Source organism: Pyrgilauda ruficollis, unplaced genomic scaffold (assembly GCF_017590135.1).
Source record: "Pyrgilauda ruficollis isolate IOZ18807 unplaced genomic scaffold, ASM1759013v1 scaffold5, whole genome shotgun sequence".
Taxonomy (NCBI): Eukaryota; Metazoa; Chordata; class Aves; order Passeriformes; family Passeridae; genus Pyrgilauda; species Pyrgilauda ruficollis.
The window spans coordinates 12,700,126-12,844,304 of NW_024526599.1; the positions used below are offsets into that span (position 1 = coordinate 12,700,126).

General features: G+C 36.6%; 2 protein-coding genes across 2 annotated transcripts; one reads left to right on the forward strand and one right to left on the reverse strand.

Annotated features, from left to right (window-relative positions):
* Positions 1-21,065: 21,065 nt before the first annotated feature.
* On the forward strand, positions 21,066-40,233 carry NEIL3 (nei like DNA glycosylase 3). The gene is made up of 10 exons (XM_041480164.1): positions 21,066-21,179; positions 23,674-23,789; positions 25,723-25,857; positions 27,139-27,352; positions 28,428-28,502; positions 30,941-31,107; positions 34,052-34,221; positions 36,551-36,953; positions 38,797-38,971; positions 39,792-40,233. Exons 1-10 carry the CDS (start codon positions 21,087-21,089, stop codon positions 39,966-39,968), a joined length of 1,725 nt encoding a protein of 574 aa, XP_041336098.1. The 5' UTR covers positions 21,066-21,086; the 3' UTR covers positions 39,969-40,233.
* A 15,142-nt stretch (positions 40,234-55,375) lies between these two features.
* Positions 55,376-69,783, reverse strand: AGA (aspartylglucosaminidase). The gene is made up of 9 exons (XM_041480161.1): positions 69,615-69,783; positions 67,630-67,783; positions 66,365-66,477; positions 63,295-63,407; positions 62,406-62,520; positions 60,366-60,441; positions 59,537-59,644; positions 57,333-57,466; positions 55,376-56,506 (listed from the first exon to the last, which is right to left on the reverse strand). Exons 1-9 carry the CDS (start codon positions 69,757-69,759, stop codon positions 56,406-56,408), a joined length of 1,059 nt encoding a protein of 352 aa, XP_041336095.1. The 5' UTR covers positions 69,760-69,783; the 3' UTR covers positions 55,376-56,405.
* Positions 69,784-144,179: the final 74,396 nt, after the last annotated feature.

Genomic DNA, 144,179 nt, shown 5'->3' on the forward strand with positions numbered 1-144,179 from the left:
TTCTTTAGCCTATAACAAATAACAAAAATGTCTCATTGCCCGGATATAATGCATTACTGCATTGGAAAAAAACAAAGCAAGAGCTCCCTCTATGCAACTCTAGATACATTACTTTGTTGTACTGAAATATATTTTACAATATACTGTGAATGTGAATGATGCATATTACAAATCATCAAAATTATTCAAAACAATCAAGAGTTCTGAGCAGAAGACTGAACTACTTTCCCCCCCAATACAAATAGACAAGAATTACAGGCTAAAACACGTAAGATTTTTATACTACATGAGTTGTTAGGAAGTTACAAGACTGGAATTTCAGATGAAGCACAAGAACACTTCTACTCGAAAGGAAGTTAACCCACACTAATAAGAAACATCCAAGGAAGTTTATTATTATTGCTATAGTCAGATAACAGTAGAATTTACCATTCTCAGCTGTTTTCCCTACCTCTCTGTTGAAAGCTTCTGCTCCCACAGCAGGAACAAGTCCTGAACTATCACAGATGGTTCACTATCTCACCCAGATCATCACCACAAATTATATTGATGCTGCTTAGGATTATTACTTTAATATGCTGAGTACTAAACAGCAGTAGTTCAGAACTTGTTTCGCGTGTGGTTGCTCCTGCTACAGAAGCAGTAATCTCCAAGAGAATGAATACCGGGCAGACAAACAATAATTGCCTCAGCCAAATGAACTGTAAACACTTGTGTTTGCAAATTAAATTTCTGAACACAAAGGTGATTCTTTAGTGACGTAATGCAGAAATGGGAATTCTTGCAACATTTCCAGGCTACCTTTGCAAGCATTCTTCTGCCTTATACAAACAATTCTTAGAGCTCATTGTAATTTTTCACAGAACTTTGGCAGATAACCCTGCAACCAAGGGGGAAAAAAGCATTTTTTTCATGAAAGATAATCAAAAATGCATGATGGTAGTGGGCACTGTTAACATATAGTTGCTGCAGACATTACTTACTGCCTTGAAGCTGTATAAAATGATTCTGAATGTCATTGCATGTTCTATAATAAGAAAAAGTTATCCCTTGCTCATCTTGTCCTTTTAGAAACAAAATATTTGCCAGCATGCTTCAAATTTAAGTTGAAAAATTACTTTCTGTCCTGAAGTTTGTGACAGTTTTATTTAAAATTTAATGCACTCTGAGATAGATACGATGAATGTAAAAGGTAACTAAGGTGTTAACAGCATGAAAGTCTTACTGTTCGTTTTGAGGTTTCCTCCTCTTCTCCTCAGTGGCCAGGCTGACAAGTATTTTGCACAGAGAAAGGAGAACAATGAGTGCTGGTAGCTTACTGACTTCACAAATTCTTTTCTCATACCCTGAGGAAAGAACAAATTTTCTTTAACTTCAGAATCACTTGTTATCTGGCAGAAATACTTATTGCCTGTCTGTCAAAACTTCCATCAGAATGTGTCACTTTGACCAGAGCACTCTTTTCTTGTCAAACTATGCTGTTGAGACAATTCCAACCTAATTGCTGAAGACATCAACCAAGATTACTCTAAGAATTTTCAAACACAGGCCAGCCTAAGAAAGCTGCTTCAGGAGTCTTACAATTTATTCATAAGAAAGATGGTAACCAGCCTGAGTAATATGACTAGAGATTTCTGCCATGGTTACATTTTGTACAGTACATTCCTCTCCCAAAGGATACCTTGTCAGAGGCTTGGTGCTTCTAGAATTAACAAACAACTTATTCAGATCTTCACAGCAGAAGTTTACTGCTGGGGTGTTCATGAGTCTCTAATTTATACTCTGGCTTTGTGGAATTCTTTATGTTGACATGTCCACAGCACTGGATGTTGGTACTGCCCATCCGAATAACCTACTGGAAAATATCACTGGCGTGGGGTTTCTGGACAATTAGAAATGTGTCATAAGAATTCAGACTTCATAGCACGGAAGGTACTCCTCTAGACACTACTAATGATTCCAGAGTTTTAATACCAAAAAAATTAGATTTGAAATATATATGTAATGATCTGGTTATGATTATAGGACAGGCAGGCATACTTTTGATAACTATAATCTGCCCAGCATTACTAATATCCTGGAAATCAGAGGCAATTGGCAATTCTTTGCATGTTTTCTGGCTTCCTGAGCCCGTGCAGTAGTATCTTCACTGCCTCTGTGAGATTAATTACACTAAATTTACTTGTGATGTGATCACACAGTTATTTGGGCTGACAGGCCTAGCAAAATAATATCAATCTTCCAAACCAATGGCAGAAGCAGCATGAAGAGGAACAGCCGACATAGTTGAATCTTCTCGGTTGCCAGAATGGTGGGAGGTAGACCACTGGCACCTGCTGCCTGTTAGAGGAAGTAGCTTTTATTTTTTTTTTAATAAAAGAATAACAATTTACTCTGGGATCTAAAAGTGTATACTGGGAAATTCTATTCAACAATGAAACTTTTGGAAGAAGTCTATTGTGTTGATTCATCTCTTCTGATAAAGGACATCTTAATACTGAATTGTATCTTTTGTTAATATTTAATGTGAGGCAGGCAACACCAGTGTGAATTTGCATTCATAATTCCTTTCTGAAAAGATAATTTGACATGCCCTCCTTTTTCACTTTGCTATGTATTCAGCTTCAGTTGCAAAGATCATTTACTGTGCTAATGCCTTTCCCCTTCAAAACTGTCTGTGCTTGCCATGTCTCATGATGAATACCCATTTGTAAACAAAGTAGTGATGCATTATTATAGCTGAAGGGCATTGTTTTACCTGGATGTAAATTCATCATTTTTTAATGCATCGCAGCTTGATGCTTGATATCTCATCAAGCGCTCTGAAAGCTTTGTTGACACAGATTGATGATCCAAACAATTAACTTAATAATGGCATCAGCAACTGGAGGTTAGTATTAGCCAGAGAAAGAGCGGACCAAGTTCTTCCCTAGTGTACTCCTAATAAAGTCAAAGGAGGTATGTTTGGGAGCTGTTTATTGCAAACAATTTATTTGATCCATTTTTTTCATTTTCTGAGCTAATTTTAAGAGTCTAGCTATGCTGCATTAAGTACTCTGTGGACAACAAATGGAAGCATTTTTTTTAAACAGGTTTTAAACTTTATAAATAAGTCTCCTTTGTCAGAGTAGTTTCAAAAAAGCTAATGATTTGTGAATATTCTGTTAGAGCTCAACTGCAGATAGCTACTTCCCAGCTGTTAACTACTGCACATCACCTGAAACATGGTGTATATATGGAGATGTGGTAACTACTATGTACATATTTCTGGTCTGCTCTAATGTATAGTAAAATTACATTCAGAAAAACATTTTTTCTTTATTGTTTTTATAACTTGTCTAACTAAAAAAGCTTTCCCATTCTAGCACTATCTATCTCAATGCATCTCTGTGTGGACCTGGGAATCCACTGATGAATATATGAAATCATTTAAATTCAGACTGAACAAGTAATAATTGTCTTAAGGAAGATCTGCTGTGGATTTGATGGATTCTAGAAGACTGCAACATCATTATTACATCCTTTGTCATCAGTCTTTCTGATAACAACCTATCAGAAAACTCAGCATCTAACAGAATTCAAAATAATAACTCTTAAAACTAGAGAACTTAGTTCTGTGATGGTTTACCAGGGAGTCTAATGTCTTGTGCCAACTGATGTAATTGTACCTGGCAAACAGTGCATGGGAACTGCCAATTTCAAACTGGAGACTGACAGATGAGTGGCTTTTCTTTCTGAAATGAGCCAGGTGCTTGGAGTTAGATGTAAAGGGCTTAGGTATTGCCTTGAAGCTAAGCTGTTTCATCCTCTCTTTGATAGTAATAAATGAGAGAAATTCATGAGTCAGATGACTATAAAAGTAACCTGGATCCAAAGATGACACCTGCCACCATCTGTCTGCCTCTTTTTTTTTTTTTCCTGTTTTTTGAAGTTTTTGTCATTTTTTTATAACATGGATAAGTTCTACATCCTCATCATTCCCTTCCTCTACCAGAGTTTTTTAAACTCTGATTTGGAACAAGTACTTCAGATATTTCACAGCAGTTGATATGTCTTTAATGGTACAGTTAGTGTTCCCATATTAATACAAATCCTTTTCCACTTGTACATCTGGCACCACACAAAAAGTGTGAGTTCTCAGCTAAGTAATCTTCCTACCTCTAAGGTATGGTTACGTACAATTACTTATATTTGCCAGGTCTGTTGCATGCATCAGCGTTCTTGCAGTTCTAATTTACTTGCAGGAACAAAAAAACCCGTGTATGTTAGATGTCAAGGTACTTTTCACTACCTTAGGAATACTGATCTTAGTACAGTTGTTAACAAAGTAAGACAAGCACTGCTAACCATTTCTTGTATTAAGATGCTGGGTATGCTCAATATCGGCTTGTTTTTGAGAGAAGAAAAAATTAAAGTATTTCTAAAGAAAGAGTTTGTTACAGATTATATAACATGCAAATAAAGATGATGATACTCCATATAGTATGCATTTATTTGCTTGAGTCTAATGCATTAAAAAAAAAAAAAAAAAAAAAAAAAAAAAAAAAGCTGAGAAATGGGGGATGGTGACCAGTAGAGATCAGGGCTAAAAGAAGAGGAACTACCAGGTAAATTGGAGGTTGAATTGTGCTCCTAAAGATAATAATATAATATGAAAAAATAATAAGCTGTAGGGAAAACAAGAATGCATACACAAGCTTGCATTTTAAATTAATTTCTCTGAAATATTTCAGTTCTAGATTAAATTTTTTTCTACTGCTAATGACTTCTGAAAAGCAGTGAATCTAAGCTGAATCTTAAGAAGTAAATGGGAACACATCTTTATCTTCTTTTATAATCTAAGAGTAAGGTCTCATTCAAGAGAACAGGCTTGAAGTTAAAAGAGAATATTTTTATGAAGTACATAATTAATGTGTTGAACTCCCCACCACAAGATAACAATGATAGCAGCAGACAGAAATGACATGTAATTTAATGAATGTTGTTACACTAGACAGAATATTAACATATATTTTCATAGATGTAAAGCAATTAGAGAATTGCTAGTCATATCAGATTTTTTGACAAAGCAAAAAAAGCATGAAAATGAAAGTGAAACAATACTAAATCCCCTTATTCAAGCATTACTGTTATTACAGCTGTTATGCAAAACAGATTGTGCACCACAACTCAGTTTCTGAAGGCTTGAACTTTTATTGTGCATCTTTTAGTTAAAATCCCTCCCCACCCTTCAACCCCATTAATTTTCTAAGAAAAATGTGTACATCTTGGATTTTTTCCAGTCAGTTCTACTGTGTATAGTAGCCTGGTGAAGATTTGTAAATAGTGAATGAATAAGATAAAGTGGTGTCTTTGACAGGCAAAATTAATGTTGTGATGCATGGTCTGGAATATACAACTCTTCTAAACAACAAAAAATATTTCTTCAAACATTGCTCAAATTGAATTAATTAACAGCTAAATATTTTGTACACTAGCTAAATAATTTTTCCCACATAAACCTTTTCTTTTAGTTTGGTGAAAATGCATTGTCCCTTTTAAAGAAGGTTAAGTGTGTACATAGGCGTGTGCCCAGTCCTCAACCAGCAGGCTGCTGCAGCCCAAGTACGCCATTTGGGAGGGATATGTTTTACAGCCTGGGCTGTAAATAATCTCCTTTTTCCATGGCATTTGTGATGAAAATTGTAGAAATTCTTAAGTATGGGTACTCTAACCTTGACAAAGAGATATCAGGCAATGTGAAAAGTTAGTTTCAAGCTCGGCTTAACTGAAAAATCTTTATTTTGATTTTTTTTTAATTAATGGATGCCACCCCTGTGTGATTTATTTCAACTTTTCTGGAGTATTTGATGTTGGCCACCATCAGCTACTTTAAACTAATAGATAAATAGTGTTTGGCATAAAAATTCCTGTGACAGACTAGCCTATTTATTTCTGGGGCTTGCTGTTCTAAGATTAGCGCAGGTGTGTTGATGAGCTTCTGTTCTAGTTTGAAAGCAAAACCAGTGAGAGACTCCAAGTCAGAAAATACAATTTATTAGGAAAAGAGGAAAAAAACCAAATACATGCAATAATACAAAGAAAAAACACTGACAGAGTCAAAATACAACCTGACACCCTGCTAGTTAGGGTAGTGGTAGCAGTCCAGATGAAATGGTCTTGTTGAAGTGGTGATCCCGTAGAAAAGATCTGGTGACTCTTGTTCTCTGGAAACCAGTGGGTAAGAGCAGCTGTTCCTCTAGGAATCCAGTGGAAAGACTGCCTGCTATGTCCCAACCCCAGATTATATCCAGGTGGGGATGCTCAGCTCCTTCCCCCTGGGCAGAGCATCTCACAATGGGCTGTCATCATTCTGAGTCATGCGGTGGGTCCTTGCTTGCCTGTTAAACAGAAATGGCTCCTGGAGGGAATTGTCTCTGAGTCAAGTGGCAAGGCATAGATGGGCCCATTAACAGGAGATAAGGGAAAAAAAAAAATGCTCCTCCTGGTTTCAGCAGCTCTTGAGGATGGGAATAGAATACATCTTTATATTGTAACCTAGGACAGCTTCTCAGTAGATGCTCATTAGGAAATCTGTCTTTTCTGTGTATAGAATCAAGAAAAGGAAGTACATGAATGGTACATCTACTTTTAGGCTAATACACTTAAGGACAAAGTTACTTCTTCATTTTAAAAGTAACTAGTTCTAAACAAAGCTAGATGTGTCACTTGTAAATTACATACAGGTTATTTTCATACTTAGTGATTCCTATTAGCACAAAAATTGAAATTTTTAATACAGGACTATGCAGATGAAAAGCACTATATTGTTTTATGCAATATATTGTAAAAACTTTTAACAAAAAGTTGGAATTAAAACATCTGCTACTAGTTTACATTGAGAAGTCACCAGTAGTACAAAACATATTATGCCATTTTATAGACAGAGCTATAATGAAAACATTGCTAAAGCAATGAGACTTGCCAGCTACTGAAGGGACTCAGGAGAAACCCTTTAACAGATGTTTCCCACATCAAACAGATACTTATCCCTCTCTGATTACCATGATCTTGAAAATTCATTACTTGATTCAATGATCAACACCTCTTCATCAGTCCCATTAAAAAAAAAAATAAAAAAAAGAATTATTGCAATAGGTTTTTCCTTCCACACAGCAGCTGATAAAATACATTATGGCCTTAATTCCCTTACGGTGAAGTTGTATTACAGCATTGCTGTGTTCATGGCATAATTAGGATTCTGTCAGCACATCAGTCATACACTGATGAATACACATCTCATTTCCTTTGCCATTTTAAAAGCCACTAACCTCATAGCGACTAGTGACTACTGTACTACAAGCTGACATGACCATATGCATACTTTAAAATTTCCACTGCTGTCCTCCGGGACTATTTATTATTATTTAATGCAAAATTAGTTCAAAGAGCTTCCTTCAACAGCTATTTTTTATTATTTTTAAATGTCCCTAACATACAGTGCACTGAATAATGTTACATCTGGATAGCCTCTTTCTTTAGCTGGAAGTTTCATTGTTAGACATTGTTTAGACACCTATCAAGCAGAGATACCAAACCCTTTCTAGAGTAGGTAGTCATCACCTAAAGAAAAAATTTTAGCAGCTTATACCCTGACTGCAATTAGCAAGAAAATAAGTTTGAGATACTAAACAAGCCTGGAAATATGGAGGGTCAAATGAACAGTTTGAACACAATATCCAGTTCTATTTGTTTCATCTTCTTTAATTTATAGAAATCTTCAAACCTAGGACATACTAATAATATTTTTATATCTAAAACACATATACTTCATTTTTAAATAACTCGCTCAGCTCACAAAACATACATTGCACGTATGACACCAGTGTGCAGTGAAGTGCACTCATTTTTACACACAAAATACCTTGAAATGAGCTGTAGCAAAGAGACACTGAAAATAAATTCTTGCCAGGGAAATGTAAGACATCCCTTGATTTTTCACACTATTAGAAATGTTTAGAATTATGTTTTAGTTTTTGTCAAATTTTATACTTCTTCAGTTTTCACTGATTTTCATAAGGAAAATAAACCAGCTCAATTTAAGTGTTCTACTGCTTTTCATTTCCTTTAATATTTATACGTTAGTATGAATAGTAACATAGGTACCTCAAATGGCATGACTTATTTTTGCTATACAGCCCATGCTATAGTTTTTTATGAGTGGGAAGAAAGTAACAGGCACCTTGGGCCAAGAAAAATTACTTCTTAAACTGAAAGAAAATCTTTATAATAAGTGTTTTTAATTCAATTAAAGTTTTTTTCATAGGTGAGTCAGGAGCAATAATTCAATTAAAATAAAATTTTTCAGCAAAGATGTGGCACAAAAAAAAAAACCCCAAAACTCTTGATCATCAATAAATATTTCTTTTAAGTAAGTAATCTAATTTAGTCTGGAACACAAGAGAGACCAAATCACTGAATAACCAAAAAATTCCAGCAAAACTGTTTTTAAAATTATATGCTGGCAACAGTGAAATCGAACATCTGAACTTAGCCTAGCAGCTTAAAACCTACACTTCAAAAAATATCACCTTGCCTACCTCTTGCACATAAATCATACAGTGCCACCTTGCCTGTGCAGCCCTTACTTTCTCAACTGCTAAAAATTGCTGGCATCATTAACTCACTTCATATTATGCTATTTCTCTTTCTGCCGAACCTGTCATCACCTCATTTTCTCCTGCATCCCCTGGTTTGACAGATGCACTTGCAGTAATACTTTCCTAGTTTTTGACTTATTCAGATTCTGCTATATTGCCAGCTTCCTCCTGAGAGCGCTGCTGGATCAGGAGCCTGCTTCCTTCGCTTTCACGCAGAACTAAAGCAGAGCTCCAAGCACCACAAGAACTGCAGCACTGTGTCCTACAGTTAGGCTGCTTATTTCCAACTTAACACATGCTGTGCAGATGTATCCATGATTTACAGAAACAAGGGACTTTTCCAAGGGAAATGCATAAAGCCCACATTACTGTGGTCTAGACATCTCTGTCTCATTGACACGCAGAGGGAACATGTCTTACCTATACACATCCCACACAGATCATTACACATGAAGTACATTCACAGCTTCTGAAAAATCAAGCAGATTTTTATTCAATGTTGTTTGTACGTGTCTCATTTTTAGAGCTGGTGATTATAGTTATTCTTTTGCGAACTTTATGATACCTTGTATAAAATTGGCACATAACAAATGTTTCATTTTTCTTTTAAAAGTAATTTTTAAACAGTAAACTATAGTGGTGATTGCAGCATGGATAGATTGATATGGAACCCTATCAAAATCATGACACTGCTGATACAACATTATTTCAGTAAGGAATTTAAGGATATTTAATTAAAAAAAACACACCACTGTTTCTAGAAAATCTTATAATCAAACAAGTTTCGTGACATTGTTAGACCATATGCAATTTTGCATATCTAAAAGCTTCTCATAAAAATATGAAGTAAATTAATCCACCAGAAAAACCTAAAGTAGTTACCAGTATCAAGTTGGGGCACCTGTAGAGAGGTCTGTCAAATTCTAGTAATCTCCTTTCACTTGAATACTTTAGAATTGGTCAAAATTACTATACTGATGTAGCTGTTACTTCTCTCACGCTGCTGAGTGTTTCACTGCATCTAAATAGTGTTTCAATGTGTGGCTCATACAAAAGTATACACAATCACAATCTATAAAATAACCCAAACATGGCCGCAGACAAACTGACTTCATAAATTGTTATCTTCTTTATACTTGTCTTTGGTTTTAGTCTGCATTTATTTCTAGTCTAGCTAGGATCCCAGAATAATTTCTGCCAATTCAATTAATGGTCTGTTTACTCCCTCTTCCAGATCATTAATGAAGATGTTAAATAAAACCAGTTTTAACACTAATCCCAGGGTGCCTTGGCAGACATTTCTCCTCACAACATAATTCATCATACCCGTTGTTTGGAGATTACTTGGATGATATAGCTGATGTAAAAGAATGCTGCCCACCTGCTTGGATATGTTATCCACAGGGAACATATTACACCAATTACAGGAGAAATTCATTGACTTTTTTTTGCTTCTTGCTGCAAGCCAGAAAACGAAGAGTATTGACAAGGCTCTAGAGAAGAGCTCTAAACTTTTTCGTTCCTGATACCTGAGAGACAGTTCAGCAACCAGATCACTGGAAATGCTCTTTACAGAAGCACAGTTCTGCTTTTTGAAAAGAACGCTTACTAATTAATGGAGGTAGAGAGAAAAAAAAAAAAAAGACTCAAACCATCAACTCCTAAAATAAAGCAACATATTTTAGGAAAGTGCTCCCAAACCAGAGCATATTAAGCTGAAAATCATCTTCCTTTGAATCTTTGCTAGCAAATTCTATTTAGCTGAAGTTGAACTGTATTTAAATTTCTTTGTACAGAGACTTCTACAGATGCAGAATTCTCTGGATAATTTCCCACCCCAGGTGGTGATCTTATGAGGAAAGCAACAATATTACATAGTAACAGCTGCTTTCAGTGGTTGAATCTCCCGGCATCAATTTCCTTGCTGGCAAGTCAGCATACAGATGGTTAAAGCAAGGTCTTTCCCCCTCTGAAAAAATAAATAAAAATTAAGACATTTAGTGGTCATTGTGAGTTTCAACAGCTTTTATTCTATTTGTATAAATAACCCCTATAGTTCGTGTTATATAATCTCTATAGTGGAAGCCATAGTGGAAGTTTCCCACTATTACAAAAAGAGTCCAGGGGCTCTACGTTTTAGAACAGCAGTCTCCTTAAACCCAAGATTACTGCAGCTGGTATTCTTACTGTGTCATTTCATGATTCAGATATTATTTAATGCCATTTATGGATATAAATCCTACAAATGTGTTTCTGTAGTGCAGTAAAAGACTTTATTTTATGAAGTTCTTTCAGTTTTCTTCATCAGATTCTATTTAGTATTAGCCAACATTATTTTTTCCCTAGTTACTCCAATGTCTAAAACCTTCTGTAGTGATGGCACTTTTATTCACTGATTTATACAGCCTCTTTTTTTTATATTTTTCATTAGATCTGACTTAAAAATGGGCAATAGAACAGGTACAGTCCACAACTACTTATAAACAGCCCTCTTATCTGTGATAGTCCACACTAAATAAAAATCTCACCATTATCACCATAAATCTGCATGAGGGAACTAAAGCCAAAGGCTGAAATACAGAGAGAGTTCAAAATACCTGAAAGCAAAAGGAATAAATCATTCATAGCATTGCAATGTTGCCAACCCTTACACTGAAAAAGTACATCCTAAAGAAAGGTTTTGTCCTTTTTGAACTTTCCAGTACTCCTGTCAAACCTCTTCCTCCTCAAGTTCTGTCAAGGTCATACTCAGCCAAATAACCTTGTTGCCAAAGCAACCTTCTCCCCACTTCACGAAACATCAGAAACTTTTTTGCACAGAAGCCCACCTCTTACTGCTGTAGCAATTTAATCAGCAATTGTTTTTGACAGTCCTCTGCCAACAGCACTTAGATACAATATTTCATTATCTGGAGGGGAAAAAAATAAATGAAGTCTGAGTTGGCAGCACGTGCACCATACGATTTGCAGTTTGTTTTAGTAACAAGAGAATTTCACACAGAATTCAAAACCACAGCAAGAGCAATCTAGCTGATGAAGAATGTAGATCTTAGACCCACAGGAAACAAGCAGATTGGAGGAAACCTCTGCTCAACTAATCCTACTCAAAGGAAGGCAATATTCAAAGTGACATCAGCCTCCATTGGGTTTTACCCCAAGAGTACTCTCTTAATACGGAGATTTCACACGCACTCTGGACAACCCACTCCTGCTCTTAACCTCTTTTCATTAATTTCTCTTTTTTCTTTATATAGAAAAAATATTTCCATGCTGGAATGTGTTGCATTGCCTCTTGTCCTTTTGCTGTGAACCTCTGAGAAGAGCCTCTGCATCCTTAACAAATTTACTTTTTCTTAAGCAGGTGAAGACAGAAATCAAAGAAGTGCAAAAAGCCTTGTTGCTCTGTTCTCCTAAGCAAATACTGCTCTCTCAGCTTCTTGCCACCCAGCTCCTAAACATATTGGTGGAGCTCAGCTGGATTCGCTTTAGTTTGCCAAAGCCTCCCTGTGCTGAGAAATCCTAAGCTACACACTGGAGCCCAGGTGTGGCTTCCAGTGGTATAACTAAGCACAACGCATCGCTCCGTGTGATGTAACTTAGCAGAACCCACGGTTCCCCGTGGGACCATGGCAAAGCAGCACCCGCGGAACCGCTGTCCCGCACGGGTGCGCTGCCAGCCGCGCTGCCCGTGCCCGCGGGCCGCCGGCAGCCCTGTCTTGCTGCGCCGCTTCACCGCCGCATGAAGCCGCGGCCAGCACTTGTTGCGTGGGGTTATTCCACTCCAGGAGCTGGAGTTAGAAAAAGAGGCATCCTCTCGCTTCTGTACAAGTCCAGGCTTCTTTGTTTCTGACTTTCATCACGTCTAGAAAATACACTACAACTATTCACTCTGAAACCCAGCAAGCCATTTACCAATTCTCCTCCTTGAGGCCCACATTTGTTTTCTTTTTTTGCTTCCTTCTAACCCCTTGAGAAAAAAAAAAATAAAAAATAAAAAAAAAAAAAGATCTTGGCTGGCCCTTCCCTGCTTTCCTGGCTTGAAAGCCAGGAACAAAATGAAAACCTCAGCTGCAGTAATGATATGCTGCCTCCTTCCAGCCAGAAGGAAAAATCTTTTTTGAATCTCCACAAGGACAGGCAGAAATTCATAAAGAGCTAAAGCTTTTTATCCTACATCAAAACTGTCTCTAGCCTTTACCAAACTCAGCAAGATCTATCCTTTCCTTCCAGATTGTTACCCTTGACTAATTCTCAAGAATAAAGTAGTGATTGTAAGCTCTTTGGGACAGGCAGGAAGCTGGACATCACTTTTGGGTAAAATGAGTATTTTGGAAGACAAAAATAGAAATAAAGTTCATAAAATGGGACATTCACATTACTTGCATTAGCCAATTTGAGTTCTGTTTTGCATTCTTTCTTGCTGATAGGGTTGCAAGTAATAAATATATGTATGGAAGGCATCCAGTTTTGTTTAATTCACTGGCATTGTCTGAGGAGCAATGAATCATGTCAGAGATTTAAAGGGATTACTGACAGAGAAGAGTGTAACCTTTCTTCCAATACAACAGCTGTTCTGAAAAATTTCCATAATAACAGTTGCTTTTAATTATATAAAGAATTGCAAAGCCTTTCTAGCTTCATATCAATAATGCAGCTTTGATTCAAAAGTTGCTAAAGAGATAATCCTCAGCCTTTTTTGTCAGGGCCAGTTTGTGAATACCAATGATTTAAATCCCAATGTCATCTTTTTTTTTTTTGTTTTTTTTTTTTTTTTTTTTTTTTTTTTTTTTTCCAAAGGAAGGAATGAATGGTCTTTATTTCCTTGGAACTTGGACTGAAAAATTACAAACAATGCTTGGAAAACATTATTCTCATAAGAGTCCTTCAAGAAATGCTACTGATGCCTAAACAGACACATGTAAAATAAAAGGATAAAAAGTACAGCACAGATATGGGGAAAAAAAAAATATTCTAAAATATCTAGTCAAACATTACTGATAAGAATAAATCATAAATCTCTATATCTAGAATTAGCGTGTTTTACTAAAAAAAGGATTATTTTTAGTAATTTTAAGGGCCCTGCCAAATCAGTAAAAATTGTATTTCTTGATCTTCCACTCTTCCTGCTTCTCTCTGTGATTAAGTACTGGCCTCTGACTGCTTAATGCTTATTCATTCTTCATTTTCTGGGCAGATCACTAGTTTGTGAAGATAATTAGAGACCCCTGCTATTCCTTCTAAGCCCGGAATCTTCAGACTAATTAAAATGGAGTGCTGCATATACACATGCAGATGATAAAGGCTTATAGCAAGGTACTAAGAATCATACTATTTGTGTCACAAAAAAAACCCCCAACTCATTGCATCTGCTAGGATAGAGCAAATTTTTTGCTATGGTCCTCTTTTGCGGTTTAAGAATAGTATCCTCTAATTTAGTACTCTCACTGAGACACTCCAAACCACCTGCTACTCCCTCACTTCCCCTTTCCACTTTGCAACGGGCTGGAGAGGAGAACTGGAGGCACAAAAGGCAAAGATCATGCATGAATTGAGATAACAATTTACTGGAAACAGCAATGAGATAAGGAAAAAAAAAACCCAAAATAAAAGTAACAATATTAAAAGCAAAAGCTTACAAGAGAGAAAGTGATTCACATGCAAAAATGCTCCCCATGGCACTCAACTGACCGAAGCTATGCCACTCCAACCGCTCTCTCTGGCTCGGGACCAGTGGCACCCAACTGCTCCTTCGGGATGGCTTTTCTCCCTGGAAGAGTCCTTTCCTCCCACCCTTGGCAATGACCTGAGTGGTACAGAACAAACTCTGGTCCTAGCCATGCCCTCTCCCAGCAACTGCAAAAGTTAACCCTGTCTTGGCGAGAATCAGGATGCTTTCACTGTATTTTGCCCAGTTACTTATCATTTATTTTCTTCTGTTATTACAGCTTCATGAACCTTCTAATGCTACCTATGCTTTTGAACAAATATTATCCTAATATTCCAATATAGCATTAAAGTATGACATTTAACATCTAAGAAAATACGGTAAATTCTTCATCAGGATCATATTCTCCTAACTTCTTTTCTTTTTCCTTGAGGTGTTAATCCTTAATGTAAAACATATAGCATAAGTGAATACACCTCAGAGCAGTGCACATACAAACTCAATATAGGCAAGAAGGCTACAAAGAATTTTTCTGCTTCTCTCCAGATACCAATTTTCTCTTTTTATCTGTTTTAGCAAGTAGATAGCCTAGAGGCATTGCTGGACACTTTATCTTAAAGAGCTTAAAGCCTTTACCATCTGAATAAACTACTGCAAGCTCTTAATGTTTTCTTTTCTCCTCCAGACAAGTGAAGTAACTTTTATTTAATTTGGGATGAGCCGATATCCATCAAAAAAACAAGCGAAACTACTGGCCCTAAACTGTGTCTCAAGATGCAGTAAAGTTATGAGCAGTGTTCATAAATTGCCAAGAAGGTTGTCTGTACTTATCCCATGAATATCCAGCCTCAGTAAGATCTGCTGTCCCCACCCTGAGGCAGTTGCACATTGCTGTCATATTGTTTCTTCAAACGAAGTTAAACTATGACTGTAAATTAGATTATGCAGTTCTGAATGGGTAGAGGCATCTATGCTGACAGATTTGAGTGTCTAAAAGCAACAAGAGTATGTATCTGGGAAGGGAGTAAGAACGTTTAAGGAGTCATAGCTTTCAGTACAAACTTACAAAGTAACTTTTTTCTTTTCAATTTTTTCCCAAACATTTTATTTCTGAATTTAAGTAGGGTCTAGGTCAATTCTACTCCAATACTAATCTATAGAAGAAATATTCAGGAAAGAAATTTTAAAGGCATAATTTGTGTACTACAGTCAGCATCTCTGAACAAATTCATACATTTTTGGATCTTTCTCCAGTTTTGCTTACTAACACAAAAAAACCCTCACTTAACTAAACTCCCAGTTTCATATCATCAGTGAACTTGCTGAGAAGACATTCTAATTCTTCTGCCAAGTCTTTTCCTAGGAAGCTAACTTTGTGCTGTAGCCAATTACCTCCACCTAGAATGTGCTCACAAATCAAGAGTTGATACCATTTTTCTGTACCTCATACATAGGTGGAATTGTTTAACTATCTCTACATATCTTGGTTTTGGAGTGTGCTCCAGGAGATGTAGTTTCTTGTAATGGTCACATGGTTAGTATTCGTCAGCAAATGGTAAGGAGTGTAGTCTCACTTGGAGTGGTCTCTGCAAGTCTCTCTCCTGCTGGCTTGAAACAGTCACACAACAAAGAATATATGTCTAGGTTCAAAGTACTCTGTATGATTTGGAGCAGCATATGGACTGTTGATCTGGTGTCAACAGAGGAACTGTCATTTCCAATGGATTACTAGGTACACTGATGGAGAAAAGAAGAGGAATATTTTAGTAAAACTTTTCAATTAAAAAAAATTTCAAAAAGCAGGTGGATACTGAATACTTAAGAATATAACTTATTAATAACACCATTAAGACACAGATTAGCTTCCAACAAGCCAAAATTAAATTCATAATCTCAAAAGCCCCTGTCACAAATAATGGCAAGATCACAGCCTTAGATCAGAATATCCTTCCAGATTTAACTCTATTACAAAATGTAAAGTTTGAGGTGACTATGTTCAGAAGTCATATGTTGAAAATTATATTTGGTAATTCCAGGCTAATGTAAATGATTAAATTAAATCTATCACCTTGGTGATAGTCATAGCTCTAGTGAAAAACAAAGCATGTTACACAAAGAAAAAGCATTCTGATAAGAGGAACAGCTCAGAACAGTGTCTTTTCTAGTCTACTGCATACTTTCTCAGGAAAGGTCTGGGGTCAATTTTCTCCACTTCCCAGGGGAAGGAGGTACCACTGATTGGATTGCTCCAGCAGTTTAAAGAAGCTGCCACATTCTCTTTTTTGAAAAAAAAAATCAAAAAACCCCCCCAAAAATGCTTTGCTTGGATTTCTAACCAGAGGAGCTGGTTCACTGCTATGAATCCAGACTGCAGAGGCATCCAGGAAACTCCACTGGCACTTCCTGGTTCAGCATTCAAGTGAGTCATATTCTCTGATATAACTCTCCCCTTACACTGGAAATAAGGGAAATAGGTGACTGCTTGAAGGTTCCCAGCAGGGTATCCAATAGAAGGAACTGCTATTGTTCCCAGTGTGGCTAATGGAGAGAGAGACCTAATGAAGCCCCTGCTCTAAATCACTGTCTGGTGAGGTGCCTACCTATTGCCACTGATCACTAAGAGAGTTCACAGTTTCCATTACCTTAGATATATAGTACAGTTGATGGACCTCGATTATTACTGCATTTTAGGGAGTGTGAATAGCTTGCCTGTCTCTTTTTAATCCTAACTCACTCTAGTGGATTTAACCCTTTGGTCTGAGCAGCAGAAAAATTCAAATTTAAGAGAGATTATTTCTGCTCCCCTCCCCCCCGCCAAGCAAAGTCCAAGAAGTTAATACAGTATGAAGATCTCTTTGGAAAGAAGTATGATCTTTGGTGCTTGAAAGCAATCCATATCTAATTCCTGACTGAAAATGGCAAAATTACTTTGCTGAAAACTAGCAGTCAAACTAGGCCAGATTTCCAAAGGTGCTGCATTTTTTATCTCTAGGGAAATCAAGGATTGCTATAGAGATAAAAAACTATCATTTCTAAAAGAGTGGTCCCTTGTTTACAGCCAACCAGTCATTGACAGGTGAACCTGTCATACTCTTAATTTACCCAGGGAAATTCTGGTAATATTGTGACAATATTGAAAAACAGTTATTTTAAAAAATATAATTGCACACATAATTAAGCAGTTTAGGGCTTTTTTTTGCATCCTCAATCTGTCTAATTCAAAAGCATGTCCTCTCTGGAAGTTTCGAGTACAATGTACACTTCTAAAAGTATTTTTCTTTCTTCTTTAGTATATGAGTTGGAACCCCAAGAATATGCTTATCTGTGACCCATTTTCAATGGGTAGAAATTAGGACAGAACTACTAAGTCTCAACTATCCCTTTTACTTCCAAACCATTAATCCATTAATCACACAATTTTGAACACATACTCCCATGTTCAGTGAGAATGGTATGTAGGCTGTAGCATTTGTATGGCTGCAAAAATGAAATAAATGCAAGAAACTCTCATACTAAAGATGTTATTCACAATCTGGTTAATAATTTTATATTGATACGTCACTGCAGTTACCAAAGAACCTCCTTGATCTATATCTTTGCAATAACTGCAGCTGTAAAAACAAAGCTACAATAGTATAGGGTTTTTTTGTAAAGGAAAGTAAGAATCCAAACACTCATAGCATTATTTATTTTCAGATAACTGACAAAAATAATTTGACTATGTTCTGTATCAACTATGCATGACCCTCAAAAATCACTGGCAGACCAGGAATTTATAACTACAACACATTCCCTGAACAGTGCAACTATTTGGATTAATTGCATTAAGAGACTTAATTTTGAAGGATTTGGGAATGTTTTTACAAGGTTTAGGAAGGATTTCACTGGGATTACACGATGAGCAATTTTGAGTGTGCTTAACTGTTCACATTAACTCTCTAAGCAACCATGAAACGGATCAGTCACCACTGATTATTAATTCTTATCCAAGATTTTGTCACCATAAAGGGAATATCTTTGTAGTTCAGTATACACTTCAACCAGCCAGTAGAAAAAACCCCTTATGCTTTAGCAAGGATCTCAGTGCTGATGTTCTTCATATTGCTGGATTTGAACAGAGTGTGCTTGTACTCTGCATATTTCTGTTCCCCTGTGTTACCTTCAGAAAAATATAATTTTACTATTTGATCTAAAATGATATTTAAGTTGGTCTTTATACAAAGTGATTTATATTTTCCATATTATATTACTTGCCAATACCACTTTCAAAGCTCTGTTAATTGCAAATTTAACTTAGGTATTGAAACTGAGCACCAATGTTCTAAGATTAAGATATTAATTCAAGGGAGAAAATATGCATAAACTAAAAAGTTTTAGCAGTTGCTCTACTTACACCAATTAGACACATCAATTTTATGCCAAATGTCCTGTTACACGAACTGGGACAATAAGGCAGAGAATTAGGGCATCTATATAAATTCTGGAAACCTGAATTTAAAAAATTTATATTTTGTGTATTTCTGGGAAACCTGAAGTTTTAGAAAGAAATGCACTTCTCTGTGTTTTTTTTTTTTTTTCTAATGAGATCACAACTGCATTAATGTATCAAAATGTGAGTGCCCAATGCTGTGCACAGTGTTCTGTGGTATGCTATTATCTGATGGTAAATATATTATCTGATGGCAAATGCACAAATAAACCAAAAAACGATGCCTGCAAACCCCACTGGGAAAAATAACAGAGGCAGCTGTGCACAGAGCTCCAAGAACACAGGTCAAATTTATGAGCATATGTAGATTTGCTCAATTTTTGTTTCAAAAACAAATGTTATCTTTCACTGCAGATAATTTGTGTTACTAGATACATCAATTATTGTACAGTAGAACAGACGGATTTTGGCAGTCAGGAAGTAAAAAACAAAAGTCAAATGCTAAACTTATACTTGAGTGGGATTTATTTGCTTGTTTGTTTGTTTGTAATTTGCAAATTTAATTACCTGTGGGAGAGATTATTGTGGACATTGGTTTTTTCAAAATCAAAATCAGGTGTGAACAACTATTGATGGAATTACCTGTCAAGAAATATTAAATTCTAATACAGAACTCTGGAATAAATTAAATGAAGTTTTTATTTTTTTATATTTAAAACTTGCCTTGTAGCCTGGTAACTTCATTGTTGAAACTGAATGGCAGCAACTGAAATTTCCTGACTCAAGGAAATACTTTCGCAAAAGCAGCTAAGACTATTCTATTTAGAATGCTGTAAAACACAAGCAGCTGTATATTTCTCACTTGGCTACACTATTAGATCACTAAGAAATTATATCAGCAATAATATTGCCCAACAACTGTTCTTCATTCAGGTGCTGTCATTTAGGTACTTTTACCTATAAACTATCCTGATTTAAAGTTCAGCACTGGTCATTTGTTACAGAATACAGAACAGTCAGACTGGTATATTACAGTGCTATTACTGCTCTTCCCTTTGTTTCAAACATATTATTAAATGTTTTTATTATAGCAAAGAAATTCCCAAATGTTTGTCACCACCAAACACTTTAATATGAATCTCACCAACAACAGATTGTGCATATCTGCAAGTCAGCTTTTAGCGGAATAAAAGTGCATGCAAAAGGTGAGTAAATGCAGACTCTCTGGTTAAAATTCATACATAAGTGAAAAATGGCTAGAGAACCTAATTAATGGTTCCTATTGGAACTTCTGATTCATCTGCAGAATTAGATGTGGAATTGAAAACCCAATCTGCAGCAGCACACTGCAGAAACCATCAACTGAAAAATATCCAGCTATGAAATGAAATCCCTTATTATAAAAAACATTATATTTGACTGCCAAGTGACAGGAACGATTGGCTGTGCTTTTAAGGTACTTTAAATATTATATTAATATAGAAAGCTGAGTTAAGTACCAATTTCTAATTGCTTGAAAGAATAGTAAGGCAGAATTACAGAGCAGCAGAAAAATCACTTTTGCATGCCATTTTTTAACATTGCCGACTTCTGACTCGTAAGCTTAATTCTCTGACTAAAAATTGCCTTATTATCTTGATTTTAAAAGATCACAGATCACAGCAAAAACGCCACTGAGAAAAAGAAAAAAGGCATTTGCAACAAGGGTAGCACACCCTAACTTCAGCTGAAAATGTGAATTATATTCCAACATATATCATTTAGCCTGATTTATCCACTTCCCTCTATGTAAAAAAGAAAAAAAAAAAAACAGAAAAAAAAGAAAGTTCTTTTGAGAAAAAACACATTTTGATAGAACCCAGCTAGAAGAGTGGATACAGGCTGTGTATATAAGAAATAACATTGAGTGTTTTTAACCAGTGTGAGTATTGCCTCACAAGCTCAGCATTGGGAAATGGTGTCCAGTGTGCAACCTTGGAATGCAAATTCCCCCAGCTTTCTTGGAGCCCGCAGAGTTCATTATGCTTGTTTGTACTTCAAATGTGGTGGGTAAAGGAGTGGGAGCATTTGACTTCTGTAAACCTGGACTGACTGCAGAAACCTATTAAATACCGACTTTTTAAAAGCTGAAATTAATTTCTGATTGTGGATTAAGTCTTGGAGGAAGATCCACTTGCATGCGTTCCAGACAACACCAGGGACCCACCATGGCCCAGGGAGCAATGCAGGAGCAGCAGGAGCCGCCGTTCAGACGGAAACAAACAGGAAGCAGCGGGGCGGCGCCTGGCGCGGCCGCACCGCCCTCAGGCGAGCGGGACGTTCGAAGGCGGCAGCGGCGGCGGCGGTCGCGGCCATGGTGGAGGGCCCGGGCTGCGCGCTCTGCGCCGAGCGCCTGCGGGCGCGCCTGCGCCGGGGACAGCGCGTGCGGGCCGCGCGGGGCGGCGCGGTGAGGGCACAGGGACGGGGACACGGACACGGCGGGGGAGCGACGCTGCCGGCCCGGCCGCCGGGACGGGACAGGGCGGGGCAGCTGCTTCAGGCAGCGGGGCCCAGCGTTTTTGCTCGTGGCTGTCCGCGGTGGTAAACGCCGCCTGGTGTGGGTGAGAGAAGCGAGCGGGCAGGAGCCGCTGGGGTGCCGGGGGCTGGCGGCCGGAGCCCCGAGCGGGGTGGTTGGTGACCCCGTGCCGCGGCTGCCGTCGTCCGTGGGTGGTGGCGGGTGTCATCCGCCAATACTGCCTTTATTCTTCCTTGAAGTTGTGAAATATTCCTGGCAGCAGCATAATAGGTCTGGGCAGGTCAGATGTGTAAAGGCGATGCTGAAGCTGTAGGAAAAAAACAGGAGATTTGAGGTTAATACCTTTCAGGACAGATTTTTGAAGTAAGGAGTTGCGCTCCTAAGGTTTCAAAAAGAAATCTCACTCCCTCAGATAGATTTCATTATCATCATGTTGTGCAGTAAAAGGCACCTCAGGGCAGCCTCTGTTCATTGGAAAATGACCAACCTAAGGGGTCTTGCACTTTTTAGATTTCACAGAGGCTGCTAACCATGGCCAAAGCCTTGGCCACTGCTGAAGATTACACGCTTTAGTAGAGTTTGTGCTATGATGACTGTAAGGTTTTGCCTGATACCGAAGAGGTGTGAATTTAACTTTAAATATTTGAAAACACAAGTTAGTTTTCCATCTTAGTAATTTCTTATTCTGGTTTATTTTTAACAACCCTGAGTGGCTTAAAGTTCAAATAAACATTGTTGCGCAGCAACAGCCTCCAATACTTTTATTGGAAAGTATGAACTGTTTACGTGGGAGCAAAATTTTGCTTTCTTCATATTTTGATAACAGACAAAGTAAGTGTTATGCAAGAAATGTTTTTATTTTCCTACTTGACAGAATATTAACCATAAAACTCTAAATGTATATCATTTCAAGGTAATAATACAGTGGGAGATTGCATAGAGAGTAGCTCTGAAGTGTCACTAACTAGCAGAAGCCTGGCTGATTTGCCAGAGTTGCATTCATACATATTTGCATTGAAATTGAGTGCTGCAATTGAAGCACTGATATGTGTGTCTGCCTTGCAGTCAGAGCTGTGAGGACAGTGAATCTGCTGCTCACAGGTTCCAGCAGGGCCTGAAGGGACCTTGGGGTGCTAGTCAGGGGGACCTTTGCAGACTGAGAAAAATGAGCTGGTAGAAAGTTAAGTTCAGCCTTTGGAAAACTTGCAGAATCCTGCACTTGGAACAGAAGAGTGTCATGGAACAGCACAGTCCTGGCTGCTGCTCAGATGGGAAATGGCTCTGCATCAAAAAAGGGCCTTAGGGTCATGTAGAAGCTGAGTCCATGTCACTTCCATGTTCCAAGAAGAGGGACAGCCCCGTGCTGGCCTCTGCGGGTTGAGGAGAGTGATGCTTACCTCCAAGCAGCAATTGCACCTGAGTTTGCAACTCCTCAGTGATAACAAGATAATAATGTACTAGAGTGAGTCCTTTGGTATGATTACCAGGGTGAATGAAGCATATGGTGCTCAAGGAGAAGCTGACAGAACTAGGGTTTTATTGCTCTCCTCAGGTACCTGTAAGCAGGATATGGAAGAGACAGAGCTAGGCTCCTGTTGGGCATGCACAGTGGGTGAGAAGCAGCAGATGTGGGTGACAACAGAAGTTCTCATTAGGTATTAGGAAAAATTTTCCACCACAATAGTCAAGCCGTGGAACAAGGGCCCAAAGATGCTGGAGTGTCCATCCCTGGAGCTGCTCTGAATCTGACTGAGCTCCCTGTCCTAAGTGTATTCTGCTTTGACCTTGTTTGGACCAGATAACCTGTAGACATCCCTTATAATTTCAATATATTTTCATCTGCTAAGCAAGAAAATATGACTGCTTCAATTTCACATTTGTCTTGTCCTTTAGTAGTGTCCTGCCTGCTGCTCACCTGCTTCTGAGATTAGACTTTAGACTAGTAGGAAGAGAGAGATATCTCTGTAGGCTCAGTGGAGGCTTTTCTGTAATACACAATGCACTGTGCAAAATACTGAAGGGCTGTTATTAACATTTGAAGAAGGATATAGATCTGCAAATGGCAGAATTGATACTGACATGTTTTGAATATTCAAACTGTACCTGTTTATTTTACACCAGTCTGAAACTCTTATTATAAATTCATGACTTGAAGTAAAAGGCATAAAATTCCCTGATAAAAAAGATATATTGATTCATTTAGGAAAAAAATTAAGGTAAGTTATGATAGCATTAGCAATAGTGACTGCTTCCTGGGTTAATAGTCCCATTGTTTTTGGTAGAATGCTTAAGGAGAAAATAGTTAATGTTGTCCAGGCTGGAAAATTAGTTTGTACAGCTGTTTGCTGAATGTGTACTGGTGCTAGAATCTAAGCAGTATAAATTGTCTTTAATCTTTGTGTGTGTGTGTGTACTCATTTTTCAGACTGCTGCAAGTAAAGAGGGAATCTCTGGTCATGATTTCCTTGTTGGACATGTTTACAGGGGTGTGGAGACATTGGGAAAGGAACTTTTTATGTATTTTGATCAGAAAGCTTTGAGGTAAGTGAGAAAAAGGCTTCCTATGTATTCAGACTGAATGTATTTGGGGGGTCATCTTGATCTTGCTAATGGCACTTGCAGAGATTTGAAAGTGTTGGAGAGAAACTTCTCATCAGCCTCTGCAGTATAGTCGCATGTTTAGATAATTTACTGCTTTACTCCAAGATTTCATGTAAAGGTATATAAAAAGGAGAGTTATTTATTGACATGCTTTCTTTCAAACAGGAAGTTGCATTTTCTGGAGACAAAACAGTTATAAAACATGCAGTGCATTCAGATCCCTGCAATGTCGTGTAGCACGAAATAATTCTAAAGTCTTACCTTTTTAGTTTAAAACTGGAAATCATCAACTCCTTACTACTAGTTCTCATTGAATAACGTTTTCCTAAGTTTAATTAGCATGACTTTTCTATTTGTAATTAAAAAGAAGATTTATATTTTGCCCTATTTCAGGACATCAAAGAATTAAATTTTATAAATTTCTTAATGCTTTTGAATGTAAATGTGTAGTGGTGATTCAATTTTTTTTTTCTAGTCATGAACTGAGAAGGCACTAGAATAGCTAATAGTTATGATTCTTAAAGTTTATTTCAAACAGTATACTGGAGCTTTGTAAATGAAACCATCAGCTATAAAATTGAATGAAAAATAATTTTCTGGTAGCATTTAATGCTTTACCATTTGTTAGCAAGATGCAAGAGTTTGGTTTAAAAATAAATTTGTCTAGGTTTAAAAATAAGTTTGGCTCATTAAGCCTGTGCATTGCTACTCATGGCACTTGAGAATTGAAAATTATTTTTTAAGATAAAAGTGATTGAAACAACTATATCACCTGATCTGACTTGTAAGAAGAGACTTGGAAAGATGCAGGTTTTTAAGTAAATCATAGCATTAATTACTTCATGTTTTAAAGAGTTAACTTCAAGAATAGGCTTAATGACATGTTGTCTTACCCCATCTGTAAATATTTAAAATGCCTGTCCTTCCTGAAATGTAAGAAAGCTGGGCTTACTGGAAATAGAGACCTGATATTGCATTTCTTTGGTCATTTGTGTAGTTTAGTCTGTTAAATCTTCTTGTAACTACAAAATAATCTACTTTTTCTGATATACAGTGTTATATCACCCATTATCTTAGGGTTTTTAGGACTTGATTGTACCAGGTGAAATTGTAATAAATAAAATGTATGTGATAATAGTCGGACTGGTCCTTTGCTCAAGCATGGCTCCTCGTAGAATATTTTATAAAACTTAAGACCTCTTAAAGCATTTCTAATCTGTAAAATGAATGCTTGAAAGGGTCTGTTCTTCTACTTTGCCATCTGTGCATTTTTCAGTTTATTTCTTTTATTAATTTTTAATTGACTTGCAGGTTTTGCCGTGGTTGTAGGCAAAGAAAAGCAGAAAACAACATATGGCAAATACTAATTATGTTGTTTATGGTGTTACTGGATTTTGCTGCAATGTGATAACCGTGGTGGGAATATGGGGACTAAATTCTTTCTTTTCATACCAGGTGACTTCTGCCTGATTTAACAGAAGATTTTCTGGTCAAGTGGCCTCATTTCTTTCAGGCTTCCTGAAAGTTTAAGAATCTGTGTTGGAAGATCAGCATGTTAAATGAAAAAAATTCTAAGTGCACCAGAAATGGTGCTTCTTAATGATCAGGTTTGACTTCTGTGCAATGAATTATGAAGTCTGCACAAAAACAGCTGTGTTTGGAAGGATTTTTACTTGGGGAGCATCCTTTCTTCTTTGGGAATTGAGCATGCTGTAAGCTAGGTTTGTTGCTGTGTTACTGATAATGACTAGAATTAATGTACGTGCATACTGACTTGATAAGGTAAGGTTCACAGCTCTGAAAATAGACTGGTGTAGTGCTTGGAAACAATAGTGAAGTTAAAATACCTATAAAACCTCTCTTTCTTTCCGAGGATTCACTTTGGTATGAATGGTACCATGCGCATTAATCCTGATGGAAGCAAAGACAGAAACGGAGGACAACCAATTTTGGAGATACAGCTTGTGGAGGATACTGTTTGTTTTTGGGATGTGACAGTAGAGTATAGGTAAAGCAGAAACCAATGAAACAGTTTATTTCTTTTTATAACATTCTTTTAAGCTAAATGAAAAATCATGTACAAATTGTTAAGTGCTTGGATTCTATCAAGACAAAACTTTCTAAACATATCACATTTGTTGGTGTGGTAATTTGACTTTGTTACTTTTTTATCAGAGCTTATGTTCAGTTAAAGTAGTTCTATGCCATAATGTCATTAGGTAGTGTCAAGACTGGGAATGAAAGTTGGATTTAATTCTATTCTTTGATCTGTATGCTTAAACCCATTGCTCTGTTAATTTCTATCCAAGTCTCATTTCTCAACAAGAGTAACAAACAACCTGTCACGATTACTGGTTTCAAGTTCTTATGCTCCAAAGGTTGGGTTTTTATTTTTTTTCTTTATGGAAGCAGATTTTTATAATTGTTCTAATTTACATTAAGCAGATGTTTATGCCCATTAGCACTGTACTTCACACTGCTGAAAAAAACACCAGCAAGCTTAATTTTAGTGATCAAGGCTCTTGAGTGGAAATGGGTGTGTAAATTAATAAAACATATATAAGTGCATAAAATTACAAAACACAAATCAAGACTTCTTGTATGGTATTATTTTCAAATGAATATGCTTATCCTAATAATACATATCTTAAAATATGAATATATATTTTTCTAAATTTTGTAACTACTGTTAATAATCTACTAATACATAAATCTATTACATAATAATAATTTGCTCGGTTGGTTAGAGCATGGTGCTAATAATGCCAGGGTTGTGGGTTTGATCCCCATTTGGGCCATTCACTTAAGAGCTGGACTTCATGTTTCTTGTGGGATTCTTCCAACTCAGAATATTCTGTGATTCTTTGAAATATGATGTATAAATATATTTTACATACATATATATATATATATATATATATATGTCATGTTGTAACTAGTGGACCCTGTAACCATACAGTTAGGTATGTTTGGGGGTCCAAGCACATGGGCTTTCCATCTTGGAAGTAGTTTAAAAGCAAGGAGCTGGCAAATATTTTTCAAGCTACTAGGAACAAAATTAGATGATTTTTTATACATTGGACTAGATACATGTTCCATGCATGTATCACTGACCTATTTTTGGAAGAGGTATTTAATGGAATTTCCATGCCACTTCTTGTCACTGGTATTTTCATGGTTTTGGTTATCTGCGTATAATGTCCTAATGTGTTGTGTTGTTTTTAAAACCACACTGCAATATTAGGATATATTTAAAATAAAAATTAATCAGTGTATTTTTCTCTTCCAGAAATGCAGCTGAGTGTGAACAGAAAGTGAGGATGATGGAAAGTTTGGATGTCTGTTCTCCAAAGTTTAGCTTCTCAAGAGCAGAACATGAGATTAAGCAGCAGAACACCCGTATGTTGTGTGATGTGTTACTGGATCAAGCAGTATTACCTGGAGTGGGAAATATCATAAAGAATGAAGCACTGTTTGATAGTGGTCTTCATCCAGCTCTTAAGGTGGGTGAATGTTTCAAGATGGTTTTTAAGGACACCAAAATATTAATAATTTAAATACATATTTACTTAATATTTTGCTATGTTCTTACCTTTATTTTGTCATCTGTAATTTCTTAAGTTTTTCTTGAACACTAAATTAATGTTTTATCATTATAACAGGAGGTTTTTGTCATGGCACTCCTTGGAGCTGATTAACTTTCATATTTTAAGTCTGACATCCTGTTATGCTACCATTAAACTGACAGTCCATAAATAAGGAAAAGTGAAAAGTGCTCAGGTTTTTTTGTTCATTTACTACCCAAAATAGTATATGTGGTAGAGTTGACAATTTTTGCAGCTGCTTCTTCTACTTCTTATTCTGCTAGCTGGCATCAGTTGTTTTTTCTACCATTGTTTATAATACTTTTTCTGTTTTAAGATCCTCAAGCATGTGTTTTCAAACTTTGGTTGAGAAGATCACATTTGCAAAACGTAGGATGTAAGTGGAAACTGTAGAAGATCAGTAACTGAAAAGTTGTTTAAACATAGTATTTTGAAATTTGTTCATAGAATCAATCTGGACTTTAAGTTTAGCTGTGATATGCAGAGAAAAAAAAAAGTGATTTAAAAATTTGGGTTCTTAAGAAAAATAAATTTCATTGATACATCTCTCTAATTGTGATGCCTTTGATTCCTGTATTCTTCCTGAATATGTCTCAGAGGAAAGAGCCTCAAATGATAGGTCATATTATGATCCATGAGGAAATTGGGAGGGATGTGAGACTTGCTAACTCTTATTTGTGTGCTCATGAACTCTTTGGTCAATATAGAGAAAAACAACTGAATTTTCTAGCACATGTTTTGCATGGTTGAGGCAAAGCATGTTGTTTGGTATGCATGCAGTGAGTTTTTGTAGTACAGAATGTAAACATGTACTGTTTTACTGAGATGATACATATAATACAGAGTCAGGGAATTACCACAACATGGAGAAAAGCAGCTCCATATCAGTGTTCAAAGTGCAGCTGCCTCATAGGTCTTTTTTTGGTCTCTTAGCATTGTAATATTCTAAAACTCATTCTTGTCTTTCTTACAGGTTTGCCAGCTGACAGATGAGCATATACGTCACTTGGTGAAAATGACACGTGATTTTACCCTGCTTTTTTATAAGGTATTGGCACATATTTCTGGAAAACTTCTAGAATGTTACTCTGGCATGTTAGCTGTGTGTGATCATCTTGTGAAAACAGTATAAAGATGCAACAAAGCAAGTGTTTCCATGAATAGGAATGTTGGTTTGTGTGCTCTTTATTAATTGTGAATTGTCAGATGATACAAAGGTAGGGAGAGTCAAGATTGTCAAAATATGCACAGCTTGGCCCAAAAGACTATCACAGATGCTGCCTGAGGGCCACTTCAGTCTTTCTGTGCATGTGCTGTTATGCCAGTCTGAACATGTCAGAATTGATGTAGGCTAAGCACAAATTTACGAGTAAGGTAACATAAAGATTACTCTTCACACTGGGAACTAGAGATTGTCCCAGGGAAGTACGAAGGTAGTTGATGTGGCTTCCTATATAAAACTTGAAATAGCAATGAAATTTATTTGACTAAATAGTTTGCAACTTCTAGTGACTTTTTTTTCCTAACCAAAATAATGGTTTTGATTGATAAAGTGAAATAAATTACAATTTCTCCCTTCTGCTATAACTTCAGTAGGACTTAATTTCTTCCTGTATGAACTCCATAATTCTTGGTGCTCTAACTTTTCACAATAGAAAAAGAGAGAATTTGACCTAATTCTTCTATGTTTTGTTTCTTTAAGCCGCATACAAAAAAATGAACAGATGTAGTGACATTTTTGTCTTTTTCTCTTGATGTTCATGAAAGGCAAAGAGCTAGCAGTGCTAAAAAGAATTTTTTTGGTAGGTGAGGGTAAGGGCACCTAACATTCCTAAAATCATAAAGGCTAAAACTTTATTTAATAGTTTGCTTAAAATGTCTATTTTCCCTTGACTCACTAAAGAGTGCTTTAGTTTTTTGGTAGGGAAATGTTTTCATTTCTCTGAACTTTGTAGTGAAGTCTGCCAGTAAAGAGACTAGTTCTGCATCAACTCTAATACTCAGAAATTTAAAGGCTTTTGGACTGATAACGAACAAGTTATACTTTCTGTTTAGCCAGTTTGAAAACTTCTGTAGTCCACACTTAGCAAGTATTCACCAGTCAAGTACTTTTAAGAGGGCTAGCCTCTCCTTCCATCTTTAAGAGACATAATGAAAATATGTTAATGAGGGATAGTGCGTGAATTTTTATAGGCTGTTATAGATTGTTTGCAGTCATCATACTGCATCATTACAGATGCAAAGATGAAGAATCTTGTTTGTGTAAAAAGCTGTTGCTTTTGTTTGGTTTTTGCATAACTGAATGGTAAAAAAAGCTACTCATAAGAAACTGACTGGAAACCTTGAGGAGGCAACTGTGAATATTCATGCAAATATATATTAGTAATTCCTTCTGATTGAATTACTAGTTTTCACTGGCACAAGAATTCTCTTTCAGCAAAACTGATGAATAAGAGCACAGCAGAAGCAAATATACTGTGCTCAAAGACACCTGTGTTTTGGGAGAACTCCAAGAGTTTTCATACATTATGGAGCTAGAGCTAGTGAACTCTGCCAGAGCTGTGCTGGTGTTACTTGGCCAGCTGTGGTGTCATTGGAACTGAGTCCAAGGATTTGCAATTGTAGGGCAGAAACTTGGGTGGCTCAGCAGAGTTGGCTGCATCTCTACTGGGCACTTCTTTGGATTTTTTTTTTGCCACTTTTAGCTGTAGTGTGTCTATGCTGACTTCATGGGTGTTTTGGGAATTGTCTCATGAAATGTGCCTGCCAGCTGTCTGGAGGCTTTTCAGGTCACTGCCCTTGGGCTTGTACTATACTTAATATGGCTTTCTGCCAGAATCTGGGGAGCTTACCATAGTGCCAAGAGGCTTTTCATGAGCCAGGTTGTCTGGCATGGCCAGGGCCAAGATGGAGCTGAGCAACTTTACTGGGCACTACCTAACATTTTCAGAATCTTGGGAATATTTCTGCATTGCACAGTTCTTTACGTTTTGGGAAGGCTTATTAACCCAGATTGTAGCATCACATCTGAGCTGTGCTGTGTTTTTGGCTCTTTTGGGTGTGAGAGAAGGCAGTGTTTGTTTTGTGGTTTATGTTTGTTTTGTTTTCTATGCTGCATTGATTGGAGCTCATTAGCTCTTCAAGAAGACTCCTGCAGGTGTCAGGTCAAAGACAACTGGTGCTGAATGAGAGCTATTTGGTCCAGCTGAACTCAGAGAGTTCCTAGCATGTATTTGCTTGCACCTTGATATTATGCTTTTTTTTCCCTTTTATTTAATTATGTACAGAATTACAGACACTGTTATACGTGATTTGTCAATTCTTTACATAAAATAATGTGAAATACAGGGATAGCCTTTATTAGTGTCTCTTAAATATCTTCATCTAGTCATTGACTTGACAGTGTATGTAGGGTTTTCTATTGTCAGACTCATGTAAAATGCATCCTGAGTCTCTAACCTGGATTTTAAACACGTTCTGTTGTAGTGCCGCAAAACGGGGTCTGCGCTATACCCACACTACAAAGTGTACAAGCGCCCAGCCTGCAGGGAGTGCGGTGGCAGCATCACCATGTGTCGCCTGGGAGACCATAGCAGGATGACTTACTTCTGCTCTCGATGCCAAAAGGCAGATCCCCAGCTTGTCAGTGTTAGGTATGATGGTAGCATGGTGACATTTTTAAGCTCCTCAAAGTGCTGTTAAGTTTTGGCTATTGGTATTTAAAAATGGTTAGAAGCTTTGATTCTTTGCTACTGTTCTTTTCAGAGGTGTCATCTATTCTGAAGTAGCTATTACTGTAATCAAATGTAGGAATTACAAAACAATTCAGAGTACTCAGATTTATTCACTGAAACTAAGTCACTGGAAAAGTTGCCCTTTGTTCTTGGTGTTATCAATATAAAGGGCATCGATGTTTCTATACAAGTGAGTTGAATATCATGAAATAGGAATTTGTGTCATCTTTTTTGCAGGATAGCCTCGTCAATCCTGGCATATCTAGATAGCTGTGCATTTGTGCAATTTTCTTCTGGATATAGAATTATACTAAGGATAACTAAAACTTCAGTAAATTCATAGTGCAGCAAATATTTTAGGAGCTTAGTACTTTTTCTTCCTCCTTATTCTCCTTATTTTAAAAGTTTTTGCTATAGGTGTGCTGCAGAGACACTTTCACTTCCACATAAATTGTGCTAGCAGCAGCTTTCCTCCTTTTATTTCAGGAAAGCAGAAAGTGCATTTGATATCACAAAGGGTCAAAAGGTAAAAGTTCCAAAAGTACCTTATTCAGACTTAGGCATCTGTTATTCTTGAAAATTTTCATCTGAGGCTTCAGAATTCTGCCTTTATACTCTCTGTCAGTCTAATATAAGATGCTGTTTCACTTTGTGACTTTGCCTCGTTAGTGTGTGTGGGGGTGTGTGTGTGTATATATATATACATATATATGTTTTAGATAAGATTTACAGAACACACAAATCCCTCTCCTACCTCCAAGCTTCTTTCAAGACTCAGATGGCTGAAAGGATTTTGCTTAAAGCTTAAAAAATTGCCTTTGAGTACAGATCAAATATCGAAAATTCCAGCATGGAAGATAAATATTTCACAAGCTGATAACCCAAATCTGCTGTATTTCCAGAAAGTAATAATGAGAAATATTTTGCAGAAGTGTAGGAAGACAGTGTTCTTCTGTTGAGTCAGATAAGTAGAAAACAATGTCAGGAAAAAATCTTTCTGTTTTCTAGAACAAGTAGTGATTTACTATTTTGTTTTTGTACTTTTAAATAAACAATTAGAGTGCTGTATTTAAGAGAAAAACATGGTAGTGGTAGCTATAAAATAAAGATATTTTCTTGTCTTGTCCTTATCCTAATGGTCAGTTCTTTGTTTTCTACTGCACTCTTTTCAATTTTATAGTAACTGTTACCATGTAAAACTATGTATAGCTCAAGTAATTTATTTGCCATTCCAGGCTTTTCACATTTAAAGACTGGAAGGGGCTCATGTGATTAGACTGACTTGCTACAGATCATAAACTGTAGAATTTAACCCAGTGGTTCTTGGGTCAAGTCAACTAGTTTATGATTTTGCTCAACTGAAAAAAAAATTAGAAAATACCCATTATAAACTTAGCCCATCAAATTCAAATGTACCTTGAGTTTAAAAAATAGACATTTCCCCACATATTTCATAAACTTGGAAAGGGTGTGGGGAGGTATAATGACAGGACAGATGACCCAGTGGAACAACATGGAATTAAATTCCCAAACATGACACACTGAATATATTCAGTCTAGTAGTGCATTTTTGATAACCGAGTAGAACAATTGATTGAATTACGTGAAAATACCCATTTTAACATTTACAGTTCAGCTGTTTTGTTTGTTAGCCACAGTATTTTGTTGAATGCTGCTGTAATATCTGTTCTGCCTCTCAACAGCACAGACTCTTTGGTATGTGAGCAGTTCTCATTATCCTCCTTAGTTTTCCTGTTGTGGAAGATGTAGTAGGTAGTGGATATCTCTACCATTATCTTAGAACTCTAGCCTCTTACTAGAGTGGTAAGTGATCATTATGGGAAAAGTGACGGGTTAAAGGAGTGTCACAACAGTGCCCAACTACAGCATTTGCATTATTGATTGAAGTGCTTAAATTCTTAAGATTAATGAAAGTCTCCAAAAAGTCCAGAATTCCACAAAAACTATATAAAAAACCACTTGACAACTTATCAACCATAAGTTGGATAATATCATAGCACTTAAAAATATACATACATAACTTACTGAACAAGTAAATTCAAGTTACATTTAATATGCTGTCAGTGTTTGGATACTATGACAAGAGCAGCCCCTTGTAACAGAAAGCTATAAAGGAGTAACTCTGATTCTAAATCAGTCTATCAACATAGGAAGTTACAATTTACAGGAAAATAAATACAATTAAATCTTTAGTGGTGTCTGGAGTAGCTTTGTCTCACAAGTCACAGCTAGGTTCCTTAATTTTTTACAGGTTCTTACATTTTTAAAAGGCTTTCCAGCAAATGATGACACACAAGGGACTTTCTAACTTTTAAAGCTTTCCATGCTTTTGGCTATTATGATAACAGAGTGGACTTATGTGTAGCATTTAAATGAGAACAAAAAAAAAATTATTTGCTAGACTGTGTGATTTCTGCAGTTCATCTTCTAAACAGTTCTTCATTCAGTAATGCATTTGTTAACAAGTTTTGTATACAAGAGATGGGGGGAAAGCCCTGAAAGAGTCTCCCTTTCTCACCAAGCTTTTTGCTGCAGTACTTGGAAATGGTAGGGAATCTGGGAGACTGGGGCATTGTCCTGGAGAGTACCTAAGTTAATAATTAAATTTATGTCAATTTCTTGTTTAAATATTTTTATTTGTATTATTTCTGCAGCATCTTTGCCCTTGAGGTAAAGAAAAGAAAAATCAAACTTGAACAGTGACATGCTGTCCAAGCTCTGATAGGAGGCTTAACACTGCACACTGCTTGTTCTCTAGCCCATGCCTCCCTGCACAGAGTGGTGTAGGGCAATTTGTAGAGGGAACGTCACAAAACACTAACATCATTCTTTTGTTTCACAGCAAACTGCCAGCTAGAAACAGCCTAATTGGCTGGGCATATGGCAGGGGGTCATGTTCTAATGAACATGTAGCTCGGAAATCTGAAGAGGAGTGGACGTGTATGTGCTGCACCCTAATAAACAAGCCTTCTGCTGAAATTTGTGATGCCTGTTTGACTTCAAGACCTGAAGGTACTGAAGGGTTGTCTGGCATCTGGATTGGGAAAGAAGGGAGGTCTATGATTTCAGTGTAGTTTTTATGTAGAAGTGTCTCATTGTGAATCACATATGTGTAACTAGCTAACCTGAAGTCAGATTTTGAGGAAATCTTACACACGCAATATGGAAACCGTCTTGTCTTAAACCCTGTAAGTGTCATCTTCCAACCTGGCGTGCAGGTGGGATTCTATAGATCAGTGTCTTCCGTGAACCTTTGCTTTTACTGGGGCAAGGAGTGAGAAAAATCTCCATTCTTTCAACTCTCCTTAAAATCCTTCAAAGTTTGCAGTGTAAGTCTGAATTAAAAATCATCAAAGGTTGGAAAATTACCTGTCATTCTTCCAAGTGAGCAAAACAGTATATTTTAGTACCCTTTTCTAAAAGGATGCCAGGTTTCTCTGGGGCTGCTTTTTTCCCTTCAAGTTCAGAGTAAAAATGATTTTGAACTTCTTACCTCAATTTGTTGTTTGTGTCCTGTTGGAGCTTTTAATGCTGCTATCTACATGAAATATTGCTTCATTGCTTAATCGTTTTATGACTGGAGTGATGCGTGGAAAATGCTTATTTGGCATTAGCTATAGTTCATTTTCTCAGGTCAGGAATCAATAAAATTATGTCTTTGTGCCTTACATGACAGTTGCTGTCAACACACGCTAATCTTGCATAACTGTTCTGCCAAATCAGCACCAGAAACCTGAAAATTTTAATCTATTCATAGAATAAGATTTACCAACTAACATTTATCCTGGAATTAATACTGTCTCCTAGCCTTTATAATGTATCATAATATATTATAAAGGCTAGCTGACAGTATGTGTACAAAGGCTTTAAGATTTGAAACAATATCTTGTTCCTTCTCCTGTACTTCTGAGTTTTACTGATTTAGTTATATGCAATTAATGAAATCAGGTGTGGAATTTGAAGCTGTTTTGGACTTGATGGAATACTGTTGGGAAATACTTTTTTTAAAAATAAGACTTTATTTTTGCATAGGAGTGATATTTGAGATTTTTTTTTTCAATATGGGTTTGCTTACCTCTTTTTTTCTTTAATCCTTAAGAGTTTCCCCTCTCACTTGGTTCAGTGTTTGTTTTTTATATTGTTTCTAAAATTACCAACTGTCAGCAGAAAAGTTTGAATTTTTGAGGATGGAATACTTTGTCTGTAAAATTAGCTGCTGGCCCTACAGTTGAAATAATTCAGTTTGTAGACAGATAATTATTTACCATTACATTGCAATTTCCATGCTCCTTTGCTAAGCACAAGGCCAAGCTACTACTATTCTTTCTTAAAAAGTCTGAATGAAACGAGTGTGTTTCACTGTGCAGTAGTGGCAAAATGGAAGGCTCCTGGAAACAAGTAGTGTTCCAAGTCAAATGTAGAGATTCCTATTCTGTTTCTGAGTGAGAATGCCTTTGGAGAGAGTGTGTATGTCTCATCTACCCATGTTCTTGTGTATGTCTCATCTACCCGTGTTCTGCTTAATTCCCTCTTTGTATGGAATACAATGGATATCACAGAAAAGGAAGGACTCTCTCCTGGAACTTTGTGGTTTCTCAGCTACCTAAAAAGTTTGCACATAGGATGCCATTAGGTTTTCACGGTTTTCTCAGGAAAGGGATTACCTACAGACTCCTTATGTATTAAATTGGCATTAATAAACTATTCCCATTATTTTGAAATTATTATTGCCCACTAGGAGGGCCTTTGATTCTGTGAAGAAACTGTTGTTTATACCACAAAGCAAATGTCTGAACTGCTTTCTACTGAAAAGCCTCTTACAGTAATTAAGTTTGGATGAACACAAAGTTTGGAAAGGATGGGAACTCTGAAAACACTAGAAACCCCAAAATATGAATATTCATTTTTGTGTTAATAGGAAGGTAATACTTCAAAAATGGATAATGCATCACTGCTTGGAGGTGCTATACTCTGTTATCTCCCATTACTGGGATTATAAAAGGTTATTTTGAAAAATTTAAATACTTTAATCCTCGTGTTTGGGCCAAAATAAATTTTTTATGGTTAATTGTCCAATAGCTTTCATTTACATAGTACTGTTAATTGATCCTACTCAAGCAATAGTAATGCTATCTTGAAACACGTGTTTTACATGACTCTTAAGAGTGCATGAGTTTTTTTATTGTAAGAAATTTTGTACTCTTATCTAATTTATGACAGGTTTTGAGGTGGTACTGTAAATTTACTCTTTCATTCTCCAACGACAACTTACGAATACATATCAGAAATATAATGTAGCATTCTTTGCAGATGGATTATAACTAATAACTTTTTTCCTTAGTTCCAAAGATGGAGAGTTTTGAAGATTCTGCGGCCTTTAACACAAACTTAATGAAGTACCCTTGTAATGATTTCAGAAAACCAAGCACAGAAATAAAGATCAATAGGAAAACTGCATTTGGAACTACAACTCTTGTCTTAACAGATCTTGGTAACAAAAATGTTTTGAGAAATGATATCCAGGTATCTGGTGGACACGCTCAGTGTGTTTTTCCAAAAAGCAATTGTAAACAGATCCAAAGCAATACCTGCCAGTCAGGAGGAAGCACAGACAAGGAGTGCTCAACACATGTAACTGCCCTGGCTTCGTCCTCCTGTCAGCAACCTGTCTCTTTCAAACACATACAGAAGAAACAGAAAACTGATCATGTACCTTTGGTTCACCCATATAATAGAGCAATCAGGTATGTATTCTAAAATGAAAGCAAGTCTTTATAATCCTATAAACTAACTTTATCCTTAAAGATTAATTGAATACTGTGCTGTTTGGCTCAGACAGTGTTGTCTTTGGATTTCTGCCAGAGGTAACTTATTCTAGTCTAACTATAATTTAATTCAGATTTCAAAAGCACTGAATTACCTAGGCTGTCTTGATGTTGGCGTCTAGCCAGTACTGCTGTAAGCTAAACAGCTGTTCATAGTTCAGCTATTCCTATTGAGTAGGCCAGTCTAGTTTTAATAGGTCAAGCACATTTCTGCCTAAGGAGTTGTCTGGTCTTAGCACTGTAGTTGCTATCTGTTTAGAGAGATCTTAAAATCAGTGTGAAAGATTACAAAAGGAAGCTATCTGGATGAATGTATTCTAATTGAAGTTATTTGTCAACTACCAGGTTTCAGCATTCTTCCAGGAGAGGAAGCTCTGTACAGTTATCTCGATGAGCTTCCCATCACTGCTTTTACTCTTAATTTCCCTCCCCATTCTATATATAACCACTTCAATGCTCTACCCATACTTTTATTTACAGAGCCCTGTTCAGACACATCCATTGCCTAGTTAAGAGAAATGTGAGAATCTATGAGGGTTGTCACAGAAAAGTTGGGCAGATAGTAACAACAGTAATGGGAGTGCAAGGTAGATGTCACTTACAATGGTAAATTATGCAGGCTGAATGTGAAATATTGATGATATGTTACAAAATTCTTCGTCATGTGTCTGTTCTGAGATACAGAAATTACTTCTTACATTGCTGAAGCACCGGTTTTGAAATTATCTCGCTGACTAGCCAGGCTAGACAGAATGAATACAATTCCTCCTCACACTCTCAGTACAGACTGAAGAACTGAGGCTGTAGGCAGGATAATTGGGAATACAGAGGACTGTAAACAAGAAATGAAATAGTATCAATCATGACAACAGGTAGTTGTAGCAAGTAATCAACTGAAATGTTATTTTTATAGTATTTTCCTAAACAACCAAAACTAACAAAAATCTGTTGGTTATTTTTATCTCCTTGTGTTTTAGTGAGGTGTTGGAATAAAACTGCTGGTGTCTGCAGGACTGCAGTCTTCCAGACATAGAAGACAACATAAAATTCCTAAGCTGATAAATTGACCAGAATGAATTAATATTTTTTCATTAAGGTTCCATTACTGCTTTTCTGTTCTATAAATATATTGGAAAGACACATTTCAGAGCATTAATCTTTTTCATGTCACTATTTTTAAATGAAACCTTGTATATTGCAGATAGTCAGAAATTGTCTTAATCATGAGGAAGAAGGAGACTTTACCCCATTCAAAGAATACTATTTCATCACTTCATCTGGATTATTTCTTGTCCAAATGTGATTTGGAGCATTACTGTATCTTTTCAGTAAAGAGGCTGAGAGTCTTTTCTATGAAGCATACAAATGCCTTCAGACTGGCATAATTAGTGGTGTTGGTCTTTTTCCCACTGAGAGCAGAATACTCTTTTAGAATGTGTCAGAATTTTAGGTGGGCAATATAACATCAGTAGTAATATCTATTTTTTTCATACATGAATTTGAGTACTTCAAAATAATTTAAGACATGGTGGGGAAAACCGATATAATACCTCAAGGAAAGCACACAGTCGTGTCTATTCGCAACTCGCAATCGTTCATTCAGCTTTGAAGGTGCAATAGGGTGCATTAGAGAAGAAAGTCCTTTATCTGTCACTGTGTGCAGAAGTACACTGGGTGAGCTATTGTAGTGGTGGAAGAGAGTTCTTTGGCTGGTAATCCCTTTTAAATTACACAGAAGTCATTTTGTAACCTGTCATTCCAGCACACCTCAAACTAATGCGAGAGATGATACTCGTATGTCGAGCGTGGGGCGTCCTCGCTGCAGTAAACACAGCCGTCTCTGCAGCCTCAGAGTTGTGAGAAAGGATGGAGAAAACAAGGGAAGGCAGTTTTACTGCTGCCCCCTCTCCAGGGAAACTCAGTGTGACTACTTTCAAGTACGTATAAGACTTCAGAACCTGTTTTTATAATCAGTGCTTGTTCCTGCAACCTCCTTGGCCCAGTGACCTGTCAATCATGGACAGCGGATCTATTCCATTTAAAGCTTGACATAAATACTCTTGCATACTGAATTGAAACTAAGAGCATAATAATAGCTATTGAACTTAACAGTTTTAGTTACTTCTCTTAGTGTTGAGATGGGACCTGCTTGTGCAAATGCTCTTTATCTACTTCTGAATGATGTGAAACAGATGCATAAGAGAAATACTGGTTTGAGGGGACCTGTACAAGTTCTTCAGATCAGATTCTTTTTAAAAGGACTATAACAAACTAGATCTATTTGTCAGTCATGTTTCTGGCTAGCCAAAATCCTGACAGCCTCTCAGGATGATGATTCTGTAATCTGCCTGGGCAAGCCCTCTCACTGCTGCACTAATACCTAACATGACCTTCCTAGCTGCAATTGGTGGCCTCTGCTCCTTGCTATGGATGTAGGTGTCTTAAAAGAGTTTGGCCTGAAAAGTGGCCTGACAGTCATGACTATCAGGTGGTTAATAGATAAACTCAAGACAGTAATGCCTAAATTTGAAAAAAAAACTTGTGCTAACATAATTTCAATTTGTCCCAGTCAAAGTGCATGCAGTTGCAGTTGATGTTAAAGAAAAATCTAAAAAGTGTTCACAAAAGAGATAAAGCTAATCTAAGTACTAAGAAGAACTTCTTCCATGGCATCCCCTGTAGATCTTTTTCTATTGTCCATTTTAAAATAAGGAATTCATAGCCATCACATGTGCCTGAAACCTGTTTCTTTGGCAGTGGGCTGATTTGGATTTTCCATTTTGTAACCATGGCAAGCGATGTGTTATGAAGACTGTGTTGAAGATTGGTCCCAATAATGGAAAGAACTTTTTTGTGTGCCGTCTTGAGAAGGAAAAACAGTGTGGCTTCTTCCAGTGGGTAGAAAATGGGCCAGGTATGCAGATTCTTCCATGATGCTCATGTTACAGTTATCTGTTCTTCAGGATGTCTTAAGTGCCTGTAGTAATTTCTCTTTCATTCTTTTTCCCTGATTACTCATTAATTAGTAAAAGAGCTCCAATGTAAAGAACAGATCTAGAAAGAGTAATTTTACATAGTCATATAAAAATTAAACACTGCTTATATGCAGCCTACAATTTTGAAATAAACATTTAGCTTGCAACATAGTGTGACATATTATTGTATTTCTAATAAAAATTGCACTGTTTCCTTTTTACATGCGTTGTTTAAAAATGTTTTGAATTTTCATGTATTTTTTAAATTTTCTTAACTATAAACATGTATTTAACAAAAGTGAATAAAAAGAATATACTTTATTAAATACCACTCTGTGCTTTCTTAGAGCTTAAGATGAAAAAGCAGTGAACTGTACAATTCAAATATTACAACAGTTGATTGACCTTGCTTAGATTTGGAAAATAACAAAAAACTTCCCTAAAACAAATAACATGATTCTTCGGTTTTCTAAATTACATATTCTAAATCCACGTCTTAATGTTTTCTTTTAGTTGCCACTGAACATTTTTCCCCAAATCCATATATAATAGATAATAAAATCTTACCTCCAAGATAGCTAAAACTCAGTTTATGTTTGTTGGTTTTACCACAATTTGCTTAAGCTAGGGGTAGAGTAAATAGAATATGGTAAGCTATCAAATCAAAAACAGAATTCTTCAAATCTTTAGAAAGTGTGCTATAGATACTAAGGAAAATGAGACTAGTGAAATGGTCATACATCATTTAGCTTCGTACATCATTCAATTGCAACCAGTTTTTAATTGAAAATAATGGGAAATAGTGTTGCTTCCCAGCAAAATATGTGGAAAGAAGCACATTTAAAAGCACCTTGCAAATGGTTCTTTGGTCTGTGGTATTTTGTTTTATGGAGAACTACTTGATTTTCTTGAGAACATTGCATAACTTAATTCCAATTAAATCTTCCATTCCATGATGCAAGGGAAACTGTTTAATTCTTTTCCTAAGCAGCACAAATTCAGAGGCTTCTTTTATTCCTCTTTTCAGTAGCATTTGATACCTTTGAAATCTTTCAAAACTTTCCTTACATGAAGAAAATCTTTTTTAATCAGATTGTAGAAACTATAATCTTTATGTTGGTCAATGGCCTCTTTCCAAATAATGTATCTCTTTCATGAGGTACAGAACTCCACCTGAGAACAAAACAAGCTACTTCACATGGTAGCTTTTTTTTTCATTTTTCCATTGCTATCTCTCTCTATGATGCTTCTTGTTGCAATGATGTGTTGCTGCTAGCTTGTGCTTATCCATCTAAATCTTCAAAATTGCAGTCTAACCGGTATTTGTACAATTCATTATGGTGATAAAGTGTTTGATTACTTTTAAATTGTACATGCTTTTGGATGTCTGGCACAGGAATTAATCTTCAGCAGTTCAGTTAAAGTTGAAAAATAAAAAAGAAATACAACCATTTCTGATTACTTGCCTTCTACGAATGTTAAGATTTCTCTGAAGCTGGAAGTTAAATGAATTTTTCAAACTTTAACACATGAAAAATAACAGCTGGGCTCTTACATATTTTTTTAGCTTAATAGCAAGACAAGAAGTGAATATCTGTTTAAATAAAATGCATACAAGTTTTAAAGGATTAAGTACATATGTAATCACTTTATTTTTCTGTTCTTGTATTTCTTGAATATGTTGTATATGGTATATTTGTACCAGCCTAATTTTGCTATATATGCTAGTTGTGTAATGTCACAAGGTGAGGAACAGCAGACAGGGAAATCAAAGGGCAAGGACACCCTGAGCTTATCACAGTGGACTAGATGAAGGAATCTCACATGTTTACGCTTAAAGAAAGTAGGAAGCTAAACAAGAGACACTGAATTCTAATTCTTTAGATGCCTCTGCAATGCAATCCTTACTGCTTTTGCCTTTGTTGTTTTGTTTTTGTTTTTTTCTTTCCCTTGGAGACGATGGCACTTTGTAGCTTGTTTAACAAGGTCTGGCTGATAGCTGGTTGTAACAAGTTTTGACCAAAAAAGCTGGCAACAAAAATTCTCTTGGAATAGATCCCCACTCAACCTTTAAAAAAGAAACTGCAACCAAGGATGGAAAACCAGATAAAAGTCCTGATTTTTGGCTTTTATTCTAATAGTTTACAAATGTGTTTTTGTTTTTTCACATTGATTCATCTATTACAGTGCAAGTGACGGAACACACTTCTTTCAGATTTGTATCTGACTTACACATTTTAATAGCTTGTGTAGCACACAGTGAACTGTGAAGGCTGAAAGGAATAACAAGACCTAAGTTAAAAGAGGGAGCTGTTTTTCACAAAGATTTTCTGTAATTTCTATTCCTAATGAAAGCAAATGTAAATCTTTGAGAAAAGAAATGTAAAGCTTTTAGAAAAATACAACCTTTTCTAAAGGCCTTAGGGTTCTGACACAGTTTTTGGCCTTTACCCAAACACAGCCAAGAGAAATGGGATTATTACCTAACAGCCTACAGGAGGCTGTTAGGAGTGACAGGCTCACATAAGCTCCTTTGGATGATTTCTAAAATGAGGTGCTGATGACAGTTCTGTAATTTAAAGGAGACTGCCAGTAAAGCTGACTTCTAAGTACTCTCATGTACAACTTTTAGGAGAGCTTTTTTAGACATTAACACTACACAGTGATAGCATGACTCATAATAGAAATCTGTCTTTCACCTTAAGCTGAAAACACATTTTTCTATACCACAAAACTAACCTCAAAAAGCCCCTGAACTCAGCTGAGATGCTATACAAAACAGGTTTTAGAGGATCAAATCAAGGTCACACAAGTTGTGGAGTAAAAATTTTAAACTCAGAAAATACTAATGCCATATGCCATAACCAGTTTCTGCTTTATTAGTTGCACGTTCATTACTATTACAGTTTAAGTAAGTTTAGGCAGAGTATATATCCTTTAGACTGAAATTAATGTTTATTTTCCAATTTGTGCCATTTGGTTTAGAATCAACAGATTTTTATGCCTGGTTTCATGCCTTTAAACCCTTATTTGAAATAGTTTTTTAACCAGGTACTTGTTAAAGACAGGCATGCCATTTGATGTCAATTCAAATTCAGCAAATAAATGAATAGAATACTACTTACTAATTCACTGAGGGACAACTAAATTTACTCTGAAAATATGCACTCAAGTTTTGGGACATGACTATGTCACAACTGTGACTACAGACCTTTACAATTATACTGCTATTCTGTATCCACCTTCCTACTTAAAAAGGTGTTAGTTCTCACTTGTTTTTCTGGAATGGAAACTTATGTAAGAGTCATTTAGCTCGATGATGGAAAGGGATTTTCAAAGAAGCAGAGGATGTCTTAATATCGGTATGAATGCTGATCATTAGTGGCTAAGCATCTTTCACATGAAATCAAAAGGTATTGTAAAGTCTCTAACAGACTTCACAGCAACTGTGAACATTGTAGAATATTTAAAATTCTTTTCAATGCCTCTTCTTGTACCTTTTTGCACTTTCTGCAATTCAGCTTGCTGATGATAGGCAGAGTTCATCATCCAGTGTAACTTAATATTCTGCACGTCTGTTTTTTATTTCTCTGATGCCTGAAAGGTTGTTTATTATGTCAAATTTTTACTTGAATATTCAAAACATACATTCAAAATTAATTTAGAAGTGTGTGGGAATGCACTATAATTTATATTAGTGGAACAACAAAATAAAATCCAATCTAAGGAGAGAACCCAACAAATTATTTTCCGTATGAAAGCTTATTAAAAATGCATCAAGCACATTTACGGGTGAGCAGAATTCTGAATGTACACAGTATTGTCTAAACATAGTTAGTGCTTTAGTTATTTAACTTATTGAATTGCCACTGCTGTAGAAAGTGCAGGTCCTTGCAGAGTTTGTATGCTTTATAATTTTTTATTATAAAACCAACTTCAAACAACAGGACTGTCTTTCAGCGATTAGCCATGTGATATGATCATACTACAAAAGGTGCTAACACTACTCATCTTTTAATACTAAGTATTTTAGACAGAGAGATGGCAGAGTAAAGAGAGACCTCTCAACACTGAGCAGCAGAGCCTGACTTAAAGGTGGCATGAACTGAGGAAGGGGAAAGTGAAGCAAGAGTTCCTCTGTTTTGGCAGAGGAGAAAGCCCATTTGACTGGTTCAAATGTACTTATGGAGCTGAAATCTAAGTCAGACACTAAAAACCTGCATGATCTAAATAATCATCTACCCTACACTTCTGTAGAAAACATGTAGATTTAGAATTTTTTCTGGCTATTTTCTTTAAACATAACTTCTTTTGTTCTATCACAGTACTCATGACAACAGTGACAGTAACCATTTGATGTGCAAAAAATCCTTCATAATTTATTAGAGACAAGGACACTGTAGTATGGAAGAGACCACCTGAAATGGGGAAAACTGGGAAATGTATTTAAGCTTTATTCAAAAAACAATGCAGCACAACACAGGGATCACCAGTTTTGTTATCTGCTCCCAGTTAAGGAGCATTTGCAAGGTGTTTTTGCTCCAGCTAGCTGACTTTTGAAAAGCACAATATTAGCTTAGGCTAACATCATTTCAAACCTAAGGCAATATCCATTAAGAATAACTAGAGAAAAAAAATAATGCATAACCTCTTATAAAAATAATTCAGACTACATTTCTCAACTATAAATAATTCTATACCAGCAAAACCCCAAAGGTTTTAATAAAAAAGAAACAAAATCCAAGCATTTATTAATTTATTAAATATGTTCTAGAACTTCAGGATGACCTAAACATAAAAATGAAAATTTGGAAATATCTTTAGAAAAACACTAAAGTTACAAGATATCTATAAACAAGCTAAAATTTAAATTCAATTTTTAATCTAGACTACATTTGAAGAGCAACTTTGCAATATAAAAGTTAAACTCATCACTATAGCAATACTGCTGAGCCTATGGAAGTGAAAAATACATTTAACCACAGTTCCACTCAAGGCAAAGATGGTGGGCTGTGGGGAAATTCTAAAGGATGGTACTTTGACATGAAGTGGTCTTGAATATAATAGTGTAACTTGCTTTGATTATAACTGAGAAATAACATTTAAGTCAATGCTTGGCCTTGTAGAGGATAAAAGTAAAAAATGCACTCAACACTAGAATGCATGAGCAAGCTTAAAATCCATTTGTATGAACAAGAACTTAGAAAAAAAAAACCAAAGCACTTTCTTTACTGTGCACATAGAATATGTAATTTTTCCTTTGCTTTTCAGGCAGCTCATGTTAGTTGCACTGTATTTGCCACTTTTCAGCTTCTTTCCAAGGTTCAATCATCACCTAGTATTTCAATGCCATACAGTTTCACCTAGAAATCCAAGCAATATCTCATGCTACACTTCACTAGAAACAGAATATACTTCTTTTTAGTCAGCCTAAATTAATTTAATGGGACAAGGCTTTACAATAAAAAAAAAAAAAATCTCTAAAAGTAGGCTTTCAGCAAATGCATTTCTTAAAAACATGAACTGATTTCAAGTAGACCAGAACAAATATATCTAATGTTATCACACACCATTCTTTAATCATAAATTAATCAGGATTACTGTAAGTAATTTAAACCAGTGTCAGATACTAAAAGCACCAACAATGTTACACAAGAAGTTCACAATAAGGACAGAAGGTTTCAGAAAGTTACCTTTGAAACTTTTGCATCTTTGTGAGAAAGGAAACCACTGAAAAGGAATTAAAAGTCAAAAAACCCCACCATTACATAAACACATCAGAAAATATGTTTTCCTTTTGCAGGAGAAATGTACTAAACATGTAGTCTTGACATTAGCTATTAAAGGTTCTTGGGTTCCACAGAGCCCAACCCTGACAAAGATCAGGTGATCAAAGCAAGGTGTAACCACACAAAGCATCCCCCTACAGCCTGACTTGCCTTTTTTGGACACAGCAATCTGAATGAGATGTAAGCATAGAAAAAACTTTTGCCCTAAAACTATTCAGATATGCAGATGTTACAGCACATACAGAAGTTTCGACTATATATATTTTGCTAATTATAATTTGTTTTGACAAACTAAAACAGGAATTATTTAGTTTATGGATTGAAGCAGAAGGTGAAAAGCAGTTATGGGACAAAATAGATGGGATTCAGGTGAGGGGAATAAAGCCCTGAAACTATGGTGCATATAAGGAGGTCCCCTCTCACCTGAAAAAAACTGTCATGATTACTAACTTAAAACTTTATTTAGCAGATCTCAGGTGATTCTAGTTTGAATGTAATGCATTAGGTACTACTGAACTCAGTCCCTGATAACGATTAACAGCTGCAATTCAAACAACTTTTGTTTCCTCCTCATTGCTCTGCACAACCTACATTTGGGTGCTGCCTAGAACACATTACTTTCAAATTCAGTTTAAAGCCTTATTGATTGCACATGGTGGATTAACTTAATTTATTGTTATATCTACACATAAAGCACATGGAAAAATTCAAGCACTTGAACTTTGTTCCTAAAATCACTAGAAGCCATATAAAGCCTATTTTTCATATATCCATTTAGCTGTATCTGTTGTGAAATTTAAAAATTTATATGGTATGCAGGACTGACAGCTTTAATGGTAATAAATATTGGAAAAAAAAACCATTCCTGAGATAGCACGATTAATCAAGTTACACTTTTTTATTTTGTCAAAAATACTAGTAGTGTTAATTGCAAGGTTTCAGGTGACAATCAGCTAACAGGCTCTGCTGATTGAGAGGAGTCTTTTAATGACAGTTTAGGTGATTATATTCACGCTATATTTAGAGCTTGTTTGGGCTGCTTGATTGAAAAAGTAACAGAAAAAAACCCTTGTAACTGAGGTTGGGATTGTCTCCTAGGAGCAAGAATGACTGCAAAATCTGCAGCTATTGGATTCTACTCCATTAGTGGCAGAACTGCAGGCTCAGCCACCAGCTGGCAGCAGGCTGCCTTTGCTCAAGATGACTGAGTCAAGAACCAGCCATATTCAGTGTTTGGTGCTACAAAAGCACAACTACATCAACTTTGAAAATGAAAGTATACCCAACTGAAACTATTTATTTAAAATCAATCACCTTGCTTTACTGAAAGTTTCTAAGTAAGAGAATATCTATCCTGAAATTTTAGAAGCCCTCTCCATGGGCAAAAGTTAAAGATAGTGCTTCTCTAGGGGTCAAGGCCCCTCAGTGCAGACAGAAATATTTCCTGTGCTCTATGTTCCAACAACTGTACATATCCACTGAAAATATTGTTTCCTAGATATTCCAAATAATAAAAGGATTTTGCATTGTAAAAAACCAGCAAGGTCAAAAGAGATGACCTTCAATTTTTCATTATGTACGTTCACATACAATTTTGCCACCATGATAAATACATTATAGTAATGGCAATTTATTCTATAATTTCTTTGCAAACCTGCCAGGTGACTGTAATGCTCTTCTCTGGTACAAAAACAAGTCCAGCAATTCGTTTGGGTCAGCTAGAACTATAATTTTTCCAGAAGTTTTGGAAGACTTCATGAAGATGTGAGTTTGAGGCAGTCAAAATGCAGGAAAATATGTGCTCAGATTGCAGAAGAAAATAAAACAATTCCCACTTATTTCCTGCAATAAGAATGAATGAATGAACGAGTGAATGAACGAGTGAATGAATTAATTAATGAAGCTGTTTCAGTTATAAAATATCCTGAAACATAAATTTCATGTGCTTGGCCATATGATTAAGACAGATGGCAGTCGCAATCTCTCACCTAAATCAGTGTGCACTTTTCTCTTCAGGCTGTAACACTGCTTTACCAGATAGCTCACCCTGAAGTGTCATTTCCGAACACATGTTTCCATAACCCTGTTAAGTAAGGCTGAAGTAAACATTCTTGGATGTAGGAAAGATATACTGATCATTAATTAATTACTGAGAATACAGTGATATCTGCTAAATGGTTCTCCTGTGGACAGGCTGCTAACATTGCCAGAACATATTGAAATTTGATAACTGTAAATTCCACACACGGCATGGCAGACCTGAAACTGGGACTGCATAAAGAAAAGGGTTGTGCCTAGGCTGGTAGTCTCACATATTTGGTTTGAAAATAAAATTTATTCTGTGAGAAAAGAACACCTAGCTTGTAATTCTGAGGCATGAGATATGTACACTGTTAGTCATTCACTATTAAGTCATAACATTATTGGGAACAGACACTTGTTAAAATGAAAATGTCATAAGTGAGAAGTTAAAGAACCACACTGACAGCAAATTCTTGTAGTCAGAAGTTTTACCAGAAAGTTGCCTTAATGCCTTATTAGTGAACCACTCAGGAATTTGATCTGTTTTTTGAGTTCTGGTGGTATTCAAGGAATGCTTAAAAGATGGTAAGGAATGGGAGAAAAGGTTGAAAACCAGAAGACGTGGTGAGGAGGTGGGAATAGTTTTGCTCAAGGTGACCTTGCAGCTGGGATTGCTAAAAATGTCAGTCTGGGAAAAAAAAATTCATTTATTATGTCTAGTGTGGTTTATCCTCTGCCTGTTTTAAATGGAACTCCTGTGAACATAACACAGTCTCACAGAGATGCACAAAGCCTTCTGTAGCAGTAAGGCAGGCAGAGACCCTCCTGGTGCCCACTAGGATGAGTTAAGCCCAAGGAGCCTATGTCCCTGTAGGTCTCTGCTGCCCGGTTTTTGAACGAGGCTCACAATTAAATAAATTTACTCTGCATTTTAGGTGTGGCTTAGTGGTTGCCTTGGTTACTGTATGTGTTGATTCGCACATTACCTAACCAGCACTGACAGGAATAGACATGGGTCAGCATGTGTGCCCTTATGGAATCTTCCGTCTTCCTAAAGAAGCAGATCTTCACATACTATCTTCCTCATCATCTCATGTTTCTTACTGAAGCTGTTCCACCTAGTATAAATGAATTGCTACTTATTAAAGGAAAATGAAGAGAAAAAGATTCTTTGGCCTCAGCGTTCTAGGATAATTAGGCAGGTTATTATTTGAGCATGGATTTTCATGTTCCACACACAATAGCACAGTCATTAGAAGAAATGCAACAAACCACAGATGCACAAACTCCCTACCAGCTGAGCAGCACTCAGTGTGGTGGACCAGCAGGTCATCCAACAAGGCCCTGGGGTTGAGCTTGAGGACCTGTTATCTTACTAGCAGTGGGAGCTACTGGTTTTATGCAACCTCAATAACAAAATCATAGATCTGGGATACTTACAAAGATAGAAAGCAGCAGCTGCTACAAAGTACTGAGGTCTTCATAAAGCTTAAAATGTTGGACTCCAATGTCTAGGTCTCTTTTGGAATTTCGCAAGAAAAGGCAACTTTTCCCTTTTTGGTGCACTCTGAACGAATACTGAGACTAAAGGCTGAGTAGTACTGTATTGTCCAGGGATTTTGTTATTCGGTGTGAGAAATACTTTAGAGGCACTTACATGAGATAGTGTATTGGATGACCACATTGCCTGAACTTCTAGTATGCATTTGAAGTTCTTCCCAAATGCCAAACCTGGAAAAATTGTAGGTACAAAGCAGAACATAAGTTCAACACTGACTGACATATTATGAATAGCTGCCTGACCAAAGTGCAAAAATTATCATTGTAAATGACAATTGGAATATTTATCTGGCATTAGCACTTATATTTCTCATAATGAGGCACTACATTATTGTTATAAAAGTACAACTTTATGCAAGATCAAACTTCTATTCCCAAGTCTGAAAGAGTCTTGATTTTTCAAATTAAGTTACAGGGTTACGGCTCTATTCTTGAGTGTGCCTGCAGATGTTATCATAGCTCCACTGAGCATATTGGTGATTGTCTCTTCCCTAAAACTCTTTGTGATTCAGTAATCAGACATCCCTGTGACAGAACTCCCCAAGAATCCAATCTCATAGTCTGTCCAAACACAGCGGTGTTAACACAAAGCACATCTCACAGTGACTTTCAATTAAATAGCCAGTCAAGGAGACTGAATTCATAGTGCTCACATTTTCATAAAGCATTGTAGTAGCAGCAGCTGTTCTGAAGCTGTGAAGCCTCCTCAGTCAGCAGAAATTCAAATTCACATTTTAACAAAGAGAAGGTGATCCAAAAGTTATATGGGACTCTGTACTTTCCCATCCTGAAAATGGGAAACCTGTGGTAGATAATTAAGTATTTACATGACAGAAGAGAGAATAAGGGAAACACAACAATAGACTGTTGATAAAAGAATAAAAGAATACTAGATGCCCATCCTGATTTTTCGTATCTTTTACTGAATTGTATTGGGGAAAAAAAGAGTAGATGGGCCTCTAGCCTGAGGGTTGAATCATGAAACCTACAGGGAGACAGGCACCTTACTTCAATCTGCAGGAAAATTTAGAAGAGTCTTTTTTTGCCAAACTAAGAATGTGCTGTCACCAGCTGGATAGTTTCCCGTGCTCCTCAGTGCCCTACTGTGTATTTCTGCATTCTACCTTTTGTTAGTATTAGCAACTGTGTGGCCCTAAAGCAAAACAGAACAGCTTGCTTACATTCTGAAAAAGAAAAAAATTACTTTTTTTTTAGCTATACAGCAAGCTGATCCATTTTGTGGAGCTCCTCAATTACCAGAACCAACTGCATAACTGAAGAGAGAATACATACTTCAGGATGAGGGTAGTATCCTGCTCCTTTTGAGTAGCAAAATCTTTCTTCAGCTAAAACCATCCTTGAGAGATGGACAAATATAACCTTGTCTTCGCCCCTTCATTATTAATTGTTAATTGTTATTAACACTTCATTCTTCCTTGTCCAATACAGTTGCTTTTGGTGTATTGTATTAGCACTGCTGTAACTATGATTCCTGGAGCTCAAAACAGGAATGATGACGGTATGATATACATGCTTGATGCATGCTCCCCCAGCAAGCCCTGCAGCCTTTTCTTGCAGCTATTAGATGGGAATTTAGAGTCGATGGAATGGGGTGCAGGCAACTGCTATTCTCAGTGCAAAGTGCAGAGGGAGGTCAGAGAGGCTAAACTTCTGGATCTGGAATGAAGCATGCACCAGTCTGCCAGTCCTGGTATAGGAACAGTAACCTCCAGTGAAGAGACACAGCAGGCAGGGAGAAGTAGCACTGCAGAAATCAGTTAAAGGCTGGTAACACCCTCGGGCAGCAAAGTGATGTTATCCCTAAAGACCCATTTTTGGGGCTAGCACTTTCTCTAAGCACTGACAAGATCTGTCATAACTCTAGCTGGGAAGTGAGATCACAGGACTTTTCATGTTGGCAGATTTGTAAGAATGGGTACAAATGGAATGTCAAAAGTTACAGTTCATTAATACTGCAGCTACTCCAGTGTAATTTACTTTCTACCCTATACATACAAATTAGTCTTCAGTAACAACCAGATTAACAAAACACACTTGACTGCATATGATTTAAACTTGTTTATAATACCTTTTCACCCACCCTTTTAATTTAATATTTTGCTACGTGTATCACTGTAAATCCTCCAGAAAAAAAAACCACATATCTATAGAAATTATTACACAAGGAAAGTAGGAAATGATCAGTTCTACATTGCTACCCAATGCTCAGGAAAAATGCTGCAGATAAAAATATTAATTTATGGCAAGTTTTAGTTCCTTTGTACTTCTCTATGTATCAGCCTGCCAACCCAACCACAAATCTCACAGATGATCCATGATAATTTGTCTTGGAATTTTTCTTGTAACAATGCCTATCCAGGAGCAGCATTAAGCTAACAGCATAATTGTTTTTGTTTTCAAAAAGCCTGTCACACTGTATTTAATAAACCACGTATGCCATCAAGCATCTACTTAGGAACAATAAGCATTCACGATCTTGCTAAGTATAATTCTAAACCTGTACTGCTGCAATACTGTAATCTACTGCTTCAGTAATTATGCCATCTTTAAAAGATCATATCATATAGAACTGAATCCTCCCAGTCAAATACTGCATGACAAAATTATACTACAACACAGTCTACATCATGCATGAAGTACACTTCAGAAAGAAAATTGAGCAACAGTTGAACCTGGATGGGTCTAGCCAGAATGTGTCAAGAAATGAATGTGTTATGACAGGCCTGCTGGCAACAAAGAAAACAAAATTAATATAAAGAAAACATTTATAAACTGAAAAACTACAGAACTGAAGAAAATATAAAGTACCATTAATGGCAGAACAGGAAAAACACCACTGGGATTCTTCTGATTATAGGGGGAAAAGCCTTTCTCCTATTTGGGAGGGTTAGGTCTATAAGAATTTTTCTATACTTGTATTGAAAAAATAACAAATTTGGGTCTTCCCATCTGTGCATAAGAATATTTGAAAAAACAATGCCACAGCATTTATCATTTAACTGAATTTCTTATTTCTCCAGATCTTTAAATGATAAATGTTTAGAAATTGGAAATATAAAATGCAACACAACTTTCCAACTACATTCAATACATTCAATGGCAAAGCCCACTGCTTTCTATGTAATTACACAACACCAGCAATCAAAATTATAACATAGCAACAAACAGGGTCAAAATGTATTTCAGAGTCCAGCTGGCAAGTATGCAGAGGGTGAAAATAGGAAACTTCCTGTTCAACTAACACATGACAGGTTTTTTTCTGTGCAGAGAAACAAAATCACCATTTTTAACCAATAAAACCCTCTGACATTTACAATACTTAAGCTTTTGAGCCTTTGTAAGCTCTACCTGGAAAAAGTATAATCAAAACTTCTTGTAAAGCTTTTTCGCTATCTTATTAGGAAACAGAAAAAAAAAGTCACCAGTATCAGGGATTCCCTTAACTGGCACCCTTTGAAGTTGCTATTGCTTTTATTTCACAGCCCCCCACCTGTCACTGTAAAGGTATGAGCTAATCACACGAAGACAGCACTGCAGCAGCAGCTGTATTTACTTACCTTGATTCCAGCTGTCAGGGGAAAAAAAAGAAAATGAAAACACAGATAAGGTTGTTAAATGCACAAACATAAATGTTTGCTTCTGACTCAGTAGCTTAAACAGTAACAATATTAGTCACAAAATTCTTGAGATTCACTAATTTCTGCTCCATGAACATTTCAGTTTTTGCTGTAAATTTAATGGAATTTATGCAGAGGAATGAATAGACCCTCCAGTGAAAACATTTGTACTTCAGTGCTTAATATATAACATACCTGCTGTATATTAGAACTGGAGTAAATTTAACTGTATAACTGATGTTTCTTCATGCACACAGACTATAGGTAATAGCACAGAAACCCTGCACACAGTCTGTGTTTCAAAACAAGAATGAACAGCACTGTTATGAGTTACAACAGTCACATGATAAACTAAACTCAACAAAAGCTGATAGATTCACTTCAGTTTATACAGCACTGTAGATTCCATCAAAAAAATCAATCTTGAATTCTCTAAAACTCTGAATTATTCCTAACTGAGGGAGCTACAAATGAAAGAAAGTGTTTCAGTGGTAACCAACAAATGGTGAAATCACAGGGAAGCTTTCTTTAGTAAGTGCATATGAAACTTTGTCAGGGTACACACAGATTGCTTTATTAAGGAACAATCTGATGCCATGCAAAAACAGAGCATAGTTCACTTTTAGTCAGACTGTTGAGCAAAGATTCTTCTTCTGTCTTTAGAAACAGATAAAACATGGCTAAAAAGAAGCAAATGAACTTTAAAAAGCCCCACAGCTTTACAGACAGATGCATTCAATAGAACCACTAAATCCTCATATTCTGTGTGGTAAAAGTTGGATAGTAAAAACTGAAATCGAAAACAGTAAAATACTGTTTTGTAACCCCAATGGATTGTCACAGTTTTTGCTTACTTTTGACAGGAGTCTGTACTTGATATCTCTTCTAAAAGAATTTTTGTGTCTACTAAGCATAACAGAACATCATGAACAACCTTTAAAGGAATATTTTAAGACAAAATATCAAGCCCATTATTTTTCTAATTCTGTCCATAACATCAGAATGGTACATACTTAATATTATGATTTAATACATTGTCAAATTAATGATATATCAATGACATATCAAAATAATTTACGCAAACTAACCCTTTCATTTATAACTAATGCATCATCACAAAGCAACCCATATTATTAAACCCCATGTATTCGTGCCTATGTCTCATGGAGACAAGTAATTTTCATAGAACAATAGAATCAGTAAGGTTGGAAAAGATCTCCAGGATCACCAAGTCCAACCTTTCATCAAACATCACCATGCCAGCAAAACCATATTACAAAGTGCCATGTCCAGCCTTTTATGGAACACTTCCAGAGACAGTGACTCCACCATCTCCCTGGGCAGCCTATTCCTATGCTTGACTACCCTTCCAATGAAGAAAATCCTCCTGATATCCAGCCTGAACTTCCCTTGGCACAGCTTGAGGTCATTTCCCCTTGTCCTGTCACTGGCAGTCCGGATAAAAAGGCTGCCTCCACCTTGCTACACCCTCTTTTCAGGCAGTTGTAAAGAGCAATAATGTCCCACCTAAGCCTCCTTTTCTCCAGGCTAAACAACCCCCCTCCCTCAGCCATTCCTAGGATTTACTCTCTAGACCCTTCAAAAACTCCAGTGCCCTTCTCTGGGCTCACTCCAGCCCCTCAATGTCCCTTGTGTTATGAGGGGCCCAGAACTGGACACAGGACTCAATGTCTGGTTTCACCAGTGCTGAGCACAGAGGGACAATCCCTGCCCTGGTCCCACTGGCCACACCACTGCTGATCCAGGCCAGGACACCATTGCCTTCTTGGCCAGCTGGACACAGCTGGCTCACGTTCAGCTGCTGTCAGCCAGCACAGATAAGCTGACTATGTAGGAAGCTAGCACTGCAACAGTGACTTCAAGATGCACTGTTACAGGGTACTCATAACCTTTACTGGCATAGACTAGCTAGTACAAAATGACATAAGCACTCTAGAAAGCAATCTATGGATGTTCCCAAACCTCTTTAAGAAATGAATCCTGCAGGATTCAGCTGCAGCAATTTGAGACATTACTGCTCTGCTCCCAGTACTGAACCTTCTATGTTCATAACCCATGATGCAATCTTCAAAGTAGCAATCACTAGGATTTTATTAATCTATTTGCACTTGACTGCCTGAGTTATGTGAAGATGGAGTGGCCATGGAAGAAACATTGTAGGTAACACAGGTAGAAAACTTAATCCATTAAAGATGTACTCAGTAGGAACTTCTCTGACAAAAGCTTTCTGTGGCCTGCAGTGAATACTGCTACAACATGCTCTGAGGATCCAGTGACAGAAGTAAATCACTTTGTTGATGAAGTTCAATAACAAGCCATTAAACAGCCATTCTAGTTTGAATGGTTTATTTCCAGCTTTTAAAGATACCACCTTGAAACATAAAGCAACAATTAATTTAAGACACAGTACACAAGCATCTAAACGATTTTATTAATACATTAATGTGTGATTTTATTACCCAATGATTTTAAGTAGACAGAATAATTAAAGTGACAAGACACACTCTTCTTACTTGTCTCCTCTTTTGCCATTCTCTAGCTCAAGTTTAGTAGAGATTCAATCAGCAAGCCACCAATTTAATTGAAGACAATGATCAAAGAGATCTTCAAATACCTGTGGAATAATCCTCATGATGCTAAAGTCCTATTACAAATGAATCCTGGTGTATCTAGACACAGAAAGTGACAAAACCCAAAGCTACAGGTAACTGTCACACTCTAGGCATTCAACTGCTCCTTGGTAGAGGTTCATGTGCTGTAGGACAGGGTGAGTGCACAGCATATTACTGACAAAGAAATCACTGTCATTATGGTTCCTAACTTAACTTCCACTACAAAAAACAGGTAACAGGATGATTTCCAATTGTCTTCACATCCAGTCAGTCAACCAAAATTCCTTGAAGGTTTGTACTACCAGGGATGCTTTCTCAGCTGTTGTGGAACAACTTAGAATGGTCCATAAGGACTTCTTATCTCTTCATTAAAGCTTTGAAATAGTCTCCACTACTCCTCAAGCCTCTTTCCTTGCGTGTCAGCATTTTCATGCAATTTCCTTTTCAAGATAAAAGAAAACCTGGACTAAATCTTAGAAAGACAATTAAATATTCTCAATATAAGTTTTATGTGTAGAGTCATAGCTCCACTTCCAGCCTGTTATTCCAAATGTCTGACAAATATATATTTAAATGGCAAGACAAAGGGCCTGTTCAATGGTTAGTATTCATCACTTCTGGGTACTCACTTCTTAGGAAAACAAGCAGGCCACAATAGCCATTAAATGCTAGAAACAACCATTTCAAGAAGTAATAGCTGGTGGAACTTAGCACTGTCCTCTTTTAAGTTGAGATGCTAACAGGATAAAAGAAATTAAATGCAGTCTACTACTTGCTCAGTTGGTCGACTTAGCAAAGGGTTTGAAACCATGAAGTGAAACTGAGTGAATCCTGGAATTTTATTACATGCAGCACCTAGGAAAAAATAAAAAAAAATATTCTAATTTACTACATTTGGGATTAGTCTCTCTGTCATTGTATTTTATCATCCAAAGATCCAGTTACTAATTCTACTACAGTGGTATAATTATTCTTTTACAATCTGTTTAACCCAAGACATCTTGAAAGTATTTCATTTTTAAGTTAAAATACAGTACTACTGACTGTTGTAGAGCAATTAATGCTCTTATAGTACAATTCAAAACAGTAACACAAGTCAGGAAAATCTCTCTCTCTTTCAATCCTGATTAATTTAATGAGTTCCTTCAACACTAATCTCTTAAACACAGAACTACAGGAAGTAAGAGATCAAAAAATAAGCAAAGCAGTCTAACTATATAATCCACACTGATTAGCAAATTGTACTTCCTACTGATCTAAGAGTTCACTAATGAGATGCCTGGCACAATGACTACTCTTAGATCACTTTGAAGCTATGCTTAACATTCATACTCTCCTTCCTCTATGCCATATCTAGGGAAGGCAAAGCAGTCTTTTTTTAAAATCTTCAGATTAATCATATACAGTCCAGGAAAACAAATGAAGGTTAAATATTTCTGGGTTTTGCTAAGACTTTCACAAAATTTGTGAAAGTCTAAGACATCAAAACACAAAATTAAATTATCTCCAGTCTGCACTAGGACACAGCTGCCCTGCTAACCAGCATTCCATACTGTGAATGGCCAGTACTGCTGCAGTCTTTAAAGAATAATTAAAGAGTTCTTTAAAATCTATGTTCAGTTGTCTACATCTGTGACTTAGTTAGGGTCAAGCACCTTTGTCTGCAAAACAAAATACATACCATAACTTCCAGTTGTATTGGCACAAATGATAGCACCAAAGAACTTTGGAGCATACTTCCGGATTCTGGAAATAACTTTCTGACAGGCTACTGTTGGGTCTGTTCCCATCCTCATATATTCCACAGCTTGGTAACTAAAAAAAACCAACCCCATACTCAGAAAATTAGCCATATTTAGGTTATGTAATTTAAAATACCACAGAAAAGACCCTGGTTTCACTGAATAATGGAAACACATGATATTTTTTTAGGCCAACTTCATATTGGCAATTATTACTCAAATTATACACAAAAAGCAATTAAAAACAAGACTAAAAGAGACTATAAGATGACATCCGTAACATGTATCATTCTATGGCAGGCCAAACCAAGACAGAACTCTGATCATTTGCAGTAGAAGAGGCTAAGCAAAAGATCAGTTGAAGAACTGCAAGGAGCAGTGGCTTAGAAGACTTAGTCGCTTCTACTTTTCATCACATGATTGGGTTTAACATTAGAAGTAATTGCTAGTTTTCAGAAAGGCTAATGTCAAAATAATTTTTTGAGGAAAACTCAATATTACATTACTGATAAATTACTGAGTTCAGTAAGCACTAAAAAAAAATATTTCCGAAAAAAATTTAAGTTTCTGAAAACATAAAAATTGACAGATTTTCTTTATTTTATGAATATGAAGGCACCATGTTTTGATCAGGACATTGAGCCACTTTCAAACTTTTTGCAAAGTGATTTAAAAAAACCCCTTATTCTAAGAGTAATCAAAATTAATTTCCTTTATATTGAAAGAAATTGCTTGAGATGAACCAGTTGCATTTCCAAAATATCCTGAGGTAAAAAATTACCTATGCTGCCATTTTCTTTCAGAACCTGAAGATTAAATGATAACTCATGACATAACTTACAGGCAAACAACATTTTATCACTTTGATGAAAGATGCATAAACCAAGACAAACTCTTTACACTAAGACATCTACCAATTGCATTAATTACAGATGTTATCAAAGTACCACAGAAGAGAAAAACTCTTGCATTTTGAGACTCCCTATTATCTTTGATTTATTCTAGCAATCAAATAGGTTCAAGTTATCTAAAGATAACTACCTGAATATAAAGCTGTATTACACTCTTGATTAATCAAAAACTCAACAAGAAGTTACCACCTCAATGAAAGCATATGGAAAATATTAACAATTTTGCCCTTTATTTGACGCTTTCTACACTTTTAGAAGGTTAATTCTTGTCTTTGTTTTCATGTGGTAATATCTAAATATCATTGAATTAGTAAAAATCTTTATCTATAAGGAACCAGTAATTAACCACCTAGTCTGGTGATTAGCCCACTGCTGCCAACATTAAATGTTCTAAGCATTACAAACAAACACTTCAGGCTGCTTAAGTGCAATCTAAGCTTTTACTGACTAGCCTTATAGTGGAGATTAACTCACTACTCATCTTGGTATCTTGTATGACAAGACAGATAATTCATGAAGTTGTCAACTGCCTTGTATTTGAAAGACTGACTCAGAACAGCTTGAATTCATTGACAACATCTATAAATATGCAACAGCTAGCAGGCTTTCTTGGCTGCCAGAGTTTCAGATAAGTTGCCGGAGCAATATGAAGGCCACTTCTGTATTATCCTTCAAGCATCACTGCCCATTATGTTCAGCATGGACTTCAATAATTGATTCCTGCAGAGACCAACCCACGAGGATGCTCAAGAAGAGAGCCATTTCTTACACAGTTTATGCAACCACTGTGACAACACTAAAACACCTCTTTCAGTTTCAAATTAGATACAATTACAAAGGATTGCTGCAGTGATACCTCCTGAGTGAGCTGAGACCCACAGCTCATCCTTTCTACAATTTATGGTACTTTCCCACACAACAAAGTGCTTTGGAGAAGAAAGCTAATTGGTTCTGCTAAAAAGCATACAGGTTGGAAATTTACTCATTACCTGCTGCCTGTTTGCTCACAGCTTGGCAGTATTAAGGGATCTGTCATCAGGATATTTAAGTCTCTTCTTTTAAGACAGATCATAAGGGTAACTTGGTTCTGCTATTATTCTTTCCCCTTCCACTCCTTCCTTTACTCCCACTTCAGCAGCCACTAAGTCAGACCATATTTTTAATCTATTTCTTCATTTGCTGAGTCCACATTTTGCTGCAGAAATCTAGCGAAGTGTGCCCTAAGGACAAACCTGGGTAAGAAGCGCATCATGATGTCACCATCCCCAGTGGCTGCAGCTCCTCCGGCTGTACTATCCGCATAGGATCCCGCTCCAGCTATTGGAGAATCTCCCACACGGCTGTAGTGAACAATGGAAAATAAAAACCAAACTTTGTCAGTCTTACTGCCTCCAGCTGACTTAGCATTAAACCCACAGGAGAACAGAACAGGTAAAGAGGTCAATCCACTGCAGTCAAAAGTCTTGTCTTAAAACTACCTGTAAAAATGATCTGTGATAACCTGACTGACCTGAGGCTTAATCCACTGCCAATGCATAAGTTTCTGTTTTTATACTGACTATAGTTAAGTCAGTGAGCTTTAGCCTGTGGGCAACAGTAAGCAGCTGGGGACATTAATTTGTTCAATAACTTCTTGCTAAATCCAGAAATTGTCTGACTTGGTTGACAGACAATAATCCTAACTGTGTAGAAAAAGTATCTCAAAGACAAAACACAAGCCTGAGGCTCTGATTTTATGTACATTTCTTAGGAGACTGTGTGCCTCTCCAAAATGCTTATTTGTCCCTGGTGCCTTGCCTTACAAGTTGTCTCACAACTGTGCCAGTTGTTTGTGTCTCTATATGGTGAATTAAGCAAGCTGAAAAACAAACATTCCCTCAAATGCAACACATACTCTTGCGACTGCATCGGTTTCTCAACATTAGGATTTATGGCAAGTGCACAAAAAAAAAGCAAAGCCATTTTATGATCTACAGGTTAATGTTTTAAGCCTCAATGACAAGTTTAACATAGGAAACAAGGTGGGTAAAAAAGGTTTTTTGTAAAATCAGAGATACTAACCCTGGAAGTTTGTGGATTGCACCATTAGTAGATGTCCCAGAAGCAACGGCTCCACTCACACCAATTACAACCATACCTAAGATTTTCAACAGGGACAAAACATATTAAGGAATACTATTAGCATATTTATTTAGTTGGCAATACCCTTATCAAACAGAACCACAATGCCCAGACTATTCAAATGAGTGATATCCTGAAATACAAGAGTTGTAATCTTTCAGAAAACACGTTCTTTTTAAAAGATATTTGAAAATTTTTACAATCTAGTACAAGAGCTCAAAAAGGAATGTTAAACAGTGTGTGCACACTGTTCAGAGCTATATGTTATGCTGCCCAAGCAGCCACTGCCTCCTGATACACACCTCTGTTAACCAGTAGAGAACAAGTACCTGGTGTCACCACATCGAGCTCCAATACCATCAGAGCAACAAAGTTTAAAAATTATAAATGGTACTTGAAGGAAATTTAAAAAAAAAGTCAGATGCATGAGCTTAAATTTGGCAGAAGATGATACATTGCCTACCAAAGTAACTAGAATTACATGGTGGACAACCAAATGTATGGATGAGCCTACCCCTTGATAATTTTGTGCTGGTGAGAAAGCCACTGCCTAATACTAAAGAAGTTTAGACCGTCACTTGGAATCAGTTTTGGGAACAGTTGCTTCTCCACAGAGCAAAACTTTACCTCAAAAGAGCAGGAGAGGACATGAATTGCTGCTAGCATAAAACTCCAGTACAAACTGACAGCAAAGAAGCAGAATTTGATGAGATCAGTTCTGTTTCTCTGACCTCACTAAGCAGTATCTTCTTCTCACAGAAAAACTTCCTGACCAGAAGGAGCTAAAAACATAGAGGCACAGACCCAATGGCTTCTGCAATGAGACTGGAAAGGCATCAGCTCCTACCAATGTCCTAAATGCATGCTGAATGAAGACTTCTCAAAATGTGCTACTAAGAGAATTATTTCCTACGTAAAACAATGGGGTGGGAGAACTTGAAATACTAATACAAAATACCATCATTTACTACAAAACAGCTTAGGACTACTTAATGATAAATCATTTCATAAATTGTATTTAGCAAATTCCTCTCTCCTGACACTCCACAATTTCTAAGTTTTCCAGCACTTACTGAATTACCCCAGTAAGTAAGCTAGCTATCAACTTCAGAATTTGGTAGGTTGCTTGACTTCTGTAGACCATTAATTGATTATTAGTAGGATGAACTAGAAACAAAGAAGAAAGACTTAACACTTGAAACAACTTGTTAATTCTTGGTCTTATAAATACCATCAGATGAAAACTTATTGCTAAACTTAGAAAAATCCTAACTAAACCAAAAAGTGCAAGTTTCAAGACTACAAAGTATAAAGATATGAAAGATGTGAATCTGTAACTGCTCTAGTCCTTTGTCTGATCTGTTCATTAATCAACTTATAGTCTTAGCAATTAATGATCCTCAATCAGTAAACTCTCAGAAGTTTTTGGGACTACTACTGCTACTGTCAATGTTTTAATGTTAGTTTCTGTAGAAATTTACTGATTCAAAAAAAAGCCAGGATAGAAGAAAAATGAAAGCAAACTTTATTTTATAAGCCTAAGGAGTGTGAAAAACGCTGCTTTTAGATGGCAACAGGACTAATGGTATACTCATTTCTTCTACCACTGCAAGGCCTTTTAAGTTGGTCTGACAGCGCACCATAATCAAGACAAACATAATTATTTCAAACTTAGTCAGTTTCCTAAGCATCCACGGCTGCCCAAGCAATTATGCCAAGCTATCTATGGGAAAAGCAGCAAGGCAATGAACAAGAGTTAATGGCAAAAATGAAGCCAAGTGTCTGTGCAGCCAGTGAACTTGAAAAAAACAAATCCTACTTTTAGGCACTCCATCCTAACACATAAGTAACAGAATCTTGAAACCACTACAAACAGGAAATAATTCCTATATTAAATACTCTTCTTTAAATAAGTATGATTTAATCATTAGAGGAATGAGAAAAAAAAAGATCAGCATCAGAGTTACCAAAAGTTTTTACCAATAGTATCATGGTTATGAACACTTCTTTGTGAGCTGGTCTGTTCTTCTTTATGAGTTACTTCTTCACGCCGTTTATACGGTCCACAGGATTTTGAAGAGTCTGGCACCACATTCTGTAATTAGTTTGTGATTTGCATGAATAATATAACATATTCAATACAGATAAATTAAAAAATACTCCAATCAATACCTATAATCTACCATAAAGGCATTAGATGCCCAGTACTTAGACCACAGAGGTGTACTGAGATCCCAAAATTGTTTTGCTTAATTAATAAAGACTAATTTCTTATTACATGGTAAAATTATTTTCCTGGAAAAGTTACGTTCTTCAAATTAAGGACTCTTTTGCTCAACCGACTGGTCAAAAAAGACCCCAAACCAGTATACAAACATATAGAATTCTGTAACACCCAAAGCAAAAAACAGCCCCATTCAAACAACAAGCCAAGCTCACCACAACAGGCAAGTTTAATGGACATCTGCACTAACCTGATGTACTCATAGGTCTGCATAAAGCCTCTCAACTAACTATTTAAATATCTTAATTACTACTGTAAGATTTTCTTTCAGAAATTTATACATGCATCAAAAAATACATGCACTGCTTTGTTTATCTTGGTAAGTCCTGTCCCAGTTAAGAACTAAAGAATAACTCCCACACCAAAACACTACTGCAGCAAGGTCAAAAGCAGCAGGATCTAAGAAATAATAACTAGACACATACACTCCCAAGTCTAGCAATTGCTTAGTAATACCAAGTTTTTTCTGTCTAATAAGCAAAACTTATTTTGTTCACATTTAACGCATAACTTCAATATAAGCTGAAAGAAAGAGACACTACTGACTTTCTAAATCCCCCCTTCACTGCCATCACTGCACTGTACCTTCCAGTAGTTTGGCTGACAGCTTTGATTAAGCCACTCTGAATACAGTGAAAGGGATTTCTGGGTAGTTAAATCTTCATATGGAAACCCCATTCTGACAGCAAACAGGGAGGCTTGAAAAGCAAGAACAAAATAAAAAAGAAACATTAATTTATTCACAGTTTTATGTGTTTTATGATAATGTATTCATGTTTTGGTTTTTTTAGAAATCAAGAAATTTGACATCCTTTTTGGAGACGAGCAATACATCTTCAGGGACCAGTATCAGCCATTAGAGTGATGTACAACTGCAGTAGCCAACTCTGACTTCACAGGCAGTGACATAAAAGTTTTCCCAATGAAAGAGAAACAAATTCAACTCTGTTAATCAACTGGACACAATTAAGAGGGTGAAGCAAGAACGGCCTAGGCTGTGTGCATCACAGAAATAAATAAGTCCTACAAATATAACTGTATTTTCCATAAAAAGCAAACTTTTATCAAATATAAAGAACATAACACTACATTTGCCATTAAAACTGATACCTGAAGAAAGCAATCCACCAGTTTAAATCACATTACACTTTGTCCTTGCAGCTTTAGAAATGACTGCTTCCTTGTTTTGAAAATTAATATAGTATGTGGCAAGAGAGCAAAAGAAATACCAAAACTATCAATGAAAGAATGCTACACTTCTAAGAATGACTTATCATTAGGCAAAGGGAAAAGAAAAAAGATCAACTCTTCTGTCATCTTTTAGGTGTAGATATCTTTGATATTACCCAGTAACAGATACTGTTGCTAGGTTCAGATGCTTGAATTTATATTATCAATCCTTGATAATAATATCACTATAATGCACAACTGAACAAACTTATCCAGTCCAAGAATTAAGAGAAGCCTTCAATTATTTCTGGACTGCTTTTCTATATTTTTCTTAAAAACTGACACAAGTATCAGCACTCAGTGGAAAAGAAAACTGACAGATTCAATTAGATAAATATTTTCCCACTTATGGAACAGGCAGGCAGAATTTTTTTGGGGGGGGGGGGTTTGGTTTGTTTGTTTTTTTTTTTTTTTTATTTTTTTAAGATAAAATTGTGCTTGTGCATGTTTGTCAAGAATTCTTTCATAGTTTTTGAAACATTGTTTCTATTCCAGGAAGCAGAGTTCCTAATTTTGCATCTTGAATAAAAATGGAAAAAAGATCAACTCTTCTGTCATCTTTTAGGTGTAGATATCTTTGATATTACCCAGTAACAGATACTGTTGCTAGGTTCAGATGCTTGAATTTATATTATCAATCCTTGATAATAATATCACTATAATGCACAACTGAACAAACTTATCCAGTCCAAGAATTAAGAGAAGCCTTCAATTATTTCTGGACTGCTTTTCTATATTTTTCTTAAAAACTGACACAAGTATCAGCACTCAGTGGAAAAGAAAACTGACAGATTCAATTAGATAAATATTTTCCCACTTATGGAACAGGCAGGCAGAATTTTTTAAAAATGCCTGCAGAGATTACATGAATTTATATGAAAAGATTTTACTATTCTAGCTTTTTTTCTGTAATACAAGTATTTCTATTTAGAAATACAAGTATTTCTATTTTGTTCTCCCATATGCCAGTTTAAAGGTTCATATGGATTTTCTTTTTTTTCATCTCGTGAAGACAACCAGAGATTCTCTTATCCAAGTTCTGATTTCCACAAAAAATACATTTCTTCAAAAGAAATAGTCTTTCTCAATTTCTCCACTGCTTTCATTAATTCATTACCATTAAACACCATCTACAATTTTTACTCAGATGAATCTTTAGCTTTCACATCTTTCTTTTGCCACTACTGCTGGATGTTTTCTTCTGAGCAAGCTATCACTGACAGTAAGTATTCAGCATAATAAACTTGTCCACATGCCTCCATCAGGCAAAGAGCTATCTTCTTAGGTTGGAAGATGTATCTAAAATCAGCATTTTTATCCTTCTGTTTCTTCATTTTCCTTATCCTTTCTGTTCATTCTCCTGATTAAAAGTTAAAAACACTACAGTAACTAGCAATGAGGGGAAAATGAGTACTAGGAGTATTGCTCCCTCCACTATTTAACACCTGACCAGTTTCTTTTTCTGCACTACATGTGAAATTTCTCTTAGGAAAGCCACTCATCATCATGGTCAATTGCCTTAAATTAAATAGAATTTACAGGTTACTCTGTTCAGACCTTCAGTTAAACTGTATCCTCACTTCCCAAAATTGTTTCATTTTACTCCATCAAAAGTTGCTCGTGCACTTACCCTGCACAAGCTAATTATTTCAAGAATATTTAATCTTTTCTTATCAATTTCAAAGCACTTGAATCACCATTAATGCTCAGATGTCATTTTTCACACTTGTTTGCATATTTCTTTCTGAGCAGGTAGAGGTTCAGAGCAGGCTTCTTAAAAGCCAAGAAACTATTCACCACTCACTCCTCTGGGGAATGAACAGCTGTTTTTGAAACTGGTACTACTCTGCCAACAGCAGCCTGTATTTAAAAAGCTCAGCTAACCCTCCAATTTGCTATTGCTCTTTTTGTTGTGCCTGGGAGTACAGCCTCTAATGAGTTCTCACTAATACTTTTAAACTATGAAATACACTCATCACAATCAATATACCCCAAAATATTAGAATTTAACTCCAGTGCCTATTAATTCTGCCATTCCTCAGAAAAAGTTACTTAATGGTTTTAAATGCAACATTTACATCTAACTGTTTCTATAGTGTCTTTTAATAAATCATCTTTGGTAACTTGGTTATCAGTGATATTAGCCTTGGGATTACAAGTCAATATTTGCAGTTAAACTGATGGAAAAAAACCACACAACTATTTTTTCTGTCTAAAAATAAACCTATTTCATGGACACAGAATGAAAGAATAAACACTTTTGAACTATTTGAGTAGAATGATTTGATTGCCAAGGAATTATTCCACCTATATTACCACGATGAAAACATGGCAATTTTATTATGAAGTGTTTTAAAATGAGGGCTTGACTTGGAAACAGTTAAAGGAATAATTACCTGTTGGAAACAGTTAAAGGAATAATTACCTGACTCTCCCACTAGTAATGTATGCTTAGTGTATTCAATGACCTTTCGTGCTACACCAATCGCATTTTTCACACGCCTGAGATCCGCAACAGCCCCAACTTCCATAGTGTTGCTGGAAACAAGGAATATTTAAAACTTAAAACTCCAAGAATAATTGCACATTTTTTACTAGCCAAAATCTGTTCTCATCTAAATCAAAAAGCTTGCTCCTTTACCATAAAGCTTTAATTGATCTATGCCACAGACAGATGTCATTAAATTAGTAGGGAAACACTTCCTACATATAGTTTCCTTTCACAGGCATGGAGATGGTGCTCAAGAAACAGCACTTCCATTCACAGCAATATTTTCAATAGAGTAACTACTTTGTTACATCAACTCATAACATGAACCACACATTTGCAATTACTTTTTAATCAAGACAGCTTTAAACAGCAAATAAATGATTGAAGAAAATTACTCCAAAAAGTGAAATATTTATGGACTGAATGTAAAGGGAAAGCTAACAATGCTACAAGCCATCTGTTTCAACTGCTATACCTAGAACTGGATTAATGCACTACAAGTGAAGAGTCATTTCCTACTCTTCCAACGATCAGGTATGTTATTTTTCTTTGTTTCACAAGTTAGCTTGTCCCATAGTCAGCCTCAAACCACCAAGATGCTGTAACAATCCTTAAGTGTGCTAAAAATGGCAGGTGTGAGAAACAAGTTAATGGAAGTTGACTTTCAGTGGGTGTTGTATGAATTGATATTATTAATTATACTGTTGATTAAATATTATGATGTTGTCAATATTAATATAGCGATACGTGCTGTGGAGTGGCTGATGTTGTTGCAGTGGCCTAGCTGTAAGGCTGATTTTGTGAGGATGGTTTTGTGTCTTGTGTTTGTGAGTTTACATTGGATGGACTGTTGCTGGCCAAACCTGAGACATGACTTTAAAATGAGCAGAACTCACCCAGTGATAGCCCTGAGGACCACAGTGATGAAACTGCCTGGATGCTCAGGAGAGTGACATGGGGCGAGACTATGTAAAATCAAAATAAATATGCAGCAAGCTGATGGAACACCTGGGGTATAAAAGGCAGAGCTGCCATTTTGTGGATGACCCTCTGGTGTTCGGCCATGCTCCCAGTGCTGTACCTTTTGCCTTGTGAACTTTTTTATTCTTCTCAATAAAACTCTTATAATGCATTCCCACTTGGGGTCTGAGCCATTTATAACAGCAGGGATCATTCTCTTCTCTGTACAGTTTCCTTACCCATCCATAATCATTGCATCCAGAGTTGTTTCTCCACTTTCATCTGGGCTTCCACCGTATCCCACGCTCCCATCGCACTGATCGATCTCACATTGACCACAGCCTCTCTCGACTGCATCCAGCTCTGAACCTCCCGACTCCAATACTCTCCAAGCTGCAATCAACACAAATTATTAAATGTCACTAGGGAAAAGTTTCCACTGCTGCTTGAAGACAGACATGATGCAGGTGCACTACATAAGTGGATAAAAACCAGGAAACTATAAATCACAGACTGTGAAGTCAAAATATAAAGATAACCAAAAGAACTGGTTATATTTTCTAAATTCACTATTCACTTTTCTAAATATTCTTTTCCCTGTGTATCTGATTAGTACTTCTGACTAAGAAACAGAGCTTTTCTTTTGCCTGAGATATTATTTATTAATAATTACCACAAGTTCTCTATATCAAATGCCCTTCTCTGTCCAGAACCAATCATTACTTTATCACCACTTCTTTAAAGCCTTCTGGGAGAAGAAAGAGGGAAAAAAAAAAATCTTTCACCTCAAGAAAATAAAAAGGCCAAAATAAAAAGCTGCCCTCAAAAATTTCGTATGAGAATATCAAGTGTCCAATTGCAGAATAAAAAGGTATAAACCTACACCAGCAACTACATAAGCACAAAAGCAAAGTGAAAATTATACTTAAGAAATTAAGTCTCCACATTCTCCTGTTCAATCCCTGGTCTTCTATTCTTCAGGATCTAGATCATGGTGCAGCTTTGTAAGGCATTGCAGATGTGTCAAACAACATGACTTGAATACACTGAGCCTGAAGGTATTGCACATACAAGATTTCACAAGGATGGACCTCAGGCAAGATCTTCTAAGGTGCCTGAGCTTGCTGCCACTGACAATCACAGTCCTGCTTACCCCAATTTGTGCTGCCTCTGGCGCTCCATCACCTGACAGACCCAGCACAGGGGAGGCAGCAAATGCCAAGAAGCCTAACCATCACAGATGCTTCACAACTAATACATGAAGTTGCCTGCACCAGGGAAGCAGTAAGACTTAATACCATGCATCCAACTGCACACATGCTTGCCTCTATTACAAACTTCAGTGTGAGGGTTGTCTGATTCCTATTACCTTTACTGCCGTGACTAGCCTTAGCACAGGCTTTCAGAAGCTACAAAGCCAAGGGCCTTGCAATTTTCATGAGTGCACTTCTGGCCATTGCAAGGCTTTATTGGTAACTCATTTCACGAGTAAGCATTTTGTTGTTTATTTAGGGCTTATTTACAACTCGGCTGTAATAAAATAATCTGCAAGTCTTTTAAAATTGCTATTCACAGCTAATGTATGTTGCCATAGGGAAAGCCTGCTTTGACTGCCAACAACACATCACAAAACAACAGTTTCAAAGAAATAATGTAACTACCTAATTCTTTAGAGGAATAGAAAAAAAAAACCCCAACAACAAAACCTTTAAATACTGCACAAGAGTGCGAACTACATTAACAAAAGCATGTCTTTGATCTAGCTTTTCCGCAGTTCATAACTCCCCTGGTTAATTTTTGTGGGTTTTGGTCGGGTTTTTTAGCGTGATTTCCCATCGTGGAAAGTGAAACCATTTGCTTGCAGGCTCCCAGCGGCAGAGACGGACGGGCAAGCTCCGGCGCTGGGCCCTTCCATAGGAAGGGAAACCCTTTCCAAGCCGGCCGAGGCACGTCCCGCCGGCAGCGGGGCTGCTCCGAGCCGCGACGGGGCAGCGCGGAGAGCAGAGCCCGGCCTCCGCTGGGCAGCCGGGTCACAGCCGGCTCCTTCTGGCCACGCTTCAGCCCAGCCACGCCTCAGAGGCTCGCTGTTCCTTAAGCAGCACCACCACCCAGGTCCGCCCGGCAGCCCCTCAGCAGGAGGCGCTCCCGAAAGGCACCGAGCGGCGCGGCGCGGCACAGCACCGCCCCATCCGCCCCGCTGCAGCCCGGGACCCCGCCGGGACACCTGTCTCTGCGGCCGTCCTAAACGCCCAGGTGTTGATGACTACAGGCAGAGCGGCAGCTGAGGCGGCGCCCGCCGGCGTCAGCACACCGAGGAAGAGGAGCGCGACCGTCACTCCCTGCCAGTGCCCGCCGCGTCCCGCCGCCATCACGCCCGGCCCGGCCCCGCTGTGCTCCGCCGCCTCCAAGCAGGCGGCGCAGGCGCGCACGGGCCGGCAATGACCGCGCTGCGAGCGCGGCCGGGCCCGGGCCCGGCGTTGGCCGTGGCCCGGCGTCGCGTTCTGCAGTCATGGAAACCGTGTCATGGCAAAGAAGAGCTAAACCCTCAGCAAAGGCCGAGGCCCACGCCCACAAATACAGTTTGTATTTCGCAGAATCATAGAATGGTTTCGGTGGGAAGGGACCTTAAAGATCACATAGTTCCAACCCCCCTTTCATAGGCGAGGACACCATCCAGTACACCAAACTGCTCAGACACCTATCCAACCTGGTCTTGAACTTCCAGGAATGAGGCATGCACAGCTTCCCGGAGTAGCCTGTTCCAGTCCCTCACCACCCTCACAGTAATGAATTCTGTCCTAATATGAAATCTAAGCCTACTCTTTCAATTTGAACCCATTCCCCTAGTCTGTACATCTATTTAGACATGTACGTCTAAATAGTCTTGCCTCATCTTTCCAGTAAGTTCCCTTCAGGTACTGGAAAGTTGAAATTAGGTCACCTCGAAGCCTTTCCAGGCAGAACAACTCCAGTTATATCAGCTTTTTCTCTTGTGAGGTGCTTCGTCCTTCTGATCAGCCTGCTGTGGCCTCGCTCCAGCAGGTCACCTCCTTTCTGTGTTGGGGTCCCAAAGAGCTGGATGCAGTACCTGAGGTGGGGTCTCACCAGAGCAGACTAGAGGGGCAGAATCTCCTCCCTCAACCTGCTGGCCATGCTGCTTTCCATGCAGCTTTTTTATTGAGTCTGGATGTGTGTTACAGCCAGCGTGCTTGTGCAGGGCCGCCACCTGCCCATGAGATTGCCAGTGGTGCTGGAGTGCAGGAGCTGAGCTGCGGTGGTGTGGGAAGGCTGTGCAACAGCAGGGCTGCAGGGTGGGAGCAATCTCCCCCTAAGCACATGAGATCCACTTGCAGCATCTTCATGTGCTACCTTGCTAGCATGGATGTCTTGTCAAAAGTGCCTTATGCCACAGAGGCATTTCTGCGAAGGGTGTCTTTTGGGACCTACTACAGCCAAACAGTTTATTTAAAAAATGGTGAAAAGCCTTGTTTTACAGAAATCATAAAACTTATAACAAGTAATTTCTTAATTCTGCCCCTGCCATTCAAGCTTTTAATGATAAACAATTAGCTGTAGTTTAAAGCCATTTGACCCATTGCCATAGCACTCTGACAGTTTCCAGGTCTGAAGGCTTACCTGCTGTAAGCAGAATTCACTGGCTTGTGTTCAGGGCTGATTAGGTTCAAGGAGCTGCTGATCATCAACCAGCTATTATATCTGAACAAAATTAAAAAAGGTGACTTTTGCTTCTATGTGGATATAAAATCAACTAATTTTTTTTTAAATAATCTTTTGGCTTGTCCTCATTACTCCTTTTCAATATATAATGTGCCAAACTCAATTACACTTTAGCAGCTGTCACCATGATATTTTATGAAAAATCCTTTGCTAGGATTTTTCCCTCCTGGGAAGCTGAGGAGCCTTAGGAGAGAAATGTAAACAATAACTATCTGCTGCTGTGGAATGCAACAAGTGCATCTGTGATTGGTCCATGTGGATTGCTTTTGATTAATGACCAATCACAGCTACCTGTTCTAGCCTTCTGATGAATCTTTTCTCTCTATTCTTTTAGTATAGTTTTTAGTATAGTATTTTAATATGTCATAATATAATAAACCAGCCTTCTGAAACATGGAGTCGGGATTCTCGTCTCCACACATGGGGCACCAGACACAAAAAGCAGCGATGTTTTTGGTCTTGTGTTTGTGCTAAGAGGGGATACTTGGACCTCATGTGTGGCATGAGGTTTGTAGGCGTATATAAATTGCGAGTGCACCCAAGGTGGTTTAAGAAGCAATGTTATTTTTATTGTAACAAAACGTAACACAGCCTTTGGAATTAAATGATTACCACGAAGGAACGTGTTCTCCTTTATAACAGAAGTTACAAAATAATGAGATACAGTATTGAGTTTGACTTCAGTGATAGCATGGCCTTGGTTTCAGCCATTTCCCAAAAGCAAAACTACAATTAATCTAGAGAAACCTTTACTCAGGTAAGTACTGTTAGCTGATTTATTTCTGCTATTACTATTCTTATTTAATACTATCTGCATTTCTGTGTAAAGCAGTTAGGTAAGGGAGATGGGCCAAAACACAGATCCAAATTAATGTTAGCTGAAGGGAAATAGAACAAAATATTTTCAGGAAATAAATTTAATAATAAGTAAAATATATATATATATATATATATGATCCAACACATTCATAAAGAGGATATATTAATGATATTTTTCAAATACAGTTTTCTTTTTGTGAGATAAAATAGACTGTTATGAAAGAAAACCACTTTAATATGGATGTCATTCAAGTAAATATTGACTGTGATGGTTTCATCTGCAGGCTGAGCCTGCACAGCTGTGGAGAGAATGTTTTGTATGACTTGAAACAGCAGAACATTGTGCTTTGAGGCTCATACAGAAATTCGGTTGGTTTGATTTCTGTGGCATGCTTTCTAACTGGCACTCAAATGTGAATGACTTCCTGCTAGAAATAAATGCAATCTTGAATCCTTGCTTTACTGTATACAGTGCTATTTAATATATTTTTATACTGTGTGTGAACAAACAAAGCAAACACTGCTTTCAGATACAGTGTATAAAACCAACAGCAAGGTCAATAAAACTCTCTTTCTACATGCTGAAAGCACAGGAGAATTTGAGCAGTGTCTGTCCAAAACAACTCTGCAAGTCTGTTGTGCTACATCCACAGGCTCTTGATTTATGTTCAGTCTCTCACATAAAGTATTTTAAAATTGGTCTTGGGATTTAAAAATTCTTTGTATTTTCTTTAAAATTACCTTTTGTTTTGAATCATCCTTGCTACATCAGCAGTGGAAGTGCCCCTTTATCTGTTTGCCCCCAATAGTTACTGTTATCTTAGAGACTGTAGGTGAGATAAATGGTGATGCTAACAAGCTTTTGTCTCTTCTGCTGAAAAGTAAATCAATGTTTCTACAAGGAGAATTTTTGTTCATATGTATAATATTGAAAGAATATTCTAGAGAAAGGCTTGTATGGACAAGGGATTACTGAGAGGATCTACAGCAGACAACACTGTGACTGAATGGCACTGAGTAATTAATGAAAAACACAGGAAGAAATTCACCTCTTTCACTGAGAGGGTCTGTTCCTGCAGTGGCCACATTCTGACCTCAATTGTATCTGTGTGACCTAATCTAGCAGCATCTGTTTAAAAATGCATGCCTACCTCCTTTTTGCTGTCTCAAATTTTCTGTAAGTGTGATTTGAAATCTAATTAAGTTTTGTAGTTATATAGTTATATAATTTGTTTACATTTTAAACTTCATTTTAGTTAAATTTTCTAACACTAACATAAACACATGAACAGAAAATATGAGAATAATTTCCTTAATAAAAGTAATCAAGTTTGCTTAGCACTTGCTAATTAAAATATATTTTTAAATAACTGTGTGCTGTGGTTTTCTCTTTTGAGTAGATTTGTAGAAGCCCTGTACTCCTGGGTTTTAAAATTCTTTTTTTTTTCTCTCTCTTTCAATGCTTTTTTTGGCTTCTTATAATACACATGTTCACTCATTCACTGAACAACACTGTAAAGAATGAACAGATTTATTCGTAGTGTATGTATCCGTCAACTACCTCTCAAATCTGCTAGGAAAGAGCCTTATGCCTCTTCTCATACTTGAGAAGAGCTGTGTGTAAACATTTTCAAAGCTACTTAGTTATCTTCACCTGAATCCCTTGTAAAACTCTTTATCAGTGTGTCATCTGTCAAAGTGTATAAAATTTGAATCACACAATTATCCAGACCTCTGCTTTCCCTACTGTTTTCATGTCTTTCCCAACCATCTTTTTCCATATGTTATATGTTCTCTTTTACTTCTGCATCAGGTCTTTTGGGTCTGAATTGTTATTCCATTAAAAGTTTGTACAGTGTGTAGCACCAGTGCTTGCTACCTTAGCATTCTCTGGTCCTTGGCAATATGTTAATTAATATTGATAATGAGAAAAAAATACAGCTGCTAATTATAAAAACCAAGCAGCCATCAATAATAACTAAAAAAATAATAGCAATGCTTCCATTTGCTAATTTCCAATGCTAAATTTCTTTTTGTTACCACTTCTTTTTTTTTTTTTTAAATCAAATTCTAAGTTATAGTAGTTTCTTTTCTTCCTTTGTAACCTCAAGATAATTATTATCACATCATGTCACAGAATAATATGTTCCTGTACTATCATTTTGGTCTGTTGTTGAATTCTGTCTCAAAGCAAGTTATGGGTAATATATTTCCTTTCTGTAATTGCTATACTGGTCCACTGCTGTAATAAAGTTGTCATATGGAACACGTAATGGACTACAGTACATCTTTGGTTTTTTTTGGTTTTTTTTGGTTTTTTTTTTAAATTACAATTCTTTCTAATTTTCTGATATCCTTATAAATGTGATCCATGGCAATAATAAACTTCTTGGACAAATACAACAACTTACTGTTTACTTCATCCAAGTCTGAAAGTTGTCTTGACATTGTTAAATGAGCATATTTAAAGTTCTCAATGTTGGAAGGAAGCTAACCACAAACCTTTATTATACAAATATTAATATAGAAATATGGCAATTTATGATGTCTATGTCTGTTTCAAATGGTTTGAATATGCCCCCTAAGATTTTAACCTGGATTCTCACCCGGTTAGGGTTATCTAATGCCAGAGTGTATATCAACACATGCAACACTGTGACATTTTCTTGGTTAGGCCATGGAAAAGCAATAAGTAGTTGATTCAGGAGGTAATTTAAAATGTGTTAGCCCCATCTTTGAAAAGAAGACTGTGTGTTGTCTCTGCATAACGCTTTCTCCAAAGTGCTTCTTTGTTAGGACTAATATTACTAATGTCATTCTGTTTTTTCAATTTATTCCATTGTATTTACCAACCCTTTGTTTTACACTGGCTTCCATGTCTCCTACTTAATTCAGCCACGTAAAGATTGCTAAGGTATCGCATCCCCATAATGGTCAGTGTAAACTCAAACTTCAACTATTGTAAAACTTTGAAGACAGGTTTTAAGAATGCGTCTGAGAAGTAGTAAAGAGCAAGTTCCTACTCCATGATGTCTGAACTGGACGTATCCACAGCACTGCAGTGTTTCTTAACCACTGAAGAAGTGTACAAATCAGGTCAAGGTTGTTTCGAGAATCTGTTTCAGCAATGTACCAGCTATTCAATTACTGTCCTTTGGAAGTTCCACTGAAGTCTGATACCAATCACCGGGGTTATTAAGTGGGAAATTAGTCTTTTTTACTTCAGACTAACAAATTAAATCTTGAACAAAAATCCTCTTGGTAACATTTACCTAGCTATATTTTAAGATAAGATGGCTGAGATATAAAAAGCACAGAAATACAAAGTTGTGACCTACCACTACATTTTTAAGTTAATTTTTGTGCCAGAAATTGATCTTCTCTGCTGATTAAATCATAAGATATAATGCCTAGAGACAAGAGGGCAAGCCAATGGTTAGCAGCAGGTGTGAGTCTGAATTTATTTTGTGAGTCTTTAGTCTGATTATATGAGTATAATAATCTCAACTTTTTCTAGTAACACAAGTGCCTCACCACAGAATGCAAAGGAGACTATGTAGGTTGGAATAAGAAGGGAATTTTGCTTCAGATTTTGTGTATTCAGTCTGTGTAAATGTTTCTCAAATTCTAGAAGCTTTTACTTGAGAGAAAGGAGTTGTTTCATGTATATGCTGTCATCTTTGATTTTCACTTTTGGAATAATATTATGACTTAGACTCATAACATATCCTATATAAATATCAATATAATATATCTCTTCCTAGTTTTCTTCTCTGCAGGGTTCTGATTTTACAATTACCTTTTAAACTTGAAAGGAGAGGCTACATTGTTTTTGTAGCATAAATATGAATTCAGATTTGAATAAGTAACAGTTAAATTGACCTTTCAGACCCTTACTGCTATTGGTGGCCCCATTGGCTTCATTGGAAAAGTATCTGGTAAATGACTACTCCCTCATCAACAGCAGCACTTGTTAAGCTACGAGGCACGTAGGGCACTTGCCTGGAGGTCTATGCTGGGCAGGGACATGGCCATATGAGAAAAAAGGGATGCGTATCTAACCTACTGACCTGCAACTCCCTTGGTCTCTAATAACACATGTAACGGTGTGTGAGACACCATTTCTGAATTCATGAATTACAATAGTCTGTGGTCATCATTACATTGTCTTGACTTTCATGAAAACATTAACATACACCTTTACAGAAATAAAAATCTGAAAATATTAAACTGAAGTATCACTGAATTAAAATAGCTTAGTTTAGTCAAGACCATTGTCTTTATTGTCTGTTAATTTTCCCATATTCTGTACACTTTATTTGGAGGAAATCTAGATTTGGGCCAAAATTTAGAACCTTGTCAATGACTATAGCAATAACATCACTTAGGCTTTACTTAGAGGGGCTGTAAGATTTGATTGAGAGGTGGATATATTGTACTGAAATTATGGTGTTACCATAGACTTCCATTCAAACAGGACTTAATTTTGAGCTGCTCGGGTAGCAAACACCTCTTTTGTGACTTGATAAAAACGATCAAGCTTTTAAATAGCAATAATGCTGTTTGGATTTGGGGTGTAAAGAGAATTTTCCGGAATTTTCACTTAAAATATTTATGTGCATAAACACTACACATTTCTTATTAAGGTGAATTATGTTACCAGCTACCATGTGCTCTTTTGTTCATGTGTATAAGGGACAGCTGTGTAGCTTGAGGGAATATCTATTGAGCTAGCTCTAGCTGACTGTATTTCACCTGGAGATTCAAATTCATAATCACAAGCAATACAAATATAGGGGTGTCTAATATTCTGCTGGAATTGCTGTATGAGCTTGTTTACATGAAAGCTGTGTTAAGACTAATAGATGTATTTTTGCTTGGATTAACCTTTGTACTGACAATTAATTCACCAGAAAATACCCAGGATTTTCATGCGTATGATTCTTTATGTAATAGCACTAATTCATCATGTCTGATTCTCCTGTAAGCAGAATTACTAGAGATGTAGTATGAAAAGACATAGTTTATATTTGACTTAAATCAAAGATATGTCTTTGAAATATTATCCACTGAATAGACAGCAGTGAACCAATTGACATGGTTCTTAAGGACTTGGCTTAGTGGTGGACTTGGCAGTGCTGGGTTAATGGCTGGACTTGGTGATCTTAATGGTCTTTTCCATCCCAAGTGTTTCTGTGTTTCTATTAGTTTCTGTTAGTCTAAACAGAACACTCTGAACTTAAATAGAGGACAGGCTGACACTCTCTAGATCTGCATTCTCTACATTTGAGAGATGTGCAGAGCAATCTGAGCCCATGTGTCTTTCACATCAGTAATATCCACAGAAAAGTACATTCAGAGGATTCTATCTCCTGGCATGCACCAGTGCCTGCACAGCTACAGAGCATCTCTAGGGAAGACAAATGAAAACTTGAGATTTAGTGTGGTTGTGAGACTCACTAAGGAATAGCAGCACCCAGGGAAGAGGGAGGATGAAAGCGCTATCTAGAATGAGGTATGGAACACTCAAGTACCTCCATCCTGCTTCTTAAGAGCCTAGTATTCTTCATTTCTACCTATCAAAGTCACCTTAAATGAACTTCCTTGAGGTATTTTTCTCTTCTGTTGTGCCTTTCTTGTCTATGCCTACTTTAAAAATTATGATCTCAGTGCAAAAAATGTGTCTTAAAATCTTTTGCGCACCATTAAAGAATTGCATGCAAATAATAATAGTAATCACACATAACTAACATAAGATAATGTATAGTTTCTTCAGTAAACAAAAACATATGACAGCTAAAATGTTTTTGAAAATGTTCCCATTTATTGCATTTTTTATCAAACCACAATTTACTGCATGTATGACAGCAGGGCGGACAAGTGTGGAATCCTGAGGTATTGCCTTTGCCCTGTGTTATAACAAATTGAACAAAATGTGGCTGATTTTCCCATGTAATTAATTTTGTTAATTTAAGTTTTGATTTAATCCATAAGTGATGCATTATTTGATTAAATTTTGTCCAGAAGGCTTATCCCAGCAAATACTACTTCAGATGAAACTACTTACAGACTTTGAGAGAAAATTTATTTAACAATTTCTTCTAACATTTGTTAATTTCAGTAATCCTTGTATTGGAATCATGATCATGGCTAAATGTTGTACTGTGGTTGCTACTTAAATCAGTAAAACTGTTCTGGGGACAAAGATGGTTGTTGTCATATGAGTGCCCTCACTTTTCTAACTCAGTTTCTAAAATTGTCTGTTATGTTTTATCCATTGTTATTACCAGAGTTTGCTCTGATCAAATATGCATTCTAATAGTGTATCATTCACTATCAGTATGAACTTTGTTTACTATACACACACACAGAAATAGTAGAGGATTGGGGACTGTTATTTTTTAATACCAGAAATACCCTCCAGTGCTCTGTTAAAACTGTCTTCATCAGAGCATGGTAGGAATAGGTTGTTCTTTCACATTTATTGAAAACAAAGGCTTTACCCCTTTAAAAAATGACTAGTGTAATTTCAATTTATGATATTCATCATCTTGACAGTTTCAGTTTCCTTTATTTACATTTTCAAAGTTAAGCTGTTGCTATTTTTATCACTGCATGTTTTCTAGAGGTGTGTGGACTGCTGTACTGTTGTATATTCTCTGTCTTCTGATATATTCTGTGACGTCTATTAAGAATGTATGGTAAGTAAGTATGTAAAATGTGTAGAGACTAAGCCTATACAGTAATTTGATAAAAAATCTGCAATATTAATCAAGCATCAAATTGATCAAATAATGTGTAGCAAGTCTGTAGTTTTAGAAGTCTGACCTTTTTTTCCCCTGCAATTAATTTTTTTTTGTTAAAAGACATACCAACAAATGTGTCATCTTTGACTGTGTTTACTCCCAGAACTATACAAGCTTTAGTTATAAGCAATCCTCTGCTTGTGTTTAAAGAACTTAAATTCATTATCTTTGCACATATTTGGCTTTGAAGTAGCAAATATAGACTCCTGCTAGTCTACAGATAGGATGAAATTATGATTCTGTCTACAGTCTGTAAGAACTAGCAGATGAAAGGGCATTTTATTTCAGTGTCTCACTCATAAAACCAGGTTTCAGTCAAGGAGAAAAACAGATTACAGATCAATCCATGTAATAAACATAGTACCCAGCAGATGAAAAATGTATCTAAAATTTATAATAAAATTCTCTTGGAAACCAGATGGGACATGGAACTTCCTCTCCATTTGGTGTTTTAAGATATGTATGGACTTTCAAGCAGTATTTTTCATTTTAACTTGAGAAACAGAAGCAGCATCTTGTTCCGTGAACTGTATGTGTTTGACTGTGTTCTGATTATTTTATAAAAAGAAGGATTAATGCAGATTATAAGATATGCCTCTGAAAATTACTCTTGATCAGCAAATGACTTAGTAATTAGGTGCATGTCTGGATCAGTTGCCTTTGGCTCTATTGTCCTCTACTGCTTGAGAGGACAATTAAGATAGTAAATATATACATGCAGGCAGACAAACAGGCTTTGAGGACAAAACAATATAAATTGTATCTTAACATTTATGACGCAATAATAATAATGTTAAGATAATTGTATCTTAACACCAGGCTCCCTGATGCCTGTATATATCCACTCAAAATGGAGGACATAATTGCAAGGAACTTCTTCAATTTCCAGCTGCTAGTGAAGCATACTTGGCTTTTTTACTACTCCAGTAATGTGAAATCCTAATTTCCTCATCCTCAGCAGTACTAGGAAAAACATCTGGGCTCACATATATGCCATTAGTAGTGTACACTTGTTTCATGCTTATTAGGCATTGTATTTTTGTATGGATGTATTCTTCTGTATAGATACAGTTACAAAATATGCCAACAGCTATTTTTCTGTAACAATACAGGGTTTTCCAAACAGGAAATCTCTGTCATGCAAGTGATCTTTTGCTTAGGAACTGAATGTTTCCTGCTAGAAAAAATAATGACAAACTGGTCCTTGAACTTCTTAAGTCATGACCTGCCTGCTTGGTGGAGAGTGCTGGTGAGGAAGATGGTTTCTGAAACAAGTCTGTTGGCAGTCAGGGTGATTGAGTACCTTCAAAAATTTTTGGTACAACATTGCCTTATGCCTTCATAATCTCTGATTAGAACATTTTCATGTAGTCACCTCTTGTCTGGCATTTCTGTGTCCCAGTGTAAGTTCTGAAACAGCCTTAAGTGCCAATATGGTGACAGTCAAGATATCACTTGCAATTTGTCAGTCCAGGAGCTTTACCACAGATTTTTTTATCCCTGCAGTCTAATGGCACAGTCTGATGAGTACTAAATGTTCAAGCAGGATTTGGACTGCCTCATCACTCTTAACAAATCAGATTTAGTGTTACCTAGGCATAGGTGGTTTGGTGGCAATCATGACAGACTGCACCACATAAGGTTTCTCTACTTCCTTGACACTGGTGGCAGTGTACAAATGTTTTACAGGGTAGCACTGATGTCCATCAATTATGCATATATGCATAGTGATTAGGCAGGGCAATGCACACATGCACAGACACACAGGCATGAGGATTAACATGGTCAGTGAACACCTGACTATATGCCACATGACTATCACAAGGGAGCTATAGATGTCTGTTTTTAAGGCTATCTGCATCATAAACCTGCTCCTGTATACTCAATTTTCTTTTAAAGTTGAATTTCTGAATTTATTCACTAGGTGGCAATGTAGTATATTATTTGTCCAGTATTTACAGCAGCATGGAAGTGATCAGAAATAACTGCACTACATAAATATTTTGCACTGGGTTGCAATAAAGAAATATTTCATTAATTCCTAGTCTATTTAAAAAAAATGCCCACAAAAATTTATACTTTATTTACAACCTAAGTAGAAAATATATGAGGTTGTTGTAGATTGCAAACTGCTAAGAGTCACAGGTACCCAGTGGACCCCATCATCTCTAGTACTTAGTTTGGGTCCCCATCATCTCTAGTACTTAGTTTGGAAGTGTCAGGGCAGGGGTGGAGTGTAATGTAAAAAGGAGCACATGTAGCTCAGTTACCTCAGGGGAAAGAGTTAATTTCAATAAGTGAGAGAAAGCTGGTTACAGACAGGAATTAGAAATGCTTTATTAGAATGATTTGTTGAAGTATATCTGTTCTGATCATAACAGAGCTGTAAGCATCAATGTGAAAACTGATTCACAGCAGAAGAAAAATGTGTATAGCTTTGTCTATGAGTTCTTTGGGTTTCCTCTTGTAACACTGGTGCTTTAGAAAATGCCCAGAGGAGTCTCAAAAACGTGGGGTAGAGGTAGCTGCACCAACCTAGTGACACTAGTCAGAATTGTCTCCTGGAGACCTGTGGCAGAATGAGGTCTGCACTGCGGGGCCAGAAGAGGACACTGCAGAGCTGGAAATCACCCTTAGGATCAGTTGCAATCCCTCTTTTAAGATTCACTGTGCATGGAGTGGATAGGCTGCCTGGGGATAGGATAGCCTATAGCACTGCCTGTGCAACAGATAGGACTCACTTCAATATTAAATCTTCCTTTTATAAGTGGGAAGAATTATAATAAAAACTTTCTATTTTATAAAACCGAGTTGTTATTTTTCTCATTTGCCTTGTGAATTAATGAATACTTTATGTCAGTCAGATTCAATCTTTGTTGGTTTTCAGAATGTCCTCATGCAAGGCTGTTTGCCTTGTTCTCTGTAGGCGGCCTTTTGCTGTCTCCAGATTCATTATGTGACTTGAGCAGTTAATTTTTTGTCTTTTGAGCTGTCTGTACTTTTGACTCTAGTAAAATTGGCAAAGTTTGTATTTAGAAGGTTTTGCTGCCATGATGCTTTATAACCCTGATAGTTTAGTCTGTCTGACCCAGAAATCTTTTGTCCTGAGCACTTGCTCCTGAGTCAAATTGTTTCAATTATGCCTCCATGCATTTGATAGATTGTATTCCTGCTGTAATTCTCAAATAGACAATAATTATTTAAGACATTTAATTATTTTTGCATTAGGCCTGTCATATATATCAGAATTTCCAGTGCTTTTGATTAATGTATTTTATAGGACCAACTAAGACATTATTTATTGTTAAAATGCATGTTGCAAATTTGGGAGAATTTGGAATTGGTACTATATTTTAGATTTCCTTTTGCTATCCATATTAAAAGTAAACAAATTCCCAAAATGTCAGAAGTCTTTTGCAACCTAAAGTGGCTCTCATTTTGGGGACAGTGGGGCCTAACCCCACCAGAACATTATAAAACCTGCTAAAATATTTCTTTGTTATTCTCTTTTAATGGGGACATTCACATTCAACGCAGCAGAAATTTAAGAGCTAGATATGTTTTTAATTACTAGGGTATAACTTGTGATTTGAATTAAATTATTTTTTCCCTATTGTTACTTGGTTTTGATTATGTTACTGTGCCTGCTGTTAAGTTTACTTTGCTGTCATCTTCCTTTGCTTTTCTTATGTATATGGGCAATGTGGAGACACCAACCACCCTGTGACATGATCCATCATTATTGCAATGTTGCATCATTATTGCATTGTGAGGCTTGCAATATTTGTTGTTTCTCTTGAAAGCTCACTTTGTGAATCAAGGCATCAAGAAAGAATTGTAGATTTCAGGTAAACAAAAATATAAAGTTTTGTCTTCCTAGTATGAGACAAATTTTGATTGTAGGACTTGAAAAGCTTTTAAAGACAGTAGGCTAACGATAAATATAACATTATTTTTAAATTATTATGGTGTGTAATAAAAAACTCCTGTTTTGAGCTCAGGGTGATTGCTGAATCCTGGTCATTCAGGAGACAAACAAAAGAGATTTTAAGCAAAGGAAAAGCATTCAAAAATACTAGCAGGCAAAATTATCCTGTGCATTGTCCATTTCAATGAAACTGACTTTCCAAGTTGCAGATAAGAAAACATCTGCTTTTTGATAATAATAGAATTAGTGTCCTGCTTGAGCATAATATATGCCCCTAAGAAATGCTAGGACTCCTAGGATGTAGAAGCCAATGGTATTTACATTATGCGTATCGGGGAATGAAGCTGGTCAGAGGTTTCTGGAAGGATTCACAGGACTTTTGAACATTGATAGAGGAAATTCTTGATGAAGCATGTAAATGGTAATAGAAAACAATAGCAACTGCTTGTTTTTTTTTCCATTCAAATCTATATTTATTGAGCTAAACAGAACTGCTGTTCCCTTTAATCAGCTTTATAACTTTACAGAATGGATGAGTTAGGACAGTTAGGTAGACCCCCACTCTGACTTAAGTCAAAGACATCGAAGATAAAGCAGAGCTACAAAATTAACAGTTTTGACTTTATTTTTACTAGTTCTGTTAGAGGAAAATATGTTCTGCTATATCTGACAGCCCGAGGAAGGTGAGGCTCCTGTAGTATCCCCAGGTCTAACAAGTCTGAAAATGTTTTCCCAGTATGCACAAGCACATGGAGCACCTAGATACACCACCTACCTCTGTATATACAGGGCCTGCCACTCAGAAGTTTTTGTTTATTTTGGTGGCAAACTTGAAGTGGTATTATGTAGCATATTGAATTTTCTGGTACATACCCCAGTATTGTAGGTACAGATCTGTTGAGTATTTTAAAATGGCAGAACAGACATTCACTCTTCTGAATGCTTATGAAAACATAGCCCAATATTCTTGCAAGAAATTCTAAGCAGAGGTCCAAAGGGGGTAAATCTTGAGGACCCTAATCTGTTTGCATTTGGGCTTGACTCTGATAAAAGCCTTACTTGCTCCTATGCAGGTTTTGCCTGAACAAGCACTATGCAAGACTTACAATGCCAAGACTTAGCCTGCAAAAATTATTAGCTCAGGTCACAGTCTAGGCTTTTGTTAATACTTTATCTGTCACTTACTTATGTTGTAAAAGTGCAGAGGTGATAAAGAAGTCATCTCTCAGGTCATATAGCAGTTTAAACTGCTGTGTCTCTGATGAAGCATTGTAGACAAAAGGGGATAATAAGATCCAGGGGAAGATAGAAGAGTAGAAGTAAAAAGCTTGCACAGCTATTGAAAAGAAGACTTACATTATTTTGCTACAGACTCCATAGGAGCATCTGATCCCCATTTCTTATGAAGTGTAGCTCTGACTGCCCCAAAATTGCTTTAAACATGAAAAAGATGAGACCACTGTGCTTAATAATGCTGTTAACACAATGTCTGAAGATTTGTCCCTTCTCTGTACTGTTCATAAATACTGCTTGGTCTTCATCTGTGCAAAATGTAGAGGTAAACTTTAATTGAGGGCTTTTCTTTGGGGATCATGTGCATTCAGGGGGAACAAAACTCCTATTATCAACTGAGAAATATAACAAGTTTGAGAGCATTGTCGCATGGAGATACTGAAACCTTAATTCATGCTTCTGTGACATCGTCTGGATTACTGTAATTCCCTGCCTGCAGGTCTCATTCAGTCCTCCTTTCACAAAATAAGAACTTGTACAATAATGTGACCACTGAGATTTCAGGCATATACAATACCTGGTCATCATATGTCTCTGCACTGAGCTCTCAGTGCTGCCTGCCATTAGGTACCAGATCGATTTGAAGATCCTGGTGATGTGTTTTAAAACACCACATGTATCCAAATGAGTTTTTGGTTCCCTATTGTCCAGGTCCAATTTTGCTGAAGTGTAAAAATGTTGTGCTTTCATTTGTTCAGAGGATTACAAACCACTGTGTCCCATACCTTCTTCATGCAACTGTGGAATGTGCTTTGTCAGAACAGATTTAGAGTGTCAGTCTTGTCATTGACTTGAGGTCAAGACTGTGGTGGGTTGCTTAGCTTGTCTTTCTTTCACCAGCATTTCTTTACCAGCATCTATTCATATTTAATAGAACATTCTAGGGTTTCGTTTTCTTAAAACTTTTTCAGAATTGAAGCATCTTTACCAGTGGACTTTTCAAGTGCTAGTAAGTGTTGGCATTTTTGATTTTTTGAGAGGCACAAGAAAATTTTTAATACAAGGAAACTAAGAAAGTAACTAAAGTGTTTCTAATATTTCTAATACTAGGGATGCACCTACCTTACCTACACTTTTTGTATATCCCAGGTAGGACATGAAAGACTAATTAAAATCTTTAGAAAGATCTTTAGCTATGCAGTTGTGCTCCTTCTTCCTTCTATATTTTGGAATAGGAGAAAAACCAATTTGCTTATATTGGTTGTGTACTACATAAAAATGTCTACCAAATTTGCTGTGTAAACAAGACCTTTTTATCTGAAACAGCTTATAAAATCAGTTTTCCTTTAAAAATTACTACACAGATTATTGGCTGCTATATTTTTACCTTCTTTGCCTGCCCATATTTCCCTCTTTTGGCCATTGTATGTTGCTCATAGTAGACACTGACTATAATTTGAAACATAATGTACCTAAGCATGATTGCTAAGCAAGAGTAGTGGAAAATGTCATCCCAGGGGAAGGGAAGGGATTTCCATTGAAATTAGTTAATATTGGCAGATTGACACCTAAATTACCTTATGGATTGACCCCTAAGTACTTAATTATTCCTTAATCCTTGTGCACATCAGGATATGGTATATTTTTCTGTAATTTACTTTTCTGCTGTTTTATAGCACTTAGCTTTCAATACAAATATTCTATTACATGCATATGTAACATTTCCTTCAAAGCCAGAATACCCTTTTTTATTTAGCCCAACTTCTAGTTTTTTCTTGTCAGTTACAGTTTTGATGATTGGGACAGGATAAAAAGTGTTATCCTCCAACACAGCATGTATCACCTACAGTAGATGAAGAAAGGCCAGAGTATTAAACTTCTGCACAAGTTCAATATACTGGTAGCAGACCTGCTAAAGTTTCCAAGTGTTGCAACTTCCAAGTGTAAAGTGCTTAGTTTCTCGGTTAAGAAACAGGGGTGTTGTAAAAGACTGGGCCATGTGTTATGTCCCAAAAGACTTCTATGGAAGTTTTTATGACAAAAAATATCCTTATGATCATTGTAGACTTAAAGGTTTTCTGTGCCATGGATTTTTGTGCTTTACATCTCCATTGGTACTAAGCAGGGTTGGATTTCACAAGGTGTTAGGTCCTGATGTCATTTGGAGACATTCTACTACTGGTTTGTGAAAAGTTCTATTCCACATAAAGTGTGCTGATATTCTTGTTTGATCCTGAGTGTCAGGGAGGATGTATCATCTTCCTTGCTATGCCTGTTAATTTCTGCACTTTTACGTTTTAAATATCTCCAACAGTTAAACCTTTCTGTGTTTGCCCCTGTGTCTGTATTCAAGGCCAAATTCAGACATGGTGTGTGCTACTCAGAGCAATTCAGAAGGTCCCTTTAGATTCTGCCAGATCTATTTATACCACCTCTATCAAGATAAAACATAATCTGCAATTTACATACCAAGGAATTGCAAGAGCATTTCAATTTAAATAACAGAGACTCTTCTTTCATTTACACCTACTCATGAGCCCTTATTATGAAAGCTGTAGCAAGCTGGATTGACATCTGATGAACAAAGGGCAATTGTTTTCAATGGAAAATAAAATAGTGTTCCAGTAGTTTTTTGAAGCATCTTTTTACTCTTATCATTGTGATTTTCATCTTGCTGGGTTTGGTGAACATTTCCAGTGTTTCATCCAGTGAATTGATATTGATCCCTGCCAGTCAGTATTTTGCAGCTGAGTGGAGGAAAGGAAAAATATACTTTCTTTTCCTTTTATTTGTGTAGTGTTGCCTGAATGAATTTATGTCCAGTTGCTTTGTGGATTTTTAATGGGTTTTCCACTGTCTGTAGTTTAACTGGTTCCAGATTTTTCTCCTGCTAGTTTGCTTTGCTTGGTGTAATGCTGTGGTGAATGCAGAAATATCTCTGGTCAAGGCAACTCTGGGAGTCTGGGAGACAAGGTATGTGGACATCCAACAAGCTTAGCCAGCTTGTTAGAATCATGACCTAGATTTTACTTTGTATTTTAGAGGTAGGATAAAACCCAGCAAAATTTCTTTTAAGTCTTTGTGTGCTAAACATCTTTCATACTTCTTTTCAGATCAGATATAATTTCAATGTGAGAGAGTAGTTAGAAGAGACTTGTGTTGGCCTGCATTGCCTATATATTTTGCCAGTCAGTCTAAGCAAATATCCCTTCTGAGAGGTGAAGTATGAGGCAGTAAGTTTACAGGCTGAGCAAGATAGAGGGGATGGAGAGAGGAAGAGGAAACTCAGATGATCTTATTTCCCCTAGTCAACAGCAGGAGATCAGTACTAATAGCACATTCTGTCTGTTCCTCACCTCCCAGACTATATATGTGTGTTTGAACAGTGATTTAAAGGGCAAGACCATCTGGCATTAGATCCTGTCAATTAGAGAGGAAAGGATTTTCACTCATTTCCCCCAGCTTTGTGGACTTCTGTCCTTCTTGCTGTATGTTGTACCACTTCTCATCTGAAGATTACGTGTGTTAGAAAAATATTAGCGATCACAAATGTTGTCCTACTCAAACTGTATGTTAACTGGAGCTGTTCTTCTGATATTTGACTTAGCAATTTTCAGCTCTGTTCTGCTGACTCTGTTCTCTGACCTGAGAACAGATCTATATTACAGCTGCTGAGAGTATTAAGGCTTCTCAGTAATGCATGTAGGCTCTGGCTAACCAAAACATTTTGTTCACTTTTGTGGACTTGAGAGTGTCCATAAAGGAAAGAATTATAATTTTTTCTAGAATCCTTCATACAGTTTCAAACTGTCAATTTTTCTCAAAGATGGTAAAGTCTCATTTTGGTACTTTGTCTTTTTAAAATAAGTATATTTCAATTTTTTTTTTCTTTTTCTGAAAGAACACTATTTTTGTATCATATTGATGTTTCATGTCAGAAACTTGCATCCTGGATTTGAATGACATACTTTGGCTTCTGTGCTACCTCTCTGAGATTTTAGATAGCTGTTAGCCCTCTACATGCCCTCTATTATGCAAAACTGAAAATTAAATATCCCTGTGAAATACTCTATGAAAAGCCCTAACCATAACAAAGATCCTCTGGAAAAGCTGCATATTTTTTTCAAACTTTACATTGGATGCTGAGGAAAAGGCAAAATCTCAAACATCTATATTGTGTTTTTTTGCAAGTTCAGGCAAGCTTGTGATATTAATGAGTTTTTCCTACACATCTCCTTGTTTTGCTAGGTTGATTGAATAGGCTTGCACCGCAGTGGCCATCCTGCTGCCTTAAACTCTGTGTCTTCTGGGTTTATTAGATATATGGTTTCATATGTCACAAAAAAGGAAGAAAGAAGGTGAATGCCTGATTAGTTCTTTGGTCATGTAGAAATAGATTTCTTCTGCAGAAATAAGGTTTGAATGTGACTCAAAACACATACTGTTTTTTTTAAATCACTCTGAGCCCAGATTTGCATTGTGCAGGGTGCCTTTTGCAGTATGCCAAACAAGCTCACTGCCTGTTAGTTTTGCAGGGAGCTAAAAGCACTTATTACCATGCAGAATCAGTCCTTTATATTTAGAAATAATGATAAAAAAATGTGTCTTACTTTTAGGGAATGCCTTAAAAAATGAAAGGGGTAAACTCACCATGAAGCTACTTTTATGCTCCTAATGACTGTGTAAAAAAATTCCACAGGGATAAAAGGATAATGAAGTAAATACAGCAGTGCCCCACCACATTTCAAAGCCAAAATCAAATCATCCATACAATTTTGTGAAAACAATATCCACCTAATCCACAAATGAAAGAGCTGAGATTATCTGTTTAAAAAAAAACAAAAAAAAAACTAAATGAATAGACCTGTGCTTATTTGGATGATAAGCATTAAAGATTTTCTCCAATCATTAAGGGTTGAGGGTTTGCTATACTCTTGGAACGAAACCTTTTAAATAACTTCCCAGTTTCCAGACTACTGAATCTTTGAAAAGTTAATTTTTTGTTATCTCTAAATACAGGAAGCTTAGCACAACAATGGCAGTTCAAAGTCTCCCAGGTAAAGAGCCTTCAAAGAGTAATTCGCAATACAAATTCATAAAAGTCAACAGTTTAGACTACTCAATTGCTTTTAAGATTTTCATCAAATGCATCTCAGCAGTTGAAACTTGCCACTGGTGCCTCCCAACTGAGTTAAAGTCAGAAAACACTGACAATGTTACCTTTCTTTTTCTGTGGATTTTAGGCAGTGAAAGATAGCAATTGAGCTTTGCCTCAATTTACTTCATATCTGATCTTTAGAGATCTGACTGAAAATAAATGCACATTACATTTATGATATTATTGAAGTTTTAAAATAATAGTTAATAGCACGTGAATTATTGAAATCAGAGTATACAAATGTCTGCTCTGTGTAATTAAAATTCTTTTAAATCTAGATGGATGCTCCCAAGGTTCTTTCTGATTTAATAGATATACCTATTCTAAGATCAAGTTTATTTTAGAAGACATTTAGCACTTTGGGAATCATTCTAGGCTTTTGGGAAAAGGTGAACAATCTCCTCATCAATGTGACAATAGTATGATTTTTCCATAAAGTGTAGAAGAAGTTTTCCTTTAAACGGTAGAGAATTGCAGCCCAGTTTTACTGCTTCAGTGTGCATTATTCTGGCATAATCAGAAATTAACTGTATTACCAGAAAAGTGAATTTACTTCTCTGTCTCGGCTTCCTTCTCTATCTATTGGACAAGGCTTTCAAAACAGGGGTTAGTGAGACAACTTTAAGAGAATTTTTTTTTCTTAATTTACAAAGTTGAAAATATTATTATTTAGTACTGATGGGTTTTTCTTATCCTCATGGCAGTGATGTGGTTGCTGTTTTAAGAATTTTGTGCTGTGTTAAAAACTGTATCCAAATACGTTTATATGTATGTCTCTGTCTGTTTGAATGCATGTATACATATGACTGAATAAACTTATAGCTTTGTCTGAAATAAAAAGTTCTGCATTAATTTAAGTCCTTTTTTATTATTGTTTCAACATTTTCTAGTACTATGCTTTCAAACATATCAGATAGCTCAACAATTTGTGCAACAGTGTAATCTGCTGCTACTGTGAGATGCTTAGACTTGCTAAGTAACTTGTACATCTGTGCCTTAGAATATCATTGTAATAATATGTATTAATTAAAATAGTTGCAAGGTGGTCATGAAATGAAAATAAGATAGTTTTATTTTCATTTCTGTTTGCAAAAGAATAGAATATGAGTCTTTATCCAAACCTTTGAATCCCTTGGTTATAAAAGACTACAGTATGAGAAGAGATTTTCTTATGAGCTCTTGTTTTCTCACTCTCCATCAGAAAAAGAAACTACCACAAAACTTTAAGATACTACTTAAAAAAAACCAATCACAACTCCCTCTAGGTGAGTCCAATGTATAATGTTATCATTAACAATAAATCATGAGATTCAGCTTGGGTCATCTTCTGTTTAGTCTTTTAGAGAGAACAAATTTTCTGTGTGACTCCATAATCCTCAGCAAATGTGATGCAATGATACAGAGGCGACCATTTCCATGGAGCTTTCTTCCACTTGTAGAAATAGCAGTGAAGGTTTCTTTTCAGGTGGGATTCTTCCTAACTCATTCTAAGTGATTATTGTTCCAGGGCTACCTTGGTGAATTGAAGCTGATTTCCCCATTGGATAAAATATGAAGTATAAGTACTGTTTTATTGTTATTGGTTCTTTTTTTGGTTGGTTGTCAGGGTTTTTTTTTGTTTGTTTTTTTTTTTTTTTTTTTTTATTGGAGGGGGGTGATGTGTTGCAAAATCAGCAAATCAATAAAGTGTCTCAATGGGTTTTTTTTTTTTTTTTTCTTTTTATTGGAGGGGGGTGATGTGTTGATATAAAGAGTTCTCATTATTTATGCTTTTCTGGCCACCCTGGCATCCACTTTGCTGCTGAACTGAACCTTTTTCTTGGTGGCTCATTGCAATTCCTTTGTCAAGTGAAATCTGTACTTGCTGCTTCATCTCAAACAATATTCCAGGCAGATCCTGGTGACTTTCATTACTCAACCATTTCATCATAGGATTTTTACCAGGAAAAAACAAAGCTCCTTGCAGTTATATAATTCAACCAGTCTGCCAGTTAAATAACAACATCTTTAATATTAGAACCTGAATAATCTACCAACCAGAAGTCCAATCCTGCAAAAACACTGAAATGATTGTTTACCACTTTTATAGTTGAACCTGTAAAACTCATCAGAGTATTTGCATTAGTATGGACAAAGCAAGATCCAGAGCTGGTCAAGTAGTCATTAAAAGATAGAAATCATAATGAAATCACTTGAGGTTTGAGTGAGAGAAAGAAAGATTTAGAAAATAAATAAATAAGCATAAGATTTCAATTAGGGTTTCAGCAGTCAGGAGTGAAAAGAACAATGTGCTAGGATATACAAGGGATTTGCTCTTAGGGATTCATGCTGAACTTATATAACACTATTGTAATGAAAAGCTGTATATCAGAACATGAACTGACTTCCTGTCAGTCAAAATATTTACTTTAGCTATCACTGCAAATAAAAGAGGAATTTGGTGTTCATATATGTTGTATTAAAATTCTTATCAGAAGGTATCTATGCAAAGTTAAAACCAATATTGTTTTAGGATTTTTCTTCTGAGGATTTTTTTAATGTTTTTTGGGGTTTTTTGTGCTGGATTTTTCCCTCTGCCAACCCCATCCCTTTTGTCACAGTATACACCCCACATATCACAGAATCGCAGAGTCACAAAGTGGGTCAGGTTGGAAGGGACCACAGGGGATCATTCGGTTCAACCTCTCTGCTCAAGCAGGATCATCCTTGAGCACATTGCACAGGGCTGTGTCCAGATGGTTCTTGGATATCGCCAGTGAGGGAGACTCCACAACCTCTCTGGATAATCTGTTCCAGTCACAATCTGTTCTAGTCACTTACACAATAGAGAAGTTCTTCCTCCTGTTCAGTTTGAACCTCCTGTGCATCAGTTTCTGCCCATTGCCTCTTGCTCTAGTGGCTAGCACCACTGAGCAGAGCCTGGCTCCATCCTCTTGGCACCCTCCCTTGAGATACTGGCAGACATTGATGAAGCCTCGTCTCAGTCTTTTCTTCTCGAGGCTGAAGAGGCAGAGCTTTTCCCTGTATGAGAGATGCTCCAGACCCCTAATCATTGTTGCCCTCAGCAGGATGTGCTCTAGGAGCTCCATGTCTCTTTTGTACTTGAGGACTCCAGAACTGGACACAACATTCCAGATGTGGCCTCAGCAGGGCTGAGTAAGGGGTGGGATCACCTCCCCCAAATCAGTTTGACTTGACCTGTGGCTTTTTCAGTCTGGTAAAGAACCAGATATCCTAAAACAAAAAGGGTACCTACCAGAAATTTTTCAGAATGACTTTATTACTTTAGTGCTTAATACTGTTTTACTTTACTATTTTCTTGAAAAACAGAAGTTGCAGTGGTCCCTCATCTGAACCACTGGGTATGCAGATATTTCATAGATATGCTGCTTTCTGAAGCTGATGTCCAAAACTGACTCAGGAATAAATGTACCACTGGGAAGTGATAGAAAAATAAACTGTTAATTTGGAAGGCAGCGAGGCATAATGAGATGCTCTGATTTCAGACAGAAACTGAGAAAAGTTTAAGTATGAGAGGAAAAGAAAAACCCAAATCCAAACCCAAACCCAAACCCCTTCTTTATGCAATTTCACTGCAGCCATCCTTGCTTTTGCTATCAATGGTAAAAACCTACTCTTTCTTAAGGTTATTACTTAGGACAAATCGATCTCTATTTTTCCACACAATTACCTCTGAACGGAGTTTTTTGACTCCGTTTCTGAGAATCATGTCTCTGAGACAATTGCTCCATTTATCCTGAGTACTTCTTCCCTCCCCATTTCCTCAAAGCCTTGTCCCTTGCTAGCTCTGTCACCACTCCAGCTATCTGCCTCTTTTATTTCTCTGGAGCACTGGCTAGCCAAGAAAGGGAAAAAAGAAGCCAATTGTATCCTTTTTAGCCACAAGTAGAAAAGAAGCTACACCTACATAAAAAGATGCTCACTGATGTTCCAAATATCATGGCATATAAATTCTCTGTGCTTCTTCAAAACAGAAAATAAAATGTCTAACATTCAGAATTCAGAATGCTATTTTGCTATCCCACGGATTTGAAACATTGTGTGGAGTCAGGCATTAATTATAAATTGAGATATCATTACAATAAATGATGTGTACAGGGCTTATATTTCCAGACTTGAATTAGAAAAACCCAGGTAAAACTTGTGTGTTTAACACACACTCTTTTATACTTTAAATGTAAGAATATACCCCATCTATGTACATGTTCTTTTTCTTGGAAATCTGTGTTTTCCAGCTACCACAACTTTGTTGCTATTCTAGACAGTGCGAATAAACAATGCATTTGGAGACCCTCAGTCTTGTCCTTGACAGCCAAATATTTTGCATGTTCTACTCAAATGCATCCTTCTAAGCCTGACAAGGTCATGCACATTGTACAGAGACCCAAAACAAGTAATGCAAGATTAACAGTAGACAGTTTTAAATGATAGAGTAATTTCTTTACCCTGAATACCATTGTCACTTGCAATTAATTTCAACTCTGAGCTCAGAAGAGTATGTACCAGATACTTTGAAAATGAAAAGCTGAATCCAGCAGCAAGTAGGAGCTGCTATTTCTACTTTTATATTCTATACTAAATTTTATCATGTTATATTGGTTTATGAGTTTTCCAAATCCTATATGTCACAGAAGCTAGATAGATTAGAATGCTAGAGGGATCCCTTCTAGTAGATGCACTTTAAAATTACTGTTCCTTATTACTTTGCTTTCCCATCATAAAAACTTGGTGCTTGTATCTGTTAAAAACTGTAGAAAAGTTACTTTGTGTGGTTCTTCAGCATTCATTTTTTTAATACCTTCTTTCTCTGAGTCCTTTGATTGGAAATGATTTTCCTTACTATATACTACTAAAGTAAGGACTACACTTTTTTCCTAAATTCCTCCTTTTAAACATCTCTACCTTCCTCAACAATTGCTCTCATTGAAGAGTCCTCTCAATTGTCAACTTCTTGAAGGCCAAAAACTAATAAACCAGCCATTTTTATGTTTTCAGGTGAACTGAAATCCTTAGGTGCATCTGCCTCTTCTGTATTCACTTACATCCTTCAGAATATTCTCCATCTATTGCATTAAGGGCAGACGGACACATTTTTCTTTTTTGCCACCTGGTAAGCAAAGGTTAGAGTTCAACTTGTCCCAAATCAGCTTATTCTTCTACAGGGTAGTCAAAGCCCACTTACAAACACTCTAACGCAGTTTTACATTTTTGCCTCCCACCAGCATTCAAACCTGGGTAAATGTCTTTCTCTGTCAAAGCAGCAGTGGGAGGTGAAAATGAAAGTCCTTTTTTTCTTTCCCTGAGAAATTGGACTGTAAAAAGCTGTCAGTTTAAAAATGACATAGTGGCACAGCATTTCTATAAGGTGGCTCCTTTCATTTTTGACTCCTGCTGTCTCTCTGACAGTTGAAGTTGCAGCAGGAGGTAAAAACTAAAATGAGCACTGCTGGCATTTGCCCTCGAGCACAAAATTAATAATGGAAGAAACAGGGCAACATCCAAAACCGCCTCATATCAGATGTCAGCCAATGAGGTTTCAACACTTCCATAATACGGTGACCAGAATGATGCCCATTATTCCAAATATGATCTTATTCTCTATTACTTTCCTAGTGCTGGATCTATTTTCTCCATTTTAGATTTGATTCCCTGCTTTGTGGGTTATAGAATAATTTAAATTCTATTAAGCTTATGCTATGACTTTATAAGTTTTCCCCCTCTGCAGTGTAATTCTGGTCAAAATTTTATGTATGTTGTCTTTTCTTGAGCTTTATACCTCTCAACCTTTCTACATGAATGTTTCACTTCTAAATCACTGTTTAAATTATCCTATATCCTATCCTTAAATATGAAAAAAACCGACATATTAAACTGATAGCTTTTAGTCTAAGCAGCCACAGGATAAAAAGCTGAAATGGTTTTTGCTCTTGTAAATTCAAGAGCTGAGTGTTTTCTGCCAAAATGAAGGAAAAAATGAGTTGCTATTAGGTGGCTGAGAGATGGGGAGCCCAAAATTCTTCAAGCACGGCAGAAGTCTTTTTTCTTTCTTGAAAGACTCAGCGGTATGTCCAAGTCTTAGCAAAATTAACATAGGCAGGCACAAAATGTCTGTTAGAAATGGAGTACAAATGTGGTTCTTTCTTTCTGACATGTTTCAACCATTTTATGATTTTAGCAACATTTTGGTGGTATTTAGTATCTTGCTTTTGACTATTCAGGATAGGTAATATTTCAGGGTTCACATGCAGTCTTATTGCAGTCTTACATCACACCATCTCATTCAACTCTTCTGCCAAGCTAACCTTTGAGGGTAACCAATGTATGCAGCGTGCCAAACCTCTCTTAACCTGAATTTTTACACTCTTCTGTGTTGTATGCATTTGCTGCTGCCTTCTCACTTCCACCTTCGCTATTGCTTTTATTGGCATGCACGGTTTTTTTCACAGAGATGGAGGAGGAAAACTCTCAGCAAACCAGTGATGTGGATAATTCTCAAGTGCTGACAAATACACAAAATAAGGACATTGTAAAAGAAAGCATTTGATTTCTTCATGTGCTATTGCTTTCAGGCTTTACACCAGTCATCTAGCCCACAGCTTAAGACATCTTTTATCTTTCTTAGGAGAACAAGAGTGACTCAAATGCTTCAACTGAACCCATTGATCTCATTGATTTCAACATATGTTAATGACAAAGAGAAGCTGGACTGGATAAACACTTGTAGTTTGTTGCAATTACATTTAGTAGTCGTTCTTCAATTTCTAGAGGATCTTTTATTGTGTGTTTTAACCCCTTGTGCAATTTAACTTTCATTCTTCTGATTTTTTTTCCTTGACTCTCATTTGCAGACTTTTTTCTATAATCCTCCTTTAGCAAACTTAATTCTATAATCCTTCTTTAGGATTTTTTTTTTTTTTTTGATTCTCAGTACTTTTTGTGCTTGCTTGCTCATTGGTTTAGTTTTCTCAAAAAGTTCATTCATTGTGGGAAGAGCCACAGTGTTTGAGCATACATTTATTTTTCATTCTCTGTTCTCCCCGCTGTAGCTCCCTACTCTATGGCTCTATCCCATCCACTTGTCCTCATGTTTTCCATGTACGTCCCAGATTTATTCTGATTAGTTATAGTCTATGTCCACTATATATGTCCACAATCCTACTTTCAAATATAAATTGTTTATGATTGCTATTGTTTAGCTCCTCCTCCACCTTTGCTCTATGTCCTTAAGCATATCTCTGCTTTTTAAAATACAAGAATGCATTTCTCTCTTCCCAATTTCTTCTTTCCTGGTCTGTGTGTGTTGTATTACTATTTTTGTATTTTATCCCAGTTAGTTTTCTCAGATTTTGCCTTCTGTTTAATGTTGTCCACTTCAGGAAGTGGGTAGCTACTTGACGTCTTAATTGCCAAAACAGATTTTTCTTTTTAACAACTCATGTTTTTAAAATGTCGTATATGTTTTAAAAACATGAATTTTATATTGCCCTCTCTTGTTACTTGTCTATTGTCTTCCTTTTTCAAAACTGAATTTCAGGCTATGATTTTGCATACACATATAATCTTTTTCTCTCGTGTAGCATTGTTCACTTGAATTACTCATTTCAGATCTCAATTTGCATCCATCAATGGGAAGAAAGTAGGACTACCATCTTAGATCGAGTTATTGTAGCTTTGTTCATATAGTTTCCTTCATCTTGATGTTGAACTTGGGCAAAAACAATCAGATTTGATTCTCTATCATTATGTGCAATTGCTCCTTGCTTTATTTGCTTTTGTTTAAACTGGTAATTAACCACACAGTACTTCTGTCTTTTGTCAAAATTTGAATTAATCCACTACCTAAATATTCCCTTTTCATATGTATATCCATAGTACCAGTTTTTGAGAACTATGCAATTCTTTTGCATGTATCTTAACGTGTTCATCCTCTGGACTTATTCCAGTGTAGCAGTTTGCTTCTGTAGAAGTAGGAGGTGTTTCCAAAGTTTCTGTTGTCAGCTTTCATAGCTTTCTAGTTTGTGGAAATATTTTATCAGTATGTAAAGAAATAATTTCCCTGAATTCAGTGTAAAAGAAACAGATTTTTCTAATAGATTTATCCTTTTCCTTTTTTTCTCACCTCACTTCTTTTTTCTTTATTAGTACACCATTCATGTGTGCAGGTCTCTATTGTCTTCTTTACTATTTTTAAGCATTTTAGTATTACTTTGTATCACATGATAGGCATGTGGAATGCAGTGAGGGGAATTATCCCATGTAAGTTCTGATGGATGATAACACAGCTGAGTCATTTTAGACCATGTATTGTCAGGGGTCTACTGATAACAAATCTACATTTTCCTTGTTCTGTAGGGTTGGCTTCTAGCCACTGTTTATTTTTCTTTTCTGCTGTATGACATTGGGAAGTAAAATAATTTGATGCAAAGGGAGCTGGGGGTTGATCTCTCTCTGTGGTTCAAAGTCTATGGATTTTTGAACACCATCTGTGCCCTTTCCCCACTGGTATGTTGTTGGTAGACACAACAGTTCCTTGTGGATAAGGGACGTGAGGGGATGGTGTTCCTCTCTTCTCACTGTGGTTCTCTAAAGGGCAGAGTCTGCTGCGGTCCATTGGGAACCTGCCCATCTCCTCCAACTGCAGAGCTCCTTGACCTGTATGATCCTGTTTGGATGGATGGGCTGCTGGTGCCTTGTTCTCAAGAGAAACAGAGAGGACCTCAGTGAAAGATGAGACCAACTCCCCCAACAATAGAGAGAGACGTTTTGTTCATAGGTCTGGCAAGTGCAGAACATCTGTAGAGGAAACTGACTCTCTTCCTCTTGGAAATATCTGTTTCCCTGACAACTCTGCAGAGGTACAGACACGATGAAACCAGCTGGTTGATTATTTCTCTGGAAAAGCAGCTCAAGTTCAATGAGTTATGCTTCAGAGTCTGACAACCCAATACCCAGTTAACGGGATAGGAAACAGAACTGGTGCTCATCAGCAGAGAAATATACTGATTTAATGTAATTGGATTTTAATGCTCACCCCACATTACTTTTCCCTATTGTACCTTATTTGCTTGCCAGTAACTCATGTGCACACTTTAAAAATCCCTAATGTACTGTTATGCCAGATCCCTCAACAGGCCTGAAACACAAACAGCAGGGCACCAACTCCATTTATAGCACATGATCGATTAGCTGAGGTTTTCCCCAAGTGATTAATAACACTGAAGTCTGAAATGCCTGTCCAACAAGACTTTAAAAATAATGTCTCCCCTGAATATCAGGAAAACTGAAGTACCTATAATAATTTCTGAAGGTAGTTCTGAAAAACCCTGCTCGATTCTCATGTTAGGTATACAAAATACACTGTGAATCCCCACTCTGTTTTTAATGAGAAACTGTAACATAGAATAAACATCTGTTAGCTGAAAGGATGGCTGATAGCAGCAGTTTCTCTGAAGCAATTATATTTACAATAAAGGTTAAATGACTTGTAAATTCAAAATTTTTGTGTAAATGTATCTATGAATAGATTTTAAGTTATTATGGTATTCTAAAAAAACCCCAAAAAACAAAAAAAAACATATAAGACTTCCATGGGGAGAATAATGGACTATGGTACATCATAAAAACTGATGCCCTGGCACTTGTCACTTACTTAGTCACAAGGAGCTGTATTTGACAGATTCTCTAATATGTGCAATATAATTTCTAATAAAGCAATATAATTTCAGCTGCTGTTACTAAGAAAGGAGAGAAGGGGCAAAGTAAAAAGGCAAAAGTGTGCTACAAGAAGAGCATGATGTGGTGCTCCACACTGAGGGCTAACTGTGTCTCCAACCCCTTTTCTCCTGAAATTTCTGAATCTAGAGTGAGGCCCAGGACTTGGGAGGGATTCATATCTTGTGATTTCTCATTCCCTGCCAGCAACTGGAGAGAGCTGCAGCTATCTGAAAGCTTCACATATCAGGACTCAGCTTCTGAGTCATACATACTTTGAGATCCTGATATCTAGGGTTTAAACTCTGAATAAGCCTTTGAAGACACTCTGCTGTCAAAACCCCACAGTGCAGAACAAAACCTGCAGCAGAGAGGCTGTATTCACCCAGCCAAGCCATGGCAACAGCAGCTATGGTGGAGCAAGCCACTATGCACACAGCAGCTGCGTTTGAGGTGGTGAGAGCTGAGATGAAATGAGACGCAAAAGCAACCATGCTTTGGTTCTAGCTGATGCCTGAAGAAATTGGAAACTTCAGATCGGGCACTGAGCAAGCTGGAGAATCAATGACTGCCCAGAGCAGTCCTTCATCCATTCTGCTCAGGTTTTGCAACTTTATTTTGCGACTCCAAGACATCTGGATCCTTCTCACATTAAAAAAAAAAATAAAAAAAAAAAATAGGGTATAGACATTACAGTTCTGCAGAGCTTTGGTATCTGGATAGATTGAAGTCGCCATGCCAGTCTGTCATGGGCTGCATAAAGCAAAAGATAAGTCACCATATGCAATTCAGCTGATGGTAGGTGGATTCTCTGCAGATTCTCTGAGGCAATATTGGAAAAGAGTCTACCTGTTAATATTCTTAATAGTGGAACTGAAAGAAGTTATTTCAAAAACAATGCCCCAGTAATTACTTTTTTGTTGATATTGTTAAATGTAGCATATCCCTTACATCAATGATTTCTGTCATGATGTAGGAGTTGGTGAAATTCTATGGCTTGTACAAGTAAAGGAGGCTGAGGTGACTAGATGATGTTAATTGTCCATTCTGACATTATAATTTATGCACTTAGGAAACTTCTTTTCCAGTCTGAGAGATAAAAGTCTCTTTTTTTTAAAAAGAAGCTGCAAGGTTGTGTAAGCCATTCTGAAAACATCCTGTAATTTTAAATTTTCTCTCTGTTAGACAGGCTGATCGTAATTCCATTACAATGTCAACTTTGTTACTACTAATGCTAAGAGTCTGATTTGGTATATTAGATACATTGGTCTATTATGTTTTATATATAGCTGTATGCCTGTCCAATCCCAAGTGTAACAGATGAAGCTACACTCAGAAAAAAAAAATGAAAGTAAAGGAAGTAAAGTGAAGAAAAAAATCATGTCCTTTCTTTTGTTATTTCTGGTAACTGATGGGTATGTTGGAGACTCAGAAACCTAAAATAGACCTTTTTTATAGATTGTGCTGCCCAATTTTTTTTTGCTTGATTCCCCAGAACCTTGTTTCAGTAGGCTTTCTTCCACTTATTGGTTGCTTTTAGCATCAGCCTCATACTACGTTATATGACTGCCAGCTGGTTAAAGTTGGAGTACACTCTGGTCCAAGAGAACAGTGAAGTGTTCAAATAGGTCTTACAAATGGGCCCAAACAAAGGAAGAAAAGTAAGAGCTTGCTTCAGAGAATAAAGGTAGTAAGACTGCCTCCCTTTTGGGGGTTAATATCTAGCAGTTTATAAATTCACTTGCATCAGCCAAGTACAGCACAAAATATACTGCACAGAGGAGCAGCTATTATGTACAGTAGCCACTTCACTGATTGCAATCAATGTCACAAATTAGAGTGATTTCCTGGCTTGAGATATGTCAGAGCTAAACTTTGTGTCATGAGTCATGCTGTCTGGACGTCCATCTTTGAGGCACTGTGTCACCCTCAGGAATTTTCAATTTTTGTCTTTTGTGCTATTGCCACTGGATCTCTGCTCACTTACAGTAAATAAGTCTGAACTGCTCATAGGTGCTTTCAAATGACATTCAATGGTAAAAACAAGCTCCCATCATGGCTTCTATAACTTATATTGAAATATATCGTGTTTTTTTCAGCATCAGAATTTCTGTTTAGAAATGGCAGATTTTTGTCAATATTATCTAAGTGTTTGATCTGAAATTACAATACTTCCTTGTGCTTTTCTCTTGTTGCCTTATTCCTTTTTCAAGTACCTGATGATGGCTTTTTCATTCAAATCAAATGTCATCCTCATATTAATGCTGTAGTCTGAATCCCCGTTCTGCTCGTCCATATGATTAAATCCAGTTGCAAAAACAATGTTTTGCACACTGTTTCACATGAAGTTTTTATATTTTGGCAGGTGAAAGTTTTGATATTTTTTATTTTATGTTTTATATATTTTTTATTTTTTATATTTTTTCATCATACACAAGGACAAACACATTTCTCTCTGCAACAAAGAAGTACAGTGTAATTAGAAACAGACTATCCACGGAGATTAGTGGGGAGCTGGTTTTTTGTACCTTGCAGCAATGCACTGTTTCAGTGGATTAAGAGCATCCACAGCCATAGCATTAATTAAGAGTACCTGGTACACAGTGATTTTATGCTTCAGCCGACCTGATACTCAGTATTTTGTGGAAGAGACACATGACATTGCTTACTGGGGAACAATTTAATGAATGGCAGCTAAACTTTTGCATCAACAGACAAAAAAGGAAAACTAAGCACAATTTTTGCTATGAATGAAAGGGTCAGCACTTCCGTGCTGGATTAACTGCTACTGGAGTAAGTGAAGATTGGAGAGGTAGGTAAATTATGGAATTAATTTCTTAATAATTTGTGAATTTTTAGGTGTGGGTTTGTCTGCACTCCAACTAAGCTGAATGCTTGTTTGCCTTAGCTTTTCTCCCAGAGTCACTCCTTCCACTTTTAAGGATGTTTAGAGTAGTGCATAAGGAAATTTCCTTGGCATCTTCTACCATCCTTTTTTGTTAAATTAGTTTGCCAAGAACTGTAGTCAAATATAATGAGAAGAAACAATCATAATGTGGCTCCTACGAGGACGAGTTACCCAGTCATCAACAATATTTCTGCTTGAATGCTGTGTTAGGAAATCAGAGACCACACAGAGAAAAATATTTCACAATGGGAGAAGTAGCCAAGCAGAAACAAGTATTTAAACTAGGAAAAGGTGTGCCCCAATTCAAAGGGAAATCAGTTTTATGCAAAACGAAGGGAAAGTGTGGTGAAAAGGAAAAACATTTCTAATTTACTTTCTGATGACAGATGAAAGCAATGTTATATGATATAAGACCATAAAGATAGCATGACTTTATACCCCCAGTGGAGTTCATAGACAGTTCTGTGCTTTAAAATATGCATCCTGGGTCTGCCCATCTTATTTTTGACTGCTGTGGGATGGCTTTGGTTTCTTTTGTATTACCATTTTAGTTTGCTTTCCCTTTTTGTTTCAGTCACTTGTATTTAAATTATTGCTGAAAGGTATTCTGGCATAAAATCTCCATTTATTTAGTTTGGGCAGGCATAATCATTTATATAAAATGTCTCAGGAATAAAAGCCCTACTTGATCTTTGCCTCATTCTTTCTGTCTAATATTTGTGTGTACCTATATATATATGTTTTTTCTTTGACCCATCTAAAGTGAGCATTCTCTTGTATCAGAGGAATATTTTTGACTTTTAGAAATGTGAAATTAGAAGATTCTAGGTAAATATAGCCTGTCAATGTAATAAATAATCCTGCAATGAGTTAGTGAATATCTTTATGTCTTTCATATCTCTATCAAGAAAATTCCATATTGAGGCCATGACTGAAATGTTCACAAACACAGAATATGTTGTGCTCATAGGTTTTTAAATACCTACTTCAGGTCTCTGCTGTTTGTTTGGTTTAGATACAAAATGGGATTTATTTAAAGGGACACAATCAATTTGAAAATAACAGTGTTGTCTAAATAATTCTTTCTGAATGTGATTATAAGTAAAAACTAAAGCTGTTATAAATGAAAAAAGTAATGAAATAAATCTCCACTTTTTTGGTTGCTTTACATTTTGTGCTTGACAATTCTGTATAATAATGATAATATCTACCTTTTATGCAGTTCTTTTCATCAGTAGGCCAGTTGTACTAAAATATGGTTCATTTTGCTTTATGTATACATAGTTTCACTGTTTCTTCCAGCCTCAGTCAATTCCTTCCTGTCTGAAAGTCCTTTATAAACATCAGCTCGGAATCAATAAAAGGTCCAAAGTATGTGAAATGACAGATCTACTATTTCAAAAATGATCACTACCAGCTGGGTTTAATTAGCCCCATTATAAAGAAAAGGTTGAAAATATCTTTCAGATTGTAAAATTGGAACAAGAATTGATCATTAATGTCTTAATAATTTAAAATCTGTCTCAGATTTTGGATGTTCTAAAATTATTTCCTGAATTCCATTTAACTCGTTTAGCCTTGTATTAGGTATTCAAGAAGAGAACACCACAAAATATTACCAAAATTATCACATACTATTAGAAATGAATAGTTTGGGTATCCTTTATGCTCATAAAGATGATGCCTAGGAGCAAAGTATTTTCTTTCCTTATTTCATGAAAACAAATGTTTTCTCTCTTCTTTATCATCATATTTCCTAATTTAGAATCCTGAGTTCTTGATTGTTGGCTGTTATTGAGTTCAGAACCTTGTATTTCTAACTGCAGTGAGAAAGTGTCTTGACTCTCAAATGTGGAGTTTGTGAAGAATGTTGCCTTTGTGGAAGAATGTACATTAGGTGCCTCTGAGCTGCTCAAGGGGTGAAATAAATATGTGGAACAATGTTTGGTACCTTTTGCTTTTCAAAAGACCTTAGATCTCATAACTATACCCTCTTAAAAGCTTTTGCCATACACTCAGCAGCATGTTCTGCTTTTTTGTTAGATTCATCTTTTGGCCTACTTTTCAAACTATATTTTAACTGGAACTCAAACTCTTTTCCCTTTCCTACTATTTGCTGAGTCTAGCAATCCCATGCTGAGTAAATAATCTATAGTCCATGGTCTACTATCCTATCAGCCTTGTTATCCTGGCTCCAAACCCCAAAATGTTGGATATCTAGCTGGTAAGTATTCCCAGGAAGGCTTCCTAATGAACTTCCCCACTGGTTACTATCATCATGGCTTATACACGGATAGAACTACCTTGTAATACACTGACTATATTTGGAAAAATTAATTGGGAGTTCTTATGGTGTTTTTGTTAGGAAAAGTGACATTTTTGAAGTTAAGAAAAATATCCCAATTCATGTCTTTCATTAGATATAACAAAACATTGCTAGAGAAAATATATTCCTAGATCTAATGGTACTTCTTTCTTTTGCAATAAAACCAGCTTGGGATCCAAATCAATCAGCAGATGAGCTTATTGCAGTAATTTGGCTGCCCTGCCATTTAAAAAGTATTTTTGGCTGCATTTATAAAACATTTAATATATACTTAAATTTAGTGCAAACATATAATTACTTATTGAATTATAGAATGTAATAAAAATACAAAAAAATATGCATGCATTAAAAATCAAGATGATGGAAATGGATCTACAATTGGTAAAATTTTATTTCATGTCAGCTGGGAAACCTACATATAAACTTTACACCTGAGCAATCTTATTGTAAAACATTGTAAACTCTTGAAAGAAAGAGCCTTTATCTGCACTAGTTAGAAGAGTTTATGATTTGGCCACTAAGGGTTTAAAAAAATCTCTTTCTTCAAATACAAGCATGGGCAGTGAAATTCTTTTAGTATACTGTCTTGTCTCGGGATAAATGCAAAATCAACAAGACCCTTAATATGAAGGAGAACACGTAGAAAACCAAATTGTCTTGCACTGCTGACTGCTCACGCAAGCAAGTGCAGACAATGTCTTTCCATCTGAACGTCTTTGAAACGGAGCCTTCCAAAAAGAATGCACACTTATGTCCAGGTCAGTCATAAGGCAGGAGCTTAGGTGTGACTTTAATGATGCACAGGATTCAAGTGTGGTTTCTGGCTTTTATAAAAAGTTCATTTTTTTTACTCCTATGAAAATAAATATTTCAGCAGCTTCTGTTGTCATTTATCAGCTTGCCCTTTCATGGGAGCCAGAAGGATAAAAAAATACTAGAAAAGGTCTTTTGTACTCAAATTGTCTAATTAATTACACTGCCAGCTAAGCAACTATGGCAAGTAATGGATTGATTTTACCTGAGAGCTGTGAATTCCATGTTTAAAAGTGGAAACTGTGTTAGATGAAAAACCTAAGGGAAGGTAAACATCTCAGTATAATTTGCTGAAACTAATTCCCCAAAGGGCTACCTTGGTACACTGGTAGGAGTTTCCTGAGTGCCAGCACTAAGGTTGAAGTTGCACACTGAGGAGCCATCTAGCATGCTCCACTTGCAAGGTGGATGTGACGTCCTACGGCAATGAGCTTTTACACATGTGTGATGGATGCTTCAGACCATGAAATGCTGCAAATCTACTAATGACAAAAATGCAATGTGCATGTGTGGTTGTAGAATAAACACATCTCTGCAAATTATATGGCTGCCCTTCCCTCTTTGCACTGTCTTGTTCCGTAATTTGAGAACTCCTTGTCTCATGGGGGAGAATGGCAAAAAATCCTGACCACACTAGCATCTATCTGTCTTTGACTCTTTCAGACACGTATCCTTTATGGAATACAAGAAAGGAACCACAACCAATCCACTAGTAACGCTGGAGGGACCTTTGTTGTTCAAGATTCTTATGGTAAGAAGTCATTAATCATACACAGAAAAGCTGATCAGGATATGACCATAACCTTGACCTTACCTGGGAGAAGTACAGTGCAGAGGACAATACATGAGGCTCAGCAATCAGGTCAGTCAGAGTAGACCTATAAAATAAATGTTATAATCAATAGGGAAACATGTCCTTGTGAAATTCTTTTTTTTTTGTAATGCTGTACTGCAATTATTTTGGCAGGATGTTCAGAGAAATCCTTTCAAAGAAGTCATTTGCTGAATATGATGAGATTTTTTAAGAGAGCTCTTCAGATTTTTTTTTTACATTCCTGAAAAGACACACTGAAGCAAATGAATAATTGGCAGAACATGGAATATGTAACATGCTGTGTGAAAACTGTATTCTTTCAAATCATCACTTGTCAGAAATTAATTCCTGTGTTAGGGCCTTACTATTGAGAATGTAATGACTTAAATCTAACTGGGTTAACTTGGGTTCTCTGTGCTGGTAGCTAAGGACAACTGGCGCATTTTAAGTTATTCAATTGCTCAGATGAGCTTTCACTTGTTCTCATTTTAAGTGTTCTTAAGCAGCTGTCTTGTACTGAGGTTGTAAATATGATTTGAGGTACTGTGTGTTTTCAGGGCTAGTCTCTAAGGCTATCACCTTTTAGATTCTTGTCTTTAAGAATTCAAAGAACTCAGAATAACTTAAAGAAAATTGCTAACCTCTTCTGGAAAAACAACATATGAGGTAAGTAAAAATAACTGCATACCATTAAAGTAATTGCCAAATGGTAATCATGCATAGTGGAATGTTTTCAGGCAGTTTGTTTGTAATAGAAATTATGCCTGATCACAGCCTTCTAAGAGCTACTGCAAACTTATTCTTTTAAACTGACAAAACTGATTTCCAAACAATGTTCTCTTATGAAAGAGTTGGTGTTGCAGATGAGAACAAAACTCACAGTATGAAGGCTCTATTACCTTGCAGCTGATGAACACAAAAGGCAGATGAAATTCTCCAGGTCGGGCTAGTATCAGTTCATGGTCTCTTTACATGGGATTTTGTTACTTCACTAGGTTAGAGGCACCAGAAAATCTGCTTTTCTCTTTCTCTCAGAGTCTTTATTCTTTGATTTTGCTTCATGAAGGTTTTTATTTTCAGCCCTGAATACAAAGCCCAGATAATGACTTTACTTTCCTTTTTTTTTTTTTTTTTCTTTTTTTCCGGGATTGTTCTCATCTGACAAAATATTGATTCCAGTTTATGGTTTCTGATTCTCAAAAGAAGGAGTATGACTTTACTGCTATCTTTATGTGTCTGAAGTGGACAGCATCATCAGATAGCAAACTTGGACCAACATATATTTGGAAAACAGAATTGTGAGCAATTTTTTTTCCTCAAATATATTGCAAGTAGCAGATAAACATTTTTTTTTAATCTCTGAGCAATAAGTAAATTGTCTGTTTGATCTCTGCTTTGTAGAGATGTTTTGATAATTTGAAGTTTGGTGTCAATATGCACTTTTGTGTTCTGCCCTATACTTACTCTTGCAAAGCCTTTCATATTATTTAATCATTATTTCATGTATAAGATACACTTCTACCATAGATGCTGTCATGACTATCATTAATATTGACAAGAATTTTCAAAGCAGTTGGGAATAATAGTTCTGTACAAGATTTTCATTGTATTTAGGTAAAAATAAAAATTAATTTCTATCTGAAAGAACTGTAACTATGGATTTGATGAAATTATGAAATTCATTTGATAACCACAAAAGCCCAATATGAGAAAAAAAGGTTTAGTAAGATTTACTAACAATTCCAAACGTGAAACTGCAACTAAATGATATCTTTCAGTAAGATAGTTTTGATCCACAAAAAAGGAAAGAAGAATTTAATCTTTTACCTCAAAGTGCAATTCTTTCACATTCACCATTTAGTATTCACATATCTAGCTTCAGGGTCATCCATTTAAAAAGGTTTTCCTAGCATATCTTCTGATAAGCAAACCTTTAAATTTTCAAGAGATGATTAGGGGAAGTATTACAGCAGTGATCTACTACACATTTTCCTACTTTGTTTTCTTGCTTTCTAGAATGTAAATTCCTCTAAGATTTTCCTTTATCTCACTGTTCAGTAAATAATGTACCTGTGTGGAGTATGTGTGTTTCTATGCTAGGAGAAAGTATGACAACAGGATAGCAGGAAGTGGGGACTGCACATTTAACTAGTTTTAGAATTAGCAATTATTTCAATAGGGTATGAACTTTCCTATGTTTGACCTGGATGTAATGCATATGACAGAAAGTTCTATGGGAGTTCCGCTGGCATCAGTGTGTATAAGCTGTCAATGTTCTCAGAGTTAAAAAAAACAAATCAGTATAATAAATCAAAAAGCAGTGGCTGGTGAGTGGTGACAGTGAGTAATGTGTGGATATTTTGATTAATAGAATCTCAGTCTATGTACACATGCTCTTACACACACTCATGCACTTTTCAGGCATGAGAAAGGTTTTTCCATCTTTGCTCTCAGCCTGAACCATTGTGCATATGTTATACAATCATCTATTTTTGTGCTCTCATCTATGGAGTTCATGAATGTTATGAATATGGGTAATAAAGTGAGGACTCCTTGTTTTAAGGTAACACTTGATGAGGGGTTTTAGCTGTTACTGATTGCATCCATCATGCAGATGAAGATGTCCATTATAAATGCAGATAATCAGATCTTAGATATCTAAACTGCTTGAATGTGTAGAAGATCCACAACTTTTATTATAAAAAATATTTTTAACAGCTGGGATTTATACTATGTATGATAAATTTAATACATTTAGTGAATAATGAGATTCATTAAACTTAGTTTAAATTCAATAGTTAAAGTGTATTTTCTGCGAGGAAGCTGACTATAAGAACCAGTGAAGTGTCAATTGCTGTCAACAAAAGGTGGGAAACAGACATACTGTTTGTAAAATTCATGGGTTGAGATAAAGATACTTTACAGGACAGAAAAGAAAGGGATAATAGTAGTTGTAGTAGTAGTAGTAGTAATAGTAATAATAATAATAATAAAAATTAGACTACACAAAAGAAATGAGAGTGCAGTTGCTCACCCCTGCACACTGACTGCCAGACAGTTCACGAGTAGTGGTGTCCAGACAGCTTTCCTCTGAATTTTGTGTCACAGATGCAAAGAATAATAAGGTTTTCTACAGGTAAGTACACCAAAAAGGAATGTCAAAGAAAGTGTACCCCTCCTGATAAATAATGCTGGTAAACTAGTATAAATGGATAAGGAAAAGGCTGAGGTACTCAACAACTTTTTTGCCTCAGTCTTTAATGGCAACTTGTCTTCCCACACCTCTTGAATGGATGGACAGCAGGATGGGAACTGTAGGACCAAAGTGCTTCCCACTGTAAGTAAAGATCAGGTTTGTGACCACTTGGACAATCTGAACATATGTAAGTCTATAGGACTCAATGAGATTCATCCCAGATTCCTGAGGGAACTGGCTGATGTAGTTACGGAGGAATCTTTATGACACGTCAGTCATGTCAGAAAAGTCATGGCAGTCAAGTGAAGTCCCAGATGACTGGAAAAAGAGAAGAATTCTACCTCTCTTTAAAAAGGGTAGGAGCCTGGGAACCAGTGACATGTCAGACTCACCTCTGTGCCTGGAGAGATCATTGAACAGATCTTTCTAGAAGCTCTGCTAAGGCACGTGGAGACAGGGAGGTGATTTGAAACAGCCATCACAGCTTCACTAAGGGCAAGACGTGCCTGACCAACCAAGTGGTCTTCTGTGATGGGGTGATTCCATCACTGGACAAAGGAACAGCTACAGCTGTCATTGGTCTGGATTTCTGTAAAGCCTTTGACATTCCCTCTAAATTGGAGAGAGATGGATCCCATGGTTGGACTGTTAGGTGGATGTGGAATTGGTTGGATGGCTGCATCTAGAGCGTAGTGGTCAATGGTTCAAATGCCAATGGACACCAGTGACAAGTGCTGTCCCTCAGGGTCTGTACTGGGACCAGTACTAGTCAGTGTCTTCATTAATGACATAGACAAAGGGATTGAGTTCACCCTCAGCAAAGTTGGGGCAACTCCAGGTATCAGAACAGGCTGGGAGGTGAAGAGATTTAGGGCAGCCCTGCTGAGGACTTGGGGGTGCTGTAGATGAGAGGCTGGACATGAGAGGGCAATTGTGTCCTGCTTGAAATGCAATACCAATTGTATTAGTGGAATTCAATTCAGAGGACCTGAGTTTTTGTGTTGTGATAAGTTTTTAATCTTATAAACTTTTAAGCACTTTCAGTCATTTGGTAGTAAAAAGATGACAAAACATGACTCAGCTGGATGTCTGTTCCCAGTGCAACCTATGCAAGGTAATCAGCAGCCTAAAGAGACAGATGTGAGTTCAGACAATCACTCAGGTCTTTGCAGACAAACCACTTATCGAGGAAATCTACAATGGATTCTGTAATTCTGGTTTTGGTTTGTTTGTTTTTTTTGTTTTGTTTTGTTTTTTTTTTTTTTTTTTAAATTTTTTTCTTCTATTTATCTCCTTGTGCTGCATAAGGTAAAATTCATGTAATGCCATAATTTTGTTGTCATGTGATAACTCCACTATCAATTTAGTGGTTCCTGCTAAGGTTCTTGCTTTCTTAGTCTTTATGAAGAAATTCACATTTTTTTCCCCAATAAGCAGGGATGAGGCTTAAAGAATCTGTGCCCTCCTCAGGAGGAATAGAACTTGTCTGTCCAGAAAGGACATGTGTTTCACATTGGCATGTGGGAGAGCCAAGCAAGTGCAATGTCAGTGCAGTTAAATGCAGATAGTTTGTGGTAGTTCATTCACAATATCAATTTGTTAGAGTAAAATTAATTTGGATTCTGTGCATTTCCTCTCTGTTCAGATAAGGCTCATTCTAATCTACAGTTACAGCAGAACCTGCTGTATTCATAGCTCCCATTCATAAGGAGCCTGTTAACTTAATTCACACCAATTTGCACGAGAACAACAGGCAATCCTATGTCTTCAGAATCACCAGAGCTGTGCTGCATTTTAAGGTAGAGGTTATTCATAGTCCTTGCTCCTACATGAGAAGGAAAAACTCCCTGCTCTGGTCAAGATGCCTTTAAAAAGACGTTTTGCAAAAATCACATTTGCTTCTGTCAAGACTTGTTGATGCAGACATTAAAGAGTGAACACAAGTCAAAACCAGCACAAACTTATCACAACCAGTCAAAAGCAGAAAGCAAGCTTCAGCTCTGTTCCATACAATATTCCACTGAAGAATCAGAAGGTCAGGGTAAAATTGAAGCCATTTGCCAGAAGAGTGTGGTGTGATGTCATTTTCCGCAGTGCTCAGTGCTGTAAAAACAAAGAATAAAAAACAAAAAGCAAAAGTTGCAGCGTAAGCCCCATGAAGTAACTAATCTACTTCAGATATGAACAATAGTACTGTGAATTTCCACAAACAAATTATACTGAATCAGGGATATACAGCAGCAGAATCTCCTCATCGTGTTAGGAAAGAGAACAAAAGTTCAGATCAGAGTGGTGATCTGAGACCATTTTTCTCATGATGAAGAAAAAGAAGCTGTTTTATGTTGTGATAAAACCAATTTTATTTTTCTGTTTCTACCTTCCCTAATTGAAGTCATTAGTATTGATTTCAGTCATAAAGGAAAAATATAAAAACTGTTGCCTTCTTTATTTTAGAAAGACAGCAAAATTCAGGATAACTTTATTCCAAAAATAACCTGAAGATGGCACAGTAGGCACATGTTGCTCTTTGGTTTGCATAAGGTTGTACTGTAAAATGAGAGAATTATTTGCTAAAATATTACTCCTTTGGAAGAGCTCTTTAAAAAATAGAAGCAGAAGAGAAATTTAAACCTTTTAAAGCACAGCCTATCAATAAAATTATTTTACAAGTGGAACACAGGCTGTTAATTTCATGCTGCCTAAAAGATTAATATAAACAGGTGGGCAGACAGGGACTCATCATGGCTGGGTGTTATTGGCAAAAATAAGTTTAATTTGTGTTGTTTAGTTTTTATTGATACATTTCTTTTGTAATTGTATAACAACTGATAACCTCATCTGTTATCTCCAGCATAATGTATAATCTACACCTAAATGCCAACTTTTATGAGGCCCATTTTGACTTTGAGAGAGACAAGATTATTCATATAATCTCGATTTTATTAAAAGATAAGAAATATTATGGGACATTTTTTATTAAAAAAGAAAATAGTGTCAAGTAGTATTAGTGAATTAATAAGTCTGCATTATATATGAATTAACCATAAATATACTTTCCACAACACACACAGGCACCCTGAAAATCTGGAGTTTATAAAACAGAGGAGCAATTTCACAGATGTGCTGTAGCTAAGGGTGATTCCGCTTGCTATATCCAAGTATATATACTATGTTTGGATTTTCAAAATGTGTTTAACAAAGGCCTTGTGCCGAATGATTGTATGGAATCAAAGCTGTCTCTATGGCAAGAAGGAACAGTCCCTTTGTGAACTGCCACCTGAAAGACAGAGAAACAAGAGGGTGGGACTAAATTAGCTGCTCTACAGTGGTGGAAGGTTATCAGAGGAGACCCACAGAAGCCTTTGCTAACACCTTTGCTATTTCACGTGTCCAATAACAATGAGGAGAGGAGACAGGATCTGATAAAACTTACTGTCAAAACTACAATATGTAAGGCAGTAAAAAAGAAAGGCAGTGACAGTGAGCTGCAGAGGGCTCCCCCTGTTTTAAGTGACTGAAGAGTACAAGAATAGTTGAAGTCGTGCGTGGATAATTATATTCCATGTGATTTAGATGGGGAAAAACAAATGTTAGTATATGTTCACAGTAATGTTGTGGTTTACAATAGCTGTTACCGCTCAGAAAGGAGATAAAATTAGTACTCCAGTGGTGTACAATATTGCAAAACACTGATTTTTAACAAAATTTTAATTAGAAGCTGTTAACAAGCAAGACTGGGGCTGTATACACAAAGGATAAAGGCACCTGAAGGAGGAGGGACTATCCTGAAAACAAGCTTGGCACAAGTGAAACTTTTTTTCAGCTGGCATCTGCTGTGGCCATTAGTGAATTCCTAGGAGGTGAATCATCTAATTTCAGTAATACACATATGGAGTGTCTAGTTTAAATAGTTTTATTTTGTCTCCTTTCATAGGCTGTGTAGACATCCATGCTCTTCCAGAGGGGAATTCATTCCATCTTGAACAGATATCTAAGGCAGATGAACTGAAATGCTCATCTCTCCATAAACTTTGTTGGCATACTGTAACTTATCGCCACAATAAGCATCTAAAAATTATGCAGCTACAAGTGAAGTGTTCTTCTTGTGCTGTAATAATTTAATTGATTGTTTTATAGCTGCCTGGTCTCAAAGTAACGTTGCCCCATACCTGAATGTCTTAGAGAGTGAGGGAGGGAAGAGGAGAGCATGGGAACATTTTCGGTTGGGTTCCTCTCTGAAGCCAGTGTACTGCAGACACTTGACAGCAATGAGCAGTGCCTAAGTGCCTTTCTGCTGCTTGCTCCCAAACAGGGCATTCTCAGTGGAGTCTCTTTTAATCTCACCTCTAGGATCTTTTTCTCTTCATGTAAATATTCATGGGAGCACTGACTGAAATCCAGGTTTCCCAGGAGAACGTAGTACCCACAAGAGTCTCAAATCCTTCTCACTCTGCAGGCTCATATATTCTTTTCTGTATTTTAAATGTAGTGAAATGGCTTTAGAAAGGGAAGTTGAGTGATTTCTTTACAGGATATCTTGTCTCAGCAAAAGGAAAATATGGATCCTCATTCTCACCCATGTCAGTAATCACCCTGCTCATTGCAGAAGAGTTGGGCTAAATGAACTTTTAAAATCCCTTTGAACACAAACCATTCTATGATTCTATTTTAATATATGTTTTTTATAACCTATATGAATGCTGTAGCCTTCAGTCATTAGATGGTAGTGCCTGTATTGCCCTTATATCTAAATTTTTGTGTGAACAATTTCTTAGGACATTTGATCCAAGAATGATTCCTGGCAGTGAAAAGTAAATGGGAGAAAAGCTTTTATTCCACTGGATTTTTTTAGAACTTCTCCACCTTCCCTAGCTGCGACAGATTTCATGTGAGCTGGTAGCAGCAGCTCTCTTTCCAGGGTAAGAGTTCTGGTAAGCCTCTTTCCACAGGGCTAATTCTCTCTTTGCTTTGTACTTTTCTGTACCTGGCTGAGGGCTGTGAGCTCCCCCAGACAGTAAGCATTTGAAAAAAGATTCACAAGATTCTGTAAGGGGAAGAGGCCCAGGCTGTAGTATCCCTGTGTAGTGTTCCCTTGTAACAGTTCTGCAGGCCAGATTTATCCTCGATGAGGATTTTTAGGGCTTTGGGATGGTTATCACAATTTTTAGATATAAACATGGACGTGAGTCACTATCCCTGAAGGTGGTTAAAAGAGATGTAGTTGTAGCACTGAGAGAAATGGTTTAGTGGTGGATTTGGCAGTACTAGATTAGTGTTTGGACTCAGTGGTCTTAGGGGACTTTCCAGCCTAAATGATTCTATGATTCTATACTAACAGTAAAGCTCCAGCAAGGACAAAGGTTTTGGCTAAAATACAGCTCCTGAACAAAGGAGGGAGAGCCAAGCTCTTCTTTGTTTCCAACAAAAAATTGGTAGTTTTTCTTTTTTCTCTTCTATTATTTTACCATCTCCATATTTATCTATCCCACCGCCTAGATTTCTTCTGTTCCTCTGAAGGTGACTGAGGTATAGCTGTCTGATTTTCGTGGAAACTAACTACAGCTGCCCATATGGATAATTAGGGTGCTCCAGCTGTGTGTGGGGTGTAATTTCCAGCTGCGGGGTGGCAGTAAACAGCTGGGGGTGGTAATTTCTCAAACTTCTCCAGCTACATTCACAACATATGCCTATGCCCTAAGGATTTTCTGTAAACTAACCATATTTGTTAGCAGTATTTAAAACATTTCTTATTTCAAATGTAGAAAGTAAAAGCCAATACTGCAAATTTTGAGCTAACTTAATCTTACTCTAAGCAAAAATGCCACGTATTTAAGGACAACGGCTGTGGCTACTCTGCTTGAAAGAATTTCTATTGCCATCTGGGAAAAGAGAAAACAAAATATTATGAAAATTTATACAGATCTATAGTGTGCTTCCTGAATCCACTTAAACTCTGCCACTCAATTTTCCTAATCAATCAAGTCTGTTAACAGTGATGTTAAGATTTACAATATAGCTGGTGTGCAGCGCAAGTCTGGCAGAAGTGAAGCTCCGCTGAAAATTTTCCTGAGAATTACTGTGTGCACTTATAAAACTTTCACCATCCAGATTGATGAATTTACTACACATTCAGTTTTAAACCTCTATAGGCTAATTTTGTGGCCTGCTCATCTATGGATATACTTTCTCTGGAAAAAAGGTAATATAGAGAATATAATTGTAATATAAGGCATATAACAGCCTGCCTCTTACAGTAATTGTATGTAGGATGCTATGAAGCTGATAGCCTGCTGCTAAGATATAAATAGCAAGTCCTAGTCAGCTGTGGAAACTGATTGCAGTGCTGTTCTGCACACCTGTGGCTACACAGGATTCAGGGTGCCAGAGGATGAGAATGGCAGCATGCAAATATGTAAGGCATTTAGTGGTGGCACTTCTGCCATGATGAGATTGCTTATGGCATGTAGGGCAACTAGCAATGCTAAGTATCTGTGAAATAAGGCCCCTGAATTACAGTCCTAAATATAGCTTTTGTGCTTTGCTTCAGGCTTTTAAATTTTACTATTTCGACTTAGCTGCTTGCAGAACCATAGTTTATAATTTCTGGTGCAGTATTCAGCCAACTTATAAGAATTCATGCAAAAAGAGTTGTTTCAGAAATTCTAATAGACCCCAAACTGTCATACGTGTGCCCTGTATAATAGACAGTATTATTATTATCAAGAATTCTCAAGAGAAATCATGGTTATGTTGCCTGCTTTCACTGTTTAAAGTTTTTTATATAGTTAAGAAAAAGATTTACTCATGACTTCAGAAAACTCTGGTTCTTTTGAACTGAGCATCAGTTGTAATGATTTTACATGTTGTGCAAATGATGATAAAATATATGTATGAGAATATATGTAATATACTGTATGAGAAAATGGATTTGATTGATAACTTCAACAGGGTAATATTCAAAAGGATATGACAACCAATGCTTTCAAAATACCATCTTTTGCTGGTTCTTTTATTGTTTCAAAATATTTTTGAAATGGAACAGTAATAACAATAATAATTTGTGTGTATGTTTCCTTTCAATTCTGAATCAAAGAGTACATGCATTAATAAATTAAGCCTCACAGCAACTATGTAATTTAAGAATATTTTTATTCATGTTTGACAGATGGAGAAACAGAGGTACTGTGAATCATAAATGCATTTGCAAATGTGTGATTAGGCTGTCCAGAAGAGAATATGAATAGAGAATCTAGGGTACTCCGGAACAATGGAGAATTTTCAACAATAAGAGGTATGTTCTTTTGAAAATGTGGTCCTACACAGGATGTTCAGGCTGATGGCCTGAACTGGCATTATCAGCATGGCACAGCACTGCTCTTTGAAGTATATTGATTTGACTCTGTGCTACTTAAAACATCTCACTGCTGCTGCTCTTTCCCTGTTATAGATCAGCATTCTGAAACCCCTGTCAACAGCAGATCGATATTTCGATGCTTCACTATAAACTAGTCCCCATACTTGAATTCATGTAAGGTGGTGTTTTTCAAGGTTATGAATTGTCCACATGGTGCCAATAGCACTGCAAACCTGCACTGGGCAAGTGACAACTGCTCATCTGCCGCTAGCGGTTTTAGTACAGAGTGAGCTCTTCCTGACTCAATTGTTTTTGGGATACCAGCACTGGAAATGGAAGCGGCCTCTGTTTTGTGCCAGGCAACATATTCTCAGCAGCTGACACTTCGGGCAACACTCAGGTGCAATGAAAACCATCTTGTGTATTGCTGAAGATATGTCTGGGAGCACCTGCTCTGTTTAAGGGCCAGTGGATATCGACACCTGTGATGCCCTGTGAGATCCCTGGGTCTGTGCAGATTTGCTGTGTGTCCCAGTAGACAGAGATTCTACTCAGCTTTGTGTTTCAGATCTGAGCTAGCTTACTGACTCTTGGAAATTATTTGGAAGAGGTGAACACATCAACACCAGGGCAGAATTAAATGCTATGACAGCTTCCTTCTAAAAATCCTGGTATCTGTCCTCAAGGCAGATCAGAATAACCTTTTTGGCACCAGAGGTACTCTACTTGACTGCAGTTATACGGCAACCATTCCATTCTTTCTGTTCTTCCTTAATACAGAACCAGGACATTTTGTAAAGTCTCAAATGGTAGAACATATTCATCATGAACAAATTACTAAAATGGCTCTTTAGTCTTTGATAAAGTATTAATTACCATTAATTTCCAGATGAGATAGAAATGATCAAATTCAACAGCACTTGTCACTTAGCACTCTTCTTATTCTCAGAGTTTGAACTTCTCATTTTAATGCATATGTAGAAATGAATAAGCTTTGGTTTATCAGAAATCCAGAATTATTTCTTGCAATTATTCTGCAAATGACTAGGTTAAAGAAATAATTTAAAAAACAACTATAAATGATTTAGATTTATTTGAATATTCATTTTGTTCTTAACTTAAGGGTTCATTGCAATAAGCAGAGGAAAAAGTGCTGTAAATAAATTCCCCTCCATACTTTATATGCAAATTTCAATCATAACAAGAAGAGTTCTACATTTCTTTTTATATAGGGGTTACATATGTTTTATATAGGGATACACATGTGATGTGTGTTATACATTAATAAATTATGAATGTCTGTGGTACAAATATATTGGTGGATAGAGATGCTTTATGTTCTTATTGGATGTATTTTTGCTCAGATTTTCTGTTTTGTTTCTTCTATTTTCTAACACCAGGAATTAGCAATTTCTTGGAAAAAGGTAACTAAATCTCACTGCTCCAACTGACCTTAATTAACTCCAATCTGTCTGAAATTAAGAGAAACAACTGTTGTGGCATTTCCTAAAGATGCAAAAAATAGCTCAGAAATTTGAGCACAGTATGTCTAGTATGTTTTAAAAAAATACAGTTCAATAATTATTCTTGTATAAAGTCATGTGATTTAAGTGTTAATCTTAAAGTGTGGATTTTTTTCCACCCAAGTAATAGGGGAAATTTTCATTCGTGTGTTTAGACTGTCTTTGGAATATACGTGAAAGATATACATCTGAATCGTCTCTGGAAAAAGATGTAGATGGTAGAAAGAAAAACATTGTTTTCTATTCACTACCTCCTTCTCAGTTGTGAGGTGCCAGGGCTGTGATTTACAGTGATCTCAGTTCAGCCGGCTGGGGCTTTGCCAGGTAAAGTACTGCAGCAAGAATAGCACTACAGTCAACCTCCTCCCCCATGATCCTGGAGTTGTTCTTCCCTCTTCATTTTTCACATGCAAGGGTTTAAAGTAGGAAATATAAACTGGTTTCCCTACCTTTATGATGTTCAAGGACTCCCTGCTCTGAGAAACTCTTAGCTGCTTGTTTAAAGCATTGTTAAGTGCTCACTGTGCTATGGGAGTTAAAACATATTTAAGAATGTGTTTTAACTCTTGCCCATTGTTTTAATTTAAAAAATATTCAGGCTATTGATTAGCTGGATTGTCTCTTGCCTATTTCCTTATTTAGAAGACCTCTTTGAATTTCCCTGATATGAGGCTATATTTTCCCTATATAAGTGCTGTAGATAAAAATAAAGGCACATCAATTATGTGAGAAGCAGGATTATGAAGAATGCAAATGATATGAAAATGAAGTCCAACCATGGGAAACACAGTTTTTATAATTACATTAGTTAAAATTTATTACATTTTCAAGACAATATATTTTTGAGTGAATTTCTTCGCAATTAAGTGAGAAATACAGTTTTAGGCCTACCTTGTCCAGAGTGTGGAGTTACAGAAATGTAGCTCTCAATTCCTTTTTCCCTTTGCTTTTCTGCACCATCTGGTTGGTCAATATATTAAACCAATGAGCTACTAACCACCTTTTCCCATTGTTTTTCCCAATGCATTCCTTTGTCATTAAGATCCCACCCTTGAGAGAAAGCTTTTTTTCATTCACAAAGCTTTCAATTGAGTTTAGGGAAACTGCTTTTGTGTCAGCAAGGAGATGAATGTTTCTTTTCTACTTTTGCCATGACACATCCTCATACTCGAGTTTCTTGGAAGGTTTGTCAACTATCAGTGCTTCATCCTCCTTGAGTGTTCTTAGTTATTTCAGGTTTCCCGGTACCCTTCACCTTACAACTTCAGTCATTTCCAACAAATTTATCTTTGCTACTCATTCTTCATGTCTGGCCTATCTATGAATTCTTTCTATCCAAAGCAGTGCTGAAGATTCAGTCTTTTTTAAAATTTTTTTTATTTATTATTTGCTGATTCAGCTAAAATTTTTCCAAACTTTTTCAATTGTCCTCCTTGCTCTGAACTCTTTGAAAAACTGCATTCTATATCGTCTCATCCTTCCTCAAGCCCCTACCTAGTGCTTCATTCAGATTACTGCTGTTGAAACTTAGCCCACTGTTTCATACTACTTTTTTAAATTCCTATTTTTGCCGTTCTAATGTCTTTTAATTTTTGTGTCTTTTGAGTTTTTAATTTTTAAGTCTTTTGGGTTTTTTTGTCAAGAATTTAAGAAATTTGGTCCCTGCTCATTTGGCTTTGCATTCCACAGTCATCTTCTTTCCATTCTGCTCCTTTCTACCAGTGGTCTTTGCATTTTTTTCTATTTCCTTTTGTACTTTTAAATTATTTCCTATTATTCCTTTGCTTTGGAACTTCCTTCTTTATCTCAAATGTAAGGTGTCTAGCTTTCTGCTTCAAGTTTCTGTTACTCAGAGTGTGCTGGTATTTGGCTTAGCATATATTTCTTTTATTGTGGCTCTTTTGCAGATCACAGTCATGAAGTATCTGGTTTAGTAAAGGCAGAAATAAAGAGTTAATTTCATTTTCTAATGAGCAGACTAATTTCTAGAACACAGATCCTTCTCTAATTCATCTTTTATTCCCTATATTCTGTATATAGCAGATAAGAATCGTTATACTCATCTCTGATGTGCTTAACATTAAGGCAGGTTTGGACAAGCACATGACAATAACTTCCATTTCACAAAGAATGGATATTGAAAGAACGGGATAAGAGAGGAAAATAATGTTCACATGTATCCTTGAACACAACTGTGGCTGATTACAACATGTATTTCTAGATGGGTTTTATCCTAGAAGAGAATGTAGTGTGAAAATAACCTCAGACCCTCAGCACTAGAGGTCACTAAACACAACAATTTCAAAGGGTCTATAAACAGTGTTGTTGTTTTTTGCTTTTTTTTTTTTTTAACTGAACACTTAATTTACATTACTACAGATAAAACCCTCAAGAGACAGCAGTAGGTGAGAAGCCATCTGCTCCTGTGTATAAATGTGGAAGGTATCAACAGTGAAACTGCTCGGCTGAGACCATTCCTCATGATGCAGGAGCCTGTGCCTCACTGTTTCCTTGTTCTGTTGATCAAGGAAAGGATATATCGGGGTTTTTTTTCACTTTTACTCCAACTTGCTTTTATAGTCCAAGCATGATAAAAGGAAATAAGTTAGTTTTCAGACAAGTAGGTGATGCCTTGTAATGGCATGTAGGCAGGATGAGTTGAAAAACTTAAATAACCTTAGAAAAATAAGCTTTAATTCAGAGACCAAGCAACAGGTTAAATTGCAGAGGAAAGGTCAGATATTAATGCAGAATGATTACTTGCATCTTAAGAGATCTTTTTCATAGACCTTCTGTCTTTGTGGAAAATATTTCACAAGACTTATCAGTACAAAAAAACCCCAACATAACCAAGGGAAAAATGCAATGAAGTTCTCAGCCAAGAGATAAAAATAAATGAAAGAACTTTTGGCTTTGGATGTGTTGGAAAAATTAATGTATTGTTAGTTATGGTTGATTTAAATGGCTCTCCCCAAACATTTTGAGGGCTTTATGGTGTTATCTTCCATATCTATAATATGACATTCCCATAAGATGAAGTAGATTCAGCATAAGAAAAGATGGAGAAGAGATTGTATAGGAAGAGGTTTGGATCACTCTTTTGGGAGAAGGCTACAGACAAAATGGTCATCTTTCACAATGAACATATTGCCCTGCACAGTCTGTAGTGGAGCTTAAGACTCACACTTTATGCCATTACCCTGATACCAGCAAGAACCTGTGGATTTCACCTAATGTCCTGGTCCTTCCTGCTGCCGGTCCACACAGAAGTTGATGAATTATTAGAGCTGTCAGCCACTCTTTCAGCTCAAATAGCACAAAGCTTTCTCATCCTGATATAAATCCTTGTCACTCTCAGTTTCCTACCATGTGATGGAAGTAGATTTTTTTTAACAGAAATTTTACATTATTTCAAAAAAAGCTTCTTTATAGAAATTTTATTAGAATCAAGAAGGAATTTATTAGAATCAAGAAGGAAAATAATTTCATAGTCAGGAAATTTCAGAATTTGCCTTACTTTTTAAATAATACTTTTGTTATCTGCAAATGCACTGTGCTGTAGGCTATAATTTTATAGTATATGTATGTTTTTAATAAAGGGTCTCTGTCATTGTACATGAGTAAAAAATATGCACTGAAGCAGGCTATTGTCTACAGTTGCTAAATGAGTAGACCTTCTTGACCTTAATTTCTTTGTTCTTCAGTTCTCTATCATCTTGTAGGAGTGTTGTGAACAGTGGTTAATTAATATTTTTAATTGTTTCCGTACTGTGGTGGTGAGCACCCGAGAAACTTATGAGGAAATTAACAATTCTGTCTTGAGAGAAGGGTTTGACTAGTGTGCAGTAAATAAGGCCTTGGGTCACACTTTGAAAAATGAGGAGAAAACAAAATATTGAGTAGCTACTCATTATGTGAACATTCTGTGCACTGAGCAAAGCAGAGGTCCTGTGAATGAGAGAAGTGCTCACATAATTAGATTTTGTCAAAAAGCTTCTGTGCAAAGAGGGTGCACAGAATGAAGGATGGACAGGAAAATTAAAGATGGGCATTTCTTGACATTTAAAGCTTTCTTCAATAGTCTAATGGCATGCTTTTAACATAATTTGGATTTTTATGTGTGTGTTTGCCTTCTGTGTGTAGGCAAAAGAAATTTTCTATGGCTTTGAAATATATAAACTATTGAAAGCTGACATGATAAATCTTGAAGGAACATTCAGTCTTAAATCTGTTTTATCTAGACTTTCCAAGGAAAATTTTAACAAAAAATAATAAGATAAAAACCACATTGAATCTTTCAAAGTAGTTTACTCCCTTTTCCTTTACTTTGTTTCCTTCAGCACTTTGTGGCTCTTGGATTAATGTGATTATTCTGAAAATGCCTGTTTAAAAAGAACTGTTCCCCATCAAAAATTATTCCTCAAGTAAACTGTTAGGTGTGTTCACAAAAAAAATAAAAAAAAAAAAAATCTGAACAAGCAGATAGGCTTCATTTCTATCAGATGATAAAAGATCTATAATGCATGGTCACACCTGTATTCCTGATACTAGCTTAACAAATTTCTGGAGATTGCTTTTTTGGACAAAGGGTTGATCCTTTGAAATACTTACTGGCTTCTCTGTCAATAGGTCTAGGGGAGAGGTTATCAGATAACATCTTTGCAAGTGTGGTGAAGGAATGAATACAAGTTTTTAGACTTTTATTTGACAATGGACATTTTAAAGGGACTTGGCAGGTGGGGTGTTGTGAGGTATTTGCTTGAATTTTAAAGTGAAACTCAAATTCTGGAATATATATCTTTGTTAAAAAAATGTTAAAAAAAGTCCCAAAGACTGAGCTGTAGTAAAGCAATTACCTGTAGTAATTCCAGACATCAAAACCTGTTTTGAAAAATAATAGCCCTTATCCAAGCCTTCCTATCAATATATTTACCTATTGTAAATATAGTTTTATGACTATAGCTCTAGTTTTCTGACTTACACATTTGTATTTGATATTGTTCATTTAGCAATATATTTAAATATCCTCACAATAGTTTTTAACCATGGATATACTCAGAGAAATTACTTAGCAGTCTTTCAATGTAAAATTGCCCTACTAATATTACCCATGATTTGGCAATTGGCATCACTGTGCAGTAATTCATGGAGCTATAGAGTTTATTCTTTACTCATAATGTTTTCTTTGAAAAACAGAAAATAAATTTTTATGCTTTGTGATTTGAAAATATGATCTATCTTAAAAAATGGAGCTATTTCCTTCCCAGGGAATTTAACAGATTATATGGAGCAGAAGACTATATCTTTACTAATACTTTCCATTGTGTTTCAAGACCAGATCTGAATGTGTGGGGACTTCTGTCACATATTATTACTGGGGAACAATTGGATTTTCTGGATTATTTTGGCAGTAACTGTAACAATGGCTATATTTCTTTTGATGTTTTTTCCCAGATAGTTTATTTTTATCTTGACATTTTGCCCATCCTGTGAATCTCATCATGGGAAAGAAACAGCAGTTTGTCTCAGAGCAGTTCAATTTCAATCTCTAGGTGACAAGTTGATATTTCTTTCCTCTTGAAGAAGCTTTTAATATGATGTGTTAAATGTCAAGGAAACTCTTCAATATATATTGAACTTTACTAACCTTATTTCTCTTAATATTAATGACATATTGACAGCATCTTTTGAAAAATGAACACTTCTCACCGATGTCAGGATTCTGCACTCACATTATTCCTACAGGAATACCACATTCCAGTTGTTATTGTTCAGAATTGTAGTGACTTTTACTTTACAAGGACTTTTACAGACTTTAAAAAAATGTATTTCATGAGTTTTGTTTAATTATTGGGTGCTGACAATGCTGATATAATGGATTGGAGAGCACAAGTTGGTTAGTAATTGTGTAAGTTAGCTTTGAATGATAATTTTAATTTGGGATCTGAAGTTTCTGAAGCTAATTCTCCTAAGCTTATTTATTGATCTTAGAAATCTAAGTGAAAAAGTGCAGGTGTCCCATAAGGGCTATTACCTATGAGAACAAAACAGAATTTTTGTCCAGGAAAACAGCAAGTATCCGTACTGGAGTCAAGGTCTCAATTCATGATAAGCAGTGCTGAAGATCCACTGGAGAAAATAGTTCTGTGGAGAGATTTGAAAAGGAGAATCAATAATTTCTCAAACAAATGTCACAAAGAGCACCCTGAAATGGGAGCTCACTGAGCTGCCTAAGCAGTGGTACCTGGAGCCATCTGCAGTGCCCGCAGGATGTGACACCTCTCTTAGGTGCAAGATCTGATGGAGGGGGACCCTCTGCAGCTCCATCTGACGTGGAAAGGGTGCCCATGGATATCTGCAAGAGTACCAGCTGCCTGTGTGCCAACAGCTGAGATGAATGCCTGAGGAGAGCTGTATGTTTCTCTGTGTATGTGCTCAGTATCTGGGTCCCATATACTGAGCACAATGAGATTTGAATCCCTTAGCTCACATGTTGTTCTCCGCATACAGGCACTTTGTCTTCTATACACCTCAAACTTAGTCCTGGTGCTTCCTTCTAAAGCAGATCATATACAGCTTCTTCTAGCTTCTCATACTCTTTCTGTTTGTTGCACATTAATACATATTAGTGTATTCTTCCAGATATTAAAAAGAACTCCTACCTAATATCATCCTATTTGGACAAAATTCACGTGAGTATGTGTTTGGAAGAAATTCTACTTTGAACACATTAAATACAGTTTAAGGATTTTGTTGCAGTGATTTTGCATTGACTGTCTGACGTTGAAGAAGTGTAATTATTGATCTTAAATTCTGCTGAATAGTTTGGTGCACATCTTACTTTCTCTTTAATACCAGATAATATGATGTAAAATGCAGTTTATGTCCAGTACAGTCAAACATCTTATCTGTATTACCAGGGAGTGTAATTTAATAGAGTTGTGGTAATTTAAATATATCTGTGAAGCTCTTAAATTACACTGAAATACAAACAACTACAAATGATTTGGTGTGGGTTTTTCCTTGTAATTAAGAAAATTCTGAGCTACAGACCCACAGATATATTAATTTTTTTCGGTATTCATTTTTAAAAATAATTTGTTTAATGTACAAGAAGAAAAAAATCATGAGAAGGGAAAAGCTTTTTACATTCCCATGAGAAGTCTGATATACAATATAAACCTGTCTATGGAAAAGCAGTGCCTGCTTCCATTTATAGTGTATTATACTTGCTTAGAGCACTAAAAACATTTGTTTAGAAGGGAAGGGATTACAGTTAACAGCAAACAATGTGCAAAACCCATTTGTTTATTTACTTATTTATTGTGAACTATTCAGAAAGATCTATCCTGGCTTTCAGAGTCTTTATGAATATTTAAAGTTTAACATAAGGATAAATATTCTTGGTAGAAAAAGTCATGATTGCCCAAGGCCACAGCATTCTATCAGTATTACAGATAATTGCTTAGATCTTAAACCCCATAGCATAAAAAGTAACATTGAGTAATCAGATATCTCAAGTTGCCCTCTGAGAAAACACCAGTAAACTATTTGTCATTATTATTCACAGTTGCTATTGCAAGAAAGTCAAGGGCAATATAGGTTTATGGAAAGTATACGTTATGCACAAGGAAGAATAAATACGTCAGGGATAATGACAAGAGCCTTGCAGTCCAAGGGCTGGACTTTCAGCCTGAAGAATGCTCAGGATAAGCAGTGAGGTGCCTGTGTTCTATCTGGGCTGGAAGAGCTGGAAGCACATCTTGCTTCTAGTGGCTGCTCACCACTGTCCTGCCCCTGCTGATCGTGGCAGAGTGCATGTGAGGAATAAATTACACACAGCCTCAGAGAGCTGCCTGCACTATGCATGAGAGTGAGGAAACACAGCTGTGCAGTGCTGGCTCCTGGCAAATGTCAGTGCTGCCACCAGTCCTGGAGTTGGGGATGTCACCTCCCACAGACACTGCCACTACCACTGTCACTGCTGCTACCACTGCCACACTGCTTTGCACATAAAAATGACAGTTTTAGTTCTCTGAGACAGGTTTCTGGAGGGTGTTGTATACCTCTACAGTGAAACAGGATAAAGAAAGATGGGAGAACCCTGATATCCCACCAGCATAGTATAAAGGCAAGGCTGGGGTTCTTCAGCTGCAGAATTCAATGCTTGGGATCAACAGGAATTGATACATCAGTCTGTTATCAGCCCTCAAATTCTTATCTCAGTTACACTAGTTGAAAGGTGGAGCAACTCTAAAAGAATTCACAAAAGATAGTCTGGATTTATGTGAGTGCATCTAGGCACAGTGTTTTCTTCTGTTTTTGCATACAAGCAAATTATTTGCCTCAGCTTTCCAGAAAAAAATGTTTCACTTAATGGAAATGCAACACAATTCTTTGTGGTTTTTGCTGAAATTTTTGTTTGTTTTGTTTCCATTGCACAGTATCCTTTAAGTATTCAGAAAACAATCTGTGGCTATTTATAATCTTGCAAACTGGATCAACTCTTCTCTTTCTCAGTGCTTCATTTAATGTGAGAATTATGGAGAAGGCAACATTGTTAATTTTCATAAAATTAACTTTGTAACATTATTTCAGTGCTTCAAAATAGGTTTCTATGATGCCCTGGGGCGCCTCTGTTTGCACTCAAGTGTCTTGATCACAGTTTTGTTAGAGTAGAATCACTTGACCTTATTCTCTCTCTCTTTTTAAAAATTTTTTTAAAATTTTTTAAAATAGCCTGAACTCAGGCTGTTTTGTAGCTGCCCTGTGATACAAATAGATGCACTCTTGGGGAACTGATTAAAATTTGTGTGTTTTAGAAATATGTTCCTAGAATCATGTTGCCACAGGAGTGGCTCTGAACTATCAGTATCTGTGCTATTTTCACATCAAAGTGGAAACAGGAAATATTCAGAACCACAGATAACTTATAGTCTTAAAATACTATTTATGCATACTAATTAGTTGTAACCATGGGAAGTGGTATTAACCGTATACTTTTCATTTTAAACCAGCCTCTCTTGTGCTCTACTTGATTAATTGTCACAGACTGTAATTTCATCATAGTTAAAACTGATTCAAGCCCATTTCCCTGTAGTAATATATATTTTTTTTTGGTTGGAGAAATTAATATTCCTCAAAATCTAATTAATGATCTCCAAAGAATTATTTGCATGGAGGATGTTAGAGTTTTACAGCAATTATGCATTGTGTGTAACTCATTAAAAGGTCCATTTTCATTACTGGATTTAGTGATGAGGTGACAGGCGTAACCATTCCAACTGGCCAGGCAAAATACAAAGTGAGACTGGGAAATCCTTCATTCTAACGCCATCAGTGTAGCCAAGATATTTCTCCATCATTACATTTTTAGAAAGAAAATAGCTCTGAAATTAACAGTAGGTTCTTTTGAAGGGCACCTGTTGTCTGCCAAAAATTGTGGCACTTTCCTTCCATTCAAAGAAGGATGCATCTGATGGTGTTCTGAAGAGCTGGATCCTGCTGCATTTGCTGCTCACTGAGTAATATCATCATCAATCAGCACTTGATTTGAATCATCCTGAACCACAAGATATGATGCTGTGTGGGAGAGGGTGGGCAGCTTTCACTGGTGGGATGTAGAGCAATGAGGTATCAAGCACCAGTTCTTTTCCAAACCTGTGTCAATTTCTCCTCTCATAATGGGAGAAATTAGAAGGATCTTTCTTTTATCTTTTATTTGAGCCATATTTTGCACAAAAGTTTGGCTCAAAAATTGATCTTTAGTTCTGTTACACTGGAAGTGGCTGTGCATAACAAACTTTAATATGTTTAATTTGTCTGAGGCATCATTAAAGCCCACCAGGCTAGCTGTGCACAAGGTAGCATAATTCATGGCAGACAGGAGATCCATTCATTATTTCTGCCATAATTACAGCAAGAGCACTATTGATAAATCAAACAGAAGTAATAATTCTTTTTAAAAAATGAAGTTTCTGTGGCTTTATAATGAAACAGGAAGATACTGTATGTAAAATCAGTCTTCTCAGTCACTCATTTGTTCTGAGATCCAGAGCAAAAACATTCTCCCTTTTTCTCTGTGTTTCACTTATATATTTAATCTCAGGCAATGTTAATATATAGAGTCACACACTACAGTTCAAAATATGCAAACTATGCATTTTGTCTCTTTCATTCCCACCTGCACATTCCCCAATAAATCAGTGATAATAGTATCTGAGGTCCTAATACAGCAAAACGCTTAAGAACATACTTAACCTTAAACACACGAGTAGTCTCATTATAATCAGCAAGATTCCTCATGCTTTAAATTTAAGCTCATATTTAAGTGCTTTGTTGAATCATAGCCAAAATGAAATTGTACAAACCAAGGTGTTTTCTGCATTGAAATACAAGTACAGATTCAGGGCATTAACACTGTGGCTTACTCTGATGAAAAAAACCACCACTCCTGGAAGTGTGAATTACAAGAACACTATTAATTCAACCTCATGGGGCTTTAGTATAGCAATGCGTGCTCTATAGATGGGATTTTCAAGGCTGAATGTATTTAGAAGTGCTAAGCACAGGCAAATAGAAGAATAGTTATCCTGGCAATCACTCATGATTACTGTTCACCTTGGTTGTTAACGTGTCCAATTATATCTGTCTATTGTTAGCATGCCCACAGTATTTCTTATGTTTTAAAGCCGAAAGAGTGTGATTTCACCAGGCAAGTAATATCACAGCACTATTTGTACAATGAGTCTGAGGCAGTGTTTTGGTCTATCGTGACAACAGAAATACTAAATAACAGCAATATTTTATCTCATACTGGAAGGTGATTATCTGGATGACCTAATCAGGTGTTTGGTTTTTTTTGTTTAATACACCTTTACCTTCAGATTCACAGAGAGGTGTGCAAATTTGCTCCAAATGCTAAGAAATACATACAAACATATTTTTTTAAATCCTCAGATAAAATAACCAATTTTTGCTTTTTATATTTAAAAAGAAGGATCCAATGTACAATCTATTTCTGAATACAAGTGAGCCCAACAGCAATCTCACTGGAGTTTTAATATTTTACAAGTGTGATCTAAGGCTAATTTGTATCTGCATATAAAATGAAGGCAATTAAAGAAGGAAAGAGGAAGGAGAATCTGATATATTCTCTCTCCTATTATTCTTGATTAATTTGGATAACTTTAAAGGACTAATTATTTTTCCTACTAGGATGTTTGAGGTAGCATTTCATCCTTCTGGGTGTACTCAGTTGTACACTAATTCTACTTTAACCTGACTAGTAATTTCAGAGTTTGTATACTTCTTACTCATCATCATGTAAAATGTTTTCTCTCAGGATGGCGACCTTTAAGCTTTGTCATGGTTATTTTGGAGACAAGTTAACTTGTATTGAAACAGAAGTGTCAGTACTAAATTTAGTATTTGTCAGCAGTCAAAAGCCTATAATATGCAAATGCTATTGCTAAAATTTTATTCTGATTCATTGTTATGTAGAAAATGAACTAAAGTGTTACTAATGTCTGAGTTAGTGCAAGCTTAATGAAACCCTCGTGAGATTGCTCTTGTGCTTATGGTACCCAAAGCTCAGGAGCTTTGGGGTTTCTTTTGGTTTTCTTTTTTTCCCCAGACCAGAAATGAATTAACTGCTCTGTGCCCAAACACGCGTCATTGTAGCAGGACATGGTTTTGGTATCTGGAAGTTTTACTTGGAATTGCCATTTCATTATTTAAGGTTGGAAAATGTCTAAACTTATACACATACACACACACCTACCCACATCTCTAAGTTTCTGCTAAGCTGGTGTGAAGCCAACACAAGTTTTTGTTTTTTTTTTTTTTTTTTAAGTTGTTGTTTTTTGCAAACAAAAAACACACACACACAAAAAAAAAAAAAAAACAAAAAAAAAACACACCCACACAAAAAAAAAAAACCCAAAAAAAAAACAAGACTGTAAATAATACAGCTCATAATACAGCTATAGAGAAAGTATAGAAGGCACAAAAAAAAACCAAGACTGTAAATAATACACCTCATAATACAGCTATAGAGAAAGTATAGAAGGCACACAGCAATCATATGAACATATGAATGCACATTTTTCCTCTTCATTGGGAGGTGTAATAATTACTCACCCTCTTTTTCCATACATATGATACTAAATTAAGTTAGGATGCATGGACTACTTGATACTGGTGATTTAGAAAAGACAACTAGGCAAAAGTCTGGTTGCAGAGCTAGCTTTGCAACAGTTTAAGATGATACTCAGGATTTTTAAGCAAACACCTTCTTCATCCATGTTCCCAGAACATGTCTGAAAATATCTATAAAGGAACAATTGCCTTCCACTTACTATCTGTGAGCTACAAGGAACAGCTGTTTCAGAGAGCAATGAGATAATCTGCCTGCTGGCAACATTTTTTTTTGAAGTTTCCAATAGGGAAAAATCTTTGTATGAATGAAATATAAGAGTTTACTTCTATCTTGCTTATTTTGAAGTAGTTTGTATATAATGATTTTCCTTTGCTTGTTCCTACATATTTCTAAATACATGGTTCGAGTGTATTTTGTAGTAATAAATCTCATAGGATACATTTTTCTTTTTCCTCTGAATTTTTTTCTCTTATTGTTGCCACATTTTGTAATAGTGAAAAATATCCCCTTCCAACTTTTGCCCAGAATTTTCTTAATGTTTCCCTTATTTTCCTGTGTTTTTTCCTTCCCAGTGAATTAGCATGTCCTGGTCTTCCTGTTCCCCCTTCAGATAAGAGTTTTACCAAGACCATAATTATTTTTGTTGGGATCACTAAGGCCTCTGCTGTGTTTCCTGCAACACTTATTAGTATAAATGACTAGATTTAAGCAGCATTTATATAGTCTCAGAAATTGATCTAGAGCCTGTTTAAAGTCACTGAAGACATTCCAGTTGACAGCAGTTTGCATGAGACCCTTGTAAGATAGTGAATACAATAACAAGTTGAAGAGAATGTACTAAAAATAATAATAAAAAATTGAGGGAGTTTTTTTTTAGTGTAGCATTTGTTGTCCAGTCATGTGTTCTGAAATTTGATTAAGCATTTATTACTTCTTGCCGAGTAGCACATGGTATTAATTTCCATTCTTCAATTGTTTTAAAAATATTCAGTGTTCATTTTATCTATTGTTCAGTCACACTTTGTCTTTGGATGCATATCACACTCTCTTCTCAGGGAATGAACGCCTAAAAATTAGTAATTGGAACATAAATGATGAACAAAGGACAAGGAATGGAGCTCCAGTACTAATAAGAGACTCTTGAGACGTGCCAATAGGGGTTTGCCTCTGAGTGGTAATACCAGCATTTCTGAGTGACTAATATTATAATGTCATAGAGACAAGACCGTTGAAGACTGAATCACGAGGGAAAAATATTTTTTAATATTTGACTCTGGTATCTAGACAAATATACATTTATATTTCTTTGTATTATTTCTGGTATATCATAGAATCATAGAATGGTGTTGTGTTCAAAGGGTTCTTAAAGCTCATCTTGTTCCAACCATGTTGCCATGGGCAGGGATGCCTTCCAATGGTCCAGATTGTCCAGAGCACTGTCCAACCCGACCTTGAGCACTTCTGCATCCACAACTTCCCTGGGCAGCCTGTTTCAGTGCCTCACCACCCTCACCATGGTGAAATGTTGCCCACATGTATGTGTCTCTGAGTCTAGGGGAGAAGTTTAAAAATATATTAATTATATCAGGAATTTTAAGATTAGGAATTTTAATTTAATAATTATTTATTAGTAATATATCTGACTAAGTGTATGTACAGATTTAGCTGAAATCAAGGGACCTATTTGCATCCATTCTAGGGTAGTGCTTCCGTTTTTATAATGGAAACCTGATGTGGTGTTTCCTCTCTTGAATGGTCTGCTTAATTTATCTAATTTCCTCTGGGACTCTGGATTGTATGAAATAGGCTATCAGGGTGCCTTCAGTGGAAATGATCAAGCACTTCAATCTGTTAACTTGACCAGATAGAAAGACCATATTGAAACTTACAAATATGTTTAGACCTGAATCAAAATGACCATACTGATGTACAAAAGAATATAAGTTTGAAAATGTCACAGTGTCCCAAGTCCAAATAACATTATATACTCCCAGATATGTTAAGCTGAGCTCTTATAAAAGGATGAAAGTTAGATTTTAGAGGAAGCAGAAGGAAGCCTAGAAAACAAATCTTCTAAGGTCCTTGAATGAGTACAAATACAGATATTCAATGAAATATTTTTTGTAGCATTCTGAGTCTAGAATATGAATCTGTCATCTTGTAGACAGGGCTGAAAAACATGGTATTTCAATTGGATGTCAAAATAGCAGGCAAGTTTTTAAACTGTATCAGCAGGAATGTGATGGATTGAAGGATTGAAATCAATTATTTGAATAATACGAGTCTCTTTTCCCTAAGGAATAAAGTTTTTTTGCATATCACTTATGAAACAGTACAGTACATCTAACTGCATTTAGACATTAATTGCTAATGGTTTCCTTTTACAGATTCTAAATGGTGGATTTATAGAATCAGCCTAAATTTGGTCCTTCAGGGGGATGTAAGAATAAGCTTGTCTATCCTTAGGAGTGAACTGCAAATCAGCAATTTTAGTGCTGCCTAAGATTGTCTGTTGTGGTGGGTTTTTTTTGGTTTCATGGGGGTTTTAAGTTTTTTTTTTTAATTGCTAACATATATCAAGTTTATGTTAATTATATGAAAACATTACAGAGATACTCAGTAGCATTTAAGGAACTTAAAGTAATTAACCCAGTTCTAAGTTGCAAAATGCTAGAAGACTCAGCACATTAAAATAGGTGTAAAAATATAATGGAACACTTGGTTTTACTGGTATTCAGCTTTTCTATGAAACTAAGTTAAACTTGTTTTTCTAAATATGTTAATGAACTTTCTTCAAATATCATCTTTTTTCTCTATCTTTCTCATGTCTATAGATTTCTTTTCCATCCTTATGCAATCATCTAAAAAGCCACCTTTACTTCATTGGAAATGTCACTTGAATTTGTTTATGTTTCATTAGCTGTACAACACAAAGCATTTATTTTTTCAGTCTGGATTACATTGTAAGTTTTTATTCAGAACAAAACAATGAGGAGCAAATATATTTTCTGCAAGAGTCAAAATGACCAGGTGGCCAGTTATCCTGAAACATTCAGTGGAAAATTACTTAGCATACCACTCACCAACACAGTCCCAGGAGCATTGACTGTGTATTAGTGGTGATCAAGATCATGTCTTATTTTGAAATATCTTTACTGGTGTATAATGCTCTACAACATATTAACTTACAGAAACCTTTAAATTAATGAAATTAATTTATTTTTTAATCAAATGCACTCTAGTTATAGAAGGAAGTAAGCTTCTTTATTTCAGAAGATATTTCAAATTTATAACCAGGAATTTATAGTGTGTACGGACTCAATAGATCTAATGAAAGACTACACGGTTCCACAATTTGACAATGCTGAGATATTCTCATGTTAAGTTATGGAAGAAAAGGCAAATGAATCCACAAAATTATTCTAGGTGTTCCAGAAATACATGAATCAAATTGTATTTTTCTTTTTCTGAAAATGTATGCGTGCAGTGATTTTTAATGAAAACATTCTAAAAAAAATGCATAACTGCGAGCTTAGAAGTCTAGTTAAAAAAAAAAAACAAAACCAAACAACATAGAAAGTTACATTGCAAGCATTTTCTTTTCCCTTTTAAGAAGAGATAGGGAATAAAAAAAGATTAACAAACCTACCAGTGAATACTTTAAATAAGAAGTGTGTCTAACTTCTGCATTGTAAAACTGTTTGAATAAGAATGTAAAAGTCATGACATATCACTTTCTCCTAAAATGTAAAAGCATTCTTTTCTCCTTAATTAGTTCCTTTGAAAAAAATCTGTGGTCTTGCCGAAAAAGGTATTTTTGTTTAGTTTTAGTGAGTAGGTGTGTCTCTGGATGGCCCTATATTGACAACTCTGAAGACCTTTTATCTACAGAACCATACACCTGGGCAGTGACATTGCTTGCATCACCAAGGTGCCGTGCTTATACCTTCATCTCAAATAATGACAGGTTTGTTCTTTCTCCTTGGCTTGTCACTTCCTTTGCTCCCTGTCACGAGAGAGACGCAGAATATTCCAATTAGTATCAGATGTGGCAGCGGTGTTTCTGAGCCAGCGATATTTGGCCTTTGGGAAGTGAGCTGAGTGCTCCATACCCCTTACTGGAGACACAGTGGCACCTGTCTGATAGCAACATGGGTTTCTCACTCTTTCCTGTTTGACCTGGGTGAAGTCTGAGCCAGAAATGCAGTATTCAAAGTACTTGTATTCCACTACATGTCTATCAAATCTATTGATCCTTTTGGAAAGAGATTGCAAGACGAATTGAGGAAAAGGAAAAGATGGCATATTTTTTGTTATCTTCATGTAACAGCATGAGGTTGAATTTTATCAAAAAATGAAACAGGTTAAAAAAATCTCTTTTTGACATGTAACATTCCTTGCAACAGAAATGAAAAATTTGTTGCAAATGTATGCAGCACCTCTTTCCTGACTTCAAAAACATTTTGAAACATGGTTTCTATCTATTTATTACATAACTAAACAAAGCATGGTTGCTGTAGGAATTCCGGAAAGGACGCTGTAGTAAGCTCTACTGAGTCATTTGGTCAAAACCCAAACTTTGCAGTTTTACTTCTCAGCAGAATTTAAAATTTAATCTTGAACATTCAATGCATAGTGTTTGCATCATCCTGGTTGCTGTTAGATGAAATGAAAAATGGTGAATCTGCAAAAACCTTGTAACTTAATTTGCATATAAAGACCTCTAAATGCATTTTAATTAACATTATATTCCTACTTACTGACAAAGTGGTTTTAGTCTGTACATTTTTTTAGGAATGCTATTTAATTCTGGAGTATGCTGTAGAGTTTTGTACCACAGCTCATAATTTTTTTTTTTTTTTTTAATGGCAGAAGAGTCTGTGGGAATACCTATGTCATGTGTTAGAACTGATTGTAATTAAGACATGGAGACCAAAATCTAGGTTCCCTCTGGCTGCCTTGTGAACACTCAGAGAAGAAAAAATGCAAAAGTCTTTTCTATGGGCAAAGTTCCCATCCTGTTCTGGTCGTGTACTCACATGTAAAGAACTTGGGAGGAGCAGCCACTGATTTTACCCCATCTCTGATAGGTACTAAATGAGTGTAAGAAGGGACAGATGGAGAGTGTCATGAATCCTCTGCCTCTGAGGAAGAAAGATAATTCTCAGGAGGTACAACTCATTTTCCACAGTTATCAATGCCTCCAAACCTGGTCTGGCCTTAAATAAAAATGGCTATAACCTGCAGTTTTCCTAAATGTTGATAGTACTAAATATTTTCACTACAAATTTTATTCTATGATCTCAAAGTCTCTGCTTTGTCATTCTCTGAGATTTTTGAGCTGGTGAAAGGGAATATAATACTACTTTTCCTGCTTGTCTCAGAAGAGTTTTAGGACTAAATGGTTGTTCCAGGTATCATTTTAAATTTTTTTTCCCCCCAGTAACAATGACAGCTTAAATAGAACCTTATCTACTTTACCTCTAGTCTTATTATCCTTTTCCTACTCTTTTCCCTCAGCTGCACCAAAATTTGTTCATTGGAGTGCATTGAGAACAGAATGCAATACGTGATCTAAGTTAAAAATCCTCTTGCAGGAGAAACAATAGCAGGTTTCTAAAATCTGGTTCAGAAAAGGGAGTACAGATTGCACAGTTAATGTCATATTGGGAATCAGTTTCCAAGAATGAGCTGGGGAATAAAACTCATGTAAGTGGCTCAGCTACAAAGGAAAAGATTCATATTATTATGGAGTCTGTGTGTGTCTTACTGAAGATGCAAATAATTTAGCATATGTTTTCAGTTTAGTGAAGCTTAAGCATCTTGTCAATCTCCTAAATTTCAGTTTTAGGTTTTCCTTCGTGTATTTTTTTTTTCTTTCTTTCCTCTGTACTTTACCATAGATTATTAATTCAGGAAGGTGAGTATGGAAAAAGGAAATGAAAAAAGATTGAAACTTATGCATTTGTTCAGATCTCTGTTACAAGCTTAAATTACATGCCTGTGGTGCTTAACTGAAGGCTAGATACCTACCTAGAGGACATGGGCTTGCAAGACAGGGTTTATAGCTTTGTTTCTACTTTAGCAAAGTGCCTTTGAAGTAGATTGACCACAGACTATGTAGACAAAAACATTAGTTCTTGTTTAACTTGTGCTGAATGCAGGAAAATCTCTCTGTAAACAGTAGCTGCTAATAGTAATGGAAAAGGCTTCTAATCCAAATACTGACAAGGTAAGAAATAGGAATGAGTTCTTGTTTACATTACTTATAACACTTGTGAGCAAGGTTCTTCTGCTTAACTGTTGTTGAAATGGCCACCAAAAGGTAACCATATACCTAAAAGTCAAACAAAATTGTCAGGGTTTCTATCTGCTTTCTGTGAAAGGCCAAATATGTAAAAATGATGCATATATAGAAACTCTCAACCATGAGTCTGTATTAAATGTATTCTAAGGTAGATGATGTTAAATGATAGGGGGAGTACTGGCCAATTATTTTTTTTCCTCCTTTCCTCTTTTCTTGCTTACAGCCTTTGATGGTCTGGATGTAAGAAGGAATGGACTCAGAGATTGCAGCTCCCATAAGATATATTATGTACATATTATTTTACATTTATTTAATAAAAAATGAAAATATTTCAAGTCACACCACAAAATGCTTAATTTCCAGTTTTCAGAGGGAAACAACTTATTTTGAATTATTTAAATATATATATGGAAATTATCAGTATTCTTTGGAGGGGAGAAAGAAGAGCTGAGGAAGAAAAAGAGCAGAGGTTTCATTGCTTCATAGTAAAGCTTTTTGATAAAAAATTCTCAATCAGAATGGAAGATTTTAAGGAGATTGTATTTAGTCCTGTGGGGACTCAACTTTTAGGGTTCTGTAGGAATTAATCTCTACCATTCCTTGTATTTCTTAATTGATGTCTTTGCATGGATTTATGCTTTTGATGCTATTTAGTTTGGCACTGCTTACACTGTGTTGTCCTGAGCTGGAATTCAGAAGAGACTGATGTGGAGTCTGGGATGTGGGCAAGACAGTCGACCTTATTTTAGTTCCATACAAATTGAATTTGAGATGAGTGGGTTGCAAATGCTATAGTCCTGACTCTATATTCCAGTATTCAGTTCTTGTATTCCAAATGTCATAAAATTCATAGATATCCTCAAATGATTAATGCCTTCTACTGTGCTGAAAGGTGATATATATTAAGAAGCAGAGAACTCTGGTGGGTTAGAGCCATCTGTGCAGCCATCACACTAGGATGTGTGAGGGTAACTTCTGTATTATTGTTGGTCACCTATTGCCATTACTGAGCACACCAGCATTTTTCAGCAGCAGAAACCCTGGTGATGCACTGGCTGCACATTAAGATGCTGAACCTCATTGTGGGAGTCCAGTAGATAACTATTTTAATAAGAATAATCCCCTTCCAGGAATATTTCATAGACATGTGCCCTTAATGATGGGGGTTATCTGCCCTATATCTAATTCTGACACAAACTATTTCTGTAGATCACTAAAGTCATTTCTCTTTCCTAAAGAAAACTTTCTGCATTGTTCATCCTATTCCATGCTGTCTATGCTATCCTGTCATAAATAATCTTAAGCTCCTCATGGTAGGTCTAATACGTTTAAAGGCTTCCAAAACCCACTGTGATTATCTAATCTAACCTCTTTCATAATGAAACTGTAGGACCTGGCAGTATTCATTCCTGTTGAAACCTAGACGTCTGCGTTTGAACTAGAGGACACCTTTTGAAAAAAACGGCGACCCATGTTGAATAAAAGCCTTTCCACAATTCTTAGAAACCTAATCATTAATTACTTTCAAATGTTATCCGCTTTCTAGGTTGAAATTGTCTGGTTTCAGTTTCTAGCCATTGAAGTGTGTTAACTTACATCTGCTCGAGTGAGGTGCTCTGTTCTCTGTGCATCCACATACAGGTTGTGATCAACTCACCTCTTTGCTTCTCTTTGAGATAAATACACTTAGCACTTGGAGACTTTTGGTCTGTACATATTTTTCATCCTCCAGTGATTCTCTGCTCCTTTGGTAACTCCTTTTCAACATTTTTCTTGATCTGAGGATATAAGACTAGACATGACAGCAATCATACTTGTGTTAGGTAGGTGTGCTCTTATTTGGTATTCACCTACTTTTACATCTAAAGGGTTGTGCTATTCTATTGGATGGAGCATCATATTAAAAGCTCACATGCAGCCTATTAGTCGCTGTAGCTCTTTAATCTTTTAGAGTCACTATCTGACAGAACAGACTATAGTAGCATGGAGGATTTTTGCTGTTACCATGTCTCACTTTACACTTGGCCGTGTTGAAATGAACAAAAAGTTGAAATAAATTTTTCTTGCCTCCAGAATATCATCATATCCAGGCCCCTGCCTTCCAGGAGACTGATAATGATGTTAAGTAGCAGAGAACAAAGACTATATATCAAGAAAAGATCTCTAGAAACACAACTGAAAGTAAAGCTACTTAGCAAAAATTTCCTGCTCTTAATGACATTCTAAGAAATGAATTCCATGATTGTTTCATAGCGTTTTAGTTGTCTAATTGAGACCTCCAATAGCAGCCAGTCAATCGCCTTGTTGACCCCTATACATTGCAGTCACATTGCAGTCTTTCACACAATTGCTACAGTAACATTTTGCAGACTGTGTGCCTAGATGTTTGATGCTGTATCCAAAAGTATATTATCCACTTTCACTTTAGGCTTCATTCCCGCTGGCTAGAAACAAGGTTTATTTTACATGGAAAGGGGTGCCAAAACAAGTCACAAGAGTGTTAAAACACAAAAATTGTGTATAGCAGAGCTGAGAGGCAGAAGAGGTACCAGTGTGCTGTTCCAGAAGGTTCAGTTGCAGAACTAGACATGTAAAGTAAAAAAAAAGCATTTTCCTCTTGAACAGCCCAGTCTTTCTCTGATTTATCTTAATGGTGATCTACAATCACCTGTGTGCTTGAAAGCAGAGGACAGATTCTGTAGCTAGCATCTGCTAGCTCTGTCTGCTGCATTCATTTTTCAGATCAAGTGTTCAAAGTAATACCTTTGTTCATAATGGATTAGATCCAACAAACAGCAATAATTTCCCCCACTAGATAGTGACTGATGTCAAAGAAGGATCCAACTTTTGGAATTTTCAGTGTATTTTGTCCTTATATTGTGTTCTTAGTTATTATATATTGAGAGGGGAAAACATGCAATGTAAACTATTATCAGACAGATGCTCCAAGGATAATGTTCACATTGAGTGGGGATCATCTGACAAAGGAGATGACACTGACCATTTCTCTCCTCCCGTGACAATGCTGTCAGGAACACGGTGTGATTTTTGGGGATGATGCTGAGCAGGGCCAGGAGTTGGACTCAATGATGCTTATGGGTCCCTTCTAACTCAAAATATTCTGTGATTCTGTGTTTGATGAGAGAGAAGGCTAAGGAGTGATTCAGAGCAGAAAAAGAAAATGAAAGGAACTCAAAAGTAAAAGAAAACTGCCTGCTGCAGCCTTTAGTCTGCACAAAACAGTGATGGCTTAGCTAATATTTCTCTGGATATAGACACTTTTTTATCCAGTCATGCTGGTCATCATGGCTAGATGACTTTTTCTGCTGCTGCTGACTATTGATGAATGACTATATCTGCTGATAGAGTCCATTCCTAACATCAACATGAACTTTTATAAAGCTACACATCACATATGAAAAATCAAAATGAAAGCAGAAGGAATGGAGACAAAGAAATCCAGAAGACATTGGACACTTACTGGAAAAAATACCTTTTCTGATGCTTTCTAAGCACTAGTTTTGTAGAAAAAGCAGCTAAAATAGCTGTTTATCATTGTACTCTATTCAGAGAGAAATGGGATGTTTTTTGAGCTTTAGAAACATTTAAACAGCAGTTCTGTCAGGTAAAGGGAAAGCCTGTAATTGAGTATATCATCATGCATAAAAAATGATAAGGACCTATGTTTTTCTCCACTCTCTGTCATTCTTAGTACTGTTTTCATGGTATGTCTGTATCGCAGAATCCACCAAGCTGTATGGTACCTTCGAGCTTGCAAGGAGCCTGCGTGGGGAGCTCTGTGTCCCTTTGGTAGTTAGCTTCTCACTTTTGCTTCTTTGGGTACTGCTCTGTTGAGAAGTCTGAGACAAAATTTTCATGTGCTGTGTGCCTTACTGCCTGCTAAATTGCAAGATATTTCAGTTTTCTGCGCAAACGGTGCTTCTGATCATTCTCAGCAATATTGACTGGTCAGTATCTGAGTCAGGACAAGGGGTAAGTAGGATGCTCAGAAAAAACAAGAGAGATATTGGAGAGGATATTAAATTAAGGATTTCTGAAGGCAAAATAGGACACTAGGAAAAAGACTGGTTGTAGTAGATTGAGAGTGAAAAGAAGGACAAGTGTTTCATGGTTCTACTTACTGTGCATGGTATATGCAGTGTACATTTCAATGTTACGTGTTTAATTCTAGCGTGACCAACAGGATATCTTCTCTTGGAACCAGATCTGAGATGTGTGCTCATATCCTTTAGTTGTACAACACTCAAATGAAGGAGAGGATCCAAGTCCCAATGTAGGCTGACATAGCTGTCAGTATGCTGGCTTTGAATTTTCTGGTGGAAGAAGATGGAGTTCTGCAGAGTGGTCATAGCCTGGGGCCGTAGCCTCAAAGATGTCACTGCCTCTGTGACTACACAAGTGTAGGTACAGTAATGCTGTTAGACCGTGACTCCACAGAATCACTGAGCATGAGATTTCTTTTCTCCAATTATGCATTAAAGCACAGAGGATTTTCTGTCCTTGAGCAAGTCATTATGAGGTGTCCTTATCATCTCCATGGCTAGTCCTTAGTGTGCAATGGAAATGAGAGGTGTTTTGTGTGGATGTTTTCTTGCTTTCCAGAAATGCCTAAGAGAATTCAATGCTGTGACCTCTTTTGTTGTATAAATTCATTAGTTTACTATTGTTTCTTTAAAGACTAATTACGATTATTGGTCTTTAGTTTTCTTTCCCAGCTGTATATGTTTCATTCCAGGAGGCCAAAAGGACTCTTTCTGGCAGAAGACAGAACAGAGTATTTTTTGCCCTTTTTAAAAATCCACAGTATGGTTTGCTAGACAGGATAAATGTTTCCTCTAATTATTGTATCATTATTTAGTTTTTAAACATTGGCTTTTTCTGAGGTGCTGCTCGTGAGACTGCTGGTCTGCATGCACTTCAGAAAGAATTTCAGATATCATGAGGTAGAAAACAGTAGCACAGCATCACTGGAGGAATAGAGAGAATATGCTAAAACCAGAGAACTGTTACTAGCATTAGTTTAGAGGGTAACAGGATCAAATCCTCTAGAACTAGCCTGCAGCAGAAAAAGGGTCAGATTTTGTAATCTAGGGAAGAATGTTGCCTATCCATGGGGAGGGTCTCAGACTGATGGCTGAATACACAGCTTGCTGATGAGTGGAGAGAAGTAAGGCTGTCGATTGGGCTAGATAGAGCTTGTTCTTACTGGTTGCCCTGAGTTTCTCATTACTCCAGCATATAATGTTTCCCCACAGTTTACCTTATGGAAATGATTTAGTGGGATTGACTGCTTACCAAGATGCAGTTTCAGTTTTTGACTTGATTTTGCTACAGTTTTCTCTCTGAGCCTGTTATTTCCTCTTTTGACTGTCAGAATATGGCTTTAAGGGTACTTTCCCTGGTGCCAGATTTTTTTCATCAAAGTAGTCTCTTTCCAGGGTTTAGTGCCTTTCCTTTACACAAAGTGGGGTGGTTTTTTTTTTTTTTTTTTTTTTTTTTTTTTTTTTTTTTTTTTTTTTTTTTTTTTTTTTTTTAAATGTGCTTCCCTATTGATGCTGTCTGTGCCTTCTGCCTGTTGTGTGAAACATATAGATAACCCTTTGAGAGCTCCTCCCATGCACGAAAATTATCTGTGAGTTGAAGTCTGGGGCTAGCATGTGTCTGAACTCCTAACCAAAGAGGGACAAAGATGAAAAATGCCAGGGATTACCATTGCACAGGTAACCTGCAGTTTTCAAACCTCCAGGAGGATGCACATTTGAACCTTGCCTCTGCCAGGCTTTCCAATGTACTTTCATGCTGCTGCTGCTGAAGAGTGTGTTTCCCACAGCTGCATTTGCTGAACTCACAGGGTACCAGGGCTCTGATTCTTCACAAGGTAACAGCGAGCTGAGGCACATCTTCATGTACGGTGAGGCAAGGACCATCCGAATTGTGCTGGCTGAATGGAATTATTATCCAGCTATCTATGAACCCACAGATGGTCTCCAGGGCACTGGAGCTCAGAGAACAAGCACTACAAACAGCAAATAGAAAGTTGGGCAATTGTAAAATGACACTGGAGAGAAAGATAAATTTAATGTTGTGGTCTCAGCTATACTTCCACTGTAAAAGAAATGGATCAAAAACTGCCTTTAAGAAAAACTTGGCAAGCTCCATACAAATCCTTGAGACACCCTGGGCTCAAAAGCCATGTAACAGGCCTGTAAAAGTTTTGTGAGGGTGGTAGAGGGATTTTTGAATAGAAGCTGGGTAAAAGGCTGGCTGTCAGTGACAAACCTGTTAGGATATAGACAGCAAGCATGCAATGCATCCTGGATCCGAAAAGTCAAAGTTCTTTTCTCAGATTAATTCATGTTTTAAGGAAAGATATTTTCACATTGAAGAAAAGTTGAACCCTTCTTTTTAAAATGCTCTTTGAAAGTAACTAAAAAAATTAAGATGATATAAATTATACCCTTCTAAAGGAGTATGTTTGGGTTTTTTGTTTCAGAGAGAGAGATCAGGGAGGCCCTGTGGATCAATATAATCAATGTGAATAATTAATTCATTTAGCATACCAACCATAGGGTCTCTGAGCACAAGCTGCTTGTAATTCAGCAGCTACGATGATTTGGCTTGTCTTGGAATGTGTTTAGACACAGCGGTGTAGATTCTGTAGATTCATTTTGCACAGGAGGCACTGGCGCTGTGCATATGCATGACATAAGGGAACAAGGCTGAACTCTTTTATTCCCTAAAACAGAATTTCAAACTTAATTTATTTATTCTTTGAACAAGTATTTCACTGATCCAATAGACCACCCTCCCATTTTATTCAGTGTTTTCTTGGACAAAAATGTTCGATAGTGCAAACAGCACAAGATATATGGGGGGTGGGGGTCCCTGAAGGGGGATCATATGTTATTGCTTGAGGATTCAGTAATGCTGATGTGGCCATGGGATCCCCCTGCTCCCCTTTACCTGCTTAAGCAGTAACCACCAGTGCTGGCTGTGGTGGATACACCTGGCTTACAGATAACAACACCGTGGCTGAGGGCCTTGAATCTTGCTTAACAGCTAAGGGCCATAAGTCCTCTTCAACATCTAAGGGCTAGCTGAGCACTCACCATTCCAAAACACAGCTGGTGTCTGCAGTTTCAGTTTTTGACTTGATTTTGCTACAGTTTTCTCTCTGAGCCTGTTATTTCCTCTTTTGACTGTCAGAATATGGCTTTAAGGGTACTTTCCCTGGTGCCAGATTTTTTTCATCAAAGTAGTCTCTTTCCAGGGTTTAGTGCCTTTCCTTTTCCTCTTCAACATCTAAGGGCTAGCTGAGCACTCACCATTCCAAAACACAGCTGGTGTGCAAATATGTCTCTTAGTTAATTATCTCACTCCATATACATCGCATAAAGCCAAGGGCCCACTGAGCACTCCAGCATGGCAGCAGGTGCACACTAGGATTTCCCCCTGGGCAGGGATGACTCTCAAGGTTGCATCTCAAGTCTGAGGGGTTATTTGCTCCAGTAGATTCTCAGTAAGTGATTGATTGCATGCTTAACTTTAAAATCGTAGCTAAGTGAAATAAAGCATTGATTGTACACATACAATCCTTTAAACATAAACCATTGACCAAGCCTGGGGCTAAGTCTGAATCCAGCAGCAGAAGACTCGCTTCTGAAAAATTTTAGACCACAAAGAGGCTCTTTCTGAACCTCATGACTCAGCTGGAGGGTCTTTCTGGCAGTTTTGCCTGAAGCTGTTCCCTATGTAGTAATCAAGTGTACCTTACCATCTATTTTTGTTAAACCATTGTCACATTTAGTATCAAACTTTGTTAAATCACTGGTTTATATCAATAAACATAATGCTACTTCTCTAGTAGAAATGAAGTGCACCACCCTACCCATGACAACTTTGTGGGCAATTAGCACACAATGGTATATAATTTTGGTGGAACTTACAGTACTT

Bases quoted from the DNA above. Each gene is read 5' to 3' on its own strand.
- NEIL3 (XM_041480164.1), top strand. From the start codon at position 21,087: ATGGTGGAGGGCCCGGGCTGCGCGCTCTGCGCCGAGCGCCTGCGGGCG. The intron at 34,222-36,550 runs GTACTGAAGGGT...TTTTTTCCTTAG, and splicing joins TTTGACTTCAAGACCTGAAG to TTCCAAAGATGGAGAGTTTT. The intron at 36,954-38,796 runs GTATGTATTCTA...CTGTCATTCCAG, and splicing joins CCATATAATAGAGCAATCAG to CACACCTCAAACTAATGCGA.
- AGA (XM_041480161.1), bottom strand. From the start codon at position 69,759: ATGGCGGCGGGACGCGGCGGGCACTGGCAGGGAGTGACGGTCGCGCTC. The intron at 67,784-69,614 runs GTGTCCCGGCGG...TGTTGATTGCAG, and splicing joins TAGGACGGCCGCAGAGACAG to CTTGGAGAGTATTGGAGTCG. The intron at 63,408-66,364 runs GTAATTATTCCT...TTGCTTTTCAAG, and splicing joins ATTACTAGTGGGAGAGTCAG to CCTCCCTGTTTGCTGTCAGA.